The 144,179-nt window shown below is 40.0% G+C and overlaps 6 protein-coding genes across 8 annotated transcripts in view; 4 read left to right on the top strand and 2 right to left on the bottom strand.

Annotated features, from left to right (window-relative positions):
• The window catches only part of wdr26a (WD repeat domain 26a), a 32,258-nt gene extending 14,905 nt beyond the window's left edge, over positions 1-17,353 (top strand). Inside the window, exons 9-14 of the mRNA XM_076105405.1 lie at positions 2,320-2,439; positions 3,660-3,805; positions 10,780-10,858; positions 10,983-11,112; positions 11,706-11,900; positions 14,834-17,353. Coding sequence (XP_075961520.1) covers positions 2,320-2,439; positions 3,660-3,805; positions 10,780-10,858; positions 10,983-11,112; positions 11,706-11,900; positions 14,834-14,856 — 693 coding nt within the window. The 3' untranslated portion in view covers positions 14,857-17,353. The remainder of the gene's footprint in view (positions 1-2,319; positions 2,440-3,659; positions 3,806-10,779; positions 10,859-10,982; positions 11,113-11,705; positions 11,901-14,833) is intronic.
• Positions 17,354-17,861: 508 nt separating this feature from the next.
• On the bottom strand, positions 17,862-21,406 carry cnih4 (cornichon family member 4). The gene is made up of 5 exons (XM_076105406.1): positions 21,325-21,406; positions 20,544-20,612; positions 20,226-20,338; positions 19,689-19,829; positions 17,862-19,568 (listed from the first exon to the last, which is right to left on the bottom strand). The coding sequence occupies exons 1-5, from the start codon at positions 21,391-21,393 to the stop codon at positions 19,541-19,543; spliced, it is 420 nt and encodes a 139-aa protein (XP_075961521.1). The 5' UTR covers positions 21,394-21,406; the 3' UTR covers positions 17,862-19,540.
• Positions 21,407-23,008: 1,602 nt separating this feature from the next.
• gprc6a (G protein-coupled receptor, class C, group 6, member A) lies at positions 23,009-32,312 on the top strand. Its single transcript, XM_076105371.1, has 6 exons — positions 23,009-23,211; positions 25,674-25,962; positions 28,228-29,031; positions 29,592-29,807; positions 30,075-30,198; positions 31,195-32,312. Exons 1-6 carry the CDS (start codon positions 23,009-23,011, stop codon positions 32,211-32,213), a joined length of 2,655 nt encoding a protein of 884 aa, XP_075961486.1. The 3' UTR covers positions 32,214-32,312.
• A 6,023-nt stretch (positions 32,313-38,335) lies between these two features.
• On the top strand, positions 38,336-58,073 carry LOC142964829 (importin subunit alpha-6-like). Its single transcript, XM_076105368.1, has 10 exons — positions 38,336-38,405; positions 39,556-39,713; positions 40,465-40,566; positions 40,718-40,817; positions 41,353-41,447; positions 45,542-45,673; positions 52,007-52,132; positions 52,222-52,349; positions 53,372-53,550; positions 56,540-58,073. The coding sequence occupies exons 1-10, from the start codon at positions 38,336-38,338 to the stop codon at positions 56,725-56,727; spliced, it is 1,278 nt and encodes a 425-aa protein (XP_075961483.1). The 3' UTR covers positions 56,728-58,073.
• Positions 58,074-74,311: 16,238 nt separating this feature from the next.
• Positions 74,312-99,582, top strand: LOC142964828 (popeye domain-containing protein 1-like). Its single transcript, XM_076105367.1, has 10 exons — positions 74,312-74,869; positions 76,025-76,133; positions 77,651-77,914; positions 82,496-82,724; positions 83,711-83,835; positions 85,427-85,614; positions 90,844-90,952; positions 92,074-92,241; positions 92,370-92,511; positions 99,139-99,582. The coding sequence occupies exons 1-10, from the start codon at positions 74,364-74,366 to the stop codon at positions 99,267-99,269; spliced, it is 1,971 nt and encodes a 656-aa protein (XP_075961482.1). The 5' UTR covers positions 74,312-74,363; the 3' UTR covers positions 99,270-99,582.
• A 36,967-nt stretch (positions 99,583-136,549) lies between these two features.
• The window catches only part of vegfaa (vascular endothelial growth factor Aa), a 14,997-nt gene continuing 7,367 nt past the window's right edge, over positions 136,550-144,179 (bottom strand). The window contains exons 3-7 of one of the 3 annotated variants that reach the window (XM_076105379.1): positions 143,809-144,005; positions 143,195-143,271; positions 143,078-143,110; positions 140,759-140,890; positions 136,550-139,278 (exon numbers count right to left, since the gene is read on the bottom strand). In XM_076105379.1, the coding sequence (XP_075961494.1) occupies positions 139,257-139,278; positions 140,759-140,890; positions 143,078-143,110; positions 143,195-143,271; positions 143,809-144,005 (461 nt within the window). In that variant the 3' untranslated portion in view covers positions 136,550-139,256. Of the gene's footprint in view, positions 139,279-140,758; positions 140,891-143,073; positions 143,111-143,194; positions 143,272-143,808; positions 144,006-144,179 lie in introns of all 3 variants that reach the window. The other 2 variants (XM_076105378.1, XM_076105377.1) reach the window with 2 other exon arrangements.

The following is a 144,179-nucleotide window of genomic DNA, read 5'->3' as shown; positions in this document are numbered from 1 at the left end:
CACCTTCTGCTCCATATCACCCTCCAGAAGACACAACCCTGTCGCCATCTGGGCCCACCTTGATCCAGTTCTGAAGGTAGTGAGAGAACGACACCCTCAAGTCAGCATACTTCATTTTGTCAGCGACGGGCCTGCAACGCAGTATCGACAAAAGGGAAATTTCTTCTACCTCTCAACGGAACCCTACAAGTATGGCTTCAAAGAAATAACGTGGAATTTCTTTGAGGCTAGTCATGAGAAGGGGGCACCAGACGGTGTGGGTGGGGCCCTCAAGAGGTCAGCAGACCGGATTGTGGCCCATGGAGGAGACATCCCTGATGCCCAGAGCTTGTATGACAAGCTGAAAAGCCTGGACATCTGTTGAGCTGTTCTTCGTCCCAGAGAGGGATATTGAATCAAAGACTGAGGTACCTGCAATAGCTGCCGGCACTATGAGAATCCACCAAGCTATCAGTCTGACACCCGGCCAGATGAAATACCGAGACATTTCAAAAGGGAGGAAGGTGTTTTGGACTGCCCCTGCTTTAACCTTCAAGAGGTCACTCTAGCTGATGTTCCTATTTCATCTGATGTGTCCCCAGCATGTGGAAAGACACCAGATAACCCTAGGAGACCAGAAATGATAGAGGTAAAGCATATTGGAGAGTGGTGCGTCGTTAATTACGACAATGAAGCATACCCAGGTGTCATCGTGGATGCAGAAGGGCACAGTGTGAAAGTTAAGTGTATGCACCGCAATGGCATAAACAAGTTCCATTGGCCAAGTCTCCGGAAGGACATCTGTTGGTACCATGGCTGGAAGATACTTTGCCTAATACCAGAACCACAGGCTCTGAACAAGCGCTCTGTACAGATTGAAGCGTCTGCTTGGAAGTATGTGGAACAGCAACTGCAGAATTGAACCATGTCTCTGCAGAAAGGGAGAGACTGTTTGGAGACGCGTCTAAGTGATCTGTCTCTGTAACATACTGTTTTTTCTATATCAACCGTTCTCCACTTAAACATTTTTTTCTTCTTGTTCTACAGTTGAATGTTTGACTTTTACTGTGCAGAATGATGTAGAGTTTAACACTAGAAGGCCACATTAATGGCTCATTTTGGGCATCTTTATTCAGTGGCTGCATGCAGGTAGAGTGTCTACCTGAGAGTCTGTTCAACAGGAAATTTCCCCCTACATGGAAAAAGGACCTCTGACATTTTTTTTTACATAATTTCCTATAGATTTATTGCATTTATGAGGCCATTCAATGACATTTCACAACGTGTCCACCCTGTCATGCCCAAGGTCCACTCTGTCATGTCATTGTTCACCCTGTCATTTTCATGTTTTATGAAAATAAACAAATTATTTTCACAAGTTAGCAAAATCTTTTGTGTGATTCCTTTATAAACAAATGAGGGCCAAATAGTATTGTTTGAAAGTTTGACCAGATATCTTTGTTGTTAGATTTTATTTAGAAAAGAAAGTGCAACTCCCGCAGATTTTATAGAGAAACAAAAAAATGCCATAATTTAATTATTATCCAAATACTTTTCCCATTAACTAAAATATATTATTGAGAAAGGGACTAAATAGCTTTCTGAAAATGTACATTTTATAGTCACTATGTAATTACAATGTATTTACTCTACTTTGAATTTGTCCATGACAGGATGGACATATTTTGCTGTTTGCATGTACATTATCTGCTTGCAGTTAATTTATAAAAACAATGAATATGAAGTTCAATGGAAATTCTCAGCTTTTTCTTTTGGAAATGGGGAAGTCTCAAAGGCACCTTATGGTGATATTGAAAATAATATAGATTTACACGTTATATGTATATATATATATATAAAATGTGTAAATCTATATTATTTTCATGTAAAATTGAAATGTGTAAATTAGGCAAATTTGCAGATGTATTTATGTGGATATGACTTAATAAATAAATAAATAAAATACATGTGTATGGATCGTGACATATAGTGGATCGTGGTACACATTTGTGGATTGTCTTCTGTGGATTACAAGTATTATAGTCCAATAAAAACTTCCATAGCAGCTTTCACAATCTGGGCTCAGTGCCTTACCAAAGGTGCTGCAGTCACTTTTATGTTAAAGGCACATAGACCCTGTGAATAAATGAAGGCATACTGCTTTCTCATTGCATTTAGTCTTTTTCAAAACCCATTCAAATCTGATGGGAGAACAGTACTTGTGTTTTCAGGCAGTTTGAGGTTCACATGACAAAAAACCAAACAATAGTGTGTTGTAGTGTTGAGCGTGTTGTCAGATCTTTTCAGTCATCTTACTCTCTCCTTGGTTCTGTTGTGTAGACGGGGGAGTTACGGACGAAGATGAGTCAGTCTCATGAGGATAGCCTGACCAGCGTGGCCTGGAATCCAGATGGTAAACGCTTTGTCACCGGCGGACAGAGAGGCCAGTTCTACCAGTGTGTGAGTATCTTTCACAGCACAGTGCAGAGGATGCTCTGAGCATTTACAGATCTTTAACAGGGCATTTACATCATACACTTTGATGTTGAAAGAAATTTGCAGAGGTGCACTGACTGGGTGTAAAGTACAGAGGCCAACAGTTTGCCTCGTAAGGATGTTGTCGACGTGTAAATGCAACTTGTTTGTTCACAACAGGAACCTTGGGTATGTAATTGAAAGTACTGATTATTCATGTATATTTTAAACACTGTAGCAGACCAGTGTGATCTGGGTCTCATCTGGGCTGGTATTTAAAAATAGTTTGATTATTGAGTTAAACCAGTTCTGACTTCAAATACATACAAAGTTCCTCACCCTTTGTATAAAGCAACTAAGAGTAACTTTAAGCAAAGTCATGTGTAGAGCAGCACTACTGTAGAGGTTGTGTGTCACTGCCATCTTTAGTTGTGAGGAATGTTTCACTATTTTCTGACTTGTTATAGCCCGAATGATTGAGGAAAAAATTGACAATAATTGACAATAATTGTTAGCGTTGTCTAGCATCCCTAGAGAGCTTATCATTTGCAGGTTTGTGGAAGGCTGAAGCCTAAAATATTAGTCATTTAAATAAGAATTCCAATTGAGTGACAGAAGGATAGATAATTGTAGATATATAATCATAATCTGTGAAGGTCCTGACAAAGTAATGCAATAATGTTTTTTAAATAGTTAAATTATTTCTGGGGGGTTTTCAGAACAGATAAGGCACGGTTATGACCCAAAAAGGAATCCATTCATCTTAAAGTCCCCGGGAGTAGAAAGTTAATGTGATTTTAGCATCTTTCAAATTAGTCTAATGGCTCAAGTTTTTGATTCAGAAAAAGGAGACATCCTATTAAAAACTGGTGTTATTGTTGCTTCATGGCCATTTATTCAGTATCCCCAGTTTGGATTAGTAAGGAGGAGGGGGTAGGAGGTCCAAGTACTCCTCAAATGAAGAGTACTTGGACCTCAACTTGCCTGCTGTTCCCTACTCTGTCACTCAAAATGATTACAGTGCTGAGTGTTAGACCTAATAATGTCTTTAGTTCTTAGTTTTTAAGTAATGATAAACTGATTGTTTTCTAATAAAAAAAGAACATATTGACGGCCAATCAAATCTGGAATGATGTGGGATTTCTCTGTAGCAGTCTGATGCTGAGGGTGTTCCTGAATGCATTATGTTTCCTCCTGACTCCCAGGACATGGATGGAAACCTGCTGGACTCATGGGAAGGAGTTCGGGTGCAGTGCCTGTGGTGTCTGAGTGACGGCCGGACCGTCCTTGCATCCGACACCCACCAACGCATTCGTGGATACAACTTTGAGGACCTGACCGACAAAAACATGTAAGTCACCACCATGACTGGGCGGAGGAACCTCAACACCGTCTTTTTCTGCTCTTTGTCTGCACATAATGTAACCAAACCTTCATTTTGGATTTCACTCCAGCCTCTAAAGCCAGACAGGGGTGACGTTATAAAGCAGTGATTGCCAACCTAATTGACTTGTGATTGATTCATCAACACAGAAAGCAAATCAGACATGACATTGGTTTTCATGGCCTTCACATGCACGTAAAAAACAAATCGTATCATATGTGTATGAAAAAGGCAGAGTGAAGCACTGAACTCCAGCACCCAAAAATGAGCCGACAAGCGTTCATCACATTGCACAACTTAACAAAACTGGAATGAAAAAAAATAACTGGGTCACTGCTAGGGATGTCAATAATGAATCAATTAATATAAAAATGAACCAATTCAAAATATATTAACTGATAATGGCAAAGACGAGGGACGTCTGGTGTTACCGTTGCAGAAAATCTTGTGTAGATTTGCTGTAGTTGTGTGGTTATACAGCAACAGCAACACCCAGTGTTAAACAGCAACAGCAACACCCAGTGTTAAACAGCAACAGCAACACCCAGTGTTAAGGCACTGGGTGGAGTCTCTTACCTTTGAATGAGATTGAGTTACATGTAGAGGTGGATCGGAATATAAACTTCAGGGTTCGGTATGTACCTCGGTTTTGTGGTTAAGGTTAGGTATGTTTTCAGTACAGCAGAGAAAACATAATTACTAATAATAGTAAAGAATAAATTGTTTCCCCATTTATTACAAATGCAAACAGGATAATTCCTGAACTGCAGCTTGCAGTCATTTATACAGGGCAGACATAACAGACACAGACGCATTGTATCAGGCTCAAGCGCTTTGACCATAATGTGGTTTGCATAAATGCAGTTGCTTTGGCTCGCTCTGAATCTGCAGTTGGAGGCTGCCTGAATGCTGTCTGGAGCAGGTGCTGACTTCCAGTCTGTTTTTGTTTCGTTCTGCTCAGCGACACATTCGGGTGATGCCGTCGTAAATGTAATGTTTGAAGAGTATCCACAGATATACAGTGGGTACGGAAAGTATTCAGACCATTTTAAATGTTTCACTCTGTTTCAGTGCAGCCATTTGCTAAAATCAAAAAAGTTCATTTTATTTCTCATTAATGTACACTCAGCACCCCATCTTGACAGAAAAATACAGAAATGTAGAAATTTTTGCAAATTTATTAAAAAAGAAAAACTGAAATATCACATGGTCATAAGTATTCAGACCCTTTGCTCAGTATTGAGTAGAAGCACCCTTTTGAGTTAGTACAGCCATGAGTCTTCTTGGGAATGATGCAACAAGTTTTTCACACCTGGATTTGGGGATCCTCTGCCATTCTTCCTTGCAGATCCTCTCCAGTTCCATCAGGTTGGATGGTGAACGTTGGTGGACAGCCATTTTCAGGTCTCTCCAGTGATGCTCAATTGGGTTTAGGTCAGGGCTCTGGCTGGGCCAGTCAAGAATGGTCACAGAGTTGTTCCGAAGCCACTCCTTTGTTATTTTAGCTGTGTCATTGTCTTGTTGGAAAGTGAACCTTCGGCCCAGTCTGAGGTCCAGAGCACTCTGGAAGAGGTTTTCTTCCAGGATATCTCTGTACTTGGCCGCATTCATCTTTCCTTCAATTGCAACCAGTCGTCCTGTCCCTGCAGCTGAAAAACACCCCCATAGCATGATGCTGCCACCACCATGTTTCACTGTTGGGATTGTATTGGGCAGGTGATGAGCAGTGCCTGGTTTTCTCCACACATACCGCTTAGAATTAACGCCAAAAAGTTCAATCTTGGTCTCATCAGACCAGAGAATCTTATTTATCATAGTCTGGGAGTCCTTCATGTGTTTTTTGGCAAACTCTATGCGGGCTTTCATATGTCTTGCACTGAGGAGAGGCTTCCGTCGGGCCACTCTGCCATAAAGCCCCGACTGGTGGAGGGCTGCAGTGATAGTTGACTTTGTGGAACTTTCTCCCATCTCCCTACTGCATCTCTGGAGCTCAGCCACAGTGATCTTTGGGTTCTTCTTTACCTCTCTCACCAAGGCTCTTCTTCCACGATTGCTCAGTTTGGCTGGACGGCCAGGTCTAGGAAGAGTTCTGGTCGTCCCAAACTTCTTCCATTTAAGGATTATGGAGGCCACTGTGCTCTTAGGAACCTTGAGTGCTGCAGAAATTCTTTTGTAACCTTGGCCAGATCTGTGCCTTGCCACAATTCTGTCTCTGAGCTCCTTGGGCAGTTCCTTCGACCTCATGATTCTCATTTGCTCTGACATGCACTGTGAGCTGTAAGGTCTTATATAGACAGGTGTGTGCCTTTCCTAATCAAGTCCAATCAGTTTAATTAAACACAGCTGGACTCCAATGAAGGAGTAGAACCATCTCAAGGAGGATCAGAAGAAATGGACAGCATGTGAGTTAAATAAGAGTGTCACAGCAAAGGGTCTGAATACTTATGACCATGTGATATTTCAGTTTTTCTTTTTTAATAAATTTGCAAAAAATTCTACATTTCTGTTTTTTCTGTCACGATGGGGTGCTGAGTTAATTGAATTAATGAGAAATAAAATGAACTTTTTTGATTTTAGCAAATGGCTGCAATGAAACAAAGAGTGAAAAATTTAAAGGGGTCTGAATACTTTCCGTACCCACTGTATCAGACTTCATTTGAAATGCTTGAGTAACCGGGCTAAGATGATTTTTACATAGGCTAAGCATTACCCCAAAAGCCCCCAATAGCCCATGAACTAAGGAATAGTAATCTTACATTATTCATTGGGCATCAACATGAATTATTATTAGTTATCCTCAAACGGACAGCGCTGTTTGTTGTGTGGAGAGGTGCATGTTGACAGTCTCAACAAAGCCAGGTCTTTTATTTTATATGTTGGCATCGGCTACAGTCTATTTATTGGTTTGTTAATAGGCCTGAAATAAATTAGCACATTTGTTTTTATGTGCTATAGCTGTAATTTATTTGAAGTGATTATTGTACATTTTGTAGGCGTTTTTGTATATATATATATATATATATATATATATATATATTAAGAAGGGTTTCTCTCCTTTTAACCGAAATGTAGTTACCCTCCTCATACCCTGTCCTTCTTCATCTTATTTAATATGTTACAACTTTTAATTGGATTGATCACTTCATTTACGTTATAGGAAGCTCTATACTACACGTGTCAAACTCAAGGCCCGCCACGTCATTTTATGTGGCCCGCGAATCCGCCAGCAAAAAAATAAATAAATAAATAAATACAATTTAAAAAAATTATTTTATTTTTTATTTTGGAAAAAAAATAGTTAGACTTGAAAATAAAAGTATCCCCATGGACGAAAGTATGAGATAGAAAGTTGAAATTATGAGATAGCATGTTGTCTGTGTACCGACATTAAAACTATCACAACAGGTGGACAGGAGAGGGAACAGCCCGTAAAGAGGTTTTCCAACAAGTGATTGAGTTGAAAAAGATCGACAAATAATCCCAAAATGTCCACGAAGAGAAAAAAAAATGTAATGAAAGATGGGAAAGCGAATACATGTCTGTGCTTGAAGGAGAAAAACGGGTCTGTCTTCTGTGTTATGATGCGTGTCGGTGATGAAGGATACAATTCACGTCGGCATTTTGACACCAAACACGGAGCTAAATTTAGCCTCCAAGAAAAACATAAAATTGTCCAAGAATTAAAAGGCAGAGTGCAATCACAGCAGAATATATTTACAAAAGCTACAGCCCAGTGCTGCTAAAGGTATGTGAGCAGGTGAGCTCCGACCAGATACAGACTTTTACAAATGTCAGTTTGTGAAGAAACACCATCGCAGACCGAGTTCAGGAACTAGCAGCAATCTAACAACACAACAGGTACTCGTCTTCTTCATTAGCTGTTGATGAAAGCACAGATAACATGGATACAGCGCATCTATCCATGTTTATGAGACCTGACTGTCAGTGAGGAGCTCTTGGATGTAGCTGCCATGCACGGGACGACGACGGGGACATTAGTGATGCAGAGAGGTGACAAAAATAGCTTTGAACAAAGTTAATGTAATAACTTGTGTTTGATGATATTTGTCTTTGTTATTTTCTTTAAAAGTTTGATCTTTGATAGAGTAATGTGGGTTTCTTAACCCTAAATTAAAATGATTTATTATTTATTTATAATAACAGAAATATAATTAAATACTTACATACTTAAATATAATTTTACATTTATATAACTGCATGTACAATATTTTTACACTTGAATAAACAATAATCAAATGCAGAGAGTTAGTTAACAATATGTTAGGGAGTCGTTACATTTATACAGTCTTAGTTACAACCGGCCCTTTGAGGGAAACTATGATGCTGATGTGGCCCAGAGTGAAAATGAGTTTGACACCCCTGCTCTATACAAATGTAATCAACCCCAACTTCTTTAATCTTGCTTTAATTAAAGATATCATTTACAACCTGTTTGAAATACTCAAATGTAAACATGGAACATAAAGAGCCTGTCAATCACCTTTTTTCTTCTTGTGTAGAATTGACTTAGGCAAGGCAAGTTTATTTGTATAGCACATTTCAACAACAAGGTAATTCAAAGTGCTTCACATAAAACCATTAAAAGCATCAAAACATAAGGCAAAAGAAAAGGAGATTTAAAAACAATTAAGAACATTCATTGAAACAATAAAAAGCATTGTAGGAAATAAAATACAGTAGTAAAATGCAGAAATTGATTAATATCCTTGAATCTGGTTCAATTAAAGGCAGCAGCAAACAGTCTTGATTTAAAGTAGCTGAGGGTCTCAGCAGACCTGCAGCTTTCTGGGTCTTTGTTCCAGATATGTGGAGCAGAACAACTGAACGCTGCTTCTCCATGTTTAGTTCTGACTCTGGGAACAGAAAGTAGACCGGTCCCAGACGACCTAGGCCAGGGTTCGGCAACCTTTACTGTCCAAAGAGCCATTTTGCTCTATTTTCCACCAAATAAAATTCATCTGGAGCCGCAAAAGCTATTTGATATCACAGCTTATGAAGTGTTATATATAGTTATATTATATATACAAAAACTATAGTTTGTTGTATTTATGAAAATATAGAACAAGAATAAAGACAATTCTTGACATTTTTTTGCAATTTTACCTGATATAACAATATCAAACAATTATGAAGAGCTCAGTTTGCTGCAGCAGCTGCGAAATCGCTCTTTTTCGCTCATCTCCAGCGTGACACTTCACCAAATGCTGTGTGCTTGTTCTGGAAGCATAGAGGTAAGCCAGCATCGTTGGCAGTGAAAGCAAATGAAGACGTCCACGCAGTTAAACTCTCTATTTTCCTCCGTGACTTTTCTTTTTTTGGATTTATCCATTGATAGTTTACAGAGGGCGGGGGTCTGAAAATCATGATCAGCCACCTGCAGGGAAAAGCGCTTGACAGAGGTACATATAAGATTCTGTTCATTCTTGCTTATAAATTATATTCTCTCTGAACACGTTTCTCTTTTTGGAAAACATCATGTGAGATAACTTCTTCGATTAGCGCAATTTTCCTGCTCTTCTTTCTATTTCCTCGTCTCAGCCCCGTGTGTGTAAACCTCGCTCGAGTCGGGAAACTTGTCAGAATACCCATATTTCATTGGCTGAGCGGCATCACGTGATGTGATTTGCAATGCATTGGTCGGTGTGTTTCCTGCACCGCCGAACAAGTGCCGTAACGGCTGAAATAGAGGCGCCGGTTAAAGTTTAAACTCGGTGCCCAGTATGTATAATTCCGAATTATCTATCGGATTTTAGTTCCTGGGTCCGGATCCGGTGCGCCAGTTGGGGACCTCAGGGAGCCGCAACAGAGAGGCCGGGATGGTTCATAAGGTAGCAGCAGATCAGAGATGTATTTTGGCCCTAAACCATTCAGTGCTTTATAAACCAACAGCAGGATTTTAAAGTCAACTCTTTGTTGGACAGGAAGCCAGTGCAAAGACCTCAGAAATTCGTTAGCATAGCAGTTCATTCACCCCAGTTTAGTCTGCTGGTGTAGTTGCCACGGCTCCCAAAGAGTGGCACAACTTGCCGCGGCAGCTGAGCTTGCAACAGGAAGTGCCTCTACTAGCTGCCGCTGCCACATTTTGAGCTTGCCCTTTCTCGCGGACGCCATCGCGAGGATGCTACGCTGCATTCACAGTGGTGTGTGGAAGTGCAAAACGTCAGACAACAATCTGTACACATGCGACATCCTCTGTCCCAGGACCCTCACATCGGAAAAACCCGTTAACGGGGAGAAAATTGAAAGAAAGAAGTTTAGTCCTTTTCCCGGCTGTCTTGCCCCTTTTCTTGGGTCGATCACACTTCCCATGGCTTTTTGTTCGGCCGGTCTGGCTTAGTGGTTGCAAGAGCAGCTGCACTTAATCCAATTCTCGTACTTTCTTTTGCGATATTGCTGAGTGTGTTTTTATCATGAATGTAGCAAAGTCTGTGGGAGATAACGGCCACATCTGCATGCGCCGTCGTTGCCACAGCAGATTCATTGATTGATTGGCTTGCTTCCCATATACAAGTTGAAGCATTTTTTAGCGGATGAATAATTATTTCAAGTTTGTTGTTTAATTTCAGTTTAACTTACCTTAAGTAACACAAGACTGCAGTGTAAGCTGGCTTGCAACCAGAGTAGTATCTATATGCTAGCTGGGAGTCAGAAGGCACTGCCAAGATGGTGATGGTGGTAGCCACAGGAGCCCACCACTTTGAGCTACACAACGATTTCACGTAATACACTAAGTACAAGCTTAGTTAGCCTAAACTAGAGGGTTTCCACCAACACGGACGAGTCCCCAAATAGAGAAGTGATTTTTACCAGAAGAGAAAATTACCTTTTATTTGTAGTCATTTGTAGACCCACATATTTTTTTAAATATTTGCTCTGCCTGTGGGTGATGTGGTTTCAACACACGTGTTGTATCATTCCAGAGTGCAGGAGGACCACCCCATCATGTCTTTCACTGTTTCCAAAAATGGAAGGTTAGCTCTGCTCAATGTTGCAACTCAGGTGAGCAGCTTGTTACTTCACACCACAATGTACTTCCCTTCCACTTCAGCTAGTTGCTACAATATGATTTCAGTGCAATCTTGATTTTGAAATGTGTCTCTCCATAAATGCTTTTTGTGTGTAGGGAGTGCACCTATGGGACCTGCAGGACCGGGTGCTGGTGAGGAAGTACCAAGGGGTGACCCAGGGCTTCTACACCATCCACTCCTGCTTCGGAGGGCACAATGAAGACTTCATCGCTAGTGGCAGTGAAGGCAAGACAACATAATGTTTAGTAGAAAGCTCAGCTCAGCTGCTCTTTGTTGTGGACTGAGACAGACAGTTGACAAAAAAATGAAAAGAGCTGCATTGAGCTGATGTCATCAGGGTTATTTTCTCGGACTTGACGATGCTCCTCTACAGCCACAGACGGGGTGGAATTATGAATACTGTAAGACATAAATAAACATCTCTGCAAACCCATGCAGAGAGGAAAAAAAAACATCTACACGCCAAAAACAGTACTGAAGTCAAACTTTAAAGGGAATTCCTCCCTGTATTTGCTCGACCCTAGTACGCAGAGGAAATCTCAACAAAATGTCAGGTGGACATGCACATCAAGCAATTTGAAAGTAAAAGTAAAAGGTGAAAAAGTAAGCGGTACAGGTATAAAACAAACTGCCACACATTCGTCACGGAGCAACCCCTGTGTACATTTGCCTCTGTGCAGCCTGGGGAAGCAGAATTCCATCCTGAGAAGTACATATTTTGAGTAAACATATTGTCATGTATATAATTGGTGAAGTTGCTATTTAAGTCTACACCAATAAACTGGTAGCAGCTGATGAAGTGTCCTGTCTCCTGTTAGACCACAAAGTTTACATCTGGCACCGGCGCAGTGAGCTGCCCATCGCAGAGCTGACTGGTCATACCCGCACAGTCAACTGTGTGAGCTGGAACCCCGTCCTGCCGGGACTGCTGGCCAGCGCATCCGACGACGGGACCGTCCGTATCTGGGGACCTGCCCCTTTCCTGGATGTCCAGGATGCAGAGGGGCTCAATGGTATGAACATGAAAACTAGTATGTGTACTCAAAAGGGAAGAGGTTGGATTATCTGTCAGCCATTGCTTTCATCAGGCTCCTCAACAGTTTACATAAATAGGAGTAGAATCCACAGTTTCTTCCTACATTTTGTTTTGAATTAACACCAGCAGTCCTCCTCAACACAAGCACATTTCAAACTCTGAATGTTGATGAAATATATTCATGTATAATCTTGATTTGAAATTTAGTAAAATGGCTTAGATGACGTCTTTGAGTAAGACTCCTAAACATGGAAAAAATGATTCCATGTTTAATGAAAACTACATAAAACCAAGTAATAATAGATGAAATAAATAATTAAATAAGATTAAAAGTAATATAGTAAGAAATAATTGCGCTAAGATACAACAAAAACAGTTCAGGAGAATCCACTTTTAAATAATGCCTTTTTAAGAGAGCTTTAAATGAAGAAACAGAGCTGGCTTGCCTGATCTACAGACTCGAGGGGTCCTGACTCCAAACACCCGGTCTCCTCTGGCTTTTAGCCTCGACTTAGGACCTACAAACAGACCCCCGCCAGAGGATCTAAGGCTGGTATGGGGATAGCAGGTCACAGGTCGGTCCTTAAAAGTGATCATTGCATCATCAAATCTTAAAATCTAACCTAAATGTAAAGGTAACCAATGTAGGGATGCTTCTATGCACTCTTTTGTTGGATATTGTGAGAAGTCTTGCTGTGGCATTCTGGACCAGTTAAAGCCTGAAGCGGTTGCATTGACTTAGACAGACATAAAGATTCCCAGTAATCTAACCTGATGGATGAGAGTTTCCATGTTCTTCTTTACAGATGAAAAAGGTTTAGGAATGTTACAAAGTAACAGGAAGCCACAGACTTGTTAAAGATGACGCCTCATTTCTACAGAGAACCTAAGGCTACATGCACACTACTACGTTTCATTATAAAACAGCGTTTTAAAACAAAAACGATCTCCGTCCAGACGAGTGTTTTAGCGAGGTTTTAGGAATAATCTCCGTCCGTACTACCACGCCTGAAATCACATGACCAGGGCTGGTCACGACGCTGCATACGGGATTTGTTGCAAAGCATTGGAATAATAGCATGTGCATGTAAGCAGTAGTAGCATTTAACTGCGACAGATGGTAGCATAGAAAACAAGTTCAGCAACACCTCTAATTTGTTATCCATATTGGAATTAAACTCTGAATTGAGGTTTGTTAGGTTTGATTTAAAATCAAAGGTACCTTTACCAAGAAGGAACATTATTGAAGTTATTTAAAATGGATGTGTAAACAGCTGGCTCTTTGAGAAGTGGTTGAACTATGGCCAGAAGTTGAGTGGATGATTGATTATGGCTGGAATAAAAGGACAGGTTGACTGAAATATCTCCTTAGTTGAAAGAATATCCAGGGAACAAGATGATGATTTCATGTTAGTAATGCTATCTTGGTTAGCTGCTTAGCAGTGACAGATTTAAATGCTACCACCAGGGTGCAGGATGAACTATAGCAAAAAGTCAGGTGGAGTAATTCAGTTCCAAACAAACGCCAAAACAAATCCTCACATTTATCAATGAAAGGTTCAGGGATATGTTCAGTAGGGTTTGTGATGTGGCTAGTAACAGTTGTTTCACTTCAGATCTGAAAATACTTCGATTTTTGAGTTTCTGTAGCCTTTCAAGGTTAGGGAAAGGTTTTAAAGCCATTTGCGTTGTGCTTGTGACAAGTTTTCTGAATGGATTGAATCATAGAGCCAGAGATGCTGAGATGACGATTTAAAACATTGCAAAACCTACAGCACACTTCAGTCTCTGTGACAAGACTGACCACGCTTTGCCCAACTGGCCTGCTCTTAGTAGGTTAACAGCTCAGTGCACACAGCTAAACTGTCTGTATTTTCATCAATGTATATGGTGATGGCACACCTACAGTAACCTCTCTAAAATAACACAAACCCCTATTGTCCAGTAATATGTCATTTGACCTCACACAAATTGCAACAACAACTGTTTTACTTGTATCGTACCCCTAAAGGTATCCTCTTTTACATAGACAAAAGTGTGACTTCACAGTTAAAAGGGGTACCCTTTCAAAGATCTGGGTAGAACTAGACCAGATCTGGGTCGAATAGGATCAGATATGGGTTGAACCAGGTCTGGGTAGAATAAGAGCAGGTCTGGGTAGAACAGGACCAGATCCTAGTAGAAATTAGGACCATATCTGGTTGGAAATAGGACCAGGTCTGGGTGGATAGCACCAGAACAACTATGTAATCATAATTAGTTCTCATCACTGATGTACTGTATTCGGTTTTTGTTGTTTTTTTTGCTTCAAGGAAAAAAACCGAATGGACAAATCTATAATGCACAACAATGTAGGCTTGTATGGTGGCTGAAATATGGCTGACAATGTGTTCTTGGTACGATCATACTTGGGCGATTTTATTCCCCTTTATACAATTCCTTGGGACTTTTATTTCTCTCATTCAGACCGTGGGGACACAAAATGTGTCGAGTTTGTTGTTTGTTGCAATTTGCGTGAAGTTGACCCACATTTGGAGGTAAAATGCCTGGACTGGTGCAGAGCAAAGATCGATGAGGGATTCTTACCAGCATCCAGCTAGTTGTTTCTAATATTTTGTCCAGCCATTTTTGTTCAATCAGGGTCGACTGAATATGAGGAACAACACACAAGAGTCCTGGGTGACTTTCACACCATGTGATTTTACTTTCCATCCAGGCAGCAAAAACACACTATCTGTCGACAAACATATCTTTTAATGTTTGTGCTGCTGGTTTCTGGCTAGAACACCTCACTTATAATGAATGAAAATCAATTCTTAAGAGCTCCTCCTGAAGAGAATCTGCAGCCTGCGGAACAGAAATGTGTGAGTTATGAATGCTATGACCTCTGTCTTTTTCCTGTGCTGTCAGAATGTTGCAGCATGGACAGCTGATGATCTGCTGCTGTGATCCTGAGGAGCACTAAGACTCTTAGACACTTGAATGGATGAAGCAGGAAACGTTTTGGTCACTGGACAGCAGCTTCCTGGAGACGGGGCCAGTGGTGCTGCATGTCAGGATGTCACAACACAGAGATGTCAGACCTACTCACATTATTGAGAGCAGAGCCGGCCAGATGAAGCTGGGCTCCACGACCTCCAGTATCTGACCCGCCTCCTCCTCCTGTCCGCTCCGTTCCCTCAGTACCATCCAGGACCACCCACCTCCTCTTATTTATTATCAACTACATTATGTATTCATGAGTAGTTCACGGACTTGTGCTAGGCTGTCACATAGCGGCGCCTTGTGGAGGTTATGTGTTGTTATTTTTATTCAGTCCTGAGTCTGATCTGCTCTGAAGAAGCTTCAACTTTTTTCATCTTTCACCTTCTAAAGAGATTTGAACTATAAGGCCATTTGATGGATGCACCCACTTGAAGAGTATCTTTAAATTAAAAAAAATCTATCTTTTATGCAGAGTACATTTTAGTTGTTTTTTTTCCTCCATCTTTGCTGCTTCTAACCAGAGAAGGAATAGTATGTGATGAGCATGTTGCATACGATTGCACAGGACGTTTTACACTCGCAGTGTGTCCTGCTATAGAATAGATTGATGCCTTCTGAGAGTATACAGCAGATGTGTGGAAACCTATAGAGTTCGAAGGATTATCTGTCCACCCTTACCTCTGCATAATTATCTGTGTAGTTTGCTCTTTATGTTGCTGTGACATCTTTGCTCTCTTCACTATTTGCTCTTTATTTCTGTTTCCATTGCAGCCTGTTGCCCTCTTTCCCTGCATACAAACGGTCTTCATATGAATTTTACTTTGTTTGGTTTAGTTGTTACATGTTTTAAGTTGAACTTATTACAGTTTTTAACTTATTTGTTTTTGATTTACTACAAGTGGAGAGAGACACTCCCTGATTTCTTACTGTACCCAGTAGAGCCCCCAAAATCCCGGCTCAACTGTGACCTTTGGCTGGTGTTCTTGTTATGTTTCATATTGTCAACAAATCCAATGAAAAGACCAGAAGCAACAATGTGTCTGTTTGTCAGAACTTTCTGACGTCTCTAACCTGTCTGTGACACTCAGCTGCAAGCCCATTGGTTCCAACTGAAGATGTAAATCTTTGAGCCTTTTTTTAAACGTGTCTTTAGTCGTTTCCTAAAGCAGCTGGTTACTGTGGTCTGTAACAAATATTACTCAGTCAGGAAGAAACGGTGCGTTTGTTGGTTATTGACTATTTTGATCGGAGAATTAATCCAAAATTGGCGCTCTAGTGAGTATTTGTGCAGCAGGACGGTGTGTGTGGGATTGAGTCAAAATATAAGTCAGTGTGTGTTCACACACTGACTTATATTGACACAGGAGCATATCACCCAGTGAAACCATGTAACTCATGTGTTTGAATAGTTTGTGGACAACAATGGAGCTCTATGGCACAGATGAAAAATATCTATCAGGCGGTGATACACACAATACTTGCTTTCATTTTTTACAAGTAAGGTCTGCATGAGATTTGTTCATGATATAAATAAAGAAATAAAAAATTGCCGGCCATAACTGAGTTCAGGACATTAGTAAGCTGAGGAGACACAGTAACAAAGTGATGGAGTGTATCTGTAACAATCATTGTACACAAGTTTAACATAAGGTTAATATGAACGTCTACACAGTGTTTCCTTCAGAGAGTCAAAAGAACAATCTTGCCTAATATAATATTCTGTGTAATATGTTGTGTATATTTGTATGTAATGGCATGTATTATGAGGCTGTGTAGAAAAGGCAAACAGGATGATGTGTTGTTCAGGGTTCCCATGCACGTTTTTTTACTGTCAAACTCCAAAAGGTTTCAGATGCTCTTTCAGCGCTTCATACCAAACAGTCTTCACTGCACTACTGTTGTATACTGTTGTAATATTAAGCAGCAAGTTTACATTAACATCTGCTTACACAGAAAATTCAATGTGAGATTCACAAACTACAGTGCAGCTGAACTTACGTTTTGGTTTCCAAACTGCTTCAACAGAGAATTTCTTTTTCAAAACCTTTCCAGGCCAGAACAATAACCGCAGGACGTTCAGGACTGTGGGAACGCTGTTTGTCTGCCCAGACGCCATCACCACTTCCATCACACAACACACACGCGCTAGTGGTACACAATAATGGATGTCACACACACGTGATTCAATCACAGATGTGGTGTTCTAGTTTCTGCTTTTGCAGCTTCCTTTGTTTATTCCGAGTATTTCAGGCTTGTCTTCTTTTCTCTTCTCGTTATAAGAAGCCAAAGTAGGAACTTTGTTTGCTTGCAGGCAGTTTCTGCCAGAAACCATTTGACATTTTAAATGTGTTATTACAAAACGTGATTGTACTGTTGTGTATTGTCTGTCGGAGAAGTGTTATGTACGCTTATTTTAAATAAAGCATTCAGGGTTTTAAAATGTAATTTACTATGAAATGTTCTTCCAGTAATACTATGACTATAACTATAGCAAAATATGTTCGGTAAAAGACGTCATTAAATACTAACGCTGACACTAACACTGATAAAATGGCGTTTTGACAAATAAAAACTCCATAACCTCTTTATTCTCCTCACCTTCCACCTCTCTTTGAAGAAGGATCAAATATCAGTCAAACGGTTTTTATCAGACGACAAGTTTACATCTTATGTGGAATGAGTTTGACTAAAATGACAGAATTATATGGTTGGCTATAGCTTCACGGAAATATTCAATATAATCTAATGAAAAAGGACATTTGACACAGGACTAAGACTAAAGGAAAAAACGGACAAAATTAGGAGATAAAACACTGACTAAAATGTAATGACTTTTACGCAACTAAAACTGAAATAAAACTAGGACTATAATTCGACTAAAACTAATCAATTTGGACTAAAGATTAAGAGTAAATGTAAAATAGCTGTCAGAATGGTGCTCTGCCGGTCTGACTGGTGTCTTCATGCTCTGACATCTGACCTAGTGTGACAGAACCTTCATTGTTTGACTAGATTTGGGGAGGAAACAGACACTGTGACAAAACAACTAAAATGATTGAACAGTTGACAAGAAATGGATTTAACCTCAAAGGGAGAATAGGAAGTAAAAGTGGACATGCTTCAAACAACTTGTCTTTCATTTTTATTTATGAAACATCACATCCCCCCTCCAAAAACCCCACACCGCATAAGACAGTTAAATGTGAATCAGACATGAACTTGTTGACCCCCACTGAAGAGAGAAATGGCTCCAGAGTACCTGCACACAATACAGAGCAGCTGTGACTGCTCTGTCTACACAACCAAATAAAGAGCACATGCACACCTCTGTGGTCCCAGAGCAACACTGACACACATGCTGATCTGGGGTCTGTCTCACTTTGACATACAGTATGTGTTCAATGCAAAGGTCATTCAGTAAACACACCATCAGTGCATGACTGAGGTCTGTGAGCCTCCTCCTGACATCATGGGCTGAGCTATGGCCTTACTGATAACAACAATAACACTTCAACACCATCAGAAACCTCCCATCTCAGCATTTCATTTTGAAAACTTTTGATACTTTGACCAAATATGATGTGAACTAAAGAAGTTCAGAAAAATGATGGAGCATTGGACTAGACAGAACAAAAGGACCACATCCACCAGCAGGTGACTGTAGATGGACGTATCCCGATTGAAGAGAGGATCGCTTGGTATGTCCTTCAGCGTGAGCAGAGCAACAGCACACAGCCAACATGTTGGTACGCTTCAGGAGGAGAGGGTTGTCTGACACACTGTACACTCTTTGAGCTCATGGCTCTTTCTCACCGGATGGTAGTTCATTTTGTCTTTTATGTTTTGGATTATATTGACTTTTAATTCTTTGTTGCTGTAACTCTTTCACTGTAAAACACTTTGCACGTTGGTTTTTGAAAGGTTCTATAAAATGACGTTAATGGCCCAAACCCAGAATGGGGAGGACATGTGACCTCGTGGAATGATTGTTGGTGAAGTATATGCTGAACAGTCTCTGGAGGTCACAGACTGGTATGAACAGTAACTCCAATGAGTTACATATGTTGAGTACCGCTTCAGCTGAACACCACAGCAGGTCCCAGTACTGGCCACAACACATCATTAGTTTTGAGGTTCAAGCACCATTGGCATTTTTCCAAATGTGGCTTTGGTGGAACAACACACTCAAGACTTCCACCGTATGTTCAGATGGACAGAGAAATATTACTCAGTGTTGTTCTAGTTCTCTCTGCTCTAGGAGGAAGTCTGGCTCACTTTACCGTGAAAATGTCTAATATTTCTTACAGCCACTATGTCGGTGTTGTTTTTGCTCACTATTGCATATAGAGGTTATTACTTATCCCCTTCACAATAACACACAGCGCGTGTTGTAGGAGATGTTTGCATGATGGTGCTGAAGTGCTAAATGGTTAAATGTCAACCTCAGTATGAAAGTGAAAACTCTGCGATTCTGACAACACAAATAACAGTTTGGAGCTCAGTAAGACCTCAGTGACAGTAAACTTCTTCTCTCTGCTGTTGGTAAAGATTGTATGCATACAGTAGAGGAGCAGGGTGTGGGGGGGTGATAGCAAAGCCTGGACTATGGAATCCTGCAGCTCGCTGGGTGCTTCAGTCGTTGATCAGAGCCAGGATCATGCTGGACAAACAGGGGAGGGAAAGATATATGTTAATATAGAACTGACCATGTACAGCCACCTCTCGTATTCAGGAACATGTCACTTAATGTCAGTGTGTTTGTAGATCCTGTTGCTCTCACCTATACAAATAAATGAAGAAGCAGAGCAGGTGGTAACCCAGTTTAATCATGGCCTCCTTCATGTGGGACTTGAGCTGACCTCGGTTATGGATCTCAGTGGGGTCAAACACGCCCATGTTTCCCATCGGAACCTTCGCATACCTGCAGGGAGAAGAAGAGAGGGATGTCAGGAGCCTGACTGCACCACCAGTGGACAGTAAGACACCAACTCTGTTATTACCCTCTGAAGAAGCTGTGATATGGATATCACCTTCACAGACGTATCAAAATATAACACATTATATATTTCCTGATAATTCAATCGATAGATCAGATAGAATGTATGTTAGCTTATCCAGTGAATGAAGTACCAGAAACATCTAATATCACCACGAGGTGGTCCTGCTCATTGGTCTAATTTCCTCGGAGACATTAAAGGAATTCCTGCTTCGTTATAATCTGCATTGCTAAATATCTCGTCTCACAGAATATATGTGTGTATTTAGATATACTGTGGTGTTGGAGCAGGACAGAGCAGTGGCTGCAGTATGAGCATACCTATAAATGTTCCAGGCTGCTACAGGCAGATTGAGGACAAAAATGAACCAGTGCATGGAGACCAACATCAGCATAGTGGTGAGACACTGGCCAACCATCTCTGGAATTATCCACTGGAAGCGGAATATCAAACATAGAAACATCACAATACAATCAAACTTCTCTCTGTAGCATCTGTATAAAAAGACACAAAAGTCAGCTTTAGCAATTGCATGGCATGCATCATATAACAATACATTAAAACAAGTTAATAACAAATACAAATCATCATAAATAAAAGAGGTATATGTATGTCCTCTGACCATAATAATGACTCACTCTGTTTAGCTTGGCGCAGCAGGCTCTAGCATTGATGTAGTCACATTCTAGATCAGACAGGGTGATAATCTGAGCTTTAGTCAAGGTGCCACAAACTGCCTGCTTCTGTCAGCTCCATTCAACTGGACACAAAGACCCATGACAGACCACATGTTCACTTCTGTGATTATGAGACAGAGGAAACTAATGGAATATGTACTGTACTGATTTCTAGCAGCTTTAAAGCTTGGACCATTGACAGTGACATCCAAATAAAGACAACATCAAGGATATATGCAGACTTGTTTTACACAGGACGACCGAATATATTGTTCATCAGATTGTGAACATGGTTATGAAGAGAAATGTTACTTTAAGCCATTGGATAGACAGAACTTGGGAATAACTTGTAATTATTATGTTAAAAATAAAATCATGGTCATCAGTAATGGCTCTCAACAACATCAAATTGTCACGTAGCTATAAGTAGCCGTATCACTAACGACAGACGGAACGTTAGCAAGCTAAATGTTTGTTTTTATCTCCTGTTTATTTAAAACGTTTTATGTAATTTCCCGTTTCTTTAACGTTACCAGTTTTTCTGGTGTTAAAACAGCTCCATCTTATCTAGTTTACGGTAGCCTGTCACTGACTCTGTAGCGTTAACAAGGCGGCTAACCGGTTAGCTAGTTAGCTTCATGTACTAACATATAGAAAGGAATTGAGGAGCGCTTTCGGCCAGCTAGCCGCTTTGACCAATACGCGCGATGTCCGCCCAAAAACAGAATTCCGAAAAGGATACAAAGTACACCGAGAGGAAAATCAGTGCACAGCAGTCCACAAGTGACAGAATGAACACTGCCGCCTCCATTTTTCTTCTTCCGTTAGTGATTTGTTTTCATTTCCGGCCAGTTCTCGATCCTGTGCCGTGCCCACAGTGACACATGTATCGCAGTACTGCCACCTAGCGGATTGGAATGGAGCTGTTTCCCCCCAAACTGAGAAAGAGTAATGACAATCACATAAGAATATTAAAAGTTACTAAATTCAATTAAATATAACAAAAATAAAGTACCATAACATAAATAAGAAACAATAACATTAAGATCTGTACAAAGAGTCAAAGTACAGGTTTAGCAAGGCGATGAGAGATGCTAAACGACTGTACTCTGAGAAACTGCAACATCAGCTCTCAGCCAATGACTCTGCTTCTGTCTGGAGAGGTCTCAGGCAGATTACCAACTACAAGCCAAAAACTCCCCACTCCATGAACGACCTCCGCCTGGCAGACGAGCTGAATGAGTTCTACTGCAGATTCGAAAGACAATGGGACAGTCCTGACTCCATCCCCCACAGCCCCATCAACCAGCCCCAGACCACCAGCCCCCCCTCCCCCAGCTCAGCAGGGGCCCATGCCTCTGTATCACCCATCCCAGCGATTTTCAAAAAACAGGGGACGGAAGAAATATAATAATAAAAAGAGGAATAAAGAATAGGACAACAATAGTTGGAATGCTTAACAGCATTCCAACAATAAAAAGAGGAATAAAGAATAGGATAACAATAGTTGGAATGCTTAACAGCATTCCAACAATAAAAAGAGGAATAAAGAATAGGATAACAATTGTTGGAACGCTTAACAGCATTCCAACAATTATGGGTAAGCCCGATGGATAATATACAGTGTGCTTTGGCACAGGCAGTTTTACTGCCTTGTGCCACAAAGCCACACTGAATGACTAAAACAGAGATAATATGATGGAAGGCCTGGCTCAGACCAAATGGTCCAGCAGGTTTACACAGACATGTTGTTCAGGTAGTCCACAATGTGATATTTGTCATCACATCTAGTAGCTGTCACCATAGTCAGTACAAGCCTTCAGGGTTTGACCTATAGTGCTTTGGTTATGTGCAGACTGTGCATGCTTCTGTAACATGTGTTTCTGTTCCATCATCATATCATTCACGTAATATTTCATATAAAAAAAACTTTAATTGTTGTTGATAGTTAAGTTTCAACAATTGTATAGTCAATGCAAATACTATCCAATAAAGTGTTAACTAGTACATAGATAATCTATTATTGTCATCAAAGTCTTAAAAGTGGTTGACAGTATGTGTGTCTGCAGGTATACAAGGTGTGTTCGTGCAGTTTTTGAAAGGTGAGGTGACCCATAATCATATTTTCACTCAGCTAAATTGTTGTTCGTGCACAACAACAAATATTATGAAAGCTGGTTCAGCAGAAACAGGGACTCACCCTGCTGTCACTCATAAGGAAGTGGGCAGGGCTGCAGGGGAGAATATGAGAATAGTAAACTGTGAAGGAGGAAGAAAGAGGGAATTTTCTTTTAGCCTAGTGACAATGCTGAAAAAGGAGAGTATCACTCTGCTTGAGGTGAAAACCGCAGAGAGGCCAGTTAGAAGAGAGGAGAGAGGAAAAGGAGTTCAGACACTAAACACAGACGGACAGCAGAGAAGACAGTATGGACTGGGTCACTCGTGTAATCTATTTGCACATACCACTTAACCTTATCATTCTGGAAACAGGACATGCCACTGAGAAGGATACCAGGGTTCTGGGAGCTACAGCCCCTGGAGATATCATCATCGGAGGAATCTTTCCCATTCATGAAGACGTAGACAAAGAGAACAACTCATTTGCACCGCAACTACAGCCATGTATCAGGTGAGATCATTCAATCCAATGCAATAAATGATAAACAGACCATATTTTTCACTTCACTTTTCATCTAATCCTAAAAGGAGAGTTTAGTCTTGAGAAACCAGGAGATAAACTCATAATATATCCAATATTCTTCAATGGTGGAAGAAGTTATCAGAGCCTTTACTTTGGTGAAATAATAATGATAATAAATAAAAGTAGAATCCTGCACTCAAAATTGAATTAAACTTGTATTTATTTGTGGCAATGCTTATCATGTATTGCTTATTTTTCCCAAACTGGTGATATATTTGTTTGTAAAGTCATAATCTGCATATAACTATTACATATAGATAAAAATCCACTCCAGAGTGTAATGAAAACATAATTTGAAAAAAAAATAACATGATTTAGCAGTCTAAAATGGAAATACTGGCAAAACTACAACATCATTCTAAAGTCAATTAATTAACAAAAGTAAACTATTGGTAATATTTCCACACAGAACAAAACAACATGTCATCTCCAGTAGACTAATTATGATGAGAACACACTGAGGCACCTGGTGTTGCATAGTATCTTTTTAGCAGTGGTGGGCCGTCATGGCCAGCAAGGCCTTCTCTGCTGGCCTAAACAGAATCACAAAGTTATAGCTATTTTATAATTTAATAATTTTTCACAAATACACTATTAGTTTTCTCCTGTTTTTCTGACTAGTTAGGGAGTTCAGTATTGTGTTTGTTTGTTCATAGGCCAGCTGACCTCTTCTTTTCCAGTTAGCGTGGGGGTTTTGTTTATTATGTTGGCCTTAGAGACCCTGACGGCTACGCTTCCTTATTGGTTGGTTTGTTCCTGTTCATCTATACTGTTAATAAATGTGTCTAATTGCCGCTGCCTTATCCTCTTGGTTTTTGTTAAACTTTTGCCAAGGTTTTCCATCACCTTTATGTTAGTTCCAGTGTACCCCTAGGCACACTATATAGGCCGTAACAGGGTCCTTTAAAACAGAGGTGTGGAGAATGACATTGCCTTTGTAAAATTCCCTGTTTGGCCATTCTGATTTACTGCGCTCCATTAAGATGTGTGCTGGTATGAGGAGGAGCAGGTAGAGAGCCGCTCTGAAAGGCTCTCTTTCTCTTCGTCCCGCACACTCATGAATATTTAATAGTATTATCATTTTTTTTCCCATTAGCTTATTTTCTCATTGCACAGCTCCTGTCTTCCTCTGTTGCTCTGCTTCCAGTCTGCAGCGCTGCTTCCAGCACAGCTTGTTTTAAAGAGAGCTCTTATCCAATCAGATTCAGCCCCTATGTCTCTTTGTAAGGAGAGAGGCCCGATACCCGCTAGAGAGCCTTTGCAGTTTAAGTGAATGGGGACGATATTGTTGATTGTCATAGTCTTCAACCAATCAGATCTTTAGTTTGACATGTTGGGCGTATTCTTTGACGTGCCAGTGGCACCGAGGTAGCCTTCTAAGTACGTCAGCAATAACATGTGCCGTGATTGGTCAGTGGGCCAGCGTGTGACATTTAAGGAAGCTGGCAGAAGTTAGTTGGAGTAGTAAGAGTTCAAATTGAAAGATATGGAAGAAATTATAAAATGTTTAGGGTTTTGCTTGGTGTAGTTTATTTATTTTTATGAATGGTGTTCCTGGCTGACAGTGTTGCACATTTTATGGCTGGGAATGTGTTTCATTTTAACTGAGCGTCTTGGTGTTTGGAGCTATGCTACGCTAACCTGAGGACGCCATAGCACAGCAGGACACTGGTGCTTTTGAAAACTTTTGGAGAAACCCGAGTGGATCGACAGATCAACGAACTCGTTCGCAGGCAACTGAGCTCCACAACCGCAGTCCGGCGAAATACAACTGGGGAGGCTCGACTGTCACTGGCATGAATCGAGAAGGACTTCTTACTGGAACTGAAACGATGGAAACTCTTTGTCAACAAAGAAAGGAGGATGGACTTTGTCTTTAAGTGAAAAGCATTCGGTAGGTGACAAACTGCATTTGTTTTTTTACATCTGCAGTAACGTTACTACTGTTCATTTGTCTATCGTGTCGTTTTTATGAATAATATTTGAATGGCTTGTGCTCTTGTGTGGTGGAATGTGTGGATCCGCTGCAGGTCTGCTGGATTGATGTGTTGCTTTGTTGTCATATGAATATATGTGACTGGTTCTTATGACTTTGTTGTTGTCATTGTGTTAATTACATTGATTTGACTATGCATTGTCCGTTAATGACGCAGCGTCCCGTCATGCACGGATTCATGTATCTGCACCGTAGCTGTTCAACTGTAGTAGGACAGCACAGAAGGCCCAGGTATAAAATGCACGGCCCGCCACTGGTTTTTAGAAACTTGATTTTTATCAGAAAGTCTTGAAATGCAAATAATACTTCACCCTCTTCCATCCTGTCTCATATCAGTTCTCCAGTGTATCACATCTTTACACATCTGTACTGTATTCATTACTTGTTTGCACAGGTTTGAAGAAAGAAGCCTGGTGAGGGTGCTGGCTATGATCAATGCTATAGAGATCGTGAATAAATCCCCTCTGCTGGCTGATGTTAACATCACTCTGGGCTACCGGATCATGGACTCCTGCTCTGATGTCAGCACAGCCCTGAAAGCCACAGCAGACTTCACCCAGCGGGCTGACTGCTACATCCGAAGCAACACTTTTGGTCAGCCAGTCATGGCTGTTGTAGGGGCCTCTTCCTCTGAAACATCCATCGCCATTGCCAGGCAACTGAGTCTCAAGATGATTCCTCAAGTAAGTAGTGAGTAACATGAAAATGCTGTTGAATCTTTGAAGGTGCCGGTAGGAGGACAGCATTTAAATGAGACAGTGTTGGCCGTTACGTACAACTTGCACCACAGATGAACAGGAACATAACCAGTTGCATACTCTCAGAGTGGAAGTTTATTTGGGACAGTGATCACAAAATTATCCCATTTATTGTCTGATTGGAAATTACCTGCACATTAACATTTTACTGTATTTAAATGGTTTTCTGGCAATGTTACATTTACTGTACGTATTTATTTTTCGTATTAACATATAGACACTTAACATATAGAAAATGCATTATTCATTATAGTTATTCATACAGATACAAATAAGACTGTTGGGCGCATAACCTTCATCAGCCTGTGGGTTCAGGGTGGCCACTGAGTCACTGAAACATGCTTTGAAAATACACCATTCTATAAATCTAGAATGCAATAGGAGACTACAAGTTGTTCAGGCTATATTTCTGATCATTATTTGATAGTAGTAGTTCACACCTCAGCGTGAAAACTGAACTATCCTGGGAAAATGAGTCAACATGGCTCTGCCGCTATTTTGAGTGGTGTGTTCAATATAAAATTTGAGAGATACATCAACCAAACCAGAGTATACATACATTCACAGATCTATGTACAGATTACACAAGAAGACATTTTTACAGATATTACAGATAATTAGGCTACAACACAGGTGTCAAACCGGCCCGCCACGTCATTTTATGTGGCCCGCGAATCCCCCAGCAAAAAAAAAAAATTAAAAAAAGTTTTTGTTTTTTAATTTTGGAAAAAAAATTAAAAGTTAGACTTGAAAATAAAAGTATCCCCATGGTCGAAATTATGAGATAGAAAGTTGAAATTATGAGATAGCATGTTGTCTGTGTTCCGACATTAAAACTATCACAACAGGTGGACAGGAGAGTCAACAGCCCTTAAAGAGGTTTTCCAACAAGTGATTGAGTTGAAAAAGATCAACAAATAATCCCAAAATGTCCACGAAGAGAAAAATTTATGCAGAGGGAAGAAAATGTAATTTAAGATGGGAAAGCGAATACATGTTTGTGCTTCAAGGGGGAAAACCGGTCTGTCTTCTGTGTTATGATGCGTGTCGGTGATGAAAGATACAATTCACGTCGGCATTTTGACACCAAACACGGAGCTAAATTTAGCCTCCAAGAAAAACATAAAATTGTCCAAGAATTAAAAGGCAGACTGCAATCACAGCAGAATATATTTACAAAAGCTACAGCCCAGTGCTGCTAAAGGTATGTGAGCAGGTGAGCTCCGACCAGATACAGACTTTTACAAATGTCAGTTTGTGAAGAAACACCATCGCAGACCGAGTTCAGGAACAAGCAGCAATCTAACAACACAGCTAGCTAAGAGATGAGATACATCATCTATCAGTGTTTGTAAGAGGCTCAAGGCAGACCTGACTCTCAGTGAGGAGCTCTTGGATGTAGCTGCCATGCACGGGACGACGGCAGGGAGGGACATTAGTGATGCAGAGAGGTGACAAAAATAGCTTTGAACAAAGTTAATGTAATAACTTGTGTTTGATGATATTTGTCTTTGTTATTTTCTTTAAAAGTTTGATCTTTGATAGAGTAATGTGGGTTTCTTAACCCTAAATTAAAATGATTTATGTTATAATAACAGAAATGTGCTTAAATATATTTTTACATTTATATAACTACATGTACAATATTTTTACACTTGAATAAACAATAATCAAATGCAGAGACAGTTATTTAACAATATGTTAGGAGTAGTTACAGTTATACAGTCTTACAGTTACAACCGGCCCTTTGAGGGAAACCATGATGCTGATGTGGCCCGGAGTGAAAATGAGTTTGACACCCCTGGGCTACAAGGAGCAATATGCATCCTAACGTCTAAGCCATAAGCCATAGACTCTAAGCCATAGACGTTATAGGTTAAAACAAGACAAAACAACAGGTTGACCCCTAAAAAACAGTCACAATGAGTTTATTAGACTTAAGTTGCAACTCAAGACCTAAGCAGAGATGTGATTGTATAATTTATGGCAGATCTCGGATCAGTTTTCTGTAATACATTTTTGATATGGTTGACATACAATCAGGCTGACAATTATTATACACCTGGGGATGCTGTGGCTCATAGTTGGCGCCCTAACCCCTTGGCCACCAGGTCCGTCCGTTTTCATGATTATTACTTGCCTACTACTTATTTTAACTGGTAAAGACATAACTGCCTTTCTTTTCTCCAGATCAGTTATTCATCAACTGCGGCTATTCTGAGTGATAAGAGCCGCTTCCCTTCCTTCATGAGGACCATTCCCAATGATGAGCATCAGACAGCTGCCATGGTCAGTCTGCTCAGCACCTATGGCTGGAACTGGGTGGGAATAGTTACAACAGATGGAAATTACGGCCAATCAGCTCTTGACAACTTTGTGTCCCAGGCCTCTGAAAAGGGGATATGTGTGGCCTTCAAATCAATCCTACCTCAATCTGTAACCAGTGAGGATGTCTGCTCTGCTATCATGCAGACGGCCAGAGCCATCTGCAAGAATCCCAAGGTACAGGTCATTGTGTCTTTTGCCAAGCCGACTCACATGATGTACCTTTACCAAGAGCTGAAGAATCAGACGCTGACAGCAGGACAGAGCATGAAGACAATGAGAAGAGTCTGGTTGGCCAGTGACAACTGGTCCTACTCCAGCTTTGTGAAAGGAAACATAACTCTGGAGGACATAGGACACATTTTGGGCTTCACCTTCAAAAATGGAGACCTGTCATCATTCAGTGAGTACTTGAGCAGACTGGAGGCAGCTGGACATGACTACATAAGGAATAACACTTTCATGCAGGAGTTCTACATGCAGCTAAAAGCCAGTAACGATTCTGGAGAGACTGAACTGGTGTCTAAAGCTGTGAAAAGACTTAGAGAACACACTTATGCCGGCACTATCTTTAGTGTTGAGATGGCTGTGAGCGCCATTGCTCAAGCTGTGGCGTCTATCTGCAGGAACAGAGACTGCAAAACACCAGGCAAAGTGCAACCCTGGGAGGTATTCACATACATGAGTGTGCGTGTTTGTGTGTGTATGCTCTTGTGTTGTATATCTATGGTCCATATGGGTACATTTAAGGGTGAGTTAAGAGTGAGGGTAAGGTTAGGTTGAGATAACAGTTGAGGATTAGGTTTTGGCTGTTGACACATTAAATATGGTACCTTGGTATACTTACCATCACCACAGGTTTGAGACAGTTGGCATTGGACGTTGGTCTCTTTCACACACCCGTGGAGATGTTGGAATAAGTGAAGCTGGATGTGGTCACGAGGTAAAACAGGCTTGTCATGTTTGATCAGAGAGCGCAGCAAAACATGGCTTTTCAGCCGGCTGTTAAGTTACTCTTCGTGGGAATAATTCATTGATGATAGAATACTATGCAGCCCTTTGAGGTTAAGAACTAAGGAAGGGGACTGGATGCAATTAATTCATGGTCTTCTCATAGTAAAATAGTCATGCATACAGTAAATACACAACAGGTTGTCCTTGCAAATAGTGTGGTTTTATTGACTTATCTAAGGTACTGACTTGGTAATGAAATGTTTCTTGTCTTGAAGGTCCTGAAAGCTTTGTGGATGGAGGAGTTTAAACTTAGAAAAAAGAGCTATAAGTTTGACAGCAGAGGAGACATCAACCTGGGCTATGATGTGACAATGTGGAGGTCAGATGGAGGGAACATCCATGTTCATAATGTTGTGGCTGAGTATCACCCACACAACAACAACTTTACCCGCACAAACCACAGCTCCACCCAACAGCTCCAGGACCTGAAGGTCGGCCCTCCTTCAGCTGTCATTTTGTGTACACACACACAGAGACCCACACACACATTCTGCAGTCTGTGTGTTTACTCAAAACATTAAGACCATTAAAGCTGACTTAGGCAATACTGAAAAACAGTATTTCAGTTTTAACATTCAGTATAACCAACAATAGGTTGCACAGAATGCAGTAAAAATTAAATCAATCTGATTTACTATACAAGAGAAATAAGCCACAAACAATAAAGTAATCTCACGGTCTCTCCCTGCTCTCCTCAGCACATCATCTCGAAATGCTCCAGTAGCTGCGTCCCCGGACAGTTCAAGAAAACAGCGGAGGGTCAACACACTTGTTGTTATGAGTGCATCAACTGTACTGCAAACTACTACTCTAATAACACAGGCAAGACTGCCCCCCCCCCCCCCCCCCCCCCCCCCCCCCCCACACACACACACAGACTTATAGCCATGCTCTGGTTAAGTCTGGTGTGTTTTAGGTGATCATATAATTATTTTTTTTATAATATTAACTATTTGTGCTTACAGTACATGACCAGAAATCCAGATCACACTTCTAGCCTTACATATTTTTCAAACAAGGAACTAAGGAGCAGAAACTAAACTCGGAGCCAAAAGTTCCCATTGTGCATTCTTGATTGTGTTTCCACCACATCTGGAGACCCAAATCTTGGCCAAATCTGTCCACTAAGTAGTTCAAAATAACAGCTGTGTTTACGTTGCATTTTGCATGGATGAGACAACAAAACAGTCACAGTGCTGTTCTATGTAGTCTACTATTGTGTGACTGTGATGTCTAATTGGACATGGAGAGAGACTGACGCAGCAGGGACCAGGAACTACATTTAGAAATCTGAAATGTAATTATTCTGGTCGAAACACAAGTTGAGCTCCTGAGTTCCAAAAGAGAAGAAAGTTCCTGTGGTGAAAGGTAAAAATCATCCTCTGCCTGTTTCATGCATCAATCAATTGAAATCAATGAATCGGGATAAGCCTGTGCTACTGTAGTTGTCTGTGAAGACAGTGGACACTTTCTGTAACTGTGATAATAACTCTCACATGACAACAACTCAAATGTGACCTCACAACCCTCATTTGACATCAACATGTGAATGACCCAAACATGTTTGAATCCCTGAGAAGTCCACAAGAGTTAGTCGAACTGATGGAGCCTCTCGATGAGAGAAGAAACGTCCTAAAGACTAAAACAATAAATCTAGTTGCCTTTAACTTCCACTTTCCCTAGCTATTCTCATCACATTATGACGCTTATGTCAAGAACGAGGTTAGCTGGCTTGGAATTCTCTTTGCACAGAGTCAAATCATTTCCTGTGTGTGATTGTTTTGTTCTGTACCTGCTTGTGCTCCTTCATCCCTGCAGATATGGACCAGTGTCTGAGCTGTGACACAAACACAGAGTGGTCTACTGATGGCAGTTCCAGCTGCATCCCCAAAGCCCTACTCTACTTCTCCTGGCAGGATGGCTTCGCTGTGGTGCTCCTAACCTTTTCTGCCCTGGGCATCTTCCTGGCTCTGCTGGTGTCTGCTCTGTTTCTACATCGCCGGGACACTCCTGTTGTAAAGGCTGCCGGAGGGCCACTGAGCCAGGTCATCCTGTTCTCTCTGGTCATCAGTGACATAAGTGCCATGCTGTTTGTAGGCCGTCCCAACAGTTTCCAGTGTAAGGCTCGACAGGTGCTCTTTGGCATCAGCTTCACTCTGTGTGTCTCCTGCATCCTGGTCAAGACCCTGCAGATCCTGCTTGCCTTCCAGGTGGACCCTGAGACGCAGGAGGTTCTGCGAAGGCTCTACCAGCCTTACCTCATTGTCAGCATCTGTGTAGCCGTACAGGCAGCTACCTGCGTCTGCTGGCTGGTGCTAAAAAGCCCATTTAATCACGTCATCAGGCATCCAACCACTCTGCTGGAGGACTGTCATGAGGGCTCATATTTGGCCTTCGGGTTGATGCTGGGCTACATAGCTGTCCTGGCTTTAGTGTGTTTCATCTGCGCCTTCAAAGGACGCAAATTGCCACAGCAGTACAACGAAGCAAAGTTCATCACCTTCAGCATGCTGCTTTACCTCATCTCCTGGCTGCTTTTTGTTCCTGTCTACGTCACCACTTCAACAGTGTACCTGCCTGCTGTGGAGATGGTGGTCATTCTCATCTCCAACTACGGCATCCTCAGCTGTCATTTCTTCCCAAAGTGCTATATAATCCTTTTAAAAAAGGAACACAACACCAAGAGTGCTTTTAGGAAGAATCTGTATGAATACTCCAGCAAAACCACAGACTCCGTCTCTGTGTCTGTGGTAACAAACTGCAGAGACGGGACTAGCTGCACCAGTTTGCACAGAGGTTCAATCAAACACTGCCTCAGAAGAAGCACCAGCATATAAACTACCATTATTAAGGGTTGACAAGAAATTATTCATATTGAACTATACATTTTTTATTGTAAAGAATATATATTTACAAGATCTGAGCCTCCATTTCTGTGTATTCCAAAGTATGTCAGACGTTTTTCTTCTAATGTTTCATTTATCCTAATAAATATGGATATATTACAAAAAAACAAGCCGAAATTTACTTGGAAATCTTGGGAAAAAACTAGTCTGAAAACATAGCAGCTGGATTATTGATCCTCTAATTGGTTTATTTCTAGCAAATCTCATTTAATATCACTCCCAATGGCTTTGACTTTGACAGATTTCACAAAAGGGGGCTGGGAGAATCCAATCATAATGAAAAAAAAGACAGAAAAAAAATCTAACATTCAAATTCCATGTGGCAATTTCATTTTCCAAATTTTTAGTGTCCACATCCACTGTATAAAAACCCTTTGTGAGGATTGAGGAAAGTTTTGTCTGGCTACTGTTGATTGATACACCATGCACATCACAGCTAGAGATGGAGAGGTGGTAAGGGTGCACCCATCCCACACCCACACCCCCAACTATTGCACGCAATAAGTTATCAATGATAATTTGAATGTCAACATTATGAATGGAGCTTCAAACTATTCGGTAGGAGTACAGCACTAGTTGAAACATATTTTGCGCTTTCAAAGGAAACCCTTCAAAAAATCTGCTGTTCTAAATATTTGATGTGGATGAGGGAGTGAGTTTCCCCACACAGAGCATACATTTAATGATTATTATCATAATGACCATATCATGACGGACAGCTCATGGAAATGTTACTATGCAGAAACCGTCTTTTGCGATCAAAATAAACTTAAAGTACCAAAAATAAAAGTATTCATTATATAGAATAGCTCTTGGAAGGCTCTTTTGACGGAATGTAAAACTTGCCTTTCTGTATGTACTGGTTAGCGGGGCCATTGCTGAAGACATTATAAGAGGGTATCTCTCCCTCACCATGGCTAACACAGGGTGGAGGCCTAAAGCTAAACAGTCTCTTCTGGAATTCAGTTACACGTGCATCCTCTGTTGTCATCACATTTTTTTAACAGTCATTGTTGATCTTCTCCTCTCCATCATTTACTTTGTTTTCATCCTCCAGAGAGTAGGGATGGGTATTGTTAGGATTTTATAGATACTAGTACTATTATCGATACTGCTTACCGGTTCGTTATCGATACTCTTATCGGTTCCTTTTGATTATATTGAGAGAGAAAAAGACAATTAATTATAAAAGAATAAACAGTGCTTTATTATTCATACGTAAACAAATAGTCTTTTCTTGAACAGCAACAGCAGAAATGTTTAAATAACTAATTCTTGTAGACTATACTATTTAAATGCCAACAACGAATGTAAATTTGAGAACATTCCTACAGGGAGGAGTATATTTGGTGTTGAACACCTTGGTCATCTCCCTACAGTCAAGAAATAATTATTGTTAAGGTGTGTCAGCTGGAGTGGTAATGGGACTAGCAGCTTCAACCATAGACACAAAAATGCTACATTACGCATCTTGGATTAGAGCATAATAATCCAATACCTCGTTAAGGCCCATTGACTGAAGTTTATCTAAAGTGTCAATCGAAAAGAACTTCCTTTGGCATATTATTCTTTACATATCTCCCCCTCTTGGCAAGTCATGTGTTTAATGGCCTGGAGTTGTAGAAAGGAGATTGGGTGTGAAAATCCTTCGAAATAACGAGCAACAGAATAGATCACATCGTTTGTGCCTGATGGAGCTCTTGTGCTCACTAATCCTCTGTTTCAGCATGCGTGTAGTTTCACCTATGTACATTTCTTTTGTTGATTTATCTGAAAAAAAAGATTTTCGGAGTTGCATGCTTGTACTTGTTTTTTTCTCCCCCACAAAACCACACAACAGTTACACCTTCGCAAATTTGTTATTGCAGGTGCACAAATCCTATTCACAAACTAAGAAACTCACAAGTTCACATTTCTGCTACAGTTACTGCCGTGAATATGGTGCAAAACACATTCACACACCTGTATCAAAAAATGTGAAGTCACGGAAAAAAACATGTTTATTTATGTATGTTTTCTATGCTGTAGGCTGCTAGATGTTTATTTGTGTTAAGGTAGAAGTAAAGCTAAGCTTTGCTATTTCATCTAGCTTTACTTAGCAAATGATTGCTAGTTTCCTGTCATTCAGGAGTATGGCCAAGGCTTCATAATGTAATGTTACTGTGTTTGTGTGCGTCTGTATGTGTGTGTGTGCGGGCGGAATGTTCACACATGCAGATGGCTGACCGTACCGTCATATATATGTATGTATATATATATATATATATATATATATATATACATACATACAATCACATATTTTTATATCTCGTATATATATATATAATAACTGTTGTCAGCCTGTTAGGGTGAGAGGATAAACAGCCTCAGGTGCTGCTCATTATCAAGTTTCATCCTCCACACTGAAAATCCCCACCAAGACCAATATTTGATGACTGCAGGCAGAATAAGAGCTCAACAGAAACTTGAGAATTGTAAACTCCAACCTGTTCCGAGTAATTGGATATAAGTGAGCTGACATTCCAGAGTTGTGTAATCTATTGTCACTGATACTCAAGGATATAATTAAGTTTAACAATAAACGAAAGTGAAGAGAGAGCAGGACAGCACAGGTAAACATTTTATGTCAGGAGTTTCGAAGTTTTCCATTCTGTTGTTTGATCTACGAGGAAAATGAAGGCACAAAGGAAGTATGTCAACCTTTGCTCAACCTCTGCTCCGGTTTGAAAACCCACAGACTCTCCCTTCACTTTTGCCGAGTAGCTGGGAAGCAAGACACAGATACTTCTTGGGTATTGACTTGTATTTTGGCAGTGTTTCTTCATGGACAAATTGTAATCTATAATATACATTTACTGCCACTAGACAACTTCCCTGATAACCTTTCTCTCTGCTCTGACTGCCAACACCTGTCTCTCTCTCTCTTTCTTGTTAACCACACACTCACTATATTAATATTACTGAAAGAGGAAGATACCAATGATCTGCTAAACAAGCCTTTTACAAAAACAGAACTTAGCCGATGTCTCAAGAAAACCAAAACGTCGGCACCAGGCAAGGACCAGATTTGTTATCTTATGTTAAGCAATCTAAGTGAATCTTCTAAGGATATATTACTCAAATTATATAATAAAGTTTGGGAGGTGGGAAATTGCCTCAAAGCTGGAAGGAGGCCATTGTAGTCCTGATACGCAAGCCCAGTAAAGATTGTACGAACCCAGGAACTATAGACCAATAGCGTTAACATCAAATATCTGCAAAATAATGGAGAAAATGATAAATGAAAGATGAATATATTATATAGAAAGTAAAGGATATATATCCAAATACCACAGTGGTTTCAGGAAAGGGAGAAGTACATTAGATCCAGCTTTAAGTTTAGAACATGAAATTAGGAAAGCACAGATAAACAAGGGAAGTGTTGTGGCTGTCTTCTTTGACATAGAGAAAGCATATGATGTGATGTGGAGAGAAGGGTTACTAATTAGACTCTGCAAGTTGGGTATTAAGGGTCGAATGTATACAGAGGTAGCCAACACGGTGCCCGCGGGCACCCTGTCGCCCGCAGGGACCACGTGAGTTGCCCGCAAGGCATGTTCTAAAAATAGCACTAGTCACCATGGAGGTCCGTCTAAAATTGTAGTTGCTGTTCTTTTTTAATCAAAAACGCTTGCATTAGTGTAGATTTTTAAATGACAATATTTCTTGTCATAAGAGAGTTGGGTACCCGGAGGCGCACGGCGGACAGCCAGGACGAGACTGCGGTCAAGTCAGCAGACACTCAGATCTCCGTGGTCAACTCAGCAGACACTTAAATTGTAGTGCACATATACGCTGAAACTTACGGTAAACAGCACAGATCGGGAGCGAGCGAAGAACTTTGCAAAGTTAGCGGAAAGATTAACGTGAGACAACTTCCGGTTTTCTACAGACGAACATCCGGTTTTCAGAATAAGATGGCAACAAAGTATACATATTGCATAATGAAATGAGATTAAATGAATTATATTCACATTAAGTATAAAACATGCTACCTGCATCTCCTGAGTTAAAGGGAAAATACACCTAAATTGTGCGTAAAGTGTCTTTATTCTTTGATTTGAGGGTTGCTGGAAGTTAAGGTGCTATAAAAATGTTTTTCTCAATAATTCCACACAACGACTAATGCATATATGTTCAGGACAAAAATGGGTAATATCACAATATTTAAGGTGCTACAAAAATATTTTTCTCAATAATTCCAGAAAATGACTGATATGTATGTGTTGAGGACATCGTTGACTCCACCCATACTGAATATTAGACATTTTTACTGTACCAATTAAGAGATATTTCAAATTAAAACTCATACATTTGAATCGAGAAAATATCTAATAAATGAATATTTGAAGTGTAATAAAAACTATTTTCTTAATAAGTCCAGACAATGACTGACATATATGTGTTGAGGACATCGTTGACTCCACCCACACTGAAAATTAGACATTTGTACTGTGGCAATTCAAATTAAAACTCATATATTTGAATTGAGAAAATATCTAATAAATGAATATTTGAAGTGTAATAAAAGGTATTTTCTCGATAAGTCGATAATCCGATCGAAAAGGCCCAGGCTAGAGGTTTGAACGCGGGCGCCCGAAGACGCTCGCGCGCCTCGGAGGGTTGGATCCCCCGCTCGGCTATAGACGAGACTGGTTACTAGTTTCTTCGTGGAGAAAAAGGTACCATTGGAAAAGCTGGTGTCGGTGACAACAGACGGGGCTCCCGCGATGACGGGCCGGCATGCGGCTTCATTGCGCAATGCAAAGGTGACCCAGACTTCGCAAAATGTCTACATTACCACTGCATCATTCACCAGCAGGCGCTATGTGCAAAAGTAAGGTTTAATCATGTGATGATACAAAAATATCAGAGATGTGATACCTCTGACTTTCAAATGTTGAAACAGATTAACAGAAATAAAAGTTGCATGTTTAAATATATATGTGTAGCTATACCATCATTGTTGTGGAAATCATTCTTAATAATTATTGTGAGGAATAATTAACTGACATGCGATCAAACAGTCTCTTCACATATATTATTATTATTAAGGTGATCTGTGCAACTTTGTTATGCAGGAAGTTTGTATCAAATAAGTAGCCCTACGTACTACTCGGTACCCTTGAAGTAGCTCTCGGTTTAAAAAAGGTTGGTGACCCCTGGTATAGATGGATAAAGGATTTTTTATTAAAAAGATGTATAGAAGTCAGAGTAGGAAAGAACTATTCGGGAAAGTTTGGTATTGAAAATGTAACACCGGAAGGTATTGTCAGTCCATTACTATTCTTCATCATGATAAATGATGTGTTCAGTGAAATTGACAGAGCCATTTTGAAGGTAGAAGAAGGTACATTTTCAGTAGATAAGACAAAGACAAAGGCAAAGGTAGACTTTACATTATTAAAAAAGAAGAACAACGGTAGAGCGGATCATTTCAATTGGCATACAATACAGGCACATATCGACAGTTACCACAGTTATATCCAGGTTTTCACAGATGCATCAAAGAATTTAGGAAACAAGATAGGATTGGCATTTATTGTTCCAGAATTTAATATTAAAATAGGTGAAACGATCACTGAGGGACTATCAGTGTACACAGGGGAAATGCTGGCAATAATGTTAGCACTACAGTGAATAGAGGACACAAGACCATTGAGGGCAATCATTTGTTCAGACGAGGCCATGTCCACACTACTCCGTTTTTACTCAAGCTCATCATTAGCCAGCTTACAGAACAGCCATTCAGACAGTAGACCAGACATCCTTATAGAAATACAACAAACATTACACAGAATTCAAATGATGGGTCTGACAGTCATATTCCTATGGGTACCAGCACATATCGGGGTCAAAGGAAATGAAAAGGCAGATAAAGCTGCAAAAGAGGCCACAAAAAATAGCTGTACTAATGTTGCAGTCAGCTTCAGTAAATCAGAAACAAAAAGTATCATTAAACAGAGGTTGAAGGAAAGGTGGCAGAAGCAATGGGAAGAAGACAGGAAAGGACGATGGTGTTACCGAGTTCAGAGGAAAGTGGGAGACATGAGATGTGCAGGAAGGAACAGGAGAGAGGAAGCGGTGATATCAGGCTTAGATTTGGACATACATGGTATGCTTCAGAAAATAGGTAAACACGAAACAGGAAAATGCGACTATTGTGGGCAGGAGGAAACAATAGAACATGTTATTGTGCAATGTCAGAAATATGAGCAGGAAAGAGGGCAGCTGATTAGAGACCTCGGCAGGATGAAGGTACGATTGGATATAGTGGATATTCTGCAAAATAACTCAAAAAGTGAGTGTTATCAATTATTATTTCAATATCTTAGATTCATTAATATTATTAAGAAAATATGAGCCCGTTGTTTTGTTTTTGTTTTGTTTCTATTTTCTTTTAATTGTCATATAAGTACTAGATAGCCTGATCCACACTCCATACCAGTTGGTGGCGATAATGCACCAATTCATTGTTTGCCAACCGCCAATAAACCTCAAAAAAGAAGAAGAAGAAAGAAGAAGCTGCAGACAGGTGACGGAAGTGGCGTAAGGTGCTGTTGACGCGAGGCGTTAGATGGGAAAGTTAGAGATTGTAGCTTTGTTCTTCTACATCAGTGGTAGTAGCTAGTGGCTACCAAGTAGCTATTTATCAGATAGAGATGTGTGGCTCAATCAAACACCTGCTTCTTAGTGAAGGAGTGTGGCAGGGACGTTGGGTCCAGTCCTGCTGACCACTGTAGTAGTGGTCCGGTGGTGTAGTATTTGCTCCGTCTTGAATAATTAGGATGGGATTGTGTTTGTATTTAATTACTTGGCTTGCTGTCATTAATTTGCACTATATAACTTTGTAAAACATTGACAATATTATACTGATACAATATGTTTTCACATACTCTCCACTGCATTTTATATAACATGTTGATCTTTCCTGCCAGACAAACATGTATGTATTTAAGAACAGTCCGTTGTTAGAAAATTGCCATTTTTGCTGCTCTGGATCTCTGATTTGTTTTTCTCTGGACTCGCTCCAGTGATTGGCTGATTCTTCACAAACCCTGTATCGGACCTGATCCAGGAAAGACAGCTTGTCATGGTCTTATAATGCGTAGGGCTGGTTGTATGACAGAGATATGACTATGGGATTGGTACACATTATAGTTAGTATTGCATTTTGTATTTTGTCTATCTACCCATTGACTGCGGATGGAAGATAGCTACTTGGTATGGTGAGTGAGTGTTCTTCACCCTGACACAGACACATTGGCGAGTCCAGGAAAAGACAACTACAGGATGAAAAGCTATAAGAACAAAGCGTTGAATCCTCAGGAGATGCGTCGAAGGAGAGAGGAGGAAGGAATCCAGCTACGCAAACAGAAAAGAGAAGAGCAGGTAAACTCTGTCTCATCTTGATATGATGGAAAGTGGCAGCACACACAGCTCCAAATATTGAATAGTGTATTGGGTGCACTTTAGTGTTAGAGATCAAAGAAACAAAACACCGGCACAGATAAAGGGTCCTCTTCCTCACTGTGGGCAAAACCGAATGTGCATCAGCTCGAAGCAATCATCATCTGATTAGTTTCTTTTTTCTCTGTCTCATCTTGAATTACTTGATTAAAACCCCTTGTACATTAAATTTGAAGTTTGAAACAGTGCATTAAAGAAAGGCTTTCCACATTTGTTAAAGCAACCTTAAATGCCCAAATGTAATATTTTTGAAAATCAAAACTTTCACAGCTATGACTCAAAACATCAACAGTGGGGTATTTCAGATTTGGGGCATTTGGTTCCCCACAATGCTAGTGAGTTTATATTCAGTATGTGTGTGCTTGAAAAGTATTACAATAACATGTCAGACAGATTACTGCTGTCTTTAGTTTTCTGCTTGGGAAGTGACATCGGTGTATTGGCCTTGTATAAATCAAACTACTTGTATTCATTCAAGTGTCTAAAAGTCTGTGAAAAATCTTAAAATGCTTTACATCGTGTTTTCATAATTCAGGGCCTTAAATGGTCTCAATTAAGATTCAACTTTTCTGCATTTGTTTATGTACTGTTGTGTTCACTGGTCTGTTCATCAAGCCAAGGTGCTAAATAAAAACAGCTGTTTAATCATGTGACCTTGACTCTGTGCCCACAGCTGTTCAAAAGGAGAAATGTATGTGCACCTTTAAATAATGAGTCAATGCTGGAATATCCAATCCAGGATCCAGACATCAGCTCCACGGTACCTGTTGCAGGTGTAAGTGTTTACTACTGTTGTGTTGTGTCCTGCTATTCATAGCTTAAGTCCCAATATCAAAGTTATCAATCTTGGCTCTTTTTCTGTACTTGGCTACAATCTGAACATGATTATGATCTTGAATATTTATCAGGTTTTGATATTTATGCAGGATGAGGTCATAACTCCAGATATGATTCGGATGATTTTCTCCGGAGACCCAGACCAGCAGCTAATTGCTACACAAAAATTTAGGAAATTACTCTCCAAAGGTTTGTGTTGCATCTCCTGAATTTAGATTTATTTACATCATTTATTTGATCTGAAGTTTAAGTAATCATCTCACAGCTTTATTTCAGCATCTGTTGTACCACTTTGTCACTGATTAATATAATAGCGATTAAACTGAGCCAACTTTTGAGATTCTCACTTCATCACAACTGAACAGACTGTTTGACAAAGAAACTCTGCAAAAACACCACGACATTAAACACTAAATATGAAACTTTTAAATGAAAGTAATGAAAAACAGATGCAATGCAAGAGATCTTGATATTTTTGAGGACTACATAAAGATTGGGTGACTAACTAAAGCCCCTTCAGGCAAATTTGTGATATTGGGCTATATAAATCTAATTGTGTCAATATTATATTGCAATTTGATGTTAAATCCACTTAAATGTACACTTTCTATCCCGGACAAAGGGGTACACTGACTTCTAATCTCTTTTTGTACATTAGTTGATGAGAAATACTGCCTTCTTTCAATCCTGCCATCAATGAGATCTGTTCTGTTTTTCTGTGCAGAGCCCAATCCACCCATAGATGAGGTAATTTCCACTCCTGGTGTTGTGATTCGTTTTGTGGAGTTCCTTAAGAGGAGTGAAAATTGCACACTGAAGGTAAGAGCTTCACAACACAGCACAAGGCCTGTTGTTTGATGAGCTGAAATCAGTTTTGTATGTAGGTCAGGATTCTCCCTCCCTTCTCCTTGTGGAGGTTCAGTAACATTTCCGCACATAAGGGGGTTGGGGGAGCCAGAAAGTTTCCGAACAGGAGGCAGCCTTACTGAGAAAAAAAAAGAAGCTGTGTGCTCATGAGTGCCAAGTTCTGCAAGCAATACCTCTGAAGGCAGCTTTATTTATACTGTGCATTTCAATTAATTTACGACGTGCTTTTTAACCGCAGAATTGTTCGTACCCGTGTTCTTATAATAGTGAATTCCATTGTCCTCGTAAATTGAAGGTGTGTGCCAGTTGGTCCTAACCTGCATAGGTAAACGCTCTATCAATCCCCATAAAAGGGCATGAGACTGCAGGGCCATGCAGGATTCGAAAAGAGAGAAGTTAAGGCCATGTCCATATTGCTCTGTTTCCATTTGAAAACGCATATGTTTTGCTACGTTTACACTGAGCGTCCACACTACACCGGAGTTTTAGAGCACCGTAAACAGATAAGTTGGAAAACGCTCCCGAGGTCGGATAAGTTTGAAAAGTCCGCGGTTGCGTTTTCGTGTGGATGGCTACGATTAGAAACGATGACACCCACACCCGCGTTCTCTACTTGATTGGTTCTTAGCAGTCATGACGTGTCCTTCCCTGATTCGTCACGTCTATCGCGTGACCCTTACCCGGAAGCTCACAAACGACAACATTGAATACCGATCGACTACCAGGTTAATTTAACATGGACAACTGATTAGAGTTGACCTTGTTGTCTTTACTAGCAGCTGTTGTTCAGTTAAAGTCTGCATTATTACGGAGGAAGCAGCTGTTTTGAGCGATCAGTGAGCGGCGTGTCCAGCGGCGTTATCAGACCTATGGAGCGGCCGTCTGAAGTCACGGTTAGCGGCTTTAGGGAGGGTGATGGACACAAAACTGAGGACTTTCCTGTTCTTATTAATGCTTATTTTGTTCTGCACAAATATTGTGAAGTCCACACACTTAAACTATAAAGGAACAAAACATGAATTGCTCTCCAGTTTGGCGTTATTGGCCCTACGAAGCGGCCGTCTGAAGTCACTGTTAGCAGTCAATGCTATTCAGTAGGACAGATAGTTAAGCCACCAGCAGAGCTACGAGTGAGAACAGACAACAACAACACCGAGGAAACGAGTGAGAGACGTGTGTTGACCACATTTATGGACCCATAATCTAGCAAACTGTTACGTGTAAGTGTTGATTTTAAAGTAAATTTGATATGTGAGAGAGAGATAGAACAAGACCTGCAGCGCTTTAACTAAGTCTGAAAAATAAAACTTCTAAAACTTTCCACGAACTGTGTCTGTTTGAGTTCATAGAGGAAGATTTTAGAGAAGATCTTAAGTATCAAACACGACCTTTCATTATTAAAGACTACTTTATTACTCTGTCGTATTTTTTTTTACTAAGCAACCAATCTACTTCCTGTTTACATCGACACCCACGTGGATGCCCAGTGTACGTGAAGAGTCACGTGATATTCGTTTTCAGGCGTGTTAGTATAGACGGAGATCAATTCGAAAACGGTGCTGAAATGCCGTGTGGACGGAGATCGATTTTGTTTGAAAACTCAGTTTACGTTTAGAAACGGAGTAGTGTGGATGTACTCTATGAATGCCCAAACGAAAGTCTAAAGATGGTGGAGCACCAGACCAAAGTTTGGAACATTTGGAAATCAGCAAATCAGTGTCATGGCAAAACTTTCCTGCCATGCCACAGCAACGCCGTTTAATGAAAACCCATAAGCTCTGCAATTTAGCATATCGAACATCTTGAGATTTTGCTCCAGGAGAAGTTTCGAAAAGTTCTATACCTAAAAAATCCCAACATCGTCAGAGGTATGGACTAATCCTTCGCATTTAAGTGTCCCATTAGGAGGAGGGTTATACCAACCAGAAATTCAAAATGGCCAACTTCCTGTTGGGCGGAGCTAATTAATGCCGATGGCAAATGTGTTTGAAATCATGAGGCTGATGTGTGTACAACATTTCAAGAATATCTGGGTGACTATGTCTCAACTAAGGCCTTCCAGACATTAAGAGGCGCTATGACGCAAGCTAAACACGCATGAACCCAAGCCCTAAATCTTCTCCCCAATGTTCACAGGTTTTGATGTGTGCACCAAGTTTCGTTTTCGAGTAGATCAACGGCCTCAAAAAGGAGTTTAAATTTTCCGTGCATACCAAGCCCCTCAAATATGCCATTGCTCGACGCTGGATGACACGGCTGGGCTTTTTTTTACCGGCAGACAGTGAGGGTGCTAGTTAGATGCATGGCGCTGGAAATTACATATTGCAGATTTTACACCACTTTCTGTGTTCACTATGTGGCGCTATAGATCACACACACTATTTTGACATCATGTTGCTTTATATCATCTGTAGATCACACCATGTCAATTTCTTGTAAATCGTATGATCTTTGTCACATGAGGCGGATTTCCTGTCCAGTAGGTGACGCTATGACTATAACTCAATATGGGTGTGTAGATGTCTTCAGGCCTAGACCCCAGCATGTGCAATTTTGGGCAGATTGGAATAAGTAAATTCAAGTTACTACAGCTTCCTCGCTCGTCACAGCATCCCAACAATCTTGAGATTTCGCTGAACAAATTTGAGATGCATAGGGGACGAGGAAAAATATCGCAGAGCAGGAACATTATTACGTGAGTTGGAGAAGTCATTTCACAAGACGATCTCCTAAAAGAGAAAAATATTCAGAGTCCAGAGCCTTTAACCAAGAATGGACAGACTCGTTTAAGTGAATTCTTCCCACAGGCAGTTTAAAACCAGTATGTCTCATTTTGAGCAAACTTACCCACTCACATCTGAAAAGAAGACAGAAAATAAACCTAAGAGCCCAATATGATCAGAATCCTAACATTAATTCACTGTCCAACAATGATGTAAACAGAGAGAATAGAGCTGAATCAAGTGGTTTAATAACCACACATAAAGTCCCTGAACACGAATTTATCTTTCTAGAAGATGAGAATATAATATTGTGGCTTTTTTAATTGACATCACTTCACTCCTGAATGAAGTGAATTTAAAGCTGCAGGACAATTCAGTGAAATAGATTTTTCTAAAATGAATTACTTTATTTTAAAGATGCACATTTTTCATAAGCTTTCTGTTATGTCAGTTATTCTTTAATCCAGCCATTATTTTACTTGAAATGAGAAGAACATTTATTTATGTATTATTTATAATCCATCCAGTTAAATTTGAAAACTGAGAATAATAATTGTTAAAATATAATTGATGTGTACTTTCTTTATTTGATTTGACAGCTGTTGATTACACAGAGACGTTGTTACTACTACTAGTGCCATATACATCTGTGTGTGTGTGTATATATATATATACAGATGTATATGGCACTGAATAGTGCAAGTTAGATATTATTGTAGTGTTCCGGACCTTTGCACGAGGAGATTTTCTCAATCTGGACCTTTTTGGAAATTTAATTGAATACCCCTGACCTATTGTATATTCCCATGTTCTATGCCTTAAGGATAACACATATGCATCTGTGTGTCTGTTGTTACACAGATAAAGTACCTCTTATACTTCTTTAACAGCACGGCCTGCATGGGATGAAACAGGATGTTCCAGTACACAGGCCCCCACCTTTGATCACTCTCTTTATAACTCTGTATGAATTGTAATGTGTAGTGCACACTTCTACGGAGTCTGAGTGACTCCGTGTAACTGTGCCTCTTCTCTGGCCGGAGAATAAATACTTTTAAAAGAAAAGTTCTGTTTGACAATATTCTTAATTTCAGCTTGAAAAAGACTCAACAGCAGGTAAAATAATTGTTCCACCACAGTGAGTAACCTATTGTTTTTGTAAAGAAAGTGCCAGCACCGAATGGTCCCTGCTGCTTCTCAAATGGCCCTACCAAAAATAACTTGCACCAGTGAAAGAATCTTTTTTTATCTCTCATTGTCACTTCAGCAGTAAAAAATGTACAATGTTCCATATTGCTTGATCCATTGCTTTCTTTCCAATAGTTTGAGGCAGCCTGGGCGCTAACCAACATCGTCTCAGGTACCTTCTTGCACACCAAGGCGGTGATTGAAACGGGAGCTGTTCCCACTTTCATTGAGTTGCTGAACTCTGACTACGAGGACGTCCAGGAACAGGTGAGAGCCTACAACACAACAAATTAGACACGGCTGTAAATGTCATTGTTAGGGATTTAACGGTTTGTGTATTCATACCGAACTATCACAGTTCGAGGGTCACGGTTCAGTGCAGGCAGTTGTTGGAAACAAAAAGGAGCGTGTTTGAGTTATCAGCATTTAAGAAAACTAAAATATCTACATCAATATAATTATTAGTCAGTAAAATTATTATAATAAAATTATAATAACGGGGCACCACCCTGCAAACAGGGACCAATAACCAAATGATAAACTAAGTCTCATAATTAGTGTTCATTCACAATGTCAGTAGTCAAAGTACTATTCTACATTCAGAGTGAAAGAGGTTTAAGTTCGAGCAACAGACCACATATCAGCTATTATCACAATACACATCCACAAAGTAATCACAGACAGCTGCTCTTTAAAATACATACCTGCAAACTTGTCGCTTGTCCGCGAAATTCGTCATTTTGAATCAAAACATGTCATCCACGTGAATCGTGTAGATCCATAGAGTTTTTATTTTTTGTTGGGGGTGGGGGTCAACTGGTCAGCCAGATTGGAGTGAGACGAGGAGAAAAGGTGACGTCGTGATCTTCGCAATAGAACATCTTTCACGTGTAGAGTCTTGGCCAATCAGCGTTAAGATGTCTACACCGTCTTCATTTCCCTCCGTTACAGTTTAAGTTACGTTATGTTCCGTTACCGTTCAGACGTGCTGGGTTAAGTTAACGTCCACTGCATGCAGAACTTTGTCGACTGTTAACGTTCGTCATCATCGCGATTTAGTGAAAACCTTCCCCCTGGCCTAGAAGCAACATGGGCTCAATGGAAAACACTAAACTGCCTCAGAACAAGAATGGGACGATCAAAGGCTGCTCTGGTCAGATGGGGCTACAAGGCTGGCCCAACCACATGTGAATGTGGAGAAGCAGACCATACTATGGAGCATTGCCTTGTCTGCCCTCTACTACCCAACCCTTGCAACTCAAAAGACCTTGCAGTGTTCAATAAAAATGCAAAGGACTGTGTAAAGAAATGGGAAACTGTCATATAACCATCACGCTTCAGTGAAACGAAAAGAAGAAGATCGTGATTTAGGAGGAAAAAATGTAACGCAAAGAAACATGCCCCCCCCCGTGTTCCGGTTCAGTTCACGCGGTCACTCGTTAATGTTTAACCGGAAAAACAGCGGATCTGGTTGCAGTTTTTTTTTTTTAACTCAAAGTAGAATGAGGCGATTTCGTGGTGATAACTTTTATGACCACGATGATGAGGCCCAGATACTGATGAGATGATGTGGTCAAAGAGCTTCAGGGAGAGGAGGCTGTTTGTGTAGCGCAGCTTGACGCAGAGCTGAGATGTGAGTGGAGCTGGGCCTGGATAAAGGTGGAGGTCTAAACAGACGTGAGTACAGCTTCCTGCTGTGACAGTATTTTTAAATACATTGATAAGGCAGGGCATGCTAAATGCAGCATCTGCTCCAAGGAGATAAACTACAGCAACAAGGGCTCACATGCCCTCTCATCACACTGCCAGACACTGTTCACTGTATGACCACAGCCAGTGTACTAACAGTCCCAACAGTCCCACGTGCTGTTGCTCCCAAGGGCCCTGAAGTAATGAGTGTTAAGGTGCCTGTACCTTCATTTCAGCGGGTTGCTAATGCAGAGGTGTGTATAGATCACAGCTAATATTTTACTCTTGATAAACTACTTTAGCAAGAGTTGATTATCATTTTAATTTAAATAATTGAACTGGATTGAATGTATATTAATTGCAAATAGAAGATAGGCCATCATTCTAACAGATTTACAGTAACAGTGGAAGTTAATATGAAGCCGTACAGTAACAGGGTTCAATAAAAACGAATCACTTTTATTTTGTACAGGCGATGGTTCTCGCTACTCTTGCTATCTGTGTTTTTATGACAAACTTTTGAAAAGGAGAACTCTGTCTCAATGGATTTTGTCTAAATAAAGGTTAATAATAATAGAGCTGAAATACTGATTAATAACAGAATAATAAATGTCTTACTTAATTTTCTTCTCAGAGTACACCAGAATGCTACATTTTAAAGCTCTTTTAAAATAAAATTCTCCAAAGGTCTTTAGATTATACTGACCAAATTTGAAAAGGATCTGACAAAGTCTCTATGAGGAGTTCGTTAAAGTATAGCGACTAGAAATCAAGAGAAAATTCACTCAAAAATGAAAATGGCTGACTTCCTGTTAATTTTAGAGCATTGTCCCAAAACAGTTTTTTTTAAGTCTTCATGTGGTGCATGTTCCTACCAAATTTCATACATGTAGGTCAAACGTAGCGCTGGGGCTGCATTTTGTGGAGTCAGCTTGTTTAACGGCGAATCACTTAAAATGGCTGCCACGGCTACGCCATTCCATCAAACGTAAAGCTTTGAGTAACATTTAATAGCAACGGTCTTTAGATTATACTGACCAAATTTGAAGTGGATCTGACAAAGTCCCTAGGAGGAGTTCGTTAAAGTATAGCGACTAGAAATCATGGGAAAATTCACACGAAAATCTAAATGGACGACTTCCCGTTAATTTTAGAGCATGGTCCCAAGACACTTTTTTTTTAAGTCTTCATGTGATACATGTGCCTACCAAACTGCATACATGTAGGTCAAACGTAGCACTGGGGCTGCATTTTTGAAAATTTGTAGGGGGCACTATCGAGGCAATTTGAAAGGGTTAAGCCAAAAAGCCATATGAAATATTTATTTCCATCACTTTACACCTGTGCAAAGTTCCAAGGCTTGTTGAGCATCCTAAGCCACAGAAAAATAAGCTTCATTTTTTATGGCGGATGACGCATTGCCACGGCAACAGCGTTTAACGACAACTCACAATATTCATGATGAAGCATTATCAATTTCTTACGGCTTAGCTTACCAAATTTGAGACTGATCTGGGCAACTTCCTAGTCGGAGTACATCAAAGTATAAAACCTGTCATTTCCTTTTGCCAGTAGGTGGCGCTATGACTTTGTGAAAATGTTGGCATGGAAATGTGCTCAAGCCTGGACCAGCATCATGCATAACAAGTTTGGGGCAGATTGAATAAAGTACCTTGGAGTTACAACAACTTCCTCTTTCATGGCAAACGGCACGAAATGTGCATGACATGGGCGCCACATAAAACGAAGGTCGTTCAATGTCAGTAGACCATTTTAGCAACTTTTCATCATTAAAGTCTCAAGATCATCTTGACCACATTTGAAGTCGATCACTTAAATTCTGTGGGAGGAGTTCGTTAAAGTAAAATGCCTGAAAACGATGAAATGTATGTTACAGGACACATTGTGAACATATACTACAGAGTTTGTGATGATAGGCCATATGGTTTTGAAGTTATATATATTGCTGTAGAAGGCCACGCCCCTATGAAGTTCATTGGTCCATATATTCTTAAATGTAATGAGATATCAATAAGCTTTTCGTAACTTTTGATTATATACAGGTGCTGGTCATATAATTAGAATATCATCAAAAAGTTGATTTATTTCACTAATTCCATTCAAAAAGTGAAACTTGTCTATTATATTCATTCATTACACACAGACTGATATATTTCAAATGTTTATTTCTTTTAATTTTGATGATTATAACTGACAACTAAAGAAAATCCCAAATTCAGTATCTCAGAAAACGAGTAAGTAATTTGAATATTGATAAAAACAGCTACTTTCAACTTATAGGTAGAGTGGTTCACTTTCCATGTCGGGGCGGTACAACCAATGTAAAACTAGAAAAATGTTATTTTATCATAAATGTCTTTATTCTATTTAAAATGTATATGTATGAAGTTGTTAGCAAGAACAAAAGCTAATGCTAGTGTCCTAGTAGATGCCTGTTTATTTTGAAATCAGTTGCAAAAGTCAGGTGGCACAACCAGTAAGGCAGGTGGTGCAACTGCAAAGAATGTTACTCTATGATATTATATTTAAAGCTCTAACATTATTTACAATTTTTTTCAAAACTTTAACAGTGTTAAGTTAACGATATTCTACACTTTCAAACTATTTTTTATGATATTAATGAATATTTTTTAACTATTAAGGATGCCACTGTCAAGTAAAGCAAAACCAGCACGACGCAGGGAGCAGACAACAAGTCATGTATGGAGTGTGTGCAAAACGCTGCTACAATGAGGTAGAAGCTGCAACACCCCAGGTGGAAGCGACTGTGGTTTTGCCTATTCCAGTTATGTGCTAAACATGATTACTATGAAATATTTACTTCTTTTACTTAAAAAGAGTCTGTTAACTAAAAGCATGTTGTATTTGAAAAAAAAATGCAAATTGTCTGCATATTTCCTGTGATTACTAATATTGTCAGGTGGCACAACTGATAAATGTCATGGTGGTGCGACCAGGTAAAATATTAATTTAAAGAAATGAATAATAGGTTAAAGGGAAATGTTTTTTGCTTAATATGATGTGAAGAACTATTGTACTGAATGTATTCATTTGTATATTTGTATTATTATGTTTCTCTGTTTAAATGTAAAATCAAAAGTTAAATATACTAAATATCTGGCCAAGAGAACGCAATTATGATAAATTATTGTATATATATAAAACACAACCACAAAATACGATGTGTTAGACACAGTAGACACTCTAAGGCAGTGGTTCTCAAACTTTTTCTGTCGCGCCTCACTTTGGAGGAAGAAAAATGTTCATGCCCCAACAAAATTGTAACAAAATGGTCTATGTTGAATTTTTATTGAAATAACATTTTGTGACTCCTCCGTCTGTGCTTTTTCAAATAATAGAATAAAGAAACTTGCAATCACTTTTAAGTAAACCAGATTGTTCCATCAGACAAAAACTAATAAAATGTGCAATCACTTTGTTAGAACAATGCAAATAAAGTTATATCTGTGCAAAAAATAACTACAATTTGGCAAAAAATAGCTTATTGCAATTGGCTGCAATTAACCTGTTTTGCACTAAACATCTTTTCAAGATAACAATAAAGTGCAACCTGTGAAAAACTAAACAAAACAAGTTCAAATATTTGGCTATAAAGAGTTTTACACTGCATTTTGCTTGCAGTATTCATCAAGTTTCCTCTGAAAGAACTCCAGTGGCTTATTGACGTGAGTGGGCTGTAATGTCTCCAAGTGTCTTTTTAATTTGTTGGGTTTCATACTATCCGCAGCTAGAGTTTTCAGACATAAAACACAGACTGGTCTCTCCTCATCTCCTACCGCGTTCACTGTGAAACCCAGAGCAAGATAGGCGTCCTCATATTTTCTTCTTGGCTGCTTGCTGTTCGTCTCGGATGCATCGCTTGCGGTTGCTTTTCTGTTCCCGCCTGCCAAATGTCTCTTCATTTTGAACACTAAGCCACACATGTGAGTTGCCAAGGATCATGGCCGTCGCGCATGCGCAAGCGTAACCTGTTAACGGCATAACGTAAACATTTACACGAAAGTACAGGCATTTCGCCATGTATTTATTAATTAATAAAAAAAATTAAAAAAATTCTGCATTTCCCCCTGCACCCCACCTGTAATACCACCGCGCCCCACTAGAGGGGCGCGCCCCACAGTTTGAGAACCACTGCTCTAAGGGATACTTAAATATTAGGAAAATATATCTTTTTTTATAAATATGTGGTTGCGCCACCTGACATTTTTTAGCCTGTGAAGTTAAAAAATACTGTTAACGATTTAAAATACTATGAAAAGTTGGTTCACAACTTAGACTTGTTTCACCACATTTTTCCAGACACAAAAATATGCATTACATCCATTTTGAAGATAATTTTTAAAATTACCTTTTTAGAAGCCTTATTTGTCAATGACCCATTTATAGGTGTTGAGCTTCATTTTTACACAAAACAAATAATAACCTTAGCTGTGGCGTCATAATGAGGACAGCAGTGAAGGCCCAGGTATAAAATGCACAGCCCGCCACTGGATTGTAGCAATATTGAAATACACAGCATTAATGATCTCGGTCGTTAATCTCGGCGATTATTGAGCATACACCACGTTATAAAAATGACAGTAACTTAAGCAAGAAGATAATAAACACAATAATCTAACTAGCCCAGACACCGTAAGTAGCTTACTAGGAGGTGATTTCGTGTTTGGAGATTGTGGTCCTTCTGAGTTTGTCAGTGGAACAAACTCAGGCAACATTGTAACAGGAGATGACATCCAGACTCAGGTAGAGGCTCAATCACTACAATTACTGTAGACACTGGTTCCCTCACTTTATTTCTTCAATGATTCATTTGTAAGAGATCAAATACAGTATTAAATGTAGCCATCTTATGTATGTTTGTCATCTCAGGTTATCTTGAACTGCTCAGTACTGCCGTGTTTACTCCACCTCCTCAGCAGTCCCAAAGAGTCCATCAAGAAAGAGGCGTGCTGGACTGTGTCAAACATCACAGCAGGAAACAGAGCTCAAATTCAGGTAAAGGCTGCTTCACTTGGGTTATATGTGTTGTCTGAAGAATAGCTGCTGTTCTGCGTCAGTGGAGCTGACGGTTCCTGTCTTGTCAGAATGTCATTGACGGCAACATCTTCCCAGTACTGATTGAGATCCTTCAGAAGGCTGAGTTCCGCACAAGGAGAGAGGCAGCGTGGACTATTACTAACACCACCTCTGGGGGCACTCCTGCACAGATAAGGTATGTTAACCAGACTTTAACACTCTGGCTAAATCCCAATGTCCCCCCCAAACCCTGAACCCTCAAGGACTTACTGACGTCACCTGAGATGGTGTAAATAGGAATGGGACAGCACTTTGCTGTAACATATCATGTTACAATGAAAACGACAATAAATATGATGTATAATTGTGTGTATTTATTTTATACTTTGTACTCCCTGATTTGAACGTCTTCAGGCTCTTTCCTCACAAGATGAGGTAACTTCATGTAATCTATTTACTCATTTTGTCAAAACAGCTTCAATGACAAAATCAAATATTTGATGAATAAATAAATAAATATCCTCTGATTTCATGTTTATTTTTTGTTCCATCTTTAATCCTTAATGTTTCTGAGTAAATTTTATATGACAGGCTGAACACACGTGAGCCGTCCTCTTTGTTTTCCTTTTTTTTTACGTCTCCATGGGTCCACTGGTTACCCCGTGTTTAACGTCACATTGCAATGATTTGTGGGTAATTCCCTTAGGCTAAGTCAGCATATCATGCTGACTTACGGAAAGGGCTCAAAATGTCTGCGAGAGCGCCCTCAAACGCTTGACGATTTGACAGTGGGACATCCCTAAACCCTCACGGACTTCGCGGGAGCACGCCCCAAAGTCCGTGAGTCCGTAAGGGGGGACATTGGGATTTGGCCTCTGGGTCTGTCCCTGGTGGACTGGTCTCTGCTGGAGGCCCTGCAGGAGTCTGAGCTGAAGGAGTTTCTGGTGAATGATTTCATCTGATTTTGGTGGCCCCAAGACAAGCATTAAGAATAACTATGTAGAAATAATCAATCTTGTCTTTGATGGTCTCGTTTACTTCTGTAGGTCATATAGTCGTCAGTATTAAACTGAGACTGTTTTAAAACCAGTTTAAAGTTCCTCACAGTTCTTTAAAATAGTTACACGAACCAAAACATAAAACAATCAGTTCATTACAAATATATTGAATATGAATTTAAATAGTTTATTTGATTAACATTTCTCTTTGTGTGGACAGGTATTTGGTGTCTCTGAATGCCATCAAACCCATGTGTGACCTGCTGACAGTGATGGACTCAAAGATCGTGCAGGTGTCTCTGAATGGCCTGGAGAACATACTCAAACTGGGAGAACAGGAGGCCAAACGGAATGGAACAGGCATCAACCCATACTGTGCTCACATAGAGGAGGCTTATGGTACAGCTCAGCCACACATCACACAACTAACATGCAAACACCCTACACCAGGGGTCACTAATAGGCAGACCGCGGTCCGGGTCCGGACCCTCGACCTAAAACCGATTGATAACTGAGAATTATTACATTTTGATGGAGTGCTTCTATTTTAACCGGCGCAGCCTTTACAGCACTCGCTCAGCGGTCCAGGAAACACACCGACCAATCACATGCGTTGTAAGTCACATGACGTGATGCTGCTCAGCCAATCAAATATGTGTTTTCTGATAAGTTTCCCGACTCGAGTGAGATTTACACACACGGGGGAGACGAGGAAAGAGCACAAAGAATACGTGAATCAGAGAAGTTATTTCACATGACGTTCTCCAAAAGAGTAGAGTGGTCAGAGAGACCAGAGTCTTTAACCAATAATGAACAGACTCTTATAGGATCATTCTTCCTACGGGCAGTTTAAAACCAGGATGTCTCATATGTTCAGAGACCGTGATGATTATTAAAAGCAGTAATATGAAGCTCCACTAAGAGACAAAGAACAACTCTTTTGAGCAAATAATAAATCTAAGAGTCCAATATTACACTAGCCTGAATTAAGTGTTGTCTTGCTAAATACAGTCTCTGGTTGAAACATGTACTGATAACTAAATAAATAATACAGTAACTGATAAAGTTTTTACTTTTTGACACATATCACACAAATCGATTGAAAGTATGAATTGACAACATAATTGAACAGCTAGAATGTCTCCTGAATTTAATGTTTTAAGTTCTTTCATCATTAAGAAAAGTTGAATCAATGTTAAAACCTTTTTATGGAAATGACTGACTATTTCACATAATATACATTTAAACAGAACCAAAAATGCTCCCAAGCACCTTAAAGGTCAAAGGTCTGAGGTTTGATGTCTTCAAATGATTTCCACTCGGACGTTATGCACCCCTAATAATTAAATTAGGGGTGTCCCAGTTTTTATTTCAAAAGCAGGATTCGCGATTGTCCCAGTTTTTAATTCTCTCCCCCCTGCTTACTTGTGTGCGTAAAAAAAAAAAGCACACTTGAAAAACGACACAGCTAGCTTACCGGTTGCTTTTCCAGACACCAAGGCCACTGGCTGAGTCAGAGATGATGGAGAAGCAACAGAACTGCAAGACCCTCATGCTTCCCCGAAGGCAAACGGTGTGGCAACATTTTGCCTTCCCAGTGAGACATGTAATCAATAAAGCTGTTTGTAGGCTGCAGCAACCAGTCTCTAAACCCCCCCTTCACCAAACGCTCATGATTGATGATTTTGACCATGGTCGTGTTATTTCCACTTAAAATTGATTGTGTCTACATCGTTTTGTATGGTAAAGAATGTGGGCAACCAGCAGGATTTCGTGGTGCATTCAAGTGTACGTCGTAAGCTCTGAGAAACTCAAGCTGTTGTAAAGTACCCTCCTGCCAACTAATGGATCTTCTTTATGTTGTTTCACAGTTGTCTGGTGAAATATATTGTTATTGCACATTAAATCGAGGATTTCATTTTGACCATATGGCGAAGTCGTAGTCTCAAATTGACAGTGCTTAAAAAAAGTTTCAATTAAAAATCGAATCAAATTGACACCCCTACTGTTAATGCACCATAAATTGCATTTATTTAATTTAAAGTCAACCTGACTCTCTTAATGTATTTACACAAGACATATTTACTTATCATTGTTAATTGTCATTTTTCTATTAATATTGTAGCTGTAGTGTTATTGTCCGTCCCTCCCAACCCAACCGGTCAAGACAGATAACTGTCTACCCAGAGCTCGGTTCTGTCCAAGGTTGTTTTTTTCCCACTGCCGCCCTATGCCTGCTCATGGGGGTATGTTGGCTCTCTGTAAAGTAGTACGGCCTTGACCTGCTCTGTATGAAAAGTGTCTCCAGATACTTTCTGATTATGATTGGTAAGATTTTACGTTATATAAATACATTTAAATGAAATTGAATTGAATTTAAGGAACCTGTGTCACCACCCACATTCTTCTCACATAAAATGAAACTCCTTACACAAATGGTGACAGCTGTGTAAGGAGTATATATTAATATATTAGCACATCCTTTCATGTAATGGATAGTTACAGGAGCCAGTTGCACTAGCTGTTTGACAGTTCAAACTTAGTTATAAAGGAAGAGTTTACTAAAGTCAAAATTTACGCTTAACTAAATTAAAGCTGGTTGCACCACAGAACCACTTCTAACGTTCTTACGGCATATTAGTACTTACTAAATATTTACACCAATTAACTACTATCTACCAGCTGACCAACAGAACCATCTGCTTGCTACAAGAATACAAATGCAACAACCCGCTTGAAACAACTAGACAAGTTAATTAGAATGGACAGTATATTTGCCATCAGCAGCTCATACGTGACTGGCTATATACCCACTATATATATTCAATGGCATGGATATTTCTGCCTGTTATATATTTAGCCATAAGGACATAATGAGGATTAGGGATCTTTCGTATTATTAAACGTAATGATGGATCTTTTGCTGCAGTTTACATTGTCAAATGCTTTCTGATTGGATTTGTTGATGCTGTAGCCCATTTGCTACACAAGAAATACATGATAAAAAAAAACCAGTAGTGCATTTTTTTTAAATTTTCATAAAGAATAAGGTAAACAACAGCAACAAAGGGAACATCAAAAATTGATAGTAACATCAAAAATTTGACATCAGGGAACCTTGTCCATCAACTTCACTGTTTGTTGTAAGCAGTGACACAAAAATGTAGCAAAGTTCATCGCCTCTACATTATCATCTATGTGCACCGTAGCTTCCATAGAATGTAATTCTTCTCAAAATATTCTGTTTTTAAAGCCTTGTGCTTCAGACACAGTTGTGGCATTACTCACTCTACAGTTCAGTCAATCCTGTCGTACCTTTGCCACTTAGTTGTGTTAAGTGTAATATAGAAATAGAATGAGCTGTGTATGTGTGGGTGCACTTCTTCAGGCCTGGACAAGATTGAGTTCCTGCAGAGCCACGAGAACCTGGAGATCTACCAAAAGGCCTTTGACCTGATTGAACACTACTTTGGTGTGGAGGAGGAGGATGCCAGCCTGGCTCCACAGGTGGACCAAAGTCAAGGCCAGTTCGTCTTCCAGCAACAGGAGGGACCCATGGAGAGTTTTCAGCTCTAACCCCACCTCACCCCCACAGCACTTTCTTCTCCCTGGTGTCTAAACCTCTGCTAGAGACAGTGGCTTGCGAACTCTTCTGGGACCAACCATGTCTCTGCTGGATCAACTCCTCCCCAGACCTTCACTTCTACTAAGCCCACACAACAACACCTTATCTTGAGAGACAGAGAGAGACTTGTGAATATGGAGATCAAAAGTAAGAGCAGATTTGGCTGTTGCTGTTTGAGACTGTGGGAGTCTGAATGGAGGGCTCAGCTTTGCTGCTTCTATCCCATGTCTATGCCGTAGAAAGCCAACTCATTTTGAAGGAGTCTCCTTTTTTCTTTCGTATGATGTTCCTTTGACTTCCTGTGTGTTATCGTTCTAAATTATGTTAATGTTATTTGTGATACACTTAGAAACTGGTATCTCCAATTAAGCATCCATATCCCTTTTTAAATGTGCAAACTGCCCCTTCTCAGAAAAAAGTTAACAAGAAAGGAAGGAAGGAAGGAAAGGAAAGCCCCAACTGTGGAGGAGCTCCTCTTTGTCTTCTCCACCCTCAGCTCTGATTGAAGGCAGCGGCTTCCTGGATTATGTAAGCGGCCAACTGGCCCAAGTTAGTTTGTTATTTGAAACAGTGTTAGCTGTTCACTATTGTTTATGCTCCTTATTTTAAATGTTCTTTATTTCAGAAAGCAGTATCAGGGAAAATCATGTGTTGTCAATGTTAGTGTGTGCAACAATCTTGCAAGTTAAATGAGATTTTTGAGTTTTCTAATTTCACACTCGTATTTAAAATAATATTTTCGGCCTGCAATTATCCTGATTTGAGGGGATTGGTAGACTTTATATATCGTATAAACATATGAGAAAGTGTAAAAAAAGTAAGTGGCTATGGGAGGGTGTGAAATGTAATTATGCTTTCTGTCTGATATGCAGTAATAGTTCCATTCCATCGCTGCTCCTCCTTATTGTGCCCATTTCAGGGTTGACCCTTTACAGTTTGTTTTATTTTGAGGTTTGTTTCCTCTGAACCTTCACGCTTTGATTTTGATTTTCTTATGTTCTGATTTTTTGGTTGAAGCACAGTTGTTTTTTACCCCTTAACTGTAATTTGAGTAATGTGACATGAAGTCAACCTATAATTATGTGAAATGGATAATAGTTGTATAGCAGACATTTACATCAAACACATTCAATCATGAATATTTTCTTTCAGATTTTGAGTTTGTGCGATGGTAAATCCTTTTCATCCCTTCTTCTTCCTGCCGGCCTGTAAACTCTCCTGGAACATTCCATGTTCTGCTTTTGTGGATGAAGTCTGAAGATTAAAGCACAGTGGGGGTTTCCTCCTATTGGCTCTACCCATGAACCCGTGAGTCTGATAAATCCACATTTTAGTACATCAATATTAATTGGTGGAGCACCTTAAATGCAATCTAATCTAAATTGACATGGAATGGAAAATATTTTTAATGTAGGAATTACATCAAAGTAATTCAAAATGTAATTGTGTATATTTTCCAATTATTTCTGGTTTGTATGATTGAATAAAACTTTTTTAGGTTTTGGTCATGTTTTAGTTTTTTCTTGTTTGGAAATGAATTTGCTTTGTTGTGGCTCTCAGTAGACATTGTGTGTTAGAACTCCAGCCGCAGGACAGGAAGAAATTACTGTATGCAGCCACAGTGTGGTTCACTGGATCACAGAGATCTGACAGTCAGGCTGTCTGTAATGAGGCTCTTTAGTGTGGCGATGCACACTTGATTGTGTAACGAGAAGTAATAAATGAATCTGTTGGATAGAAACCATACTCCTTGACTGTCATATTTACTGTTGTATTGAGATTGAAAAGATTGGACGGAAAGTGCTTGGCTGTTGTCAGAGGAAATTTAATAATGGTGGATGTGGGCTTTGTAGATACTTGGCAGACTGTCTGGGGAAGACCTGGTCTGATTAAGAGAAAATACATTATCCCACTTTGAATGGTGCGGATCTCATATCTAGAAATCTGACTGAGATTATTGTGGGATTAAAACATGACAGACCAGAAGGCAGAGATGCAGTCTTACTTCCATTAGAGCAGTTCCCCACCCAGAACCCCATAGAGACTGTGTCTGACCCTTAAATTAATCAGATCAAAGGTAAGCAGAAGACGAGTTATACAAAATAACACCACCACAACAGTGCAAGATAATAGGATAATTTAATGTGGACTCTTAAATATAAGATCTTTCTCATCTAAAGTCTTGATAGTGAATGATTTACGATCATTTATTTTGTCTTACTGAGACCTGGCTGTGTCATGAAGCATTCAATGCCTATAAAAAGTATTCACCTCCTTGGATGTTTCACCTTTTTGTTGCTTTTATACATGAAATCATGGTCAATATAATTTTTGACAAGAAATTGCAATATCAAAGTGAAAACAGATTTTTACAAAATAATATCAATTAATTAAAAATATATAAGGTAAAGTAAATGATTGCATAAGTATTCACCCCCTTCAGGTCAGTATTTAGTAAATGCACCTTTGGCTGCCATCACAGCACTGAGTGTGTGGATGTGTCTCACTCAGGCTGGCACATCTGGACACTAAGATTTTTCTCCATTCTTCTTCAAATCAGCTCAAGCTCTGTCAGGTTGCTCAGGGATCGGGCGTGAACAGCTCTTTTCAAGTCCAGCCACAAATTCTGGATTGGATTGAGGTCTGGGCTTTGACTTGGCCACTCCAGAACATTCACCTTTTTGTCTTTGAACCATTCTGTGGAGCTTTTGCTGTATGCTTGGGGTCGTTGTCTTGCTGGAGAATAAATCTTCTCCCAAGTCGTAGTTCTCTTGCAGACTGAGTCAGATTATCCACCAGGATTTGGCGATATTTTTCTGCATTCATGTTCCCCTCTACCTTTACAAGCCTTCCAGGGCCTGCTGCTGAGAAGCATCCCCAGAGCATGATGCTGCCACCACCATGCTTCACGGTGGAGATGATGTGTTTGTGGTGATGTGCAGGGGTTGGTGTTCACCAAACATAGCATCTTCTAATGGCCAAAAAGCACTTCCGATTGACCTGGGAGTCTCCCACATGCCTTTGGGCGAACTCCAGTTGAGATTTCATATGAGCTTTGTTCAACAGTGTCTTTCTCTTTGCCACTCTCCCTTACAGCTTCGACTGGTTGCTGTATGTACATTCTCTCCCATCTGAGCCACTGCAGCTTTGAACTCCTTCAGAGTGGTCCTAGGTGTCTTGGTGACCTCCCTCATCAGTCCTCTTCTTGCCCGGTCACTCAGTTTGTGAGGACGCCAGCTCTAGGAGATTTAAACAAGTGCCATACTCCTTCCATTTCTTAATGATGGACTGAACTGAACTCTGTGGGATGTCCAGTGAGTTGGAAATCTTTTTGTAGCCATCTCCTGACTTGCACTTTTCAATGATCTTTTCTCTGAGTTGCTTGGAGTGTTATTTTGTCTTCATGTTACAGTTGTAGCAGGAATACTGATGAACCAGATACTGGACCTCCCACACACAGGTGTTTTTATACTACAATCACTTGACACACATCAACTGCACTCAGGTCATCTCCATTTCACTACTTGTGACACTGCTGGCATCAACTAGCTGGACTTCTGTTGAGTTAGGTCAGTCACTTTAAAGGGGTGAATATTTATGCAAACACTTATTTTACACTATATATTTTTAATTAATTGACATTAGTTTGTAAAAATCTGTTTTCACTTTGACATAAAAGAAGCTTTTTTTGCAAATTCTTGACAAAAAAGCCAAATTATATTGACCATGATTTCATGTATAAAAGCAACAAAAGGGGAAAACATCCATGGGGGGTGAATACTTTTTATAAGCATTGTATGTCATCCTAAATGAATCAACTCCCTCCAGTCATTAATGGGTACATCCCAAGTCTCTTATTTGTCATTTCCTCACTCCTTGCTTGAACCGGAAGTTGTCCCGCCTTTTCCATATTCACGGCCATCCCAAAGCTCGTATTTCTGCTCTGAGGAGTGAGGGATCTCTGAGGAGCCATGAGCGAGGACGCACGAGAACAGCCTTCCAGGAAGTGTTTTAACAGTTGACACGCCCCCTCATTGTTCATCAGTTATGTGATTAACCGATCAGACTGATCTGATTTTTCTAAACATCACTGGAGTTTCATACCAGAGTGAAGACAGATCAGATTAAACTCTAGTTTTATATTTGGTTAGTTTTCTGATTCACCATCTGGTTTAAAAAAATGTTTATTGTAGACTGAACAACAAAAGGACCACAAACAACTTTCTTCATTTATTAAAAAGATTTGTGTTTTCATGATCTGATATTTCCCTCAATAACTTTTATTATGAAAGCAATTAAAGTCAGAGAGAGCTGGAGAGACGAAACACTTTTTACATCATTCCTGAGTGTTTGATGAGTTTTATCATTTAAGAGAAACAATAATCATATTCTGGGTTAGGGTTATGGTTAACCCTAACCCATATTTTATTGTTACACCACTAAAATACATACTCATAATAATGTTTATGCGTCACAATAGTTAATACATTCTGATTTATACGTGAATTCAAATGCAAAATAGGTATGCGCTGACCAGGAGACAGGGGTAGATGGCGGTGTTCCTCAGCAGGCAGGCTCAGTGGTGATGTTGTGGTCCTGCTGGCAGGCAGCCAGGGACCGTGAGAGGCTCAAGAGGGGGCAGAGCGGGATGAGGGACCGGCGAAGGAAAGTCCGGAGCTGGTGGCTGTAGTAGCCCCGAGGGACACTGGTCTTCTGCGGCTGGGGCGAGAGCCGCCAGACAGGGTAGAAGAAGTGGCTGCCGGACCAGTGCCACCGGCCCGGCAGCCACTTCCTGCTGCTGCTCTTTGTCTCTTCTGGCCAGAGCTTGGGCCTCCCGCCTTGCAGCACGGTCCTCCGCCTCCACGATGACGTCGGACATCACCTGAGCTGTCAGTAACCTGGCCTTGGTGATGTTCCTCCTGACCTTGCCGGTGTTGCGGTTGTAGTTTATTTCAGCCAGGAGGTGGGCCAGGTCTACTGTTAGCCGGCCTGATGTTACCAGGGGATGGGTGATGTAGCGATTGGGAGGAGGAGGGGCAGGTGGAGGTTGGTTCTGGGGATTGGGGATAGGGGCTGGGGAAAGGGGATGCTGGGAGGGAAGGGCAACATCAGGCGCAGCCCAGGAAAATGCTCATGGGGTTGGCGGAGGTGGTGAGGAGGCCCCACGCCACGGCCCGGACGGCATGACCCGTGACCAGTCGATAGCCATTGGGTCAAGAGGGTAGAGGCCACACATCCTGAACCCAGCCACCACCAGTCTCCGATCCTTCACCCTCTGGTAGGAGTCTCTTAGGACCCTTGAAAACTCCTTCTTGGACACTAAGAAGGAGTGGCTCACTGCCGACAGATCTCCTGCAACACCAGAGAAATCTGCCTTCAAGGGTCCGAAGAAACTCACATCCAGAGGTTGAAGGATGTGAGACGTATGTGGTGGCAGGCACAGGAGAATGACCCCCTCCCTCTGTGCCGCCCGGACCAGCTCTGGATCCAGGTAGTATTGATGTCCATCCATGACGGCAGCACGTAGAGAGGGGAGACAGTCTATGCACCCTTGTAGAGTCCAGCTGAAACCCCGTCTCGTCACAGTTATATATCTGACGGGGTTTCTCTGACGGGGTTTCTAGCTCAACCAATTGAGGAGCCCGAAATACTCCTCAATTGGCCCCCTCTTGGCGCAGGATGCCCTCCCACGGTCGATGATGTCTGAGGTCCGGGCAGTAAGGCGATGGTGTTGCCGCTCTCTAAAGTTTATCCACCATGTCTTGCCAAGCACGGTTCTAGGTGCTTCCTGGTGACGGAGGTTGTAAATGGCCAGAGCGTGGGCCAGGACCTGACGCTTCGTCAGTGGAAATCCGTGACTGGCAGAATACAAACAGTACTCCACCAGGGAATCTTCATCTTCAGGGGTGAGGAGAGTCCTCTGACCGTAGAGACAGTCAGAGGACACCCTTCCACTGACTCGGTCACTCAGGCTGGACTTCGGAACCCCAAACTGCTGGGCTGCCTGCCGTAGAGAAAGCCTGCCTGTTTTCACCTACTGTAGGGCCTGTGCCATGGCCTCCTGGGTCCACTTCCTCGTCTTCATCTCCCTCTTCCGAACTTGCCGGATGTTTGGCATCTGCAAATACACATTCATTTTGACACAGTAAGAAACTATATATTTACCTTAAACCATTGCAGATTTACAATTTCTATATCCATCTTTTTTTTTCTTGATCCTCCTGTAAAGGAAAAAACTCTCACACAGACACTTGTTACCTACCTTTCTTACTTTAAAGGTTCTTCCTGTCTTTTCTACTCTTTTTCTGTTTCCTGATGTTTCTGTTCTTTTCTGCTTCTTTAAGTCTGCTTTCTACTCTTTTTCTGCTTCTTGATGTCTCCCTTTGCCTCTCTTCTCTTCCTTCTCTCTGTCTCTGTTCTCTATCTTTTCAGGCAGGAACATAAACCACAAGAGAGAAACTTGAGTCATCCATCCATCCATTTTCCTCCGCTTATCCGGGGTCGGGTCGCGGTGGCAACAGGCCAAGCAGGCTGACCCAGACTTCCCTCTCACCGGCAACATGTTCCAGCTCATTCTGGGGGATCCCGAGGCGTTCCCAGGCCAGCTGGGAGATGTAATCCCTCCAGCGTGTTCTGGGTCTTCCCCGGGGTCTCTTTCCAGTTGGACGTGCCTGGAAAACCTCCAGTGGGAGGCGTCCAGGAGGCATCCTAATTAGATGCCCGAACCACCTCAGCTTATTCCTTTCGACGTGAAGGAGTAGCGGCTCGACTCCAAGCTCCCTCCTGATGACCGAGCTCCTTACCCTATCTCTACGGCTGAGCCCGGCCACCCTACGGAGGAAGCTCATTTCGGCCGCTTGTAGCCACGACCTTGTCCTTTTGGTCACGACCCAGAGTTCGTGACCATAGGTGAGGGTAGGAACGTAGACCGAGTGGTAAATTGAGAGATTTGCCTTCCGGCTCAGCTCCCTCTTCACCAAGACGGTCCGGTGCAGCGCCTGCTTTACTGCTGCAGCCGCACCGATCCGTCTGTCCCAAACTTGAGTCAAAAACATACATTTTGTTTAACCTTATATACTGTATAACATAGCACTGTATTATATTGGAGGTTTATCTACATAAACAATAGTTCTAATCATAAGAGTCACTGCTGGCTTTCAAGAAATGTACAGACAGTCTCTCTCACTCTCAAACACACACACACACACACACACCAACATTATTTGCATCATTTATCAGATAATTGTGCATTAATATACTTGATGTAGCCTGGCTTATGATAAACAAGAAAAACATTTAATTTGACATATGTCTGCTGCTATGTTTCAGAGCTAAGACCAAACAACCAACTGCCTACCTTTAACTCGCGCTACGATTCTTTGTTCGTTTTTCCCAGGGCCACAACTTTTTTTCAGACACAACATTTCTGCCTCCCTCCCCTCGACTACAGATTATGTCACACATCAATGCTATATTTTCATTGGCTAGACAAAGTAGTGTAAAGCTAGCTACAAACTACACTCATATGCTAACTCATATTAGCAATACGGTGAAAATTACATTACATTACAGTCATTTAGCAGACGCTTTTATCCAAAGCGACTTACAATAAGTGTATTCAACATCGGTTTTCGAGAGAACAACTAGTCACCAGAAGTAATACGTGCATGTCCTTTCCTCAAACAAGCATATAAGAGCATAAACCAGAGCCAACGTTTCAGAGTAAAGACCGTCGCCCGAGTGTTCTTTCTGCTTTCTCTCATAAGTCACTTTCCTATAGTATTTAGACATGTAAACGTCCATATATATTCATGAAATTTGACACGTAGATTCTTTGATATGTATGAATTAATATTACTTGGCGATCGCAAAAGAAAATGACAGCGAAATGACCGGAAAGTGCACCACGACGGAATCGTTCGAGATAGGCCAATAGCGGCTAGCGCCGTCCGAGATAGGTCATCTTTACGTTACGTGTTGAGGTGTACGATAGAGAGAGTTAGATGCGCTTAGAGCAGACAGGTGTTAGCGATGGGGCAGAGGAAAAGTAAGTATCGTTAAGTGCTTAAGCGGTAACGTTATTAAATGTAAAGTTTGGGTTAACTGTGTTTGATTTGTTAAAGAAACTAAGTGTGCCATTAACCTACATGGAACTAATATTAGCTAGCTGTTTATAATTGGCTTGAACAGGGACTAGAACAGGTTTTTTAATCACAGTTGACTTTGTAGCAGGGCTTTCCCTCCCGTTATATAGGGCGAAGGACCTTTCTGCACATGAATATAAAATCAATGTGGAGAGCTTCAGGGCTGTGAATGTCCTCGTAACCACATTTAGGGATGTTAGATGGTAAAGAATTGAAAAGAAAAATGTACAGTGTCCAAAGCACAAACCAACTTCTAGAAAAGACGAGCAAATTGGGATTTGTCCTTGAAAGGATTTTAAAATTTAACACAGATTTCCAAGAGTTTACTGATGTTGATAGTAGTGTACAGATAAGGAACCTTGACAGATTCCAAGTTCCCATTTTCAACCTGTTGCAAGAGAAGTCTGTCTAACTCAGGTACATTTTCATTTATATTTTTTGGGGTTATGTGTACATCTTGTCAAATTTTGTTCCAAAGAATCTCATGGAAATTAGTCTAAATTTCTGCTTTCTGCGGCTTTGCTCTTAGTTCTCTTTTAAGCCTATAAAGGAGCCGGATGTACAGGATGGATTGAGGCCTCTCCTCGAAAAGAAAGTTCCTGAAATATTTGAGGAACTCCAAACTCAAGGCATTTTTACAGAAAAAACAGGCTGAAACTCGTCAAAGTTTGCGTCTCTGACTTGGTGGAGAGGCACGGATTGTAAGTTTTGCAGTTTATAATAAGAGTGATTAAACAAATATGCTCACTTGCCACGATTGAACTTTTAAAATCATATACAGCATATGTTAATTGTATGTATATATATCTGCAAACAGGTGGATGCTGTCCATAGAAGGCCGTGTGGTAATCACATATTTACCTCCCATGCCAGATTTCACAACTGCCCTGTCCTTGAGTATCAGGTGGAAGCAGCCACAACGTATACAAAGGTATTGTTAAAAATTCTTATGTACATCACGTTTCTTTGCATTACCTGCATTTCTCCATTAAAGTCTGCTTGTAGCATTGACCAGGTAAAAATCACCGTACTTGCATTTAGGTGGCATTTGCGGACAATACAAGAATAGGACTTCTTACAATCAGCATCTATTTGATTTTGCTGTAAAAACAGTTGGCCCAATTATTATCTAAAAAGAGTTTGATCATTGTATTACCATATGCCCTGAAAAGACTGATGAGCTTGGTGGTTCTAAATATTAACTTTCATTTGTATTGGGTTGCTTTTCAGGGTTAATCCAGACTCCAGCAAATGCAGTGCAGTGGTCAAGAAAAGAATGGAAAGTGGAAGACCAGTAAAGCGCAAGACATCAGATATGAACCAACGCGTCAAATCCTTCATGAGGGACTTCACTGCATTTGACTGGCAGAATAACCAGATGGAGGTGAGGCTCTTATAATAACATGGCCTTTAAAGAGTTCCCTCTTGTGGTATTTATCCATGAAGGTTTGGTTTTTATTTGTCAAAGTTTTGAAATATTAGTCCTTAGATAATGTTGATGTTAAATCTGCTTTCAATGTGTCCTTGATACTTTAAATAATATATCCAGAACACACATTACACAGTTTTCAATGGAACTAATTTCCACTGAAGAAATACTCAATGTAATGTCAATTTCAAACTTCATAGCAGGACTTGGGGATATTTTTGAACTGTGTGCAGGCATGGTAGATGTCGCTGTTTTCTGCCCTTCTAGTCACAAAAAATGACCAATATGTGGCTATTAATGGTATGAACACAATCTGGCATTCAACAAAAATAATATAAAATGGACGTAAAACTTTTAGTGCTAATATATCACTTCAGATAAAAAAGGAGACGACAGGAATTTCCATCAACTCTTGTGGCACTGATCCACAGAAACGAAACAGACATGACATTCTACGGGATAGGGCTGTGCTGCAAATTGCTTTCACAATAAATCCCTCTTGTTTTTCACATGCAGTCTAGTCTTGAAAAATTGAACAACAACATTATGATTCAGTAGAACAAATTACATTTAACCAATCTATTCAGGTCTGATGTTGACCAGCTGGGGTAGGGTTGAAATTGCAGGTTGGTTTTCTTCTAACTGTGGTTCTGAAAGTACACAAGTTGATTCCCAAATCAAAAGATTTCAAAATTATGGCCATTCATACAGTTTTTTTAACCATGTATTTTGTATGTACAGTATATGAAGAGACATTATACCTGGCCCTAACAAAAACAAACTATAACAACTAAATACAAAAACTATATACTTCATTAAAAAACTAAAAACTATTACAACCTTGCTCCACACAGAACAGAAATAATTTGTGAATAAAAGATTACACTTTTCGTTGCAGATGAGCATGGAAAAAGGAACTGTATCTGATCATTTAGACCGATTTTATGAAGTCATTTGAATACATATTAAAATATATATATATATATATATATATATATACAAATGTATATTGTCTAATGGCATAGAATTGAATGGATTATTGTGTAAGACTAAAAGGTTTATATTGTAGCTGCTAGATTTCCCAGCATGCAACAGTAAAAACAAACAATTGAATGTAAGTAAGTAATCGCAAACATTGCCACCACTAAGTGTCCATTACATATGTTTAACTCTGTCCAACAACAGTAAAATTAGACAAATCTGTAAAAGAACACTCATAAACTCTGAATTGAGTTTTATTACTATTGCACGCTGGAAGTTAATCTGTCAGAATGTGGCTTTTTCTGATGCCATATACTATTGAACCCATCTGCGCTAACTGTTAACATCCACTCTGTGGGTAATCGGGGAACACGTATAAACGCACCGCAGTGCACTGTAAATCTGCATATATACATGAAGCATATCAGTAACCAGAGTTTACTGATTTTAGCTCTACAGATTAAAGATGCTGCGGCCTTGTTTTTTTGTTCCGTGTTATTTTATCCGTGTGTGTCTGTTTGAGCGGACTTCAACTTAAAATATTTAGATGACTTAAAACTGATGAACTGGCAAACATTGAGAGAACAGGCACGCACACAGACAAAGCAGAGTTCCTCCTCACAACAGTGTGAGTTTTACTAAACATAATAATAATAATAATACATTTTATTTATATAGCGCTTTTCATAGTACTCAAAGACACTTTACATTAAAATCATCATATGTAAAAGCAACACTAAAAACATAAAATACACAATAATGGTCACACATTAAAAGCAGTTTTGAAAAGGTGGGTTTTGATTTGGGATTTGAACATGGAAAGGTCAGTGCAGTCTCGGATTTGTTTGGGGAGAGAGTTCCAGAGGGAGGGGGCAGATATGGAGAAGGCTCTGTCGCCCCATGTCCGGTGCTTGGTCCTGAGTGGAAGGGACAGGAGGTTGGCATCAGAGGAGCGGAGCCGACGGGATGGAGTGTGGTGGTGAAGCAGGTCGGTGAGGTAGGAGGGGGCCTGATTATGGAGGGCTTTATGGGTGAGGAGAAGGACTTTGCATTCAATCCGTTGTGGGACGGGGAGCCAGTGGAGGTTCTGGAGAACAGGGGTGATGTGGTCACGGGAGCGGGTGTGGGTGAGCAGGTGAGCAGCAGAGTTTTGGATGTAATTGAGTTTATTTAGGATTTTGGATGATGTGCCGTGAAGAATGTTGTTGCAGTAGTCGATTCTGGAGGTGATGAAGGTGTGGATCAGAGTTTCAGCAGCAGATGAGGAGAGTGATGGGCGGAGACGGGCTATGTTTTTTAAGTGGGAAAAGGCAGTTCTGGTGATTTGTTTGACGTGGTGTTCAAAGGAGAGGTTGCTGTTGAACATGACTCCATGGTTGCGGATGTGTGGGGAGGGAGACAGAGACATCCAATTTTCACACCGACTACACCAAAAACGCGTCACCTGCAAAACCATTGCATTCCTTTCATACGCCGTGCACTCCTTAGATAAAATATTCTCAACTTTTCAGCACCAGGTGCGCAGTCGCACCTCTTGTCAATGTCACAATTGACAGAGGCAGCCAATCAAGTCAAGCAAGATGCAGGCTTTACTACTTTACCCCTGACTTCCTGTTGTTATGCCAGTAGATGTGGTTGGAACGGACATTGATATTAGCAATAGTTAATTACGGTGAACTATATCATTTTCCCCTCTTCCTCATTCAACAACGGAGCAACAACAAGAGATCAATGTCTGCATTGAATAATTTTTTTCCCGTGTTATTTACATTTGCTCGCCTGGTAGCAGAACCTTATTTATATTCCAGTTCAGACATCAGTTTGCTGGAAAGGGCAGACTGTAACCTAAGTGTACGTGCCACTGTATAGGCTGTCTAAATTCTCGGAAACAGTTACAGTTATTTCATGCTCATCTGCAACACCACAGTGTTGCATTTTATTCATAAAGTATGTTTCCTATCCTGCTTATGGAGTTAAGAAAGAAAATAAAAGATGATAAGCCTGTACCCACACTGGTGACTCCACCCCATGAATGCCAGATTGCCTTCACACCACTAAAGATATATGTGGGACATTGATCTCCCACAGGTCAAACAATATGCCTTAATCCCTGGTCTTCATCCACACAAATGAAGTTAAATTCTTATTTGCTATTGTTTTTGTTGTTTTTTCAGGGATCTGCTATTCATTTTGCACTGTGGAGCTGATGGACTGAATAGTGATGGACTCACTAAGAAACAAGGAGCCACAGACCACCGCTCAGTGAAGTCATCTCAGTTCGTCCGTGGAACAGGGTGAGCTCTCTTTGTATGTAAAGGGAAACGGTATTATTAAGATGTTACTATCATTACTATAAGTTTTAAAGGGAACTGTTACGGATACATATGCTTGGTCCAATTTCCATAAAATATACCAATTGTTAAGTATGAACTGTACTGTATACTAATGTGTATAGTACACTGTTTTTGCAGTTAGCATTAAGGTTTTCATGGAGATGTAAACACTTTTTAAGCTGTCTACCTCAAATTCCTCCTGTAGAGTACATGTTAACATTAAAATTGGCAGAAGAAAAGGCCTCATATTTTTGTGTTGATTTGTTATCGCCACGGTTTCAAATATTGCAATATTCATGTTTTTGGATATTAATATCCATCGTTTTGTGAATGCTAATATTGTAAATGTTTAGAGATTACAGCTGCTTGTCAGTTATGCACATTTCAGAAGACAGAAGATAATAGTCATTGGGTTATCAAAAGAAAACAAAATTCCTAGTGCATTATGTTTGTTGAAGCCACGGTATACTCACAAGCACAGGAATAACGTTATCCTTGCTACTGTTCAACAACTAAGAATAAATTGTTAAAAATGTATTGTTTGCTGTCTCCCTGCAGTTATTGTTGAAGCTTAAAAATGTGCGTATTTTAAAATACAGTGATATTTTATTTTAACAGCAGAATACTGGTAATTACTATAAATACTGTAAATTACCAGCACGGTATTAAGATACTGTAACTTAAAAATACAACATTCAATTTTATATTTTACAGCTAAAACAGTATTACCGTAAAAAATAAATAGTACTTTGATATTACTGTGTTTTATTTTACAGTTTAAACACTATAACCGTCAAAACAATTACACTACTTGGAGATTAGTTATTTATATTATGGTTATAACACTAACCAAAAATACAGTAAATACTTTAATTACTTTGTTTGATTTCACAATCAAAACACTGCTACTGTATTAAAAAATACAATGCATGGTAACAATTACTGTGACTTGGGTTTACAGTAAGTTACTAGTCAATAGCTGCCAGTTAATAACTGAATTTCACGGTACATTTCTTACAGTGCTTATTTAGCATTCGTTGGACTGCTTGTGTCCCCTCTGGTTGCAAAAACGACCAAAATGCAAAATGTTCATTTTAATAACTTGCAAAGAATAAATATGAATATGAGATGTACCTTTATTTATTTGGCTAATGGTTTTCACTTAACATTATTCGGCCCGATTCTGCGGCATCATTCATCCCGAGTCGGCAACCGGACTCAGCCCGACGCGTTTCTTCTGGCGGGCCGATGCTGGCCCTGGTTCTTTTCGATTATGGCCCAGTGACGGCAGTGTCAGCACCCGGAATCGGGCCAGTGTATTCGGCCCGACTCTGGGGCGTCATTCATCCCGAGTCTCAGCCGAGTCGGAAACCGGACTCTGCCCGACGAGTTTCTTCCGGCGTGCCGAGCTTATGCCGGATCTGGGCCAGGTAATTTTGGTTACCTGGTGATGTTGAAAGTGCTTTGGCACAGGCAGTTTTACTGCCTCGTGCCACAAAGCCACACTGTATATTATCAATCGGGCTTCATAATAATAATAATCAGGTTTATCCAAAAGTTTGGCACACTTCTCCTCACACAGCGTTGCCAACAGCAGCGTGAAAAATACATCAAAACGTGCGGCCTGATCGGGAATAGTGTGCTATCTATCGGAGAGATTTGCCAAGCGGTTTTACCGAAAATCCCCAAAAACGGAGCAAAATGCAAAAATTCACTTGAATGGGGTTCCGGCGTGAAGAGAGCAAAAAAAACACTTAACTTTGGGCCCATATTGACTAGCCATACTTTAACATAGAAACATGATTCAAAGTTTAAAACGTAGACAGAACCCTGCACTTTATTGAGCCAAATGGACATTTTGATAGCTAGCACAGTTTTCATGAAGTCACAGATTAAGTTTCAGGAAAAATTGTGGAGTGGAGCAGAGCAGGAAAATCTTCTGTGATTTTTCCAAACAAATTGCTCCAGCTCCCACAATTGTTACTCTTTACACACCATTTTGGCTAAAAAGCTTGGAAATGTTGTGCTGGTCCCAGTAAAGTGTCTGTGGAATCCAACGGACTTACACATTTGGCTCAAAGAGCCGCAGAGCGACATGAACTCCAACCAACTGCTCCATTAGACTCCATGTTAAATCTCACCACTAATTTCTCAAAGAACGCAGACGGTACCAGTTTTGTCTATTGCTCTGGAGCTCACATTTTTAAGACCACAAACATAAAAAACACATCAGCGCGTTTGGCAGAGTCTTATCTTTCTCACGGTATCCATATTTTGGCACTCAGACTCCTGCTAATTTGTTAAAAAGAGGCAGGGGTTTTGTTCAAAATCACTGATTACTGCAACGTTTCTTAATCAGTCTGCCTCTAACACCAGGTGCGTGGCTCACTGTCTGTCTGCCTGTCTCACTCTCCCACTCTGTCTCTGTCTCTCTCTCTGTGTCTCTCTCTACCATACAGTCATTCAGGTCTTAGATATTTTTAGAGGACTCTTCCCCAACCCCACCCTCCCACCATTTCAAATTAAAAGCCCCACAGAATGAATTCTAACTGGAATGCTTGTGATGAAGCCTCTCATTTTAGTGTCAAACATTATGATTCTGTCTCCTCTCACCCACCCAGTCCCACCCTTTCAAAATAAAAGCCCCACAAATACAAGATTCAATCCAAGAGTATGAATCTAAAATGCAGAAAAGAGAGTAGCGCTATCTCAATTGAACCTGAATGACACTACCGGTAACATTGCCGTGTGTATATATTGCGATTTCTTCGGGCAGTAGAAGCTACACTGTCAAAATTTCTTTAGGAATTTTCTAGTGTGTATTATTGTTTCACGTTAACCAAATGAATTAAATCTTGATTAACTGTTCTGTTACTGTAAGTAAGTGAATGTTCAAAATGAGTCAGTCTGGTTTTAGTGTGTTGTTCAGGACAATTCAACACACACTGATAGCTGTCATTTGTGAGATGGAACCTGAGACCTTCTGGCAACAGAATGGATCCCTCCAACTGCTACCCTGTGTTCTATTCGGGGACAGCTAAAAATAAGAGAGCACTGGCAGATAGCACCGTGGGAGACAGAGACTAATGATGGCTGTCTGTCTCTCAGGCATGTGTTTTGGGGAAGGTGTCGTGTGATTGGACAGCAGTGACAATAAAGCCATATTCCCTTCTGACAAACCAACATTAGTGCTCATGGGCACTTGTTATCTGTGGCTTTCTGAGCACTCAGGCTGTTTAGACTTAAAAACAGGTGTGTGTCATATAGTTGAAGGTATTGAACTTAAATCCCTCTAAATAACTACGCCACCTGCTGTTGTAAATTGGTTTCTGCATTTAGCATTAGCAAAGGATTATAGGTAATCCAACAGAGGATCTGCCACTTGGTAACATGTCTGTGGGCAAAATAATGTTAACTAAGAGCACATAAAAGTTGAGCTGGCTTTGTTTAGTTTGATATTAATTGTTTTGGATTAAATTTGCCATGTTTTTGTTAAATTAACCATTTGTTTTGTGTTTCATTGCTAGCTAATAAGCTAGCATTATGTGATGCTGTCTTTAGAGAGAGCATGCACAAGAGATGACCATTCTACTCCATGTCCTTTCTCATAAATGTAGGTATGTTACAATATGTTGATCTATGTGGTAATGTTTTAAACATATGGATGAGCTATTTTCTAAACACAGTTAATGTTTTAAAATGACAAATACTAAAAATGGTAACAGGTGTAAGAAATATAAATATTTATTTGTTTAGGGACATGAGGCTGGTGAGGTGTCTGGTGATATGTATGGAGACAAATACCTTATATAAGCCGTATACATGTTGTCAAACATGTGCAGACACATGGAAATAAACGGAGCAATTGTATCTCTCGTCCTCAACAAAAATAGCTCCATACTGGCATCTGGTGACCCTCACAATGCTTTGCTTGCTTATTACCCCTCATCTGACAATATAGAGCCAGACCCGATGGAAATGTTTCTGCACTAGCTCCTTATGTCTGACATGATACTCTCTGACTCAGATGCACTGCTGCTCACTCACTTATTATTCATAAATGAATGGTTATATTAATTTATTATATTGTTTTTTAATTGTATTCTTCACCACACACGTTTAGACTATTAAATTAATTAACTTAATAAAATAATTATTATTTTGATTAGAGCATGGCATACAGTAGACTGGTTCACAGTTTTAAACATAAACTAATACTACTAATGTGTCCCTGTTTATTTCCTGCTGCAGTGTATGTGAATGACATAAATTGACATGAAGTAAATGCAATTCCGTTGAAACAGTCCATAGTCTCAAATTGAACAACTGACTGTGCAAACATTTGGATAATTACAGGCAACATGCATTTAGTTTAGAATCTGGATAACTACAAATGTCTTTGTTGCCCAAAATACTATAATATGTACAAAGCAGAACCATTTATGGTAACACAGAAGTATTTAGGCTCGTCTATATTATTCTTTTCCCGACTAATAAACTCCGGAACATTTCCTTTTCTATTTTTTTCCATTGAGGCTTTTCCGGTCGTATTTCCGTTCAGTCCGCTTCACAAACTGGATGACGGGTGTTACCCACATGACTCTACATGCAGTCTATTTTGAGCCCCATTTGCTCTGAAGAACCCTGGATGACTTTGTGGAAATGTGCTGGTAGTTTTGAGCACCTTTGAAACGTTAGACATGGAGCCTCTAGATTTGGAAAACATGAACTTGACGGTGAAAGCCGCCGCTGCTGCGTACCCGTTATGTGAGGAATGGAGAGATACTTCGGAGGGCTCTGTGTTCCACCTCGCCAATATGTTCCTGTTCTTTGGCTTCATGGGCGGCAGCGGCTTTTATGGACTACTGTATCTATTCACCTGTGTGACTCTGGGCTTCTTCTGCTCCACTCTGTGGGCATGGTCGGACTACTGCACCACAGACTCTTTCCTGTGGAGTTTCGCCCTCTTCGGCGTGTGCTTGGGACAGGTCCTGCATGTTGCCTATCGGCTGAGGAGCGTCTCCTTCGATAAGGAATTCCAGGAGCTTCACAACTGTATGTTTAAAAAACTAGGAGTGTCACTCACACATTTTGGGAAGATAGTGGCCTGCTGTGACGGACAAGTCCACACCATAGAGAGGGACCACTGTTTCGCCATAGAGGGGAAAACCGCTATTGATAAGCTGTCGGTGCTCTTGTCTGGCAGGTGATCATTTCACTGATATTGTGCCAAACTGCATGAACACATTTTGCCATGTTCAGGGCTAAACATTTAATCACAATAGAAGATTAACACGTAACACAGCATGACGTTTTACCGGCTTTAATCTTTGGAATTCCAGCAAATTGACACTCAGGATTTCTCTTTGCTGTTGTCGAGCTGGTGCCTGTTTCCCGGTGCTGTCCACGGTGCTCACGGGAGGTTTGGATCCTCTGCAACAGATGCAGAGCGTTCAATTCAAACTTGAGTCAACGTTTCTGTAGTAGTACACCCTGTGGAAATTGCTATTACTATTACTATTAGGTATTACTATTTAAAGAGACACTTTACCTTCAAATACAGGTGAACTTGCATTGGGTGCGGAAGAATATCTTTGTTAAGTTTAAACATGGTTTTCTTCGGTTAGGTTAAATAGCGCTGGTGTCATATTCATGATGATAGTACTGTAGGGTAAGCTTTTAGGAGGGGCTCCCCCATCCGTTGGCAAGTTGTTGTGTATTTAGTTTAAATATGCCAAATTATAATTTCACGGTTTAGGGATTCTGTTGTTTGGTCAGCTGTCACTTGTCACCACAGTAACATTAATTCTCGTAATGGCCAATAGCATTTAAATACAGAATCAAACTACGTCGTAAATACAGATGAGACTTGTTGTATTCAGCCCAAAATTCATGATTTTAGTAGGTTAATCTATATAAAATCATTAGTTTAATTTATAATACTGTCCTTTGAATTTATTGTTCCTGTCCTTTGGGATCATTTATTGTTTCCTATAAAAGAAAAAGTCATACAAATTGTAAGTATAAAGAATGAGTTAGATGAGTGTTAATGCCTTTTGATATATTAGAATTCATAGTACTTAATTATATCTGCCTATTTGCATGCATCTTAGAATCGAGAAATTTCCACACCTCTAGATGTAAAGATTTGAACTTTGTAGCTTGTTGCACTTAATGTCACAGCCTCAAACACTGATGTCACAGCTTTAAAAGGCAGGACACCTGCTGTGATACAGTATCACTGCTAAACCTTTTAGCAGACGTTTTTATGTCCTGTGAGATTAAGTGTTGACTTGCCTTTTATGTTATGTGTTTCCCAGTGGAAAGTGAATTTGTTAATATCAACTTCACTCTCCAACAGAATCCGTGTGACAGTTAATGGAGAGTTTCTGCATTACATCTACCCTTTCCAGTTTCTGGATTCACCGGAGTGGGACTCTCTCAGACCATCAGAAGAGGGTGTCTTCCAGGTCCATTTTAGTCATGTGCATGGTGCATGTGCAAAAAACAATTCAGCCATTGATAACTGAGAAATGTAAATGGGGAGCATGGTCGTCCTGATATCAGAGGATTGGTGGTTCGATCTCTGGCTAGTCCATGTTGATGTGTCCTTGAGCAAGACACTTAACCCCAAAATGGCTCCTGTAGCTGTGCCTATGGTGTGTGAATGAGTTAGGTCTGGTGGCACCTAGCCCCTGCCATCAGTGTGTGAATGGGTGAATGATGACATGTAGTGGTAAAGTGCTTTGGGTCCCTAATTTAAGGTTCAATTATTTTTATGACCCCAACAAAAATGTCTTGCTCAACTTCATGTGCAGTTACATTCTTTATTTTTATCTTGTCAACAAATGCCATGGAAACAATGAATTGTTCATAAAAACAATTATTGTGTGTGTATTCAACTCCTGATGTATTTTATTTATTTGTGCCATAGATCTGAATAGATTTATGTCATGGTATGAAAAGGAACAGAATAGGTGTAAAGTATGAGTATTTATGTTGACTGCATTCATCAATGTGAGCCACCTCCAGGGTCCTGGTATTTTGAATGGACTTAATGGACTTGAGCCATTCTTAATGTTATTAGTTTAACAGGTGCTTTACCTGCTGCGACGAGTCCAAATGTCTGTTGTAAAAACAATGATTAAAAACACATCAATGAGCCACATTGTTGCACTAGGTGGCTTCTTCCGTCTTTACTATGAACAAACACACACAGACACACACACACTAGTTTATTTTTTAATCAATCCCGCATACTGCTGCCAGAAATACTCACTAAGGCACCAAATCAATCTGCCGCTGAAAATACTTCCCGACAGATGCACTATTTCCTTCTGCATGAGTTAGGTTTGTTACAAACTACAGTGGAATTACCAAAAAATGTCTTTCAATGAATCTGTAATAATTGTTTTTTTTTTAAGATTTACATCTTCAGCAGGAGCCAATGGGCTTAAAGTTGAGAGCAAATGACAGTGAAGGAAAGTATGAAAGTATCAATGACCTGCTTACACAGGTCATTGATTTTATGACAATAAGAAAAATATAGAATTGCACCTGCTTTATCCTTTTAGTGCAGCATTATGTTTTCTATGTTTTTGTCAATGGAGAGATAGCATTTCTTAAAGGTCCATGCATCATTTACCAACAAAACTGTCAAAGTAGATTTAGTTGATTGATTGATTTTGGAAACAAATCCAGTTGATGAGTATTATTGGTCCTTTTGATAAATTGTTAGACTTAGATTATTAGAATGTCAACTTCAAGTGAGTATTTGTTTTAAGTTTTACTTTGGGTTCAATTCCACCGTCCCCATTGAAGGACAATTGCAGTTTATTACAACTTTGTCCATCTTTTCCCCGATCACAGCAATCACTTTGGTTATAGGCTGAACTACAATATTTGACCCATGTTGTGATAACTGGAACGATCCCATAACTGACACACATGAAGGCCAACCTGATCTCTTTCTTATCATTCTCCTCAGGTGACCCTGTGTGCTGATAACCCCTGCCGATATGTGGGGTGGAGAAGGAAGAAGCTCTATCTGCTTTTTGCTAAGCATCGCTACATAGCTAAGATCTTTGCCCTGGTTGTGCGCAATGACATTGCAGAGAAGCTGTACTCCCTCAACGACAAGGCTTTCGACAAGTCGAGGCACCGATACGATCTCCGCTTACCAAGTTACTGTCACATGCCAGGGACTGATTTAGAAAAGGCAGATGTCTTCCTGCAAGTGCCAGTACAGGGGGCAAGGACTGCCTGAACACACTCACTTACGCACGCACACACACACGCACATGCACACAGACACACGCACACACACACACACACTTAACTGACTCCTTGCAGTGTCAGTTAGGTAGGGCAGTGTGGAATTATCTGCACCATGTAGGGGGTAGTTGGCACACTAGCAACAGGTGTGTAAGAGAGCTTTTTGGAAATGTTGAAGTGCCCTCTCATCCGCATGCCAAATAACCTATTTCACAGCCATAGGCAGTTATGCAGCCTGTTATTTATGGTAGTTTGATTTATTTTTTTCCCACCCGCATTCACTGAAGACCCCCCCCTACTGTGCCTCTGACTGGCTAGTACTCATTGCCTTCTTCGCAACATTTGTTCAGTTTATTGCTGATGAACAAGATTAGTGGAAGGTTGGAAGGGTTAATGATTTTAAGATGTGGATGTTTTCATAAAGATGGCAGCCTTCTAATTACAATGTCCTGATTTATGAGCTACGACATGTAAGACCAGAGGTAATGTGACTGATAGACTAAGAGACCCTGGATCACTTCACTTGCCTTACTAAATAGTCCAATGTTACTTCTACTGTTAGATGGTAGCATTTTGTCGGCCAGTTCAGCCTGAGAAGGATCACTCTAAGGCTCATGCTCTATGGGCCCAATGCCTACCCAAACCTCTACGGCATGTTAGCAACTTTTATCGAAATGAATGAAATACTATCTTGAAGTTCTTTTAATACATTATTGGTGCACAGTAAAAGTGACTGGCAGTTGTTTGCCAGCAGAAACATATCATACATGTTTTTCCCAAAATGTTGGAGCTGATGCATCCACAGAAGAAGTCGTAAATATAACAGAGGAGAGTTTGTAAATGTTTGTGTGTGTTCAAATGGTTTTATGCTGAAGCAGAAGGCAAACAGCTATACTTGATCAACTTTATTTTTGGAGCAGCATTAATTTGTAAATGTCATGCCTCAATTAAAAGCAGCTACTTACTTTACTGTATAAGTATATTTTAAATACATAAAGTGAAATTAATAGGTGGCTGCAGATGTAATGTGTAACATTGACCGATTGACAGCCTAGTCAATGTTCCATTGTTAAGATGTAAATGTGGATGTAAATTTAGTCTGTTTTACTGTAAAAAAATGAATTATACTTTACGTTACAATATCGATTTTTCTTATTTGGAGTGGTGTGTGTGTTGCGTGACAATAAAAATGTTAATGAGATAACACAGGTTGGGGTAGAATTTAATATACATAACATTGACCATGGAAGTTCATTGTTGACAACAGTAATTTAATAATAATCTCAACTCAAGGTTCATTAACTATTTTCCTCAATTTGTTGGGCTTTCAACAACAGGATGGAGTTGGTGTAGCACACTAAAACATTTCATTTCCTATTTCTTGCTAATTTAATATCAGTGTGTCTATGTAAAATCATTTGCTTTAAATATGTGTTTAAGTTCATTCATATTTGTATTACTTCAGTTGTGAATAACATTACCTAACTGTATGCTTGCTAACTGAAAAGGGAAGAAAGTTGTTGTACTGACGAGAAGAGAGCGCTGTCGCTTTAAGAGAGTTTTTAGAGAACGTGATGTATGCAGGCTGAAAGCAAAATGTGCTTGTGCTTGACCGTGGGGTTTGTAAATCAAAGTTGCAAAACGAAGATGGACGTGTTGTTGACAGTTCTCAGTTGTCACGGAGAAGTGCATCTTGAGTTAAGTTTATTTTGTCAAATTTATTAAATCCTTTTTGACCAAGGGTCTTTTAAAATACGAATACAAATATTTAAAAATTATACAATATGAAAATATAGTAAATATGTGTTAACATTAAAATACCAAAAACTAAAATATTGGGTTTTACATTTAAAAAATCGAATATATAATATTTATAATAAATCAAATTTTAGCACAACTTCAAATGCAAAAAAAGCAAAGACTAGACTAGAAGATTTGACTCAGTTAATCATGCATTAAGTTACCACCAATTCGATCAAAATTAAAGTGGGTTGATTCACTCCAAAACACATTTAAACACTACAATACGAGAGCATGCCTCTCTTCTATACACATGTCTGATAGGTCAGTAGAGGAAGCCTATTATAAAGAATATTGAAATGGCCTATTTCTTCATATTCGCTAGCGAAAAATAAGCATTTATGTATCGTAATACATTGACGTGTTTGTGATACTACAATCAGTTCTGATAATTATTATATATAATATCTGATAAATATGTGCTCTGTCTCCTCCGTTCGGAGCTCTCAGTCAGTGCAGACGCGCTGCTCTCTCTTTCCTGCCCATTTTAGTCTCTCAATGTCAGCTGTGAGGAATGTGCGACGAACATTGAGCAGCCGCCCCCATAAGGGTTTAGCCTGCAGTCACCAGCAGTGTCTCCAGTATTTCACAGACATCATTCCTCCTACTTTGCTGCAACATCGGCTGCTGCTGAATCGGTAAGTCACGGGACGTTTTCCTCTCGGTACTTTGACGAGCAGTTAGAAAGTTGTCGGTATGAGAAATTCCTCTATGTTTATCCCCACATCTATTTTGATATAAGAGCCCTCCCAGTGCTGGAGCACATCAGGCTGACACAGAAACAGCTCAGCAGCTGATACTGTTACAAACGACAATATTATGTCGTTTAAGGGAATATATTCATCTTTCAACAAAATGTGAATATTATTCTGTGAGCACGTGTACACTAATCTTTAAATAGAACAGATGAAGCCAAATATAGTAGCTTTCCTGTGCAAGCCACTGTGGAATGATATGAGGTATGTGTTTAGGTTGCTATGTGACATTGCTACATAAACTGGTCTTTGCCAATATTGTTTTAACAACAAATGTAACCCAACATAGGTGTTTTTGTATGTGATATGTCAGACAGAGACACAAAACACATTCAAGTTTGGCATTGGGCTTGTGCGAAAGATAGTGGTTGTTCAGTGGGTAACTATTTGCTGTGTAAATATATAGTGGATTAATGTCGACCTGAGCAGAGATTGAAGCTGCTCTCCCTCTGTGTGTTGTTATCTTGCTGTGTTGTCAGGCCACGCATGATTTTAGTGCATATTCGTGCATGTGAGAGTGCCCCACTGACTAGTTCACGGCGGCTGCTCTGAACTGTGATCACATAGGTGTTACAGCTGATAACGCTGTCCTGACCGACAGTGCTTTTGGGGAATCGTAGGACCCACCATCTAGTTCCCCCTTAACGGCGCTAACAGTGCAAACAACAGCTATAGTGACACAACACTATAGCTGTTGTTTGCACTCTTAGCGCCGTTAGCACCGTTAGCTGTGAGCCTCCGGCTTGCTTTTGCATGTTGAGAGCCATTATTAGGCAATCAAAATGCTCCCAATCTCATATCTTTCACCTTTAAAGCTGCATTAATCAATATTCTCTCATATCAGAATTAAAAATAAGGGACAACAGGTAACCCAGTTGGAAGTGTATCTAAGCTAAAAAAAAACTAACAAGAAGCTATTTCCAGTGAAAAAGCATGAAGGTTAGACTGGTGTTGGTTTTAACAAAGGATAGTTTTAACACTTTGGATTTCTCCATGCAGGGACAAGCTACTCACTTTAATCCTTTTTCTTCATGAGGAAGAAAGAATGCAAGTTTATTTATTTTTTCTTCATTTATTTTAGTGATAGCAGTGCCTGCTTTGTAGTTAAATGTATCAAACATTAATCATGTTTATTATGTGTTCTAATTATTATTATTATGTTATGTCTTCCATGCAAGTTTTTAGTGCTAATCTTTTAGTTGTTAGGTGTTATGTATGCTAGTTTATGGCTGCAAGACTCTGGTATAGTTGCAACATGTGAGAAAATGTTACATCCTACCCAAACCAACATTGTATTTGTATTTAGCACATGTGTTTTATTTAATTTCAGCATGGTTAGGTCTTGGATGAGAAAGATTGACTAACATACTTGGCACACATTCACAAACACAAACTGTACTGTGTACATTCAGCTAATTAAAAGCAATCCATACACTGGCTGATTGTATCTGGTTAAACTTGTGAACAAACCTCTTCAAATATGTAACACCCTAAAAGTGTTGGCAAAGTTTTGGCAATTAAGGTTATTTGTATGATGTGACAGCAAGGCTAGAGGAATATTTCGAGATTACTCCCAAATTTGCTGTTCTTTCTGTTTTTTGGTTCAGACCAAACCAGAGCTAAAAGAAAAGTGAATATTCAACATTCATCAGGTTGACACTAACACAACTCCAAATTAATTAATAAATGAATGCTGCTGGAAGTGTAAATAGACAACTGTTTGCTAACATGTTTACCATAACACCTTTATAAGGTGATGATATCTCTGAAACATACAAAGCAAAGAAAAACTCTGGGCTCAATCGATAAGCATATACCATTTTCTTTCAAACATCTTTGCTAACAAGACAATAGTGTAGTATAATAGAACAAACAAACAAACTATACATGAGCAGAAATAGTAATTTGACAAGTATGTTACCTATACGTCCTGAGCAAATCATCATTCACTGCTCACATTTTCTCTCATGTTGCCCTAGTGTTCAAGGTGACCCTACTGCAAGATGTCTTCTACCCCAGAGCTGCACTCCCTCCTCTATACCACGTTGCCCTCCTTCCCCCCGACCACTCCAGGAGTCCCGGCTGTGGAGCTCAATGCCACCTCTTGCGAGGAGTGGGAGCAGACCCACCACCTCCTTTTCCATCTGGGGAGCCTGTCCCTGCTGTTGGGTCTGGTCATCCCCACCACCCTTGGCGTGCACATGATCCTGTTGCGCCTCCTCTTGATGACAGGTATCCACAGTGCCACCTGCTGATGGCATTCATGTAGTGATAATTCTGTAGCTTGGAATATTGTCTAATTTATCACAGCCTCTACAGATCTATACTCAATTCACAAGTTCCCAAAGTATTTGTAAATCATTAACACAAGCTAGTTGAGGTTTAGTTTTGTTTAATATTTGAAGGATTTAGATATTTTAAAAGCTGTCCTGCACAAAGAGGGATCTCTTCACCAGAGCCAAGGCCCTAAAAGGTTCTGACATGGCAGATAAAGGAAGGAGAGAATGGCGGATGGAAAAAGCCCTTCCGACATGTTTATCTTATGCTTGGAAGGAGAGTGGAGACAGGAAGCAGCCAGATTCATGGGACATTTTAACAGTTCAATTATTTGTATTGTCCTGTGGCACAAGCTAGTCTCAGAGGGTTTTACAGAGAAACAGAAACAGATAGAGGAAAGAGTAAACATGGTAACTTTAAAATAAACTTGGATGTTCATTATCAAATATTAGATGGGTCATAATTATATTATTAATATAAATTATTAAATAAAGAAATCAGTTTATATGATAAATAAATATATGGTATAAGCTTGAACTGAATAACATATTTCTAGATCAAGTATGTTTAATTAATAGAACTTTGAAGCCAACTAAATGATAGATAAAATGGACATACATTTTGTTACAATGTAGTGTTTTTATGCATTCCATCTTGTTTGTGTAACATGCTATTTCATTATATTACTTTATTTTAGTCCAGGTATTTGCATGTCAGTGCTCCATATTGATTGAATCTTTATTTTTTGTTTTGGTTATTGATGTTTTTAGTTCATTCGGACAAGCACAATAAATGAGCCACAATAGTTATACACAATGTTGTCTTTAGTAATGGATAATAAACTAGACTGAAGTATTGAACTTTGAATTTAGATCTTGAAGTGTTAACATTTTGTATCTAGGCATATCTACATCTTTCTTCTGTGTCTTTAACCCTGACAGGATGTGGTCTCTTCATTGTGTGGGCGACTCTGTACAGGTGCAACCTGGATGTGATGGTTTGGAATGTGGTATTTCTGGTGGTCAACTTCATGCACTTGTTCTTCCTCCTGTACAAGCGCAGACCGGTGAGTTCAGCATGCCCTCATATACATTATAACAGTCGCTTTACATTTCACCAAAATTGAAATACCGGCTTCAGGTGTTGGGGGAACAGTAGGTTCATTTATGTTGAACCTCAGTGATTTCCAATCTCAGGTAGGAGGTTGCATATCCTCCTGGGGTTGGTCCTGCTTTATGGTATGCAGATAAAATTGATACAATGCCACTTAGGAATTCGGTATTAAGGGGCCTTCAGCAAGCTGATAGAATCACACGGTACTTTTCATAATAAGACAGGAGACCTGTACTTCTCAGTCACTGAAATTCATCAACTTGATTCAGCAGCTAAACTGTTGGAAAGCCTGTGCTGCAGCACTCCTCAGTGGGTAATAAGGTCAGAGCCAATCAGTCATTGGTTAGTTGCTGCAGCTGATCTGTGTGTGCTCTTCTATATGAGGGCAAATCAATGTCAATATCTGTAAACCCAAATGAGATCCACGTGCACGTGTGTGTAGAGGTGTCGTGTGTGCACACATATTACTTTTGCTAGCGATTTCACATCATTCCGCGCAGCATATCTCTAAATGCATGAGCATAATTATTGCCTACAAAAATAAAACTATTACAATTTAGTGATACAATTAAAACTAGGTCCGCCCACTTACTGTCAAAAAGAAAAACTACTCGCAAGCGAGCAGGTGAATGTTTCGCGAGCAGGAGAGCAGTGATGGAAGTCGTGGGACAGCGGACGCCCCTCACTCTTAAAGAATGGTTTTCTCCTCGCAGGCTATAATTTTGCTCACAGGAGCAGAGATATTCTGCACGGGGTGATGTGTTGTATTGTGTTGACAGTGAATTGCCTCATTCTGTGCATTAATAGCATACCAGTGTGTAAAGATCAATATTGAATTTACCATTTACCAAGTACTGGAGTTGATTTACAGCATGCAAGACTTTTCTTTGAAAGTATTTATTTTGTCTATCAAGTCACCCTACTAGTTATTCTAATTTGTTGGTATTACTTGGACACACATATTTGCCAATTCAGTATTTAAATTGTTGAATATTACTTGTAAATGACCATAATAGTTCTAAATGAGCATATTACAATACTTTAGTAATTCCTCAGACAATCAGACCATGATTATTTCAGACCAGACACGCAAACAACCCCTACAGATTGGAATTGAAATGCTTTAATATGAATCCCACTGCTTTTCTTGCCAGGACTTAACCTGCATAGCATTCAAGAGATAGGATTGGTCATTCGTCCATGCTTGCGCGAGGTACCAGCAACGCAATGGGTTCAGGTCCTATGCCCTGACCAATGGGCTATCCTGACCTCTTACCACTCGAGGTCACTGCCCAACTTCAACAAGCTATGCTGGGCAGGTTTTCAAGAAAAGCAGTGGGATTCATAATTAGATAACTGTAGCTCATTGTGATTTCTGGTATGAAGTCCTTTCCCTGACTATTTGATTGGAGCCATGTCATTAAATCATCACCAACCCAGACAAGTGGTCCCAGAGGTCTCCCTTATCAACAATTACTGAAGTTTGATTTCTATGTTAGATTTTCATTAAAAGATGACTTAAGGCTGTGACTGTGCTCTGCCAGATTAAGATCGACAGGGAGTTGCGGTCAGTCTACAAGCGGATGTTTGAGCCCCTCCATGTGCAGGAGGCTCTTTTTCAGAGGCTCACAGGGCAGTTCTGCACCATCCAGACGCTTCAGAAGGGCCAGGCCTACGCTGCCGAGGACAAAACCTCTGTGGACGAACGCCTCAGCATTCTCCTCAAAGGAAAGTATGTGCTGTTTGTTTGATTGTGGGTAGATTTGACATGTTATCTTATGTTTTAAGGATGAAAACATATGTGGGTTATATAGACCACTATCATTTCTCAATGTAGATTTTAAAATATTCTCTAAACCCTTAGACTGGAACCAGTAATAACTTCAGTGACCCATGAGCTCCAAAATCGACAATATCTGTGAATTATATCATATGATAGAGCTATCTAAAATTGAAAAAGATCCAAGATTAGTAATGTCAATGGATTCAGGAAAAACGTTTTTCATGCATGAACAATGAAACATTTGTTAACGTGATAAAAGTACCATACAGAACTCCAAAAGCCCAGGGGCTTCGTTTATAATTGTTGGGTAACAAAACGGGGTCTGAAAAAGGCATATGCCATTTCCCAAGCAAAAGTTGTGATCTATAAAATCAAACTTGACGGGAGAATCTGCGCACCTGTACGGAAACTCTGACCCATCTTGTAATACTGTGCATATATCACCAAGTACGATTTCAGTTTTCATAAATTGTCTGAGTAAAATCGCTGCAGTTAACACTTCCTTCAGTTATAGTTTATTCCATCGGGACAGATACACTGTACAGACACAAACTGAAAACAGCTATCCGATGCGAGTATCAGAGCTAATTGGAGTCACCACGGTGACTGTCACACACTTTGCCTTCTCCATTCACCTCACCTGGCAAATCTTCACCTGCACATAAGGATTGTGTAAATAAACACAGTCTGGAAATACAGCCAGTGACAGCTGTCGCACAATCACTCTATATCCTCATTATCAGTCCTAATCATAATGCCATAAGAAAACTAGTGCTGGGCAACGATTCAAATATTTAATCGCGATTAATCGCATGGATTTTTTGCGATTAATCGCGATTAATCGCATTGTTATGGCAAAGTTCAATATTGAATTCAAAAGTAGTGTATTGCGCACTTTTATTTTAAAAGTACTGCTATATGAACAAAAGGGCAATAACATTTAGTTCACGAGATGCAGGTAGCATGTTTTATAATTAATGTGAATATAATTCATACTTTGTTGTCATCTTATTCTGAAAACCGGATGTTCGTCTGAAGAAACCGGATGTTGTCTCACGTTAATGTTTCCGCTAACTTTCAAAGTCCTTCGCTCGCTCCCGATCTGTGCCGTTTAAATGCGTTTACCGTGAATTTCAGCATATAGGTGCACTAAAATTACTGACTACAGGATGTTTGCTGGCTTTTATCCCACTGTTCTTGTCATCCTCTTGTTATTATGTATATGTATTGTCTCTTGTCTTTCAATAAATAAAAAAAATTAAAAATCATAATAAATAAAAAAATGCGTTAACGCGCGATAAAAATAATTGTCGGCGTTAATTAATGAATGTGTTAACGCGAAATTAACGCGTTTAACTTGCCCAGCAATAAAGAAAACATAAATAAATAAATAAACACATTGTATTCACCTGTCAAACTTCCTTTTTTTAAACGATATCCAGGGTGGTGGATACCACTGATTGTCGTGATCATTTTGGAAACAATCTGTCTGATTCAGTGGCGGCTGGTCAATAGAGGGCAATGGGGCATGGCCCCACCTTGAGCCACACAAAAAAATAAATAAATAAAAAAATTATAATAATAATAAATTATACAAATTGTCAATATTTGTGTTTTTGAACTGTGGAATGTACCCAGTAATATGTGTAAAATGTGATATCTGCGCAAAATATATGCTTTTCCTGCTCGTCCTCTCCGCCTGTGTGCACAACACGTCTCAGAACGCGCAGCTAGGGGGGCAAAATCGTTTTTGCCCAAAAGAGGCGGGTCTATGAAGCAGTTTAGCCAATTGCTGATTAAAGATATAAATGAGTGACATACAATTTTGCCAATCAGCGCCCTCAAATAGATTCAGTGTGGGGCCAAAAAGATTTAGCCCCCCTAGCTGCGCGTTCTCGTCAGGAGAAGTCTCTACAGGCGAGCACTACTCCTCCAAGTCTCGTTTGAGAGGAGAACTTTGGCGGAGATTCTGCAGGCCAAAGAGCTGATATCAGATCAGACTGACCTCACAATCAGACAGCAGACTAGCGGGAAAGGGAAGCAGTCCATGCGAAGCTTCTGTACTAGCTGAACACCAGACAGGTTTGGCTAGCTGGATGACGTCATGCTAATAACTTATTTAGCATTTTAAAACAACGGGGACGGATCCAGCACGGACAGTTACAGGAGTGAAGGATGAGGAAGTAAGGAAACATGAGAACACCAGGACACACATGGAGAACTCTGTCAAGCTACATATTAGGCAAAGTGAACATCTTTTCTTCTACATAGTTGTCCTCAGTCTCATCTGCTTAACTTGGTCATGGAGGCATCAACATGTAATTGAGATGGTAAATTAACAGTGAAAACTCATCATAGCTTAATTTAACATCAGTATTCATAATTACACTTCATGTTTACTTCTCCTGATTTTTACCTCCTATAACAAGGTCCATAGGGGCATCTCAATAAATAAACATGTTATATTATATTATATAAGTGTTATTTACAGCTTTTTTTCGTGTTGGAATAAATGTTAAATATTTAACTGCAAAGTAGTAATGCGTGTTTGATACTTTAATTTTTTTGCATTAAATCATACTGGGATGTTTGCTGAAATTGATAGGATGGCCCTACCTAGAACATTTTCCACCAGCCGCCACTGGTCTGATTCCTGGAAACATAAATACTGCGGTGACACTCGTGATGTGTTATGCTGCGTTCACACCGAACCAAATTTTCGCGTTGCGTTACTTGTGGGAATTTACTCGCGGGATCATTTGTGGTTATTCGCCTCATTTGCGCCGAAGAGGGGGAGTGGCTTATCTCCATGGAAGCCATTTATTTCCGCCACCAACCATGGAAGAAATAACCTCTATTTCTGCTTATTACTTGTTGTGGAAGTCCCAGATATCCCGGGAAACTAAACGCCTTCTTGTCTGAGTTCATAACAGTAGGTATTTCCTCCCGTTGTTGTTGGGAATAGCACTGCACTCAGTAAGTATGGGAAGAGAGAGACTAACTGTCTTCTGCCTGTCCACAGACAGCCCCTCTAATCCACTGGGATGAGTTGGCATGAACTGCTTCATAGGCTTCCATTGCTCATGTGAAGCTGTGATATCATCATGCAGCACATGCGTACCTGTCATTTTATCTCAGACCTAATGTTGACTCTCTGTCTTGTATTGGGCTTTGCAGTCAGCTAATCTCTTCCTCATACTCTTCCTCCAAGGAACAGACCAGAGTGTTGTATTTGGACAGGTTTAATATGAAAAAGTACACAAGCAAATATTAGTTTTCACCAACATTAAGTACTGTGTTGGAGTTAGAATATTAATTTTACTTTTCCCAAGCAACCATGCTCGCACATCTTAAATAAAAAGTATTTTTTTTTTTTTTTTACGTGACCTTACATTAATGTTTCCACACCGTGAGCCAGAGGCTCCACCTTTTTTGTACCTTTTCATGGTACTTTTTGTACCTTTTCTTGGTACTCTACCTTTCTCTGTGTTTTGTAAGTGTGACTTCCACTTGTAAGCCACTCAGTACTCCATTCATTACTTTAAGGCTGCAGTTCCCAGGAGGTGGAGCCTCTCCCAACAGGGTGTGCAAAGGTGTTTTACATACAGTGATTGGAAAGTGAATTCTTTTGTTTCTTCACTTGCCAATCCAGTTGAATCCTGTATGCTCTGATGAAGGCCCTTCAGACCGAAAGCACAAATATGTGAATTCTGCATAGATCTAATGTATGGATATCTCTTCTATCAGAAACAGCAGCATGCCAAGTATGACAAAGATTTGAAGTGGTTTAAAAGATTGATAAAATCTTTGGAGCACAGCTGGGAAAAAAATCACACCACTTTGATTCCAAAAATCACGCTGCAGTCTCTAAATCTTCTGCAGCCTACAAACTGTAAGGAACTATAAGGAAAGAGAAATGTTGCCACACTGGTTACTTGACGGAAGCAGGAGGATTTTCCACTTCTGTTTCTCAGTCATTTGCTGACTTTGGCAGTGGCCATAGTGTCTCCAAAAGTGCAGCTGTAGGCTACCAGTTAACTAGGCTGTGCCGTCTTTGAGCTAACTGGCTATGCATTATATAATTATTAGTTTTAATATTTATAAAAGTTACCTTTGAGCCACATTAGTGTACCTAACATTAAAACAATGTTCGCGAATCGCGTTGGACGTGCTGGAGAGGGGGCGTGGCTTATCGCCCTGTAAGCCGTTCAACTGTCCGCCATTAACCATGGAAAAAATAACCTATTTCTGCATAGTATGTGTTGTGGAAGTCACAGATATCCCGGGAAACTAAACGCCGTCATGTCTGGTTCATAACATTGTCCAGAGGAGCTCCGTGGATTTTATCGAAGTGTATTCACACGTCGCTGTTTACTACAGCTGTATGAACACAAAATAAACTGATTTGGCTGTGATGCAACGGCAATAAACTCCGAACTAACTACGTAATCATGCCGATTTGTACTTGTCTTCTCCGACAAAAAGGGACTCCGAAATAACTACGTAATGATGCCGATTTGTACTTGTCTTCTCAATGGCGCTCGGATGGATCGGTGCTAGGCTATGCTAACATTGTAGCAGCTCCACCAACACTCAGAATAACGTCATCTAGATGTAAATACGGCAGTGTCTATTCATTGTTTGTACCATATGGTTTACACACACATTTATACACATAGTTTGGTCCGGTCTCTATTGATATGAGGTATCGTAGAGCTCTGGGTGAACACAGACGGCTACAGTATTTATTTCCTGATTCAACAACGGCAGTCAGTGATGACAGGAGAAACAACTCAACGCTGATAGGCTATCGCGCCGGGGCGTAACGCGAATATTTCGCCAAAGTTGAAAAATTTCAACTGACGCGTTTGGGGCGATTTGGAGTTTGATGTGAATTTGCGTACATCGCGCCACGAATTTGCATCAATCGCGCCGCGCCATCGCAAATTTGCGTTGCTCCAGTCTCATCGCGTCTGTGCATAGACATTGGCGAATAATTTGCGCCGCGTTTGGTGTGAACGCACCATTAGGCTAAATGGCCATTAAAGGAATAGGCACAGCCTTTTTTGGGTTCACCAGTCAACACAAGAAGATTAAGGCTTAAAATCACTTATAAGAGATGGCGTTTTTGTTTTAAAGATGAATCTGAGTTTTGACTTTGACGTTTCTTTGTGACAGGATGAAGGTATCGTATCGAGGCCATTTTCTTCACAACATCTATACCAATTCATTCATTGACTCTCCAGAGTTCAGGTCTACTGAGATGCACAGAGGAGAGAAGTTTCAGGTAATTAGAAGATCAGATGGACAACAGAAATAAACAAACTGCTTTTGTACCTTCATTGCTTAATTGCCTCAAATAAAAACGTATCGGCCTTGTCATCAACATGTAGATTGCAGTGATAAAATGAATAATAAGTCAGAGCTAGTGTAGTAACGGACCACTGTTGATCCGTGATCCGTACGGATCCCCCCCCTCACAGTTCGGCATGCATGGAAAACGTGGATTCGTTCCAGTTTAACGTTACACACAGTGTGAAATAAAGTTTTAATGATGACCGTTATCTGCCAATATTCAGTAAAATATCCCATCAGGACATCGGCATTTATACTTTTCTAGTCACCAACTCTATAATGTTACATTGTCAACAACCAATCCGTGTTTGAATTGAGCAGAAGAGCTAGTTACGTTGGCAGCACCGCTAACGGTCAACGATTGAAGGTTCCGTTTGGTTACATTATGATGCATTCAGGCTCTGTTTAGTGAAAATTAGTATTAGGCGAAGTTAAATTATAACAAAATCATGTGTTCAAATGTAATCTCGCAAAAAGTAGTTTTGGTTAGAAACTTGAATAAATCCAGTTGTTTGAAGATGTTTTCACAACAACATAGATATTAGAGATGAATTATGACCTGTTTGCAATACCTCTAAGCAGCTTATAATACATCTTTAAAACTACTATTGACAAGATTTGTTTTAATCCATAAAATTGCAATCTTTTATTTCTTAATCATTTGAATTGTGTGTTTTTAAGAAGATACAAAACACAACTGATGACAAAACTAAAAGTACAACATTTAGAATAGTTGATGGTTTACAGACTTCAGAGCGATCAAAATGATTTTTTTGGTTGGTTGCAAAAAAAGAATTGTCTGGAGCCTGGAACCAGCTGTATAATTAAACAACAAAGGGATCTGTATCTATCAATATAGATCATCAATGATCATCAATTAGTTTCGCCGGCAAAAAAACGTGCTGAGGGATCTGTAAAAGTTACATTTGCTCCCTTTTTTTCTTTTGTGCTGATCCGTGATACGATCCGAACCGTGGGTTTTATGATCCGTTGCACATCTAATCAGAACTTGAACTAACTGCTTTTTTGAAAGACAAATGATGTGTTTGACAGGTGACCATCATGGCAGAGGAGAACTGTAAATTCCTGTGTTGGTCTCGAGAGAGGCTCACCTATTTCCTGGAGTCGAATACTTTCCTAAATGAGGTGTTCAGGTACCTCATTGGCAAAGACATCACCAACAAACTGTACTCTCTGAATGACCCCACACTCAGTGACAAGGTAGGCCCAGGTCTCATGTCAAATTATAATAAAATGGCACAAACACTGGAAGTAACACATCAACAGCATAATGGATGACAGCTACAGAAATGATGGTGTTGATGATGATGGTGGTGGATGTGTTCCAGGCGGTGAAGAAGATGGACCGTCAGCCCAGCCTATGCTCTCAGCTGTCTATGATGCAGATGAGGAACAGCATGGCGAGCAGCAGCGATACTGATGATGTCCTTAACCAGATCCTACGAGGAGGTTCTGCTGGATCATCACTCCGTAAGTCACATTATCACCCCACAAGATGTGTTTTCAGGTTATTGTAACCATGAGTGCCTTACAGCAGTACAGTTTACGGCAGAGTATTGCATTGGCTGATCTCGCAATTTCTAAACCTTTAATTTGAAATAATCCGTTAAATCTAAGTAATACAAGCAAATGTACATTTACAGCTATTACAGTTATGTGTAAAATTTAAAAATGATTATAGCATTATTCAGATTTTTCCAATGTTGTACCATTAATGTGGTCTATTACTGCATAGGTTCAGAGTTTCAATTCATTCATCCATTAAAAACATGGGAAGCCCAGTGCTCCAATCCTAATCAAGCAATACTGATTACCAAAATGCTGAAAATAAATACCAACAAAATAAAACCAAGTTTTGAGAGGACTTTTTTTTTGTAACAGTCATGTATCCTCATACAACGGTTTGTATGTAATATGAAAAGTTATTTCTCGTTTTCCGTGTGTTCTCCTAAGAGCATCCAGCAACATCCAGAGTAGAGTGCTGATTCGCTAACTCAGCACTCTGAGGATGCACATGAACTCTTGATCTCTAGCACCCCCTAATTGTATTTAGCTTTTTTGGCACCCTTTGATATACTTGAAAATTCACAAAACGTGGGGCACACAACAAAGACTGAACATTGCAAGTAGGGATGCCCCCCAATACCCGGTTCTAAACGGGAATCGATAAGACAGTAGTAAATACCTGGAGCATCGATAAGGTCCGTAGTCAACGGTTCTGCTATCGGTGCTTTAGAAGTTATGGAATGAGATCTCGGCTGAGGCTGCAGCCCTGACCCAGCCGACCCACCTCCCTCTACCAGCGCCAGTCCTAGCCCAAGTCCCTTCTTACAAGCAGCTACAGGGAAGATGACACAGGATGAGTGTCACAGGGCTGTTACCCAGTTTATTGTTAAAGGCCTGCACCCCTTCCCAACAGTGGAGTCAAAGGGCATTAGGGAACAACTAATAAGTCTGTCAGTGTATATTGAGTTGTTTGATACATAGTTATTAATAACCTCTATAGCCCTAGCCCTATTTTTAGGCCTCTGCTAGAAAATTGCATACCCATACCTTTTAGACTGTAGATCTGAAACTACAAGGTCTATTTTAATAATTTTGATGGTATAATACAGGTAAAACTTATGAGAGACTTGTTCAGATGTGTAAATATTGTGTATATGTTACTGGTTAATAGTGAACGAAGATGGCACACAGCTCAAATTGAAAAGTTCCAGGTTCGCCTGAAAAAAAAGCACTTTTATTGAACATCTTTTTTGAAATAATGCAGATTGAAGCCTAAAAATACTCCACAGTCATAGCACAACAGGTTTGTGGTCTGTCCAAGCTAATTTTACTTAGCAGGCCAGCATAAATGAGGTCTGAGTACAGAATTTCAAGCCAAATTTTCATTTTTGGAACCAGATTTTGCGCTGCTCTATTCTAATTTTATATACTATATAACTACATATTAACTATATATTCACTTGCTTTATCACTAAGAGTGTTCAATACATCGTAATAAAGCAGTTTGGAATCATTTTCAGCCATGTTCAGTTATTTCCAGATGTCATATGTCTCATCCATGAAAAAAACCTGCTCTGACTCAGTGTGTAGGTGGGATTTGTAAGGCCTGTGATTGGCGGATTTAATTATATGACACGTTGTTAGGTCTGGAATAGTCCATTGAAAGCCGTCAGGGGTGTTATTTGGAAAGCTGAGGGACATTAGTCAGTAAAAATCTTGATAAGGTGGGCTCAACCCCCATGCGAAAAATAGATTGGTCCAGGCGAAAAATGCGGGCCATTTTCGCATGCCAGGTCACAGCACGTTCATTTCAATGCAGGCAGAGAGACCAGGAAACGGAGCACAGCGCTGCAGCAACTTTCAATGGATTAACTGTTTTTTTCGGGACGAAAATGACAAAAAGGTATGCAGATTTTCAATTTTTTTTCCCAAGAGCAGTGTGTGGTTTCTTGGGGTTTGTCCTGTGACTTTTGAATGCTTTGTCGAAGGTCTATTTGGACACGCTGGGTCGACGCCGTATCGAGCCCTCGTGCGAAATCATGTATCCATCCGCCATTATAGCTGCCGGCTTTGTGATGAAAGATGAATTTCGGATGCATAGTTGGCGGATTTTTTGGAGAAAAATCCTAATATTGTGATAAATCTTCTAGTGTATTGAATTAGTTTGTGTATAACTGTGTATAATTGTGTAAAATGGCTTGCATGATGATTTTGCCTGGACTTTTTTTTTTCCGATATTTTACATGTCTGGACCATTTTTCATATTTCTTGATGAAAAGTCCATTCGGAACTTCGGTACCGGTACTCGAACCCCAAATGGGGCTCGCTCAGGCTATAGAGGTTTTAATAAGGGGAGCAGCTGTGTTGTTATACGTTAGTGTTATTTTGAAGCTGCTAGTCCCATTACCATTCCAGCCAACACATCTTAACAATGGTTGTTACTACTTGACTTTAGGGAGATGACCAAGGCTCTGAGCACTAAATATACTCCTCCCTGTAGTAATGTTCTCAAATGTACATTTCACTAGCTAGGACCCGCCTCAGCCGATCAAACTTTCATCGATTATTTGGAGCGTTGAGGAATGGTTGAGGGAGATTTAGCCAGGGTGAGAGTTTAGCGGTTTGGGAAAGGCTTAGTTGAGGATCCACTGCGGCTCCCGGGGCCTTGCAGATGTTATGTTTAAAATTTCTCAAACTAAAGGCAAAGGAAAAAGCCCCGCTCTTTGCTCCTGATCCGTCAGCAAGATAAGGCCAAATCAGCTGGTTGAAGTTTAAATCAAAAGGCATTTAATAGCTAACAAAAGCAAATACAGTTACAAACTGAATCACACTATTAATAGTAAAACAAACAAAAAAACAAATATTTCATGAAATATGAGATCCAATCCGAGCCACCCAGTAGCCTGATGTGACTGCTCGGTGGTCCCCAGAAGATCTGAAATCCTCCAGAGTTTCAAACCCTTTGTCTCCTCAAAAAGTCTCTGAAGAGTCTCACATTACACCCATCGATCAGCTCAATGATTGGCTGAAATCCAATAAGCCCCTCCTTGGCCCTTGACCTGTTGTTCTGATCAGACACCTCACCCAGCCACTTTCTTCCAACCCCCCTTTTACAACACATTCCTCAACCCCCTCACACAGACACTCAACCACACTCCTTGGTTAAAACTCCTACAAGTAAACACACTATTGATATCCAGCACTAGGAGCGCTTTAAACTTAAATTCCTCACACAGATCCCCAGGTCTCCATGTGGGACGGAAGGATAATGACTATGAAAAATGATAACCATAAGAAAAATGGCTTAACAAGAGGGAGGGAGGGTGGGATGCGGAAAGCGTGAACAGGTCGAGGCTTAGAGTGGGTAGATATTTATAGGACTGTGGCCGGAAGTGGGGGAGATGCGTGGTCCTCCTGAAATTCAGCTAAAATGTTAGTATGTTAGTTCTCCAATTGTTGTTTGCATTGAAATAGTATAGTCAACAATAATTAGTTATTTAAACATTTCTGCTCTTGCCGTTTAAGAAATAATATTTGTTTACATATGAATAATAAAGTAATATTGATTATTTTCTTACAAAATAATCATAAAGAACCGATAAGAATATCGATAAGGAACCGAACCCATAAACAGTATGGATAATAGTATCTATAAAATCCTAAAGATCCATCCCTGATTGCGAAATTATACAGTGATTGGGTTCACGCATGTTTAGCATGCTCCAAATCGTCATCTAATGTGTGGAAGGCTCTGATATTCATGAAGTTTGCTGCCCATATCACTCGGATCATTTCTGACATATTTCTGATTGACCTTAATTAGTTCCGTCCATCTGGAAGTCTGGCATTTTTCATTTTGTGCATTTTTTAATGTATTTTATGCTGTCTTATGTTTCAATTTTGGTTCAATCCTCCGGCTAGTGTGATGCTATATTGGGAAGGAATAGTCAATATCGCCAACGATGATGTCAAAGGTCATGTGACAATACTGCTGCTGCTGTTATTATTAGTACTCAACCTTTTTTACATTATTATTCTGCTATTGGTACTACTACTGCTATTAATAATCTCCTATGTATCATTTATATCAGGGGTCTTCAACGTTTTTCAGGGCAAGGACCCCCAAACTGATAGAGATGGAGCAGGGACCCCGACTATATATATTGTATAAAATTATGTTTTATATTAAAATGGGCCTAGTGCCATGTATAAACATGTGCATCTTTATTGTGCATTCAATACTAAGCTATTCAAATAATACACAGGTTCATATATTCATGTTTTTATTTTAAACATGTGCAAGGTACAGTGAGTAGGGAGGCCGTGCCACTGCCATTTATAAACATACCTTGTCAGCTGATACCAATGCCAATATCAACATTGTCTGTCAATTGCATGATAATCATGCATACAAGCTATTCAAATTGATGTTTTCATTTTAAACATAAATGTGGAAACGAAAAATGTGTGATGGCCTATTAGTGCCACTGCCATGCATAAACATATCTTTCATAGAATACTGAACTATTAAAATAATAGACAGATTCATGTTTTTTGGTCGAGTTACAAAACGATCCATTTGGCACTTGGCATAATAATATACTGGCCTCAGTAGTTGGCTGTTGTGGATAAGAGCTGCAGTGTTTTAGCCAGGAATATCTTGCAAAAAAGATTGCACAAGGTGTGGGTGAAGTAAATAGTTTTAAAAAAAATGGTAACTTCTATTCAAATAATATTACAGCATGCAACCTTGTGTCTGGGATCTTAATCTAACCATTTGGCAGTATTCCTCCACGAATCGGCACCTTAACGTGGTGGAGGAGTTTGAGTGGCTCAGTGATCCTGGGAGCTATGTTGTCCGGGGCATTAGCCCCTGGTAGGGTCTCCCAAGGTTAACAGGTCTCAGGGGAGAGCCCAGACTAAGAGCGGTTCAAAAAACCTGGATGAATAGCAGCCCACAGACTTCAGCCACCTCGCCCGGACCAGGGATACCGGGGCACCCTCCCGGAGCCAGACCCAGGAGGGGAGCTCGCCGGCGAGTGTCTGGTGGCCGGGCCTTTGCCCATGGGGCCCGGTCGGGCTCAGCCCGAAGAAACAACATGGAGCAGCCACCCTGTGGACCCACCACCCGCAGGGACAAGCATCGGGGTCGGGTACAATGCAGACCGGGTGGCGGGCCAGGCCCGAGAGCCTGAATAAATGGAGGCAGAAGATGTTATCTTTCAGTCAGAAATGCACACATTCAGCGACACACAGGAGCTCTCTCAAGCTGGGCACCGGTTCACTCACACCGTAGGAAATGGATGGATGGATGGCATTTGGCAGTACCTCTGCGGCCCTCAAGGTGGAGCTTTGAGGTCCACTAATGGGCCCTGGCCCAAATCTTGAGAATAGCTGGTTGAGAAAAAGATTGTGGTTTGGGTTCAAATAAGTACGCTTATTATGTAGTTCATACAGGTGGCGTTAGTTAGTATTTACATAAGTTACGTAACAAAAAAGACCCTTGAAATAGGTCAACATTGCGTTTTGGTTTTACACAGGGCAGGAACAGCATTTCCTCTGTTCCTTAGTGAATGCAAACCCAGAACTTCCTCCATGTTAATTTGTTGTCTTGATAATTAATCATAATGTATATTTCCACCATGTTTCTACCTGACATGTCATAGACAGCACTCTGCTGCTCCCACTTTCTCTAGTTTACTGTTTTCATTTTTTTATTATTTCCAATTACCTGATTATTTCCATTTCTGGATCGGTGTTAAGCTACTATCAATGAATATTAAACATTCACATCAAATTATCAATGCCTCAGCTGCCATAGTCTTTCCTTTTCCTCGTCAGCTTTTAATGTGAAAAATGTTACGGTAGTGTTACATTTCAGTGGCAAAACTTGAAAGGGATTGTATAAGGTACTTACCAATATTGCATCAGTTTATTACCTGTAGTAGACGGGAGAATAGTAATGAACTGCTGTGGATGGGAGCAGCAACAAAATGTGTTTTAGCCACCTAAAAGAAAGAACCACCTAAAAAGTCTGTCAATTTAATGGTGAAAGATCTGAGATATGGAGCAGTTCAATTTCCTCTCAACGGCTCTTAACATGTCAACGGCACATAGCAGCCCTTTCGCCTTAGTATACTGTTAGCACCATTAGCTAACAGTTCTTACCTAAGGGGGTAACGGGGCAGGTGGCACCTTGATAACACTCACATGCCATAGGCACAGCTCACGGGAGCAATATGGGGTTAAGCGTCTTGTCCAAGGACACATCAACATGGACTGAAGGAGCCGTGGCATTTTTTCTGGGGCATCTTTTATTTGCTCCCGCCGGCCACACCAGAGTGGCCATGAATTGAATACTGGCTTTAAAAAAAAACAAAAACATTACCACAATGAAGCAGTGGAAAGCATGCTTAAAGATTGGGGTGATTATTAACATTTATCCGGATATCAACATTAATTGTCCAATGGTTGAAGTAGTGTTCATGTTAGCACTCTTCTTTGCTGATACAGGGGTATTTGTCTCAGGACAGGTTATTTTCTTTTTCTTTTCTTTTTTTAAATAATTTTTTTAATTCATTTTTTTTCTAGAAAAATCCCCTGGCACCAAGACCTCCTCAAAGATGAAGCCAATAGAAGAAGGCATGGAAGATGATGTTTTTGAAGAATCTGCTTCTTCCAAGTCTCGCCGTATGCCCAGCACTTCCACTGAGGACGTGTAGCCAGCAGGGGAAGAATACACAAGATCCAATGTATGCACTTCTTGTTTAGCAACAACAACAACTAGAATCTGATAGATACACCCGCAAGGCCGACATTACCACATGTTATTTTCGTAAGTAAATGGATATCCTCCTGCTGGCAACAAATGTCAGTTGAGAAATATCAAAGATATGTTTCTGGTCATTTAGTAACAGTTTCTCCATTACATAGTTTGCCCACCAGAGAGCACTGAAAAGTTTATTTTTACACTGTTAAATGTTCTTCTTACAAGCCACTAGAAATACCTTCTTATAAAAATGTCCTATGTTAATGCTCCACTGTTCACTGTGTTTGGTGCTAAGGAGCTATTTTGGGAAGCAGGCGTTATGGCTGCAGGGGCCCATATAGTCACATCATGTATCGGCCAATCATTTTGTTGTTTTTGCTATATTAATATAGATACATATAGCTTAAACAGAGTAGGCAAAAATACAACTGACCAACTGCCTGATTAATATACTCAAATGCCAGCCCACGGATTTATGTCTGCCGCTGGTTCAGTTGGGTCAGGGGTCAGCAGCCTTTACTGCCCAAAGAGCCATTTTGCTCTATTTTCCACCAAATAAAATTTGTCTGGAGCCGCAAAAGCTATTCGATATCACAGCTTATATACGTTTTATATATAGTTATATTATATATACAAAAACTATAGTTTGTTGTATTTATGAAATAATAGAACAAGAATAAAGACAATTATTGACATTTTATTGCTATTTTAACTTTTATGAGGAGAAAAAATACACTGTCATGTGTAGGCCTACATTGAGGACACAGAACTAAACACAGAACTATGCAGGCCTTCAGTCCTCCCCATAGTTGTGGGAAATAACTTAGAAATAAATATAACATATAGCTGCAGAAGTGAATCAAACACAGAACAATTCAAGTATATTTGGGTCCTCCCCATGTTTGTGGAAAAAAATATTAAATAAAAAGTAGCCTACTTTGAAATAATTATAACATATAGCTGCAGCCTAATATCTTAAAATGAGTAAAGATAAAAAATAGGCAGTTTGTATTTAAGTAAGACTAAAGTCCATTTCAGTGCGCTGTCATCCTCTTCTTTTTTTCCTCAGCCACATACAGCCATCAACTGTCGCGCGTTCTCACCTGTTTAATGTGCCTTTTGTTTCTGAACATCGCTGCAGAGTTTCTCTATGTCAGGGCTGTAAGATGTGACTTTGAGCTTCAAACAGGACTGCAGGCTGTCATCTGTGAGGCGGGAGCGATATTTAGATTTGATGTAGTTCATGCTTGAGAAAATCTGCTCGCATAAGTACGTTGATCCAAAGATGGACAGGACTCCAAATGCATAAGTCTTCATGTTCATGTAAGTGTCGGGAATGGCATTCCATGTTTCAAACACAAGTTTGTCGGGTTTGGGGAGGTTTTCAATATCGCTCCATTTGTGCTCTCTAGCGAGGACGGCCTTCTGACGGGCGACATCTTCAAGATCAGCTGTCAGGCTTTTGAACTTGGACACCCATAAGTCTTTATCAGCTATGTCCGCGAGTTCGATTTCCAGATCAGGTTGACTTACTCCCAGGAATGCAGACATGTTCAGCTGGGATGGGTCGATGTCCAGGGGTGTGACGGGGAAGGATAATGTGCTTTTTTCCTCCCTGAACTCGCTGAATCTTTTCCCAAATGCAGTTTGCATTTCGATAATTGCATCCTGTAAATACTCACAATTTATGTGAGTATTTCTTTCTCTGAACTCTCTCAGGGAGGGGAAGTGAGAGAGCTTGCCTCTCTGTACATCTCTGGCAAACACTGTCATCTTGCGCTCAAACGCCAACACATCCTCCAGCATCTGCAGAGCCGTGCCTCCCTTTCCCTGGAGACTTTTGTTCAGCGTGTTTAAGTGACTTGTCATATCTACCATGAAGTGCAACTTTTCCAGCCAATCTGGATCTCCCAGCTCAGGATAGGTGAGGTCTTTGCTTTCCAGGAAGGTTTTCACATGTTCCAGGCAAGCAGCAAACCGTTTCAGCACCTCTCCCCTGGACAGCCACCGGACTTTGTTATGCAGCAGGAGATCTGAATATGCGCTGTCCACCTCTTCCAATAACGAACAGAACTGTCGGTGGTTTAACCCCTTTGCCATTATTTTGTTCACTATCTGAATAACAAGATTCATCACCCCCATACATTATGGGGGAAATGTTTGAGCGCACAGTGCTTCTTGGTGTAAGATGCAGTGAAACGACAGCAGCTTTCGATCCAGTGACTTCTGAAGTAAAGTCACAAATCCCTTCTGTGCTCCTCTCATACTGGGTGCCCCATCAGTAGCCACTGACACCAAGCGGGTCGTGTTTATTTCTTTAGCTTTTAAACAATTCACAACAGCCTCACAAATGTCCTCCCCTCGTCTTTGCCCTTTTAGCGGTATTAATTCAATGATTTCTTCCTGCGGCCCATCAGAGTTCATATATCTGCATACCAGTGCTGTCTGCTCAATGTCGTTTACATCTCTTGACTCATCGCAGGCGATTGAGAATGCTGCAGCTGAATTGATGTCCTCAATTTGCTGACTGGTGATGTTTGTTGCCATTTTAATGGCCCTGTCCTTAACGGTCTTTGCAGAGAGAGGCATATCTCTGATTTTTTTAAACAATTTCCTCTTTGTTTTTGAAGTCCGAGAATAGATGCTCAGATACTTTAATGAACGATTCTTTCATGTATTCTCCATCTGTGAACGGCTTTCCACACCTTACTATCTCATGAGCTGCCACAAAACTAGCAGCAGTAGTTGAGTTTGGAGACTTGATCCACTTTGCGAAAGTATATTTACTTTGCTCAGTTTTCTGCAGCAGTTCAGAAATCGCTCTTTTTCGCGCATCTCCAGCTTGATATTTTTCAGCAAATGCTGTGTGTTTGGTCTGAAAGTGTCTTTCAACATTACATTTTTTGTTGTTTGCTAATTTCTCGCCACATATTAAGCGGTAAGCCAGCGTTGCTGGCAGTGAACGCAAATAAATACGTCCGCGCAGAATTAAATTCTCTATTTTCTTCCAGGAGTTTTCTTTTTTTGGATTTCTCCATTGATAACCTTACCGAGGGCGGGAGTCTGCAATCACGACGAGCCACCTGCAGGGGAAGGCGCTTGACGGCGACGTAATAGGATGTGACGCACATTTTAGTTGACTAAATATTAAAACGTTTTTTATTATCCGTGACACAGTATCACCTCAAACTCCAAGATAGGAGGTGTTCCCTTTGAAAGATTGTCCACTGTGCAAAAAAAAAAAAAAAAAAAGTTTTATTTTAATATTTTTTGTTAAAGACTCAGGGAGCCGCAACAGAGGCGCATGCGGCTCGCGAGCCGCGGGTTGCCGACCCCTGAGTTGGGTAGTAGTGAAGTTCATGTAATAAAACTAGTAGCAGAACTACATTTTGCAGCAGCTTGCTGGTAGTTTAACTACATTCATATTTGTATATTGATTCAAATAATGTAATTTAATTTTAAGTACTTTTGTTACTTTTCTTTTTTGTGTACAAACAATTTTAGGCCATAAAAGGAAATATTTTACCATTCCATCTAGAATGGTAAAGACAAGTGAACCCCTTTGACGAGACTGTTCCACACACAAGTCAGATGTTACAAAACTGACAAGTAAGACAACAGGCCAAATCTTTTAGACCATTGCTCTGAAAAGGAGAAAGTTAAACAAAATGAGCAGGGTATTGTATTTTTTGTTGGCCACTTTTTTAAATTAACTCAGTTGAGTTGCATTTTTTTTGCTGGCATGTGACATATTTGTGACATCACATAAATGTGACAATTTGCTCAGTAATTTTTCTAAATTTTTCCCTTTGCTGTAGTTCAGCTTCTTCCAATGTGAAGTAATTGGCAGGTTATGCTTTCAAAGTAGCTCCCCAACGCTGCTAAGGCAGTAGAGCAGTAATAGTGTACAGTGTGGCTTCAGAGCTTTTTCACTGAAAACAGCTGCCTGTTGGAAACAAGGCTGATGAAAATGCTGAAACTGAACCAAAACAATGAAGTTGAGAGCTGTAAAACCCAAACTATGAGCTAAATGATGCTAGAAAGCTGCGTAGAGCTGACGGTAACTGCAGGGTAGATTCATTCTCTGTGGGTTCATTATAAAAAGTGACACCATTAGTAATGTATTCTATTGGTAATATAACAATATTGATTAGTGCAGTTTTAAAGTGTCAACCATTAAGATTTCAGTCCTGGTTGATTTCGAATTTCTTTTTGAGTGAAAACAATGGAATTGCGCTCAGTGTTTAGTCTGGAGTTTAGTTGGGCTGATTCAGAAACTCCATACTAACATGTTATTCTTCAAAATTGTGTGCATTGTTCCATTTTTGTATGTATACAACAGAGACAAACTAATGCAGCATTTTCCCCCGGATTATCGTCACAGACACCCAGTTGGCAAATATATAAATATTGCTATACTTTCATCAGTGGGCCTCAATCACCATTCTGTTAGCTCTGGCAATAGACAGTTACTTAACAGACATTTATTAAAATTAAAATCTTCAAGCTCGGCACTTAAAATTGTCAAATATCAACATCCTTTATTGGTGGGGCACTAACAACTTATACACTTACGGTGACTGTACAATATCGTCCTGGACAGATAACTCTGAAACAGAACATGAGTTAATTTGATTCTGTAAAACATAACTGGTCAGCATTGATGCAAATCCATTATTATGTTTTTGATAGTATACAGACACAAACATTCCCTGTTTTAGCCACAGGTTCCACAATACAACATCATATTAGTAAGTGAGGAGTTTCATTTTTTTTGGAGAAATGATTTTATTCAACAAAGTATTATTTTTAAAATGTTGAAACAGAAAGCGGTAAACTGTACTTGTATATTTTTTTTTCTAGTCTTCCGCCCACCAAAGCGCTCAAACACTACATATCATCATTCACCCATTCACACCAATTCATACACTGATGAATACACAGGGGCTACCTGCCCATCAGAACTGACTCACCGCAGGCACAGCTAGCACAGCATGCAACTAGTGGTGCCAGGGATCAAACCACCGATCCTTTGATTGAAGGATGACCCTACTCTCCACTGAGCCGCAGTCACTACACTCGTGGGGCATGGGAGTGAAATGTCTTGTCCTGATACTGCTAGCTGTATATTAAAGCTTTAGATTAAATTATTGTTGGGAATTTATTGTTGCCACCCATAAAATATATGTGACCTAACTCAGTTGTTTGCCTTCCAAGATTAATATAGCCTTTGTGTTGGAACTGAATTGTCTGAGTAGGGGTGTGTTCTCGCATTTGTGGGAATGGTGTGCCCCCCTGTGGCCATAATGTGAAATCTATTACAATAAAGTCAGTGAAGTTGTTGATTGTTAACCATCGACCCACTGATCCAGTGTGGAGGCATCTTCCTAAATAAGGGGTCATTTATCTCTTATTCAGGTTTGAAGACTTATTTTAGAAAACAGTCTGCCAAATGGGTTACTATTTGCACTTCAGGCTTTAGCATATTTCTGATCAAACCATGCAAAAGCATTAGCAGTATTTTGTTACCTTTGACAGTTGCATTAAAATAATACAATAAAGTATGATTGACTCTTACTTTGAGTAAGGGTAAATATACCATTGCTAAGACTAAACAGTGGTCTGTTTCAACAAAGTACTGCTAGTTAAGCAGCAGCAGTCAAATTTCTTTTGTTTGTATAACTTTCATCAGTTTGATGATTAACACCAACTAATAGTAATGTGATGTATTAGCTGCAGTTATTAAACAAACAATAATCTGATTTGTTTTTGTTTTGTTTGCGTTAAATAAGTTTTTTGTGTGTAATAAGCCAATTTTATGAATCATATAAGGCTGCAAATAATGAGTTTGACTAACTTTTAACAGAATCTACTTTTTTTCACCATTTGTTGGTAAAATGTACTCCCTAAAGTAAAATAAATGGCCTTGACTGTGGGTGTTGATTGATTTAGCTCTGACTTTATAAAACAAATTCAATAAGTTATCCAAATTATGACAAAATGCAGGCCCCAATTCATCAGATGCTGGAGGGGATATCTGACTTTAGCAATAATGTCAGCCTTTAATAGATCCCTTCTAAACGTGTATCAAGTTGGGATTTTCCAAAGTAATTTTCTTTTTTTTTTTTACCAAAATGACACTTAATTTGACTTACTCAGACTGCTGAAGCCTCATATTAGCTTCATCTAAACTTTGGAATACATTTTTGCACAGAACATAGACAGTTGTTCCCCATCACTTTGGTTACACTGGAAGTGCATTAGGAAAGGATGATTTTATTGCCAGTATAGTCTTTGTATGAATATAACAATAATAATAATAACTTTATTTATATAGCACCTTTAAAAACAGAGTTTACAAAGTGCTTTGACAGACAAAGCAGCAAAAGCAAGGCAATAATAACAATAACAGAATGCTCAGTGAGAAAGTCGATACGATAAAAATAAAATAAGAAATTAAAGCTGCGAGCAGAGATGAACGGGCCCTCGACTCCGGCGGGAGTCCCGGCCGTCGGACAACGCACCCGCGAGTCCGACGTTTTTTTCCCGCGTGGACCACCTGATGCTGGAAATGATGCTTTGCAAACAGTGCACCGCTTCCTGTGTGGCGCTACAGAACACGCGCAAACATGCATTATGTTGCTCTATATCAAGTGTAAACCACATCGTGTAAAAGTCATGTAAATCGGATGCTGTTCGTCTCAAAACGCAGATAATAAATAAGTATAAAATTAAATATAAAATTTCCTTTTGCCAGTAGGTGGCGCTACAACAATGTGAACATTTTGTAATGGAAATGTGATCAGGCATCATCAGTAGCATCATGCATAAGATTTTTTTTAAATTTTTTATGAAAAATAATTTTAACCGCTTAGTTAACCATCAGAGGTTTGAAATGTTATGCTTTTAGTTATAGTCATCTATAGTGTTTTTTTTCATAAAAACAGATTCTGTTTTCATGGATTAACACAATTAATCCATGAAAACCCATGTTTTCAGATTATACATCTTAATTATGTATAATAAGCTGTTAGAGGTATTGTAAAAACCTCATAATTAATCTCTAATATCTATTTTATTTTAATGTGAAAAACTTCTCCTTCAAACAACTGGATTCATTGAAGTTTATCACCAACACTATATTTTACGAGATTACATGTGATCTCGTCATGATAACGTTTACCTTCACCCAATACTCATTTTCACTGAACAGAGCCTGAACGCATCGAAAAAGTAAACAAACGGAACCTTTGTTCGTTGCTGTTATCGATAACTAGCTCTCCTGTTGATTTTAACATGGATTAATTGTTTAGAGTGTATAAACAGAATTGAGAAGTGTTTCTGAGCTTCTGCAAAGCATGCTGATTGTTATTATAAAAGGCGAAATGCCCTAACTGAGTTATTGCTTAATTATAGTTGTATATAAAGATGGAATTGAAGGCCAAAAGTGTCTCGTAATATCTCAATATTAATAATTGATGTTCCACATACTTTCAGATGCCAATGGGATCAACCTCAAATTTGGTCAGATGCTCTTAAGACCTTTGTGATGAAAATATATCAAATTCGTGAGTTTTCATGGAAGAACCTTGACGTGGCGTGGCGGCCATTTTGCCTCATTCGGCATGAACAATAAAGTTGTTATAACTCCAAGGTACATTATTCAATCTGCAAAAAATGACTTATGCATGATGCTACTTCAAGAATGAGCATATATCAATGCCAACATTTTCAACAACACATAGCGCCACCTACTAGCAAAAGGAAATGTCACATTTTATACTTTTATTTACTCCTCCTAGCCAGTTGACCAGATCAGTCTCAAATTTAGTAAGGAAAACCTTACAACATTGAAGATGCTTCATCATGAATATTGTGAGTTTTTGTCGAACGCTGTTGCCGTGGCAACGCATCATTCGCCATGAAAAAGAAGCTGATGGCTTGGGATGCTCAAAAACTCATGGAACTTTATACATGTGTCATGGGAATACATATTTTATATGGGTTTTTGGCTTGGCCATTTTAAATTGCCTCCATAGCGCCCCCTACAATATTTCAAAAGAGCAGCCCCAGCGCTACATTTGAGTTACATGTAGGAAACTTGGTAGGCACATGTATCCCATAAAGACTTTTAAAAAGTCTCATGGAACCATGCTGTAAACCGTACCGGAAGAACTTTTTTGTTGGACTTCGCTGGCAACATTAGTTTGGGAGGAGCAAATGGTGCCAAAAATCCGAGAGTCATAGATGGAGCTAATGACAACAATTTTGAATGTCAATGCATCAGATTGCAGTGCAGACCTTCACAGGAAAGTAGTCTTTGTCCAAGTTGAGCTGCTTGGTTGCCTTATATCGATCGATGCTGTTTAGAAATGCTTGCCAGGACTGCCCAATTGCTAGCATCCATTTTGAAAGCTGAAACCCACCCTTGGAATATGCAGTGAGGTTTTTTACCAGCTGCAATGCCTCTGCTCTGAACAAACAACAGAACCCCTCTGGCAAAGGAAATTATGTTGACAGTGACTGCAGGGCAGCTACTCTTCCAAAAGTCACTCTCACCTCCTCTTTGTGAACCATTCACAACCCACCCCAGTAGGGTGCAAACAGCATCAGGTTCATTGTCACAGCTGTTGATAGTTTCCCATGGTTCAAGAAGTATTTAGGCATTGGAGAAAATCCACCTCAGCATCAAGATAGAGAGCTTTGATCCTTTTAAGATGAGGCCATCTTCTGAAGTCTTCCTGTGTCACAATGTTGCTTTGGTGACAGGCATGATCTTTTGAGTATAGACATCAGGGAGATAAAAACAGTCACCATTGTAACTAGAGACTACCAATTCAGTCAAAACAAGGATGCTCAGTATTCTCCTGGCTGAGCATTTTTGTATTATGACTGATTGTATTACATTTGTGAGCATGTCATTCCGGTCAAAGCCACCATCGCTGGAAGTGGCATCAAAATGAGATTATCAGGGTGCAATTCTAATGAGATCATATTCAAAATGGCGTTGATTTATTAATCTAGAATGTGTCAATTGTAATTTGCTGGATTTGCATGGTGACCAAGCTGCAGCTACCCCCTGTTCCAGCTGCCACCGCCGAGCCGCAGCTACCCCCGGTTCCTGTCCCCACCGGGCCGCAGCGATCTCCTGTTCTTGCCCCCCAAAGGCCCCATCTTTCCCTGGCTGCCGCCAGTCCCCAGAGCAACTCCGGCAGTCCGGTCGTTATCCTCCTGCCCGTCCCCCGAGGTGCTTCTGGTCATCCTCCTGGCCACCCCCCGAAACGCTTCTGCCAGTCCGCCTGGAAAGAGATACAGAAGTGTCAGCTGCCGAACTACCAGACTTCAAAACAGCTTCTTTCCTTTGGCTACGAGACTCCTTAATTCATCCTCCACCCTCTATATATATACAGTATATATAATTTCTTCTGTAGCAAATTGTGACTACAATCTAAATTTCATTGTGCAACCCTGTTGTACAGTGACAAATAAAAACCTTGTAACCGTGTAGCCTTTTCATACATGACAACACATTTTAGGTGAACATTAATATATTTTTTATTTCACTTTTTACTTTTACTTTACCATGATATTTTGCCTCTGAACATCGTCTGCTTTCTGGCTGGCTACTTGAGGTTGGTGCTGCGTGCACCAACCAAAATGCAGAATATTAAATTCTGTGAAATATAATGTTTTTGGTGGACTGCGCTCACGGAGGAGACAACGGGCTGTGACCTCTCAACCCGAAACAAAAAAAAACACAACAGAAGACAGCTGAGTGACAAAATTAAACGGGAAACCCAAAAATGACACAACGTAAATAAGAGTTAATTTTGCCCAGTTGACCTTCAGGAATTTCTGATGGAGTGGAAAGTGTCTAACAATGCCTTTACTCCAGAAACAAAACAGGGAATGAATCATCTGCCCAACACCCAAGAAATACTGCTGTCACAGTCATGGTGAAGAAAATAGAGTGAAAGTCTGAAAAAAATACAGTTGAAAATTAACTTGATTAAAGTTTCACACGTGTTGGTTCATTTCTTGTGGTAACTGTATTCTAATGTTAATGTGACAATACATTTACAAGATTTTGAACTTGATAGCTGGCCATCCTGTTTCTTTTTCCAAAAAGTATTTTTCCAAAAACAAGAAGGGGGATCCCGTCTTACGTTCTAGCTTTCTTTTTGAAACAATTAAACTTCCACCGAAGATAAATGACCCACAGTTATTTTAAAATGAGCACATGTGAATAGTATCCTGAAACAATGGGGCTTCAATTCATGCTCTTGATCTCCACCCTTATTCTTTTTCCATTTTAGCACAGCTATTGCTGTTGCTACATAACTGTGTACTTTGGCAGTGCCCTTCCGTGAAACAAACAGGGCTCAATGTTAATGGGAGGCATTAGTCCCCCTGGATCAACATGAAATGAATGTCTATTTTCCTGCTGCCCCTGGCAACAAATATGACATATCTTAGCCTGAGCCACTAATAGCCCCTAATAAGAAGGAAATGAAGCATATTTGATTTGTGAGACAGGGCATCCCTGAACTAATCTCAAGTTACAAACAGTCCAGTCTCTGCCTACATGATCAATAAAGTGGCTAGCTGAGATGGATGGTAATGGTCCTCTCTGTCTGAAGACTTGTACACAAAAATGTAAATTATAATTAAAGAGTAAGGGTAATTGAAGTAGACACTACCTCTTTCAAACACACATCTCCACCTCAGACATTCAACCTGACTTCAGTGCACTCATTCAAGCCCAACACAGACTAGATTTCTCGCACTGAAAAACAGAAAATTAGGTAATTGGACTATAAACAATAGTGATTAAAGTACTAATTTTGCAGAAACATGATCTTTGTCAGTGTTTCACTATTATATATGGATATTTCATATGTATATTTGTCTGGATCATTATTCCTGCTGCAGATGTTTAAGGTGGAGCTTAGTTTAACTCCTGTGTACACTGTTGTTCAGTTTGGATAGTCAGGAAGGGTTTAAAAAATTCTAATTTACAAAGTAACTCGTAACTAAAGCTGCCAGACAAATTGGAGGGTAAAGTACAATATTTCCCTCTGAGATGTTGTGGAGTCGAAGTACAAAGGAATGGAAATGGTAATACTCATGGAAGGTACCTTGAATTTGTACTTAAGTACAGTACTAAAACAAATATACTTAGTTATATTCCACCACTGATCATAATATTTACTCTTACCACTCGCAGCTTATCAAAACCATACAATTTACTGCTTTTTATAAAGATGTAGAATAATATAAAGCAGGATTAAGTTCAGTCTATTGGTCCGGCCCTCCACAACAGTCCATGTTTGTCAGGTGGCCCCTTGGGAAAAATAATTGCCCACCCCTGCTGTAGGAAGATTGCATATTCTCCCTGTGTCACCTTTTTCTACTGGTTCTCCGGTGTCCTCCAACAGTCCAAAGACATTAATTCATTTAGGTTCATTGAGGAATGTTGGAAGTGGAAGTGGATCTCTGTTTCAGCCCTGTGATGGCCTACCGAAATGTCCAGGGTGAACCCTGCCTTCACTCAATGTCAGCTCGGACTCCCCGTGACCCTGAATAAGATTCGTGGTAACAGATAACAGATGGATGGATACTGTACATTTCACATTCTGTCAATGGAAGGGATGGTAATACAAACTTCTCTATTAATCACAATTAAACAACTGAATAAAACCAAGTACACATTAATGGGGGAAGAAAGAAGACAGATACAGAGCTAAATATACCATTTCACCGTGGTTGTGGGCAGCCATATTCAATGAGGTTGATCATTTTTCAGTTAACAGTAAACAAACAAACACCAAGCACAAGAAGCCTCTTTGTATCAAATCTTAGAGACATATATAGTATAGGGAAGTTTGATTTACCAAAACAGAACAAACTACCATACAGTTCAGACATTTAATAAGATTATGCAATGATAATCATCTAAACTGCATTAAAATGCAATTTTATCAGAGGTGGATGACACAAAGTAATTTCATTGATAAAGACCACTCTTTGCTCTGAAGTTTAGAGCTTGTCAGGAAGCCCAGCGTTACACAGACACACTACAGGTCAAAAAGAGAACACTATTTCCATTAGAGAGGCGATCAGCTGGAGGTCCAGCAATTTGTCATGACCACTGTGACAACCGCACAACAGGTGAGGCCAGACCAGTGAATATATAATAGAGGTGAGCGGTGTGTGTGGGAAAATAGAGGTCAACAAACATTCTTGGCATAACTAGGCAACATTTCAAAGAGGATACACAGCCCCTGTGGTGTTACTGTGGGTTGGCATGGGTTAGTGTGTTGAACAGTCAGAGATGTGTGGGGGATGTTGTGCCTGTCAGATTTATGGGGGTTCAAGGCAGTTTCCTCTACTGCTGCCCTCCCTCAACTAAAGACCCGTGTCATTCTCCTATCAGATTACCATCCTTGCGCACCTATGGGCCTCTCACTTTGTCGACCATCCCGGTGACCTTCACATGGTCCTCAAGTTGTCAGGATCCCTGTCAGACCCTACACCTCCCATGGCCACACAGCTGCAGCCACTCCAGCTGATCACCTCCTGCAGCCTGACACACCAGACTCAGGTCCCAATAACGATACCCCTGGCAATATATAAACTCTGGTCCTGCAGTCTGGGGTTGTCAGGTCGTACCGTCTTTCACCCGCTTCTACCCCGTTGCATCTACTCCCTCGAGCGCCTGCCTCCGGTGTCCGTCGGTCCGGGAATCCCCCGTGCCCTCTGTGTTAACGGACTACTCACCGTCGATCTGCCTACTCTCTGGTGTCGGACCACAGGCTCCACACCTTCACACACCTTCTAAATAAAGTCTGTTTTACCGTACTCTGTCTCCTGTGGTCTTGCTATTGGGTCCTATCCGTGAAATCCCGTGACACAAGTGGGTACAAATAAGATTAGATGTGATTGTGCCTCAGTGTGTGCATGTATACATGTGTGCACCTCCCTACAGAGGGTTGTCAAGTAAGTCCACTGCCCTAAAAGGCAACAGCTATATTATAGCTTTACATAATATATATATATATATATATATATATATATATATATATAATTATTTATATATATATATATATATATATATTATTATTTATATATATATATATATTTATATATATATATATATATATATATTATTATTTATATATATTATAATTTTATTTTAAATATGAGCTTTAAAATGTGCATTCTGGTGTACTCTGAGAAGAAAATTAAGTGATAAGACATTTACCTTAAGCAAAATAACTAATTTATTACTCAGTTATTAATCAGTATTTCAGCTCTATTATTATTAACCTTTATTTAGACAAAATCTATTGAGACCGAGGTCTCATTTGCAAAAGTTTTAGTCATATAAAAACAAAGTTAGCAAGAGTAGCGAGAACCATCGCCTATATATGATAAAATGATTAGTTTTCATTGAACCCTGTTACTCTATGGCTTAATATTAACTTCCACTGTTACTGTAAAGCTGTTAGAATTGTGGCCTATCTTCTATTTGCAATTAACATGCATTAAAAGTTAAATTATTTTAATTAAAGTGATAATCTACTCTAGCTAAAGTAGTTTATCAAGAGTAAAATAATAGCTGTGATTGAACTGCAAGCTGTTCGGGTTCAACGTTACTGAGTGACCGCGTGAACTGAACTGGAACACGGTGGGGTTGCATAATTCATCACGACATCACCTTTTCTCCTAGTCTCACTCCAATCTGAGAAACGCTGGCTGGCTGGCCGGTTCAGGATGTTATGACATATGAGAGATTTGGAGCAGATTAGACAATGTACGGCCGAGTTACAACAACTTCCTGTTTCGCAGCGAATGGTGTTTTTTTGATGCCACGCCACGGATACATAGTTCGATAACTTTTTGATCTTTGAGTAACTTTTCACTCCCAAAGTCTCAAGAGCATACTGAAAAAATCTGAAGTTGATCGGGTTAAATCTCTAGGAGTTCGTTAAAGTATGACGCCTTGAAACAGTCCAAAAACGTCATAAAATTCAAAATGGCCAACTTCCTGTTTGGTTTAGAGAAAAATTCCAAGAGGATTTTTTGTACGTCCCATCACGTTCCACATTCCTACCAAATTTCATACAGCTAGGTGAAACCCAATGTTGAGGCTACTCAATAGGGGGCGCTATCGAGCCAATATTTCATACAGGACACCCCAATCAGACTGCAATTTTCGCAAATTCTGGCTGCCGTGCAAAATTTCAAAAAATTCCCAGTATCCCAAGCACTTCCTTTTTGCGACGAAACACGTACGATAATAATAATAGTAAACAATAGGTCCTCCGCTCAGACTACGTCGGTGCTCGGGCCCTAATTAATAAGAAGAGGTCACAATCTTAATCCATAACAACATTCCATACATTAATGAAACAACTATCACAGACTCAGAGGCAAGATTGTTCATCACTGAACAATTGAAAGGAAGTAGAATTGTAATATGCATCAAATACAGACTCACCTGCTTTTTTTCCCATTCATTGTTTTCATAAACATCCAAATTCGAAGAATCATTTACCGTCATAACTCATCAACCCTCATCTTGCCAGTCTCCTTTAAACCCTTTCAATCAGCACTCATACTGTGACTGACTATGGAGTCAACATAAAGAATACTCATACGACTCACCATATCACAAATAATACATACATTTTTTGCTTCATAGAATAACATAATTAACCATCAGTAGTATTGCCATCTCTGACCCAGTAAGCATAACACTAGTAACTGACAGCAAACATCACAGATGGTGTTCCATCAATAAATTACTCAAAAACAGAGACTTCACAGAATATTTTGAACAAGAGTGGACATCCTTAGAACATAACAGACCCAGGCTAAATAATTGATTAAATCAGAAAACAGAACTCTATTGACTCAACTAAAATAACAACATTTTGATTTAGGAGACAAATCAACACCTTTCTTGGCTAGTAAACTAAACAAAATAAGGAAAAGACATCAAAGAAAAATAAAGAACCTGATGTGAAAAAAACTCTTGAAATATCAGAAAGAAACAACATTTTTCAGTTATTTTTACTTGAAATTGTACACACCATAAGATATCCTTAATACAGACAACCTAGACTGTTTCTGAAGGAGGGTCAGCAAATATGAAACTAAACTATCAACATCAAAGGAGTTACTAACATCAATAAGTTAATTAGTAATTACTAATAAGAACGGGGCACCACCCTGCGGACAGGGACCAATAACCAAACTATAAACTAAGTCTCATAATTAGTGTTCACTCACGATATTAACAGTCTGAATACTATTACACGTTTGGAGTGAGAGTGAAGGTTTAAGTTCGAGCACAGGCCACTACATCCAGCTATTATTACACACATATGCACAAGTAATCAGAGAAGACTGCTCTTTAAAATATAACAGAGTTTATTAAATCCAAATAATAAATGATCGAATCAGATAATATCAAAACCAACAAACACTATCATACAATTATATGTCTAATACCTAAAGTCAAGTGGGGTAAAGATATGTATATATAGTATATATGTACATGTGTGTGTGTGTGTGTGTATGTGTGTGTGTGGGTGTATGTGTGTGGAAAAGGGGGGAGCCACTCAGACAGTGGGGGGGTGATCTCAAAACGGGGCGTGGACCTACGAGCAAAGATGGCGGAGTCTAGAGACTACGACAAGATGGCTGAGAGGGGCTACGTCGTGTAACCACGTGGGACGACGCACACTGTGGGTTGGGACAATAGATGACTACCCACGGGTCTGAGATCGCCAGCGAAAATCAGTAAATCTAACTATGTGTGTGTGTATGTGTTAGTAGGGCGAGAGAGGGGGAGAGAGAGAAGGAAAACCGAGCTCTGACTGCGCTGCTGGGCACGGCAGGGAGATGTGAGAACAGCTGATCCTATCCGCAAAACTCTGCGGTCGGGTTCTGAACAGACCAGTCACGCTTATACGGTGATAGTTACGGTTCTGAATCTCACTCACAGAGCCGATTTGAAGAAGAGAGAATAAAACCGAAACAAAATAAAAGAATCCCCAAAACAAAACAGATCTTTATCGCTGCGGTGGAATGCGAGTTTGTTTCCTTATCACCCCGAAACTCGGTCGGCGAGACGAGGGTCAGCCACCGTGGTTTTAGTCTTTACAGTAATAAAATCACAAACTCCGCATCCACTAGCAGTGACGGATCTAATGCAAACAGTTACAGCAGGAAATACACAATATAACGGGACTCCGTGGTCCGCGATGCTTGCAATAACACGTTCTAAACACGACAGTAACCTAACATAACAAGATACGGGAATAACAACGACAAACTAATAGTCTAAATTAAACTAATGCCCAGATACCAATGATACTCTTACTTTTAGAAGCTTCTTTCAGTAGGGTCGGTTTCCAGTGGTAGGAAACACTCGGTCCTCGAGTAGTCGGAGACTCTCGGTGGCGCGCTGCTGTGGAGCTTGGCGCAGACTCGACCTCGCTGCAGAGAGGGGTTTTTAACTTCGGCTGAGGGACAGGGGTCTCTCGTCCATTGCCGGAAATCTTCGGCTGTGAAAGGGGCTAAGTTGTCCTTTTGCCGGCAATGTGTACACTAAAGGGTGGGGGAACGGGTCGTAGAAGTTATCCGTTCTCACTTATATTGGATATATATATGGGATAGAAGTTATCCAAACTCAAAATAAGAAAAACACAGTCTGTGGTTCGACCAGCGAATGTAACATGTGACCTGATAGGATTTGGTGAGGCAAGCGCTTCCTGGTGGGTCTTCTTGTCCCAGGACGAGTCTGGAGTGAAGAGGAAGAATGGCGTTTCCTGCTTGCTTATAAACCAGGTCTCGAACCCAGCCCTTTCTTGGCCAATGAGGGACCATGATCAAGTTTTGGCTGGAGCGGGGAGGTGTGGTCATCCATCTTGGAGTTCGTATCAGACCCCAGATCAGGCCTTGTTTGAAAGGAAGGAAACATGGATGCTCCTTTGGTTGAAAGCACATGTGAGGGTCTCAGCCAGCCAGGAGACCAGATGTCAGACCCCAACACCACTCTAACAGTTAACACACTGAACTAGACCCAGAACTCACCTCAAAAGAATTGAGAAAATCAATCAGCAAGACAATAAAGCACCTGGCCCAAATGGATCCACTGTTGAATACTTCAAACATTACAGAATGCTACAAGGAAATGAATTACCCACTGCCATTATATTTAAACTCTAAACATAAACTTAATTTGAATCGTTGCACACATACGTACATGAAATCTAACGCCTGCATTTAACCCATTCTAAGCATTTGGGAACAGTGGGTTTGTTGTGGGTCTGTTTGCATTCATGTCCCAGTAATGCCCCTTAGTCTGTGTTTTCTCGCCTTGCATGGTTACACCTGGACCGTGTTTGTGCCTTGTTGTGTATCATTTCTGGAATATGCATTGAATGTGCTGTAACTCTGTTATGTTCATTCTTTACACATGACATCTATCACACTTTTGTCCATCCTGATAGAGGATCCCTCCTCTGTTGCACTCCCTGAGGTATCTTTTTCCGAGGCGAGGGGCATGCATGTTGTAAAGTTTGTAAAGCCCTCTGAGGCCAACTTTGAATATTGGGCAATACAAATATAATTTAATTTAAATATCCATCATCCGATACACCCTGATGAAACCGGATGCATCTCAGGCATTCATCAGAGAACACTCACATATTTTTCCATTTGATGGATAAGACTAAAGAACACAACACGGCATTCCATATCGCTGAATGCAGAAAAAGATTTTGATCAGGTAGATTAGACACATCTTTCTGCAGTATTGAAACAATTTTGTATTGAATCATACGTAAGCATCTGGACAAATTACTTGGCAACTCACCATCAGCATCAGTAATAACAATGGACATATCTCATTACCCTTTCAGTTGAACTGAACTGAACATGCTCACTCTCCCCATTGCTATTTGCCAGCTGATAGAACATTTCAACCTAATCAACACCTGTATTTTTCAATATTTTCAGTTGAAATCAGTCTCAAAGTCATATTGAGCCCCACCAATCCAATTTATATCAACCCTCATTGCTTGTAAAACTCTCATATCTATAAGACCATATGCACAATAAACAAGCACTTAACTAAACCAACCAATATATGGACAGCTGACTCAAACTCAACTTGAATGACCCACTCTGGCAAACATATGTTTCAACACTGTTAAGAACATCCAACATCAGTATGCTTAATTTTAACGATACTATGTTCAACCAGAAAACACCTAAAAGCAATATTTACGGCAGCCTCATTTCATCACTTTCACATCTAGCCAAAAAAGTATCAACTCTTACGAAGTTTTCTGACTGTCACTTTGGCACATTTTAATAAAGTAGCACTGCAAAAAAAATCCTGCCATGATGTGTAAATAAATGAGATGGACATTAAATGAATCGCATGAAAATCAGTTCTTGCTTTGGCAGCAACCTCACCAGTATCTGAGTAATTTGTCTTGGAAGCAACTGGATTGAACAGCAAACAATGAGAGCCTGATCAGCACTGACGTAAGAATATATTATTAAACAGGCTTGCTCTGGAATTGGTGCACTCATCTATGACCCGGGACCTTTACCCAGGACAGAATAATTGCAAAGAATGTGACGTTTACTCTCATTGGACAGACAAATGTATATTACGTGTGTTTGGTTAAAAAAACAACAACAACAAACAAACAACATGTATTGCAAGGCCCTTAAAAAGCCCACTGCCCTGTGCGGCAACATGACTCGCACACCTCTCGCAACAGGAGTTGTCGAAAGTGCCAAGTATGTGCATGCTGGTATCCCCAGCATGCAATAATCTATCCATCCCTCATTGACAAATGTCTTCAACTTCATCCTGTTTACATCTAGCCGTGGTATGGCAGCCTACGTAGGACACACCAACGTAGGCTGCCATACCACTAGGTACTAGGTACAATATTAGCCACTTCTAGCTCCACTTGTTCAATCCAGCAGATGTTCCGAAAAACAGTACCAGTAACAAGATGGCATCGTAGCTAAACTGTAGGTTATACATTTTCATATAAACAATTGCATATAACCATTGTTCTATTTCACTTTTACATAATCACTGGACCTTCATAGCAGAATATGAAAGTCCAAGGCTTGGTTTGTTTTCTGGAGGATCCTGTTCAGTGAGAAAAGAGTTAAATGAAGTAACCGAGCAGACCTATTGCATGGAGTGTGCTCGCTTTTGTGATTCAGTTATGTAAATGTAACCTTCTATAGTTGGAGTTAAAGCTTAGAACACATATTTTTCTTTACTGGCACTAAATGCTACATTACCCATGAAAGTCATGGGTCATTTTTACGCTGAATATGCCAACCAGAGCCCTAAATGTATCTAGAGTTCTACCAAAATTGAAATTCACCATTGGGGTGGCACAGTGTGTGTGATTATAGGACAGTGTTGTAGTTTCAGTGCAGCAACAACCCCTTCACGTCCCCTCCTGAGTTTATTTGCAGACATCAGAGATGTTTTAGATGGTCAGCTGGCTGATGACCTCACAAGAGCATGTGATTCCCACACAGCACTGAGAATGTGACCTGAGTCCTCGATCCATAAACATCCCCATGAGGTCACCCAAGGGTGGACAACACTGCCACTGTGTATTTGGATATGTGTGTGTGTGTGTGTGTGTGTGTGTGTGTGTGTATTGGTATATTTAGGGCCCGAGCACCGACGTAGTCAGAGCGAAGGACCTATTGTTATTCTAATGTTTATTAGGGCCCGAGCATCGACGTAGTCGGAGCAGAGGACCTATTAATCAACTTTTATTTCAGACTCATGAGTCCATATAGTATCAAAAAAAAAAAATACAACAACAATATATAAAATACAATACAATACGAGGACACCAAGACACAAGTGTAATCATTGCAGTTAAAAAAGTCACTCGTTGTTAAAAACATAGACATTTGTTCAAAACATAGACATTTGTTCCAATGTTTCCAGAAACAAGAAGAATATCTTGTGTCACTTAGTGTTGGATCAGTTAAGGCTTTTATAATTACATTTTCTGAGTCATTTAACCGACATTTAAATTTGTAAATAAAATTCCTCAACACAGCATGGAAGGTGGGAACATTACGACTCACAAACATATGACTAGCACTTGTCCATCTTTTTAACGTCATCTGTACACATATGAAATTTACGTGCCAGCATATTAGCTTGAGCATACAATTTGCAACACTGCCGCTGCACATCGTCATCATCACTTAGGTCATTCCTGATAATGTGACCCAAATATTTCATTTTGTGCACCACATTTAGCTCTTGACCTCCCATAAAAAATGAGGGAAAATGTAGCTTCTGATCCCCCTTGGTTTTAGCAATCACGATAACACTCTTTTTAGAGTTAAATTTGATGTCATACTGCACGCCATACCATGAGCAGACTCTGAGCAATTGCTGTAAACCAGCGCTATGAGGGGACAGGACCACTAAGTCATCAGCGTACATCAGATGGTTAACAAGACTTTCCCCCACCATACATCCTATTGTTATTCTAATGTTTATTATTATTATCGTACGTCTTTCATCGTGAAAAGGAGGTGCTTGGGATTCTGGTAAGACCTTGAAATTTGGCACACAAGGCAGTCATGGCGAAAATTGCAGTCTGATTGGGGTGTCCAGGTGTATGACATATTGGCTCGATAGCGCCCCCTATTGTGTAGCCCCCAACATTGGGTTTCATTTAGCTGTATTAAATTTGGTAGGTATGTGTAGTATGATGGGACGTACAAAAAAATTCCAAATTCTGTTCCAAATTTCTCATATGTCATAACATTCTGACCCGGAACACATCTATATGACAATTTAGAATCATAGTAATAGCGCCACCTAGTGGCAACAGGAAGTTATAAATTGTCTACTTTGACATCCTGCTCCTCACATATTAATCAGATCCCTCTCAAATGTTGTCAGAAAAGCCTTAAGACCTTGATAATGTTTCATTGTGAAGATTGTAAGAATTTGTAAAATGGCGGCGACGTGGCGGCTCGGCAAATTTTGATGCTTCGCCATGAACAAATAAACTGATGTAACTCGACTCCACATCATCAGATCTTTTCCAGATTTCACATGTTTGATGAGACTCCAGTCCTGAAGACATCCACAGGCCAATTATGTATAATAGTCATAACGCCACCTACTGGTAACCGGAAGTTAAAGTCTTTATACTTTGGCTTGTTCCTCTTCGTAGGTAAATCAGATCAACATCAAATTAGTTCCACACAAATGTTAAAGTTCATAATGCCAGTTCATGAAGCTTTTGATGTTTTGTCGAACACCGTTGCCGTGGCGACGCAGTCTTCGCCGTGAAAAACAAGGTAGAGAGAGAGGCTAAAAATGCTCGAAACATAAGCAAACTTGGCAAACAGATTTAAAGGCCAAAATGTAGTTATACAATATGATTTTATTGGTTCAGAGTGGCAAATCGGCTCAATAGCGCCCCTTACAATATTTCGACAATGCAGCCCTCGCAGTACGTTTCACCTAGATCAGGGGTATTCAATTAAAATTCCAAAAGGTCCAGATTGAGAAAATGTCCTCGGGCAAAGGTCCGGAACATTACAATAATATCTAACTTGTGCTATATAATAATGCCATATAATAATGCCATATAATATATTTTATATATATATATATTCATATTCAAGAAGCCTAGTAGTAACGTCTCTGTGTAGTCAACAACTGTCAAATCAAAAAGAAAGTACACATCAATTATATTTTAACAATTATTATTCTCACTTTTCAAATTTAACTGGATGGATTATAAATAATACATGGGAATACATAAATAAATGTTCTTCTCATTTCAAGTAAAATAAGAGCTGGATTAAAGAATAACTGACAACAGAAAGCTTTCGAAAAATGTGCATCTTAAAATAAAGTACTTAATTTTAGAAAAATTTATTTCACTGAATTGTCCTGCAGCTTTAAATTCAGTTCATTCAGGTGTGAAGTGATGTCAATCAAAAAAGCCACAATATTATATTTTTCTCATCTTCTAAAAATAGAAATCAGTGTGCATGGACTTTATATGTGGTTATTAAACCACTTGTTTCAGCTATATTCTCTGTTAACATCATTGGTCAGTGAATTCATGCGTTAGGATTCTGATCATATTGGGCTCTTAGGTTTATTTTCTGTGACTTCATTTCAGATGTGAGTGGGTATACGTTTGCTCAAAAGAGTTGTGCTTTGTCTCGTAGTGTCGCTCTTCCTTCTCTTTCCTCGTCTCTCCCCCGGTGTGTGTACATCTCACTCAATTCAGGAAACTTGTCAGAATACCCATATTTGATTGGCTGAGCTGCATCACGTGATGTGATTTACGCATTGGTCGGTGCGTTTCCTGCACCGCTGAGCAAGTGCCGCAAAGGCTGAAAAAGCTGCGCAGGTTAAAATAGAAGCGCTCCGTCAAAATAAAATCGATTTTAGGTCCTGGGTCCGGATACAACGGCGTCTGGGTCCGGATCCGGACCGCGGTCCGCCAATTGGCGACCCCTGACCTAGATGTATAAAATTTGGTAGGCAGATGTATCACTTGTAAACTTGTAGAAAAAAGGTCTCAGGGTTCTATGCTCTAAACCCAACCGGAAGTCAGCCATTTTTAATTTTGTATGAATTTCTAGTGTCGTTTTTTTGTATAAATGATCTGTCCAGAGCTTCTTCATGAGAATCAGGTTAAACATTACAATGAATGATTCACACTACAATCTAAAGTTACAGAAGAGCTTACAATGAAAACAGTGTTCAATTAAAGCAGTGGTTCTCAAACTTTTTCTGTCACGCCCCACTTTGGAGGAAGAAAAATGTTCATGCCCCACCACCCCAAAAAAATTGTAACAAAATGCTCCATGTTGAACTTTTATTGAAATAACAACATTTTGTGACTCCTCCATCTGTGCTTTTTCAAATAATAGAATAAAGATAATTGCAATTACTTTCAAGTAAACCAGATTGCTCCATCAGACAAAAACAAACACAATGTGCAATCGCTTTGTTAGAACAATGCAAATAAAGTTCAATCTGTGCAAAAAAAACAACTAATATTTGACAAAAAATAGCTTATTGTGGCTGCAATTCACCTGTTTTGCACTGAATATCTTTCTAAGATAACAACAATAACGTGCAACCTGTGCAAAACTAAACAAAATTAGTCCAGGTATGTGTGAGCCATATGCTAACACATATCAGGAGCATTTTATTTTAAATATGAGCTTTAAAATGTAGCATTCTAAAAGTAAAATAATAGCTGTGATAATAATAATAGCTGCACATGGGACTGTTAGTACACTGGCTGTGGTCATCACAGTGAACAGTGTCTGGCAGTGTGATGAGAGGACATGTGAGCCCTTGTTGCTTATCAATGTATTTAAAATACTGTGACAGCGGGAAGCTGAACTCACGTCTGTTTAGACCTCCACCTTTATCCAGGCCCAGCTCCACTCACAGCTCAGCCCTGCGTCAAGCTGCGCTACACAAACAGCCTCCTCTCCCTGAAGCTCTTGACCTCATCATCTCATCAGTATCTGGGCCTCATGTTTCGTGGTCATAAAAGTTATTCTGACCACGAAATCATCCTCATTCTACTTTGAGTTAAAAAACACAACCTGCAACCAGATGCGCTGGTGTTCCGGTTTAACTTTAACGAATGACCGCGTGAACTGAACCGGAACACGGGGGGCTGCATGTTTCATCATGTTACGTTTTTTCCTCCTAAATCGTGATAATGATGAACGTTAACAGTCGACAAAGTTCCGCATGCAGTGGACGTTAACTTAACCCAGCAAGTGTGAACGGTAACGGAACATAACGGAACTTAAACTTTAACGGAGTGAAATGAAGACGCTGTAGACATCTGAACGCTGATTGGCCAAGACTCGACACGTCATAGATGTTCTATTGCGAAGATCACGACATCACATTTTCTCCTCGTCTCACTCCAATCTGAGAAACGCTGGCGGCCAGTTGAAAAAATTGCATTTCCCCCTGCGCCCCACCTGCAATACCGCTGGGCCCCACTAGAGGGGCGCGCCCCACAGTTTGAGAACCACTGAATTAAAGTGTTCAAGTAAAAGCAAATGGCACTACTGTTTTGTTAACTTTCATTAAGTCCATATACAATCAGCAGGACACTACAGGGAGTTCAACCCCATCCCAGTAAACTGACAGTCTGTTATGTTACAAACACTGAAGCGCATTCACACATATTCATTTTCTTAATGATCTTAACAGGCTTACATTTATGATTGTATCGGAGGTACACTCAAAACATTTGAGGCTTAAGACCTGGCAACATGATTTTGCTATGCTGCTGGTCGACGCAGGAAATATCATCTAACTCGTGCACGCAGTGTATGATGGTCACAGAAATGCATGGCTGCGTCACCCAGAGTCCTTTCAGTACCCTCGACGTGCGTGATGTTGCGAGGGCCCGATCAATGCTGCTCGCAGCTTTAATTAGGGCCCGAGCAACCGACAACGTCGGGCCAGCGAAGGCCCTATTGAAACTGTAGGGGTTATTCTTCTGATTTTTATTTTTCTGGGGATGGAGCTTGTAGGGGTACTTGCCATGCATGAAAACTCACCAATTTTGCACCCCTGTCAGGTCTGGTGTAGAAACTCTGCTGCCAAAATTTGCATATTTGTGTGTAAAAAAATGGCTCTCTAGCACCCCCTTCAATTCGGACCGGCGACGCCCCTCGGCCAGTATGTCCGATTTGGACATTTACTTGAAATGTCCAAATCCGCTAGGTCTAAAAAAAAAAAAGCCTCTCAGACCCCTAAGCTCTGCCTACTTAGATTTTCCGCCATATTGAATTTAGTGTAAAACACATTTCTGCGAACTCCTCCTACATGCTTAGACTTAAATATAAGTCTCTTGGAACCATGCTCTAAACCCTACCGGAAGTTGGCCATTCTGATTTTTGTGCCATTTTTCCACAGATTTTGACCTATTTCTAGTCGCTATACTTCAACGAACTCCTCCTAGGGAATTTGTCTGATCCTCTTCAAATTTGGTCAGTACAATCTTAAGACCATTGTGATTAAAACTTATCAAAGGCTTTACGTTTGACGGAATCGTTTAGCCGTAGCGGGCGGCTACTTTACGTGATTCCCCATGAAAAAAGCTGATGTAACTCAGCTGGACGTGTTCCAAACGGTCCCAAACTTCACATGCTTGATAACAGTCATGGCCTGAGGATGTCTACGTGCTAATTTTCACTAATACTCACAGCGCCACCTGCTGGCCAAAGGAAATCTGCATTTCGTGACGAACACCATCCGATTTACATGACTTTTACACAATGTGGTTTACGTTTGACACAGAGCTACATGATGCATGTTTGCACGCGTTCTGTAGCGCCAGGCAGCGGATACAGGAAGCATCGGACTATTTGCAAAGCATCATTTCCAGCATCAGGCGGTCCACGCGGGATTAAATCCGTCTCACTCGCGGACGCGCTGTCCGACGGTCGCGGACGTTGTCGGCCGCGCAGGCCGGAGTGCCGCCGCCACCCCCGACATGCTGGAGGATGCGAGGGCCTATTCATCGCTGCTCGCAGCTTTAATTATTCTTATTTTTGTTTGGACAACACATTGTGCCATACCAGCCTGTAGCAAAGCTGACACCGCCGACTCCAATCCCCCCAGCCTTAATTTCTTAATAAAGAAAACATCATTCATTCTCACTCCTGACCAGTGGCGGCTGGTGGAAAATTTTCTAGGTAGGGCCATCCTATCAATTTCAGCAAACATCTCAGTATGATTTAATGCAAAAAAATTAAAGTATCAAACACGCATTACTACTTTGCAGTTAAATATTTAACATTAATTCCAACACGAAAAAAAGCAGTAAATAACACTTATATAATATAATATAATATAACATGTTTATTTATTGAGATGCCCCTATGGACCTTGTTATAGGAGGTAAAGATCAGGAGAAGTAAACATGAAGTGTAATTATGAATACTGATGTTAAATTAAGCTATGATGAGTTTTCACTGTTAATTTACCATCTCAATTACATGTTGATGCCTCCATGACCAAGTTAAGCAGATGAGACTGAGGACAACTATGTAGAAGAAAAGATGTTCACTTTGCCTAATATGTAGCTTGACAGAGTTCTCCATGTGTGTCCTGGTGTTCTCATGTTTCCTTACCTCCTCATCCCTCACACTGCGGTCATGTGGTCCGTCATCCGCGGAACCTCGGTCACGTCAGCCGGCACTTGAAATGTAATGCTCGTCTATTCGTGGTGCTACGGTACGGGTGCTTGGATAGCCCAAAAAGCCCGGAAATAGACCTATATTTCATCAATAATTTGCCCAATTTGTTAAAAAAACAACGTCATTTTGTACATTATATGAAATCCAACAATAAAAAAATCTGAAATTACACTGCTGTATCATCTTTAATTGAAAAAAATTAAAATTATAATATTGCCTAATAATAATCTTTGATCTGTAAAAAAAACATTTCCTTCAATGGTTAGCTAAAATTTCCGTTGGAGTTCTGTTCATGATGACCCCATATATGTCCATGTCCAATCTAATGTAATTTTACTGTACAATCTTTGAGAAAATTAAAGGCAAAGTTAGCTCAAATGACATTTTGATATTTATAATTTCCCAATATTTGACATTTTATAAAACATAATCCTTAAGAGGTTATGTCAATATTTCAATGGATTATTGTTAATGACGACCCTCACTATGGACATGAATATTGTCATGAAATATTACTGTACATTTTTTGAGAAAATTAGATGTAAAGTCAGCTTAAATGACATTTTGATATTCATAATTTCCCAATATTTGACATTTTATAAAAATGAATCCTTAAGAGGTTATGTCAATATTTCAATGGATTGTTGTTAATGACGACCCTCACTATGTACATGAATATTTCCATGAAATATTACTGTACACATTTGACATGGAGATACATGGGGTCATCATGAACATAACTCCAACGGAAATTTTAGCTAACCAATGAAGGAAATGTTTTTTTTAGAGATCAAAGATGATTATTAGGTAATATTATAATTTTCGAACCCTTTTTCAATTAAAGATTATACAGCAGTGTAATTTCAGATTTTATTATTGTTATATTTCACTTAATGTACAAAATGATGTTGTTTTTGAAATTATTGATGAAATATAGGTCTATTTTGGGGCTTTTTGGCTATCAAAGCACCCATACCGTAGCACCTCGAATAGACGAGCATTACATTTCAAGTGCCGGCTGACGTGACCGAGGTTCCGCGGATGTTGGACCACATGACCGCAGTTCCCTCACTCCCGTAACTGTCCGTGCTCGATCTGTCCCCGTTGTTTTAAAAAGCTAAATAAGTTATTAGCATGACGTCATCTTGCTAGCCAAACCTGTCTGGTGTACAATAGAGAAGCTTCGCATGTACTGCTTCCCTTTCCCGCTAGTCTGCTGTCTGATTGTGAGGTCAGGCTGATCTGATATCAGCTCTTTGGCCTGCAGGATCTCTGCCAAAGTTCTCCTCTCAAACGAGACCTGGAGGAGTAGTGCTCGCGTCTGTAGAGACTTCTCCTGACGAGAAGCGAGGGGGGCTAAATCTTTTTGGCCCCACACTGAATCTATTTGAGGGCGCTGATTGGCTAAATTGTATGTCACTCATTTATATCTTTAATCAGCAATTGGCTAAACTGCTTCATAGACCCGCCTCTTTTGGGCAAAAACGATTTTGCCCCCCTAGCTGCGCGTTCTGAGACGTGTCGTGCACACAGGCGGAGAGGACGAGCAGGAAAAGCATATATTTTGCGCAGATATCATATTTTACACATATTACTGGGTACATTCCATAGTTCAAAAACACAAATATTGACAATTTGTATAATTTATGATTATTATAATTTTTTTATTTTTTTTTATTTTTTGTGGCTCAAGGTGGGGCCATTGCCCTCTATTGGCCAGCCGCCACTGCTCCTGACTACTTCAAACACCTGTTTTCCTGCAGTATGCTCTTTTATTTACACCCACATTTCATTTTCACCTACTGTCACCACTCCTTTGCTGCACGGGCCTATTTCCAACACCCTCCTATTTGTTTCTGTAAGTTCTTTTCAGTGGAAATCCCCCAGGATGAGAGAATGGCTCTGACAGGTGCATCTCCTGAGTTTTTCTCAAGTATTTCTCGCCTTATCACATCTTAGCTAAAACACACATGCACAGATATCACATTTCCTCAGTTAGTATGACTAAACTCAACACAGAAGTAGAGGCAAAGTGTAAACTTCACCAACGAGAAGGCTTTCAATTGCTTCAAAATCGTCACTTTGTAAATGACATAAAACACACCCCTCAAATACTTCAAACTCTGGTTTACTGCATGCAGGTTAGATGCTCAACACACACAACATTCACTACCTCGTCTCGTTACAGGATCAAACGTGACAATATCAAAATACATATTGTCGTGTTTTTAAATAAACATATAAGCACGTCAGAACAAACTGCTCTTAACTGCAACTCTTTATTAGGATAAGTTCCTCATGCAGGTTACTGCCACGGTACAGACTCCCTCCAGGTTCCCATGCTTCACCTACATTCCCTTCTTATCACCCTCTATGTACCAACGTACATTTATAACTAATACCACACATATTACGGTAATCAGCGTTGCATATGTCTGACCAAAATACCCAAAAAATAAATGATTCATTTAAATTATTTTTTTAGAGATTTTAAAGTTGTTTTGTTTGTAATATGTATAATAAGCATATCATTTAGTTATCGCTACTGAGAATTTATCAAAGGAAAAAAACATGACTTAGATAGATTTGCAGTTTTCAAAGTGTATATTTCAAATTGCATTTATTACACACATGAAAATAAAGTTGTGAACACCGGCTGAATATCTATTATTCATACAGTCTATTAGTCATACAGTCATTATTATAACTGTATTTTAACTGCTACTGTGTAAAGCAGGGGCGTCAAACTCATTTTCACTCCAGGCCACATCAGCATCATGGTTTCCCTCAAAGGGCCGGTTGTAACTGTAAGACTGTATAACTGTAACTACTCCTAACATATTGTTAAATAACTCTCTCTGCATTTGATTATTGTTTATTCAAGTGTAAAAATATTGTATATGCAGTTATATAAATGTAAAATGATATTTAAGCACATTTCTGTTATTATAACATAAATAATTTTAATTTAGGGTTAAGAAACCCACATTACTCTATCAAAGATCAAACTATTAAAGAAAATAAGAAAGACAAATATCATCAAACACAAGTTATTACAATAACTTTGTTCAAAGCTATTTTTGTCACCTCTCTGCATCACTAATGTCCCCGTCATCATCCCGTGCATGGCAGCTACATCCAAGAGCTCCTCACTGACAGTCAGGTCTCATAAACATGGATAGATGCGCTGTGTCCATGTTATCTGTGCTTTCATCAACAGCTAATGAAGAAGACGAGTACCTGTTGTGTTGTTAGATTGCTGCTAGTTCCTGAACTCGGTCTGCGATGGTGTTTCTTCACAAACTGACATTTGTAAAAGTCTGTATCTGGTCGGAGCTCACCTGCTCACATACCTTTAGCAGCACTGGGCTGTAGCTTTTGTAAATATATTCTGCTGTGATTGCAGTCTGCCTTTTAATTCTTGGACAATTTTATGTTTTTCTTGGAGGCAAAATTTAGCTCCGTGTTTGGTGTCAAAATGCTGACGTGAATTGTATCATAACACAGAAGACAGACCCGTTTTTCTCCTTGAAGAACAAACATGTATTCGCTTTCCCATCTTAAATTACATTTTCTTCCCTCTGCATCAATTTTTCTCTTCGTGGACATTTTGGGATTATTTGTTGATCTTTTTCAACTCAATCACTTGTTGGAAAACCTCTTTACGGGCTGTTCCCTCTCCTGTCCACCTGTTGTGATAGTTTTAATGTCGGTACACAGACAACATGCTATCTCATAATTTCAACTTTCTATCTCATAATTTCGACCATGGGGATACTTTTATTTCCAAGTCTAACTTTAAATTTGTTTTCCAAAAAAAAAAAAAAAATAGAATCTTTTTTTTTTTTTTGTAACTTGTTTTATTTTGCTGGCGGATTCGCGGGCCACATAAAATGACGTGGCGGGCCTTGAGTTTGACACGTGTGGTGTAAAGGGAATACTGCTGTTAAAAAGCACCTTATTTGTTTAAAGTGTTTGCAAACCAAATGTTGTTGCACTTTTGTTCATATAGCAGTACTTTTAAAATAAAAGTGCGCAATACACTACTTTTGAATTCATTATTGAACTTTGCGCATAACAATGCGATTAAAAATTTTAATCGTTGCCCAGCACTAGTTCTTATAAAACAAGTCTCAAACGAATAATGATCATAATTATCTAACACACTTATTTTTTACATTAACTGTCAAGTTATTTTCTTAATGTGTGCATTTTCCCCACTTGAAAAGGATCGACGAGTCCATTGGATTCCACTCAATAACCAAATAACTTTTTCCTCCTTTTATTTTGGAAGGTTCAGTTCAGTTCAGTTCAGCTTACTTAGTTCAGTTTAGCTCACTTAGTTCAGCTTAGCTCAGTTAGTTCAGCTTAGCTCAGTTAGTTCAGTTTAGCTCACTTAGTTCAGCTTAGCTCACTTAGTTCAGCTTAGCTCAGTTAGTTCAGCTTAGCTCACTTAGTTCAGTTTAGCTCAGTTAGTTCAGCTTAGCTCAGTTAGTTCAGCTTAGCTCAGTTAGTTCAGCTTAGCTCACTTAGCACTTTTAGCACTTTTAGTTATTTTAGGTAAAAAACCTTTAAATAGAAAAGAAACAGAAAACAGAACCCATATTAAATATACAAATTAATTTACACAGGCAAAGCTTTCATGATGGCTTGATTAATAAAGTACCAGTGTCACGTCCTATTCTAAACATGCCCTGGTATTAATAAATACAGTTAATGCTGTATGTCATGTGTATTTACAATACTATCAGCAAACAATTTAACTGCTTAAACTATCACAATTTACCACAACCAGATAGAAACCATTTCCGGACAATCAATCATTATACAACGGTATTACAAGACAAAGGGTTATCAGCGTATGCATTTACTACAGATCAGATTGCTACATGATGCTAATGCTAATGCTAGCCAACTGGTGACGGCAGTGATCTTCACATCAGCTCCAAAGTCTCAGTTGTTTGCACAGTGTCAGCTCCCTTACCGGCTGCCTCTCCAGACCTTTCAGACTCGTCAGTCATGCAGTGACATCTCAGATCTCCACACTCTACGATCTCCGTTCGGTATTTTTTGCGACACGGTGTGTTACTGCGTCTCTGCCTATGTAGACCTCCAGGCAGATGGTTCCGCCCTGCTTCCCCTCCGAACACTCAGACAGTCAGTATATCAATTACTCTACTAACTGCTTTATTTATTGTTTTATTTACAATTAGTTTAAATTCCTTGCAGTTATTTATATCGTTTCTACTTACTTAAAAGAAAACCCCTGTTTGACTTGACATTAACAGTTTAGAATCATAGAGGACAGCAGGCCAATTTCCCTAAAGGAAAGACAGCTGCTATGGGACAGAAGACATAAAATGAAAGAGGCCCATCAGGCTTCACTTCACATGTTGAGTCCCCATCTAACTCTCACCAGCCTCTGTATATCACCCTATACTTTACTGTTTGTGCACCCTGCCTTTCATTGGTCCACAAACTGGAAGTTTCCCAAAGAGGCCCAGGGGAACACTGGGTCAAGAAAGTGGCTAAGCTCCTCATAATTCTCAAGCTTCTCAGCTCTGCAAGAGGTCGACTTCCAAGAGCTGAATCCAAGTTTATCAAAAAAAAGTGAGTAGGAGTGAAGGGTGCTAGAGGGTATTCATGGGTATTGGCATACTCTGTTTATCTATTGTAACGTGTGTGTGTGTGTGTGCATTTCAGCATGAATAAATGTGAGGTGGCCACATACAGCATATGTGTGTATGTGCACCCAACTGAGACTAATGTAGGTAATCCACCACAATGCAGGCAAATTCCCCCTCAGATCTCCTTAGTTTAACTCCTAGCCTCCACAGAGTGCAAAGTCTAACACACACACACACAACACCCACAATAACATGGATGTCCATGGATGTATGGAATGTAGTTGTACTGTCTAGGATGTGTGAATACCAGATGTCCTTAGCTTGCAAGAGGTTTGTAGGAGCTTGGTATTATCTAAATTCCTTCACTTATCTCAAAAGAGCACATCACTTTCAAACCGTTACCAAGCCATGTTTTACATGCACACTGAGAAGACATTTCATTTAAAACTGCATCACATTCAAATTTCAGGGCCATTTACATACAATTGTATGTTTACAATATGTCTACAATCACATTGTATACATTGTTGATTTTTACGTTTTGTTTTAAAGCCACTGTTCAATGCTGTAAAAAACACAAACTACATTCCATTCATCTCTAATGAAATGGGCTTGGGGCAGAAATGTTAGGAACAGATATCCCAAAACCTGGATGAATAAATCCAAAACCATCTGCATGCATAGAAACTTTATTTCTGTATCACAATTTACATCTATTGCCAATTTTGATGACAAAGCAGTGCTGTCAAAATGTAAAGTCAGAGTATGTAGTGGTGTGTAACTTACTGTACTTTCATGCAGGAGGCTCATTATATTGATTGTTTGGAAAAGGCAGTTCAGTCACTACAAATATAGAAAATGGTCAGGAGTCAGTTATAGATGACCCTCCTGCGTCATATTGTGTCATCATTCTATTTTCTTAAATACTACACTGCCTAATCTACAAAATGAAGGTCAAGCATCAATTGAGTCAGGAAAACTATACTCTTGCATGCCTAAGCCCGTAGTTTATTTCTCATACATCTGCCAAATTGAGACCAGGGGTGAGACAAAGTCAAAACAGAGAAAAGAATATGAATTGAGACTTTAACCAAAATATTTTTGTTATGACATCATAGACTACTTTTCCTGCTGATATTACAAGAGAAAAGAGAGATTTATTTGCAAATAGTAAGGCCGGCTTACAGAAGAGTCTCTTACCGCTTATCTTAGGAAACATAGGGTTGAGGGAACAGAGGCTTGTGAGAACATAGGGCAGAGGAAACATAAGGTTGAGGTAACTTAAAGCTGAAAAAACATAGGGCATGCATGCTGAGGGAACATAGAGCCAAGGAAACATAGTGCTGACGGACAACACAGGGCCAAAGACATAAAAAGTTGAAAAGATATATGGGCCGAGGTAACATAGGGTTGTTTCCTCAAACCTATGGTCCCTTAGCCCTATGTTACAGCTGCGGGAACATAGGTTCGAGGGAACATTGAAACACCCCCCATTAAACTTGTCACTACTCGTGTGTCTGTGCTGGAGGAGAAGATTCTTTATTCAGCTTCTTCTTAAATTATGGAGGATTGGTCTCTATGCCTTGAGAAGACAGACAGCTAGCCAGGACGTTGGCTAGCTTCCATCAAAACAGTAGAAACACGTCTCCCGGCAATTCTTAAGTTGTTTTATTTGCATGTTGTTTGTTGGTAGCTCCCTTGCTAATGTTAAGAAACTGGTGACCCTACATTAGTGAACCACATAGCATTAGTTTTCAGAGTTCACCCTGTGGATGGGACTTCTGCAGAGCTGTGTGCATTCATTGAAACTAAGCTAGCCGTTGATGGTCATTAAAATCCTCCAAACTGTAGACTGGCTGCTTGTTGAAACTGCATCTCTCGTTTTATATTTCAACACTTTTGTGTTTTAAACAAAGTGCATTGCAACAATCAGCAGGCAAGCAAGCATCCTAATGTGCACACATTGAGATCAGCTGAACCCCTGTGTTGCTAAATGACTTGGCAGTCAGCACAACATTGTTCGTCTGAAAATAGTTGATTTGTAGCTTGTTGCCAGGGTGTACAAACAGTTGCTAAATCTAGTGTCAAAGTCAACAGCCTGGCAATAGTGATATGAACAGCGTGTTAAGTCTAGATAAAAAGTAAAAGTCTTCACGAACTATTTAAGGGCTAAATCATTGCTTTGTTAACTATTAGTTAGGTCTGTGTATATATATATATATATATATATATATATATATAAAGCTTATCTACAATAATACACACATTTTCAGGACATAAACTAAAGAAAGTTGAAGCTTGTGTTACAAGTTGGACAGTCATTTTCCCTTCAACAGTCCCACCAAATAAAATTCATGTAGTTATCTTTTTATCACCAACCTCATTTGAAAGACCTTTGAATGGGCAGCTTTTTCAAGAGTAAAAAAAAAAAAGAAGAGTCAGCAGCAGGGTGGCTGCAGGACAGTTTCCCAACTGTTGACTTTCCACTTAAAAAATTGCTCATGAAAATCAGAGGCGGGTTACACCACACTGGCGGGAGGGAGTGGAAAATGCTGCCTGTAATCTCTTTTCCTCCTCCTCCCTCCAACAGTGCAAATGCTCACATGAATTAACACACACACACACACACACACACACACTCTAACACCTCATGTTGCAAGAGTTTTCATCCAGGCTGGTAGATATGTGAGACGCTGTCAAACTGATACGACTGAGAAGAGGCAGAGACAGGCACGAAGTAACATTTCACTCAATTTATTTTTCACTCAGTGTAATTCAACTGCATGGTGTCCATGCATAACACATTCAATGACGCTTTCTGTACTCAAAAAACAAAAACTATTACCTACATATGAATGTGTTTGACCATAGCCACTTCATGTGTTTTGGGCTGATAGCTTTATCCGATATATTTTTAAAAGCCAAGTGAAAATGAAAAAAAAGATTAGAATTGGTGTATTTGGCCCATCATTCTATTCTTGTGGAGATATTTAATTCTCATTAGGGTACAGACAGAAGAAAAAACAGACACACACACAACCATCACAGCATACACACACACAACCTTGTACTTCTATCTTTCTGAGTACACTAATGCATTCCCTAGCCCCTTACCCTAACTTTAACCATCACAACTTAATGTCTAACCCCAACCCTTACCCTAACACCGACCGACACCTAGCTGTACACACATACAGAGACATTTAGACTGTGTGACTCAAGCCCTGCCATGCAACTCTTAAAGTCACAGTCAGAACACTTTCCAGTCATTCCTCCTTCCCCATTCGGTGTTCCTCATTCCATCATCCAGTTCATTCATGAACTCTGATTCATCTGCTTTGGCGTAAAGAAAATGTCTTGTTCCTGTTAAGTGACTGTGTAAACAGTGATGGGGCTGGATGTTTAAACCTGACTTCTTGCTTGTCAGGGGGTGGAATGAGCAAACTGGAAATCAAAGGCAACACTATTCAGGTTAGTTTTGAGGGTCAGTTTCTTTCTTTTGCAGTTTGGGTGACTTGACACTTTAAATTGTGCAAACAGTCTAATCTAAGTTAAAGCTGCATTGATCAATGTTTTGGCCAATTGACCACACAAAACAATCTGTAAACACACACAGACCAACATTAGCATTCATTTTGAGTTGTCTTTGTGTCCATCTGATGAATATGGGTCCAATATTTACTTCCTTTTAACTCTGTTTTGTTCTCCACCAACTCCTGAAAAAATGTAATATTAGCTTTAAGCTGCTAAATGCTCCACTATGTTTACCAGCTAGTTTCTAACTGTGTCTGTCTGTTGGTTGGTGCTGAGCAGGTAGTGTACAGTGGGTTTATCAGAGTGTTTTGATTAAAAAACCTAGCTGCTGCTGCTGCTGCTGGAAGCCAGGTTGATTAGAGCTCTGAGACTGAACCAGCACTGTTAAGTTGTGGGCCATAAACTAAAACAAGCTGAAAGGACCTAGAAAGTGTCATAGAGTTGAGGAGCTAGGTGGGTAGTTTGGTAGGTAGAAAGGCTGATAAACAGGCAGGTAGGTAGGTAGTTAGTTAGCTAGATAGGCAGGTGGTAAGACAGGCACATAGTTAGGCAGGTAGACAGGCAGGTAGACCTCTCTTTATACATCCAAAAAATATGTATAAAGGTAGACAGGTAGGTAGCCTGTCAATCAATGCATTTGGACCAAATGCTTTGATTGGAGGGGCTTTTTACAGTCCTGAGACAGCCACCAGATATTTTTTCCTTTTTTTGTTGGAGCATTTGATTTATTGATTGCTGTAAGGATGTAATGAGAATTTCAACAAAAATGTTTTCGAAGAGGATTACAACTGTAAAACTGTGACTGTGGCTCAGTGGTAGAGGAGGTTGTCCTTCAGGCTTCATCCACACTAATACATCTTTGTTTAAAGCCGGGGTTTTAAAAATTGGATTGGTTGCGTAGTTACAGAAAATATGAGTATTATAGTACTCTGTAATAATAAAAGCTGGTGCTTGATACTTAAGATCTTCCTCTATATCAGGGGTGGGCAAATGTTTTTGTGAAACAAGCACTGGGGCCGGGCCAATAGACTGAACTCAATCCTGCTCAATATTATTCCACATCTTTATAAAAAGCAGTAAATTGTATGGTTTTGATAAGCTGTGAGTGGTAAGAGTAAATATTATGATCAGTGGTGGAATATAACTAAGTATATTACCTGTGAGGAGAGAAAGCACAAAGATTCTGGGAAAGAAGCAAAGTTAGTAATGTGCATTCATGGGACATGACTTCATACAGATGGGAGTCTTAGGAGGAAGTCTTTAATCGTTTTCCTGACCACAATAACATAACAGCTGCTGTCAGTTCTCTGAGAAACCTCTCTTCATTCATTGCCTGACAGATGCTAAGCCTACATATATGTAATTATTCTGGCTTTGAATGGAGAGTAATAATACAGTAATAATGCATGATGAAGTGGATGACTACACCAAACAAGCTTATCGTGGCGGCCATGGCTCAATGGGTAGAGAGGGTCGTCCAGCACCCGCAACGTCCAAGGTTCGATCCTTAGCTGCTACGAGTCCTGTGTCAAGCAAGACACTGAAACCCTAACTGTTCCCCAGGTGCTTCTCAGCAGCCCACTGCTCCCAATAAGCTAGGGATGGGTTAAAGGCAGAATTTACATTTCATGTTCATATATATATATTTTTTTTTTTTTTTTTGCATGATCATGTTACATCTAAGTCAGCTGAATCTGACAACATCATTTTTACACTGAAAGGATAAGCTTTCAAACTCGTTGACATTCAATAAAAAAACAAGGTATTTTCAAAATAAATATGTTTTAATACATACACTAGAAACAACAAAAAGAGTATTAATATTGTAAAATATTTTACAGCACCAATAAATATAGTAATGTGAAAATATACTAAAAATGTGGCTGTACAAACTCAAGACAAAGTGTGTCATTTAAATACAATTAGAATGTTGTCGTCATCATCAGAGGACTGGAGAGGCATGGGCACAGAGCCAGCACCCTGTTTCAGTGAACACACTCTCAGGCCTCAAGTTTGAGGGTGGCAGCACAGAAGGTCAGTTCACATGAACAGCAGTGGTACAGCTGGCACTTCTAGAAACACAGGTAGGATTCATGAAACAAAATGTGTCACTATACTGTGGAAAAAGTCAGAATCACTGACTTCGAGTCTGGACCCGTCTTTTGACCATTCCTGACAGTATTGTACAGAGTCTCACAGGTAGTATATTTAGGAATTCATACCTTTAATACTATAATAATTTGTGTGAACAAATTAGTCATATTTTACTTCAAATAAATGATCATTCCATGCATCTTCATCCGTCAACATTCCTTGTGAAAAACAGTTTACATTAGGTGATTCAGCACAGCTGAAATAAACAGTGGACAATGAAAGGATGGATTTCTGAAGTACATGTATATACGTGTTTACGGTTTTAGTACAAGTTATTATTTCAAGGGCATAAATGACTAATTCTTGCACCAGAGTACCTCAACACCAGCCAGGCTCCGTGAGATAAATTAACTGAATTATTTTTTCTCATGTTGAGATTTAGCAGCCTGCAGACAAACTGTATCACATGATCAGCTGATGTGAGCTCATATTTAAACTAATATACATTATATTCAGTAGCACATACCTATTAATTACTAAAAATGTATCCCTTGCAATTTTACTGAACTTTATATCCCATTTTGTCTCTATAATGGCTCATCAATGAGTAAGGTATTTTTCTCATATCGTAACAGTTTAGCATCAAAGGAAATGTTTGATTTGTGGCAAGTGGCTGTATCCTACTGAACCACACATGTGTAATACTTGGGAATGAGGAGGTAATGTTAGAGTCAGAGAGAAAACTGTGCCATTTCACCACTGTCAGACTAGAGGCCTCAGTCTGATTGGACAGTCTTCGCTATATTAGGTCCGATTTGAGCAGCAGCAACGAGACTCCTTCAGTCCTCCATATGACATGCCTTTGGGCCAACAAGTGCAAAACCATATGTCCCTCGCCCCAGTTCAAAATGAAAAACACCTGTGTTGGCGCATCATTCATGCACATGTTGGCTGTTGGGGTTTCTATCGGTCAACTGGCCCACCATAATCCCCCTCTAGCTTGTGAGAAACACAGCTTCAGTTTAAATCAGGAATGTCAAAGCATCGTCTTGCAGTCCTTTTTCCCACAAAAAAAGGAGTTTACAGACATACGTGTTCTCCATTGAATCTCCAGACAGATTGAAACAGTTTAAAAAATGACCTTACCACTGCATATACATATCAGAATACTGAGCATATTCTATAAATGATATGTAGAGTACTAGACAGAGGGATATCTAGTAAGTATAAACAGATCATTTATGATCAACTAAGCTGTTGTGGATGCCTGACTATATCTTTGGAACACACACAAAGATATTAAATAAGGGAACTGGAAGGTTGTGGATTTCTACACTGAGGTGCTGATCTGATCTATGATCAGCATTTCTAGTCACTTCTTGTCTCCGCATAGACCTACAGTAATAGCCCTTTAGACAGCCTGGTCTCAAGAGATTTTGTTAAAGGAACACAATAGCTCAAAATGCAAAAATAAAGTCTGTGCACAAAAAGAGATAAGTCTGTTTTCCCATGAGGGAGGGGTTACATGAGGGAGGCAGGACCAGGAACAGGTCTTGGTTTCTTACCCCTAATGCTGATGGAAACTTCAACCTTAAAACCAATATTAATTTTGGTCACTTGCCCACACATAGGCCCAACCCTAATCTAATTTTAACATTCACTAAAATCGTTTAACTTGCTAAAACGTCACCATTAGGTAGTTCAGTTCTTGCCATCATCACGTAACCCTTCCACGAGAGAAGATCATCTTCACATTATCCGTCACCTTGGCATATAACCTGCATCCACAGTCACTTCAGGAAACTTTTTAGGTGTCTTATTACACCAATTAGTCCATACAATGGGGAAAAAAACTTCATGTCACATCGGAAATAGTATTTGGACCTGCCGTTCGGATCAAGCACAGCAGTTCCTTCACCTCTGCCTCCTCGTCCTCCCTCTGTCTCCACTAGTCTCTTCTGTCAGAGTTCGGAGGCGAGTTGGGCTGCTGCTGCACTGTTGAAGTTGTGCTCACCAGTTTTTGTTACTAATATATATATTTAAGATATGCATATCCACAGCAGACTAGCATCCAGTGAAGTGTTACAAAAAATAACTTCCCATGAGCAGAAGGCTACCGAAACATTTCCCGTTCACACGCCAGTGGCGCATTCGTTTCTCTTTAAATAGTGTCTTTATATGTAGCAGCAATACACATTGTTGATGTACTTTTAGTATATGTACACATATATATATATATATTAATATTTTAAGGCGAAAACAGTCTGTGGAAAGATCTGCGTCAAGAATGTCCTGTCTTGCTTTGTCATTTTGTGTCCTTTCAGGGAATGCATCCTCAGGTTTCAAAGTGCTGTGCCAAGAAAGAAGTGTTGCCGGTCTCATCTCCTCGGTTTATCACATCTGTGGAAGACAAGGTGAGAATCTGGTTAAGTGATAAGCAGCAAATTGTTTTTTTTAAGCCTCATCTCCCAGAATATGATGAGCCAATGTCACACCCATGCAGATAAAGGGAATATTCAGAATCAGGGGCAAACAGGAAACAGCAATGGACAGTGAGGGAGGTTGGGGGATGGGGGAGAGATGATCCGATCAGTTTTAACCTCCTCGTACTTTCTCTGCTGCATACAAAATGTACTCTGATATTGAGTAAAACAAACACTTGATTTAATCTGCACATCACATGTCTCTATGTTGTCTCAGGGTTCAGGGGGGGGGGGGGTTCTATCTGGAACTGGGGGTGTGGTGGAGGCGAGCAGTGGGGGCAAACCCTTAGGTCCCCTCCACTCTTCCTCCTGAAGTGTGTGGCTCTCTGAATCCCAAGCAGTGTGGGGGGTCCCTCGGGGTCAGGTGGAGTCTCCACCTTGTTAACTAGCTATGTGCTGCACACAGTCGGGAGACCACTTTAACTCCTTTCATCCGAACACCATCGGCTCAAAATGACCAGCAAGTCTGTAACAAAGCAGGATGAAACTCTCCTCCCTCACAGGTAGATCCATATTTCTGCCTTCACCTCAATACAATACAGGTCAATGACATGACACAAAACACAGGGGGCGAGACAAAGGTCCCTGGCCAGAGTGTTCAAGTGTTGAGTTATATGCACCTCAAGCATTCATATTCAGCCTTCTACTGAGGGAAGAATGCCAATAAAAAGAGCTCACAGTGAAGTCTGTGGATTGTTACGAGTAATGGTGAAACAATTTCTGCATAAAGATGTTGCCATCATTTTTCAATGTTTTGAGAAGCACAAAGGAAACTGTATTCAGCTGTGGCAGTAAATGGATAACTTGAAGCGTGGACAATTAAAACTGTTGGAGTAAAAAAATATGTGCGAAGCAACCCTTTAAAAGTCGTCCATGGGCTGGGCCAATCCTCTTAAAATGCCCTTTCTTTTGTCATCCAGCTAAAACAAGGTCACTTATTGAACTAAGAACATTTTTCTTACTTTACCAAAAACATCATTGAGTTTTTCACTCAACAACAAGTAATGGTGAAAACAATCAACAAATGGAAAAATCATTTCCAGTTCTGAATAAAGGCTGCTGGTTGCTTCATCCAGACTGACTGAAATGGGGTATTTGGGTCTGGGAGTTTTGAACCATAACATCATTACAGATGTTTGAAGTAACATCATTTCATGCCAACATCTTAAACATTCAGGGTGGACATTTAACATTTAAATCTGATGTTACCTTTGCATCCTGTAAGAGACAGTGAGAACACAGAGAAGCACCGAAACGTATGTAATGTATAAACACCAACACAACACCAAAAAGCAGGGAGAAGCATGCATTTCTCAGGAGGAAATTATTTTTGCTGGAAGCACAGAGATGGGAAGGAAGGAAAAACCTTGTTTACGGTGTATGTATGGTAAACAAACCTGCAAGTTCTTTCGTTTAACTCAAGTTGCCTGGACTTGCAGTCTAATTGTGTGAATTTGCAGGAACATTTACAGGTGAAAGGGTCCTGCACAAACAAGCGCTTCCTTCTCTCTGAGCAAGGCACACAGTGGCTGCAAGGGAAGCAAAAAGGGAGAGAGAGAGAGAGAGAGAGAGAGAGAGAGAGAGAGAGAGAGAGAGAGAGAGAGAGAGAGAGAGAGAGAGAGAGAGAGAGAGAGAGAGATCTAAGCTATAGAGCGAATTCTACAGAAAGGGCAGACACAGCCCCCCCCCCCCCCACACACACACACACACATTTGATGTTTTGATGGGCCACACACATTATGTGTAGAAGGCCCATGCCTTTCTACTGAAGGTGGAGTTCTGGAACTCTATTTTAACAAGAACACAAATGACATCATATTGAAAGTGAAAGGGTCATTTACGTATGTGCTGTAAAAAATTAAGGGATTTCATGTTGAAAGGCATTAATGGAGCCAAAGCTAACACTTTATCAGTCCGTACATGGCAGGCGATGATGAGGAGATGAAAAATGAAAACATTTTGACGTTGAGGTAGACATTATATTTGTTGCAGTATCTGTCACAGTGCTCAGCTTATGAGATTGAAGGTCACACCAGAGACACAACAAGGACAGAACTAGATATATACCACTAGTTGCTATGGGGAAAAAAGTAACTTTGCTTTATAGAACTGTTCTTGCTTTGCACAACACACCCAAACCGTAGGATCAATTCCGTGTCCAATTTTAGAGCTCCTAAAAACAGAAGTTATTTGTGAAGCTGTCAAGGCTACACACTGTGCTTTAATTCTGGACTTAGCTGTTGTTGCCATCTATCCTTTGAAACAAAATGAAACATGGCAACATACAGAAAAAAGAAGCAGCAAGCAGCTATCAGGCCAAAAGACATCCTTAAAGAAAAAAAGACCACTTCTCATAAAGAAAAGTGCAAATTCATTTCACGTGGAGTGGAATGTTGTTGCAGATATAGAAAAGGACACAGGCAACACATGGAACAAAAGGTTAATTTTGAACATACCATGCTGACGCCACATACTGCCGCATTGGGCCAGGCATCAACAATGCTGCTGTCACAGCAAACAGAGGAGGCAGGAGAAAGAGAGGAGACACCTGAGCAGATGCAGGGTTCAATCAATCGCTGATTAAGCCAAACAGGAAGTAGTCAACCAACAACATCTGGTCTGCCCAACTGTATCAGAGTGTATGTTTCACACTCCTTTGCCACAGAGTGACCCACGTGCACAAAGACAGGTAGACATCAACAACCTCAATTTAGCTCAGCATCATTAGCTCACATGATCCCATCTCTCCTCCACCAAGCCGTCAGGATTTAACCCGTACCCTTTTAAGTTAGACCAGCTGACCTACTACTGAGGAGACACACACTAACCAAATGCATGCACATGTCAAACACACACAGCCCTATGTCAACTGTGACAGTGAGCGAGTTCCCTTAGTCAAGGAAGACACCGCGGCTCGTCTCCGAGCTCAGCCTCTATTTACACCACTAAAAGGAAAAAAGGTTAACTGCATGACACCTGTTGCTATAATTAGACTGGGGAAGTAACGGAGGGTCAGACTTGTGCAACTGGAGTCAGAGCGCAGACAGCAGTGGGTGGTCACTTACGATGTTATGGCCGCACCATAAAGTACTAAACCCGGTGCCATAAAAAGAGCACGCTCAAAGTGTAAAGATAGGACCTGAAGGCCCGACGCTCTACCTCCACCATCTACAGCAAACAGGACTGCCTCCGCTGCGGCAGCACTGAGCATGCTCACTCTCTGTTGAACTAAATTTAACGGGCCACAAACTGAAATATATCCTTTGCAAGTCTGTGCACAAGCAAGTTCTTTTTCATTTAGCAACCACAACGTGTCCGTAGCAATGAGCACTGGAATCCAGTGTTCGCTCAAATTGTCTTCTAAATCTTATTTTCTTATTCTTTGACCAGATTTGCCATTAGACTCTAAGGGGGTTGTTTGAGTTCTCCCCCATGTTTAGACTTCATGTCATTTGAGTCCTTTGGAGTTTTGCAATAAAAGAAATAAAAGCATTTTTGAGTATTGTTTTGGTAGGAAAAGCATCCTGTCATGGATGTCTCAACACTCTTCATTATGTAGAGCTGAAGCTAAGTGCATCTCAACATCCCGCTCTGCTCCAGAACAACAAGCCATCAAACTTTCACATAGCGCCTTTATAGTCGTCCCACCACTCTGATTAGTAGTGGGAGCCAGAGCCCCATCGACCAACAGAGAAAAAAAGACAACACCTACTTACTATTGTTTCTTTGCTTGAACATCTGGCTTTAGTCTGAAATGACAAAGAGGAAGATGATTGACAAAGAGGAAGATGATTGCACCTCTGCCAGTGTGTGTGAGGGCTACAGTCTCTTACCTGCAATCACACTTTTGATGCTCTGTGAAACTTAAGTGAATAGTGTGCTGCATTACCATTGGTCTAAACCGCATCACCTTGAGGAGAAACAGAGGACATAACAAGGCAATGTTGAGATTAAAACAAAATCAGGCTACAGTCTAAACCCCTCAGCTCTGACCTGTCTGTCTCACTCTACGTCCCTCTGTGTCCATGGAGACAACATGTCTGAAATGTCTCCTTCATGCTCTCCATCAGTGGGTGGAGTTAGCTCAGTTCTTACAATGTGACCTAGCTATGGAACTCCATACTTAGATCACGTGATGACAACAGAGCCATCTCCATAACAAGCAGGCAAAGTCCATCGGCTGATGAAGACCATGCGATGTAGTTGAAAGTAAACCTTGTGTTGAGATTACTTTGTCAAACTACTACATCTATGGTCAATAAGTAGAAATAGCTTGAATTATTTGGTAAGTGAGCTTGAATAAAGAGAAAATAAAGAGTAACTAACAGTATTGGTGGAGTCATATTGTGTGCCTAAGTGCTTGCATGAAGTCCCAGAGTTGTCTATTAAGGTGTCCATTTTGTTCATCAGTTAAGTTCAGGAGGACGCAGTCATCCCCTGGGCTCACCTGCAACGTGACATTGTGAGTTTCCGTGGGAACACACTCCATAGCTTCGTCGTTGCAGCAGCCTCCACAGCGGTTGAGGACGACACAGGAAGGAACATAGGTGTGTTCTGTGTCCTCCGGATACTCCTGGAAGATGTCCACCAGCACCTCTCTGGGCTGACACATACTCTTGGTGATGACATCTGGGAGAAGAATGACTAAAAAAAAATAAAAATAAAAGTGATTATTTTTTTATCATCATCATGAAAAAAGATGATGATCTTTACTTTACACAGCCAGGGCAAAACGGAATAGAAAAGCTTTATGTAATAATGAATACTTATCAAATCAAAATCACAGATCTGTGACCTGAGCAGCATCAATGACACCTG

Source organism: Anarhichas minor, unplaced genomic scaffold (genome assembly GCF_050575085.1).
Source record: "Anarhichas minor isolate MPS153535 unplaced genomic scaffold, ASM5057508v1 ptg000032l, whole genome shotgun sequence".
Taxonomy (NCBI): domain Eukaryota; kingdom Metazoa; phylum Chordata; class Actinopteri; order Perciformes; family Anarhichadidae; genus Anarhichas; species Anarhichas minor.
The sequence above is the reverse complement of the archived record's forward strand: the minus strand, read 5'-3'. Positions and strand labels throughout refer to the sequence as shown.

Excerpts from the sequence above, each read along its gene's own strand:
- cnih4 (XM_076105406.1), bottom strand. The coding sequence starts at position 21,393 with ATGGAGGCGGCAGTGTTCATTCTGTCACTTGTGGACTGCTGTGCACTG. Across the intron at positions 20,613-21,324 it reads TTTTCCTCTCGGTGTACTTT|ATTATCACCCTGTCTGATCT; the intron begins GTATCCTTTTCG and ends ACTAAAGCTCAG. Across the intron at positions 19,569-19,688 it reads TTCTTCATTTATTTGTATAG|CATGATCCTGGCTCTGATCA; the intron begins GTGAGAGCAACA and ends CTGTTTGTCCAG.
- gprc6a (XM_076105371.1), top strand. The coding sequence starts at position 23,009 with ATGGACTGGGTCACTCGTGTAATCTATTTGCACATACCACTTAACCTT. Across the intron at positions 25,963-28,227 it reads GTCTCAAGATGATTCCTCAA|ATCAGTTATTCATCAACTGC; the intron begins GTAAGTAGTGAG and ends TCTTTTCTCCAG. Across the intron at positions 29,032-29,591 it reads GCAAAGTGCAACCCTGGGAG|GTCCTGAAAGCTTTGTGGAT; the intron begins GTATTCACATAC and ends CTTGTCTTGAAG.
- LOC142964829 (XM_076105368.1), top strand. The coding sequence starts at position 38,336 with ATGGTGTTACCGAGTTCAGAGGAAAGTGGGAGACATGAGATGTGCAGG. Across the intron at positions 38,406-39,555 it reads GGAACAGGAGAGAGGAAGCG|TGAGTGTTCTTCACCCTGAC; the intron begins GTGATATCAGGC and ends TGGTATGGTGAG. Across the intron at positions 45,674-52,006 it reads ACGAGGACGTCCAGGAACAG|GTTATCTTGAACTGCTCAGT; the intron begins GTGAGAGCCTAC and ends TTGTCATCTCAG.
- LOC142964828 (XM_076105367.1), top strand. The coding sequence starts at position 74,364 with ATGGAGCCTCTAGATTTGGAAAACATGAACTTGACGGTGAAAGCCGCC. Across the intron at positions 85,615-90,843 it reads AGCATTCTCCTCAAAGGAAA|GATGAAGGTATCGTATCGAG; the intron begins GTATGTGCTGTT and ends TCTTTGTGACAG. Across the intron at positions 92,512-99,138 it reads TTCTGCTGGATCATCACTCC|AAAAATCCCCTGGCACCAAG; the intron begins GTAAGTCACATT and ends TTTTTTTTCTAG.